We start from the raw sequence: 141709 nt of genomic DNA on the forward strand, positions 1-141709 counted from the left end.
TATACTTACTTTCTCTGCCTGAGTATTAGCATCATGCATATATCATAAATCCAGATGCAGTACAAGCATTTGCTCAGACTTGGGACTTCAATCTTTCAGGGTTGACTGGTATTACTTTTCCTGTTCTTTGTTTCCCTGAACTGGTATGTGTTGTGTTTAGTCTACTTTCCATAGACAAAGTAGACCTCTGATGCTTTGAGCCTTATTTGGGTGCTATAGATCCAGCTTCTTGCCTCTTGTGGGCTGAAGCCACATATAACCGGAGGCATTAAAGTACAGCTCTAGGTCCCTGGGCATATATATGTGTCTGAAGCTCACTATGGGCCACTGTGGTAGCCTTCTCTTATTTTTTTATTTGGCTTTGTATTCCTTCTTTGATTCTGATATCTGGGAATTTCTTTTACTTTTATTAAAATAAATTTTGCAATTGTCCATATATTTTTATTTTCCTCTCTTTAATTCTTCCCCCAAGACCCGCCACTTCCACCCCTGACCTATGGATGTTGCCATTTCCCCTTAAGAACTGTTTCTCTGAAGGCGGGGCATCTCCTCCCACATGCTCACAGTGTGCACCCGGGGCCTGGCACCCTCGGTGCACTCAGAGGACCTGGCACACCCAGGATACGGTCTGTGGCTCCACCTGGGGCATCATATTTTTTAACTGTATTTTATGCAACATTTTTCTGTGTGCTTTTTAAAATCAATTTATTTATTTAGTTTCAAGTGTACAGTACATTGGTTAGACATCTATATTGTTCATAAAACAATCCCCCCAATTGCTCTCTCCCTCCCCTGACCCTCCACTTAGCCATCATATTAGTGCTAACTACATTCCCTCTGCCATGCTCCCCATCCTCATGCCCAACTATCAACTACTAATTTTTACTTCTTTAACCCTTCACCCTATTCTCCCAGCCCCCCAACTCCCCTCCCCTCTTTTTTTTTTTTTGCATTTATCTGTCCAATTTTCCCAACGCCATTTATTGAAGAGACTGTCTTTACCCCCATTGTATATTCTTACCTCCTTCGTCATATATTAAGTGAGTGTATAGGTGTGGATTTATTTCTGGATTCTCTATTCTGTTCCATTGATAAATGTATCTGTTTTTATGCCAGTACCATGCTGTTTTGATTATTATAGACTTGTAGTATAGTTTGATATCAGGTAGTGTGATACTTCCAACTTTGTTCTTTCTCAAGATTGCCTTGGCTATTCGGGGTTCTTTATGGCTCCGTGTAAGTTTTAGAATTACTTGTTCTAGCTCTCTGAAAAATGCCATTGGTATTTTGATAGGGATTGCATTGAATTTATAGATTGCTTTGGGTAGTATGGCCATTTTAACAATGTCGATTCTTCCTACCCATGAATAGGGTATATACTTCCCTTTATTTGTATCTTCTGCAATTCTTTTTTCAATGACATAATTTTCTGAAAACAGGCCTTCTACCTTCTTGGTTAAGCCCAGGTATTTCATTGTTTTAGATGAAAGTTTATCATTGGTGTATTAAAATGCCACTAACTTCTGAATATTTATTTTGTAACCTGCTATTTTACTGATTTCATTGATCAATTCTAAAAGTTTTTTGGTGGAATCTTTAGGGTTCTCTATATATAGTATCATGTCATCAGCAAATAACGAGAGTTTTACTTCTTTTTTTCCGATTTGGATGCCTTTTATTTCTCTTTCTTGCCTTATTGCTGTGGCTAACACTTCCAATACAATGTTGAAGAAGAGTGGTGAAACTAGGCATCCTTGTCTCGTTCCTGAACTTAAGGAAGATGCTCTTAGCCTTTCCCCATTGAGTACGATGTTAGCTGTAGGTTCGTCATATGTGGCCTTAATTATGCTGAGGTATGTTCCCTCTATTCCCACTTGCTGTATTTTGTCAAATGCTTTTTTTTTTGCATCTGTTGATAGGATCATGTGGTTTTTATCTTTCGATTTGTTAATGTGGTATATCTCTCTGTGTGTTTTACGAGGCGCCGGGTGAGGAGACAGCTAGCTACATTAATTCAGTCTGCCATGTTGCCAGGAGTTCCCCTCTAGAGTCTCTGTCTTTAGTATTATTCCTAACAATCCCTATGTCTGTGAGGTGCATTTTGGTTTACAAAGGGCTTTCACATATAGTTGTTGCTGTTTTTAACACCTACAGCACCTGGTATTCCTAGGTGGCCTCCCATTCAAGTACTAACCATGCCTGACCCTGCTTGCCTTCCGAGATCAGACGAGATCAAGCATGTTCAGGCTAGCATGGCCGTAGACTTCACATACAGTTTCTGACTTAATCGTTCAACAACTCTGAGAAATACGTATTACTGTTCCCATTTTACCAAGAGAAAAGCTGAGACTCAGAATTATAACTTTAATCCCAGCTTTCAGACTTCAAATATAGTGCATTTCATAGCATTGGTTTCACATGTGGAGAGCTTGTCTTTTCTTGACCTCCTGATCACTGCTGTTCATCTGAGTCCCTCTGAGAGGCCTTTGTGCCTACCACAATGCAACCGTTAGCGCTAAGTTTCTTGGGTTTGGCTCCTGATGCTATGCCAGTCTCTTCCTCCTACTTTGTTTGGCCTTAGTGGAAGTAAGGGGTTATATACAGGCCACGGGCTAATGGGGAGACTGACTGACTGGTATTTTGTCCTCGGAGTCCTTTATTTACTCACTACTAGGCCACCTCTTTTCTTCTACTCTAGAAAGGGCAGACAGGGAAAATGTGTATCAGGGGACAGAAGAAAAATCCAGCAAAACGCAGGGCTCGTCCGGGATTTGAACCCGGGACCTCTCGCACCCTAAGCGAGAATCATACCCCTAGACCAACGAGCCAGTTATAGCATGCTTTTACTGTATGTGCCTTCCTGCCACATCAGCTTCAGCCGTAGTTTGTGGTTTCCACATGCAGCCTCTCTTTCCTTACTGGCTCCCAGCCCAGGCCTGCTGCACTCCCCAGGCCTCGCCCCTGGGCTCTCTTCTGCTCCTCCTCAGCTCCAGGCAGGGCTCCTTCCTTCTCATAACCAGCCAGTTTGGCCCCTAGGGCTACCCTGGAGTTTCTGGGGGTGCTGCTGGGTAGGGGCGGAGAAGAAGCCAGGCTCCAGCGGAAGCCGTCTGACATCTCCTGCACTCAGTGGAGAACCATGCTTCTTTCTTACCTCATCAGGATCACGCCACCAGAAAAAATCCTCCAAACCCATCGACCTCCTAGGTGTGGACTTAGCCAGCTGTCCCAGATCACCTTCACTAGGTGACATTTGCTAAGTTACTCAGTTTCTTCATCTGTCAATTGGGGAAGTAATACCTGCCTTGTCTGCCTGACAGGGTAATTCGAGGATCTCCAGAGACAATGTCTGTGAAAGCGCTCTGCAAACTGTAAAATGCTATACAAGGAAAAGGGGTTATTATGATGGCAATGCGATGGCAGGGTGGGAGGAGGAATACACAATAGGAAAGCTGCCACATAATGCTTACTATGGGCTGGGCACTGTGTTCTGTGCTTTACAGAGCTTAATTAACCTTATAAAAAACCTTGTGAGATGGGTGTCATCCCCATTGTAAAGAAAGGAAACTTAACTAAATTCAGCTTATAAGAAGGATTTTTATCTGACTGCAAAGCCTGTTTTAAATGCAGTGCACACTGCTACCAAGATTTCTAGAAAACCAGAGATGGGAACAAATCCTGTAAATACCCACCCTCCCTCCCTCCCGCCACCCGCAGCCCGTGCTCCTCCACCTGCCCAGGGAGGTTGCAGGGGAAAACCTGCTAACAAGCTAAGAGTGGCCTGGGTGGGAATGATGGGGGGCCGAGGGGGAGGTCATGCCTCAGAAACTGGGGCCTTGTAGGAGACCCATGGGCCGGCCAGGCTCTCTCTTTCATGCTTCCACTGCGTCACATACCCCAGGGGCCCTCACTTGCTTCCAGGAGAAACGCTCTCTGTGAGACTGGGAGTTTCAAGAGGGCAGAGGCCTGTTTTATTGACCGTTGGGTCCTGCACTGTGTCCAGCACTTGGCAGTCCTGCTGACGATACAGACGATGTTCAAAGATTTCTGTGTGCGGGGCCTTGTGTAAGCACTTCACCAGATGAATCTCATTTCATCCTCACAGCACAACTGTTGTTGTGGACGCCACTTAGCAAAAGTCTGTGGAATGAATGAATAAATGCTTGAAAGAGAGTCAGGAGTGTGCACAAAACATCACTAGTGCCACAGATATTCAGGCGAATCCTCATCGCTTGGCTTGAAGTAAAAACCATAAGCCTGAAGAAACCCTCCTTCCCTCCATCCCTTTCAGCAGACTTCTGAATGAAGCGATCCCTCTCTTGGATAGGCGAGCAGAGTGGCTTGTACTTTAGAGAATGGATTGGCCAGCATTCCTTTGCACCCAGGGGATAAAATTTCATTATCCCCACCCAAGAGTAGCTGGATCGGACACTTGGCTCTGCTAACTAATCATGGCCAGAGAGAAAGGCAACAGCTCATCTCTTGTAAAGCCAGAGAGTCTTTTTTGGGTAGCTGTTCCTCAGCTTTAAACTGGCTTATAAATAAAAGCACACTCAAAGCGTCATTCCATTACCTCAGCAGACATTCCCTAAATTGTTCCTCTTGGTGGGTACGCCCGGGAGTGAGGTTGCTCCCAGTGAGGGCTCCTAGGGGGATTTTGCCGAGAATGTTTCAGGGCTGAGGCTGGGTTTGGGTCCCAGCCAGTGCTTCACTCTGGAGGTGCTGTTGGAATTTGAGGCGGGGTTATTCTTCTTTGTGTGGCCCCTGTGGAGCAGAGTCTTCCTCACTAAATACCAGTAATCCCTCCTCTGCTATTGCATTAGCCATACTCTCCTCCCCACACCCGTTCCAAATGTCCCCAGGATGGTGGGCACCAGGGGAGAGGAGTGGACATCCATTGGCACCTACCGTGCATTTTTTTCCCAGGCTAAAATCACTGGGGCCTTCCGCTAGGCGGGGGGCCTTCAGGCCTGCAATGACTCACTTGTCTTTGTGTTTAAAAAGCCACAGATGAAATCCCCTGGAGAGAATTATGGGTCTGCTTCTGAGACTTTCCTCCCAGGCATGATGGTGGCTTCTAGGCAACTCTTTGGATGATTTTTCATTTTCACAAGAGCATATCGACCTTTCCCTTATCACATCTCTTACACAGAGAGCCTTACGGGCCAGTATTTAGCAGATAGCATTGTCATAGCATACTAGCTCAAGCTCGCTGTCAGAACTCAATAACATAGACAATGAAGAGATTGAAATTGTTAAAGATTTTGCTTACCTTCATTCAGTCATCAATTCAAATGGAGACTACAGCCAAGAAATCAAGAGAGGGCTGAGACTCGGAAAGGCAGCAATGGAAGAATTAGGAAAGATCATCAAGAGCAAATTTGTGTCATTAGAGACCAAGGCTAAGGTCATGCACACCTTGTATTCCCAATTACTATGTCTGGATGTGAAAGTTGCACAGTGAAGAAGGTTGATAGGGAAAAAAAATGGATTCATTTGAAATATGGTGTTGGAGGAGGGCTCTATGGATACCCTGGACCGCCAGAAAGTGGTGTTCTAGAGCAAATTAAGCCCGAAGCATCGCTGGAGGCAAAAATGACAACGCTGAAGCTGTCCTACTTTGGGTGCATCATGAAAAGGCAGGGTTCTTTGGAAAAGGCGGTAATGCTGGGAAAAATAAAAGGCAGCAGGAAAAGAGGAGGACCAAACAGGAGATGGATTGACTCCGGAAAAGAAGCCATAGGCGTGAATCTACAGGAGCTGAGCAGGGCTGCTGAGGACATGGTGGACATCACTCTTTCAGGAGTCAGGGGTGACTCAACGGCACATAACACAGACACATCAAAAACACAGCAAAAAGTGAACACTGGCTGCCTCTGGAGAGGAGAATTGCATGGCTGGGAAAGAAACTTATTTTTTACTGTATGTTCATTTGTACTTAAAGAATTTGACCTCTGGGCCACTCAAAAACAGAAATTAAATTATATCAAAAGAAACTAAGTAGAGAGAAGCAATGATTAGAGACAACAGGGGCAAATGCATTTCAAGTCTCCAGAGAGCGGAAATGTCCACTGGATCAGAGCAGCCCAGCAGAGCTCTCATCCTGATGGTTCTGGTTCATGTCCAGTGCCAAACTGTATTGAGTGCCTATTGGGGACTAACAGTAGTAGACCCAATCTTGTGAAACTGGTTGTGTCTACTCGGGAAAGTTGTTGAGGACATTGTTTATTATATAATATCAATGTTTCCTTTGTGAAGTCCCTGGGGAGGCATTATTTAAGTTTGCCAGAATCCCATGAACCTGATGCTTTCTGGACACTGAGTTATGTAAATGATTAGCTGATGCTTTCTGGACACTGAGTTATGTAAATGATTAGAAAGCACAAATATGTGGTCCACACGTAGCGGCCTCACAGGGCGGTCGTTTCAATTTTGTTCCCAACTCTTAAACTCTCTACTATCCTTCTTCTTCTTTTGCTCCTGAGTTTGCTACGTGATTTCCTGTTGTGCCCCCTACAGTTCTGCAAGCCTTCTTTAACCTATTTCTGGAAAAGATGGGGGCCTAACCGAATAAACTCCTAGAAAATAGGAGGGAAAAATCCTGACACTCTTTAGAAAGTATCCTTTTTCTAGGACTTGTCTTTTTTTCTGGGCAGTGAGAAAATTGTTCCTCTTGGCTGTTTTCTCTTGACTTTTCCATTCAGTCTGGGCATTTGTAAGTTTAAATCTAAATCAATGGTTCTCAACTAGAGGCGAGGGGAGCAGGGGGCGATTCTGCCTCTCAGGGGACTTTGGTGTCTGGAGACATTTTTGGTTATCATGACTGCGGTGGTGCTGCTGCTGCTGGCATCTAGTGAGTAAAGGCCAGAGATGCTGTTGAGCATCCTATAAGGCACAAGGCATCCTACAGTCCCCTACACACACACACTGCCAACGAAAAATCGTCTGACCCGCTATGTCAATAGTGCCGATGTTGAGAAACCCTGGTCTAAATACACCTAACATGATCTTCTCTAAAGCCTTACTGTATTATGTTCCTAAATTAATAAAGTGACTTTAAATCAGAAAAGGGCACCGTATATATTAAATGTACTTAAAATGTCTCCTGTTTTTATACCATTCCCTCCTCCTTTACCCCCATGTTTTCCTCCCTTACTCCATGGTTTCAGTGACTGGAAATTTTTTGTCCCTTGCTTAGGTGCCAGTGAGACTCTATGCTTGGCGTAAGGCTCTTTTTGGCCTAGCCCTCCAGGGGACATCTGCCCCCTCTTAGCTGGAGCTGGATCACCCCTAACTCAGGCCCATTGCCCCTGCTTCTGAAGTGATGTGGATGGAATAAGGGGAGAAGGAACCATCTGGAAGGTGTTGGGACAGAGGTCAAAGATGTAGCCCCCCAGCCTAGCTAGTGGAGTAAGAAGGCCTGGGTGTCTTTTACCCACATGGTTGGGATAGGAGCCCAAACGCAGGGGCTGCCCTCGTAGGCTCCTGTCAGAACCATTTGCACCTCAGCAGAGCGCTGCAGATGGCTAAGGCTGACTTACTCCACTCAGCTCAAGATAAGTTGTGGCCTTGTGCCCTGTCCAGGAATAGGCACTTTAAACGTTACCTTCAGGGGCGGCTCCATAGTGTAGTGATTAGCACTTCTGCTTTACACGCAGAAGGTCCTGGGTTCGTGCCCCAGGTGGAGCCATGGACCACACCTGAGGTGCGCCAGGCCCCCTCCCGAGTGTGCCAGGCCCCCTCCCGAGTGTGCCAGGCCCCCTCCCGAGTGTGCCAGGCCCCCTCCCGAGTGTGTCAGGGGTGCCAGACCCTAGGGACACCAGGCCGCGGGCGCACACAGCGAACATGTGGGAGGAGACACCCCACCTTCAGAAATCCAGTTCGTAAGCGGAAACAGCACCATCCATAGGTCAAGGGTGGAAGTGGGGTGTGGGAGGGGGAATTAAAGAGGGGAAAAAAGATTAAAAAAAAAAAAAATTGGCTGCAGGAGTGGCCTCCGGTCCTGGCCCTAAAGGCCTGTCCAGGACACAGAATGTGCTGACTCAGGCGATTAGCAGAAGCCAAGTGGCTGTGTGATTCCTGGACCCTTAGCTAGGTTCCACCAGTAATCTTACCTGTGCGTGGGGTGCGTGCATTGCGTATGTGTGTGTGTGTGTGTGTGGAGAAATGGCTGACAAGTCTCTATCTAGACTTTCTAGCTCAGGATTCAAGGGATACACACATTAGTCCTAAGATGTGGTCTTTTGGGAGTGTTTCAAACAGAAAGCCAGAAGTGTTTGCCCAGCTTCTTTAACTTGGTGGGAATTAAACTCTTTCTCTGCCTCAGTGGGTAGCAGCCCAAATTTCTGCTCAGCTTTCAGACCTCCAGCTCTTGCCTTCTGCCGGGCTCGCTGGAGATTCCTCCCTGAATAGCTCAGCTGCCAGCTGAGGATTTGAGGGGAGTTTATATACAGATTTGAAGGCTTCCCCTTCTGAGGCCCCCTCCTTCCTCCCAGGAAGCCCGCCTTCAATTTTCAGCTGCTCTGGAGTCCCAGACTCTGTCCTCTGACTCTTCAAGCCAATAAAGGCTGAGGTATTCTTGAGTTCCAGCTGTCCCTTGTCATTTAGACTGAGGCACGCCCTCAGGAAAAAACCCATTTAAATGTAAATGGTCCCTTTCATTTAAGGGTTGAGTCCTTTCAGTTTCTGTGTGCTTTGGGGGTACTTCTTAGTGCTTTCGAGTAGTTATTTTTCATATTTTGTTCAGAGTTTATAATTTTTACCTATAGGAGGATTCATTTGATACGTATTACACTGCCGTTACTGGGCCATTACTTCACTTTTATCTATATTTAAAATGTGTCACTTTTACCTACATATTTATAGACAACTGAGGTGGGGAAGGAAGTCATACGGGTGAAGCGCAGTGCTGAGAGTAAGTGCAGGTGGAGCTTACAGCAGAGCTGGCATCTCTGGGGCGGTCTTCACGAAAGGGGCCTTGGCAAGTCAGGCTGTCAGGTCTGGCAGGAGGAAGACTGTGGCAGCTTGGGCACTGCTGAGCGAAGGGCAGGGACAGGCGTGAACACGGTGTGAGGGGGACAGTGAGCAAACCGACTTCGTCCTGGCTCGGGGAGGTCTGAGCAGGAAAGGCACACTTTCTGGGCAGACTCAGCATGAAGAAACAGAGGCAGCCTGGGATGCCCTGGACCGCTAGGCATTGCCAAGTCGCCCTGTACTCTTCCGTGAAGGCTGTTTACTAAGATGCTCCCAGAGCACTCCCCATTTCCTGTCCCTTCCTGTAGTCTGGGGCTGCTTCCCAGGCTGGCCGAGAGCCCACGACGATCTCCGGAGAGGGAGACTAAGGGGCACCTTCCACAAAGGGGCGGACGGAGTGGTGCCAGAAGCCAAGCAGATGGGAGCCCTTGAGAGTTCCATTCAAAGAGGAAATAAAAAAAAAAAAATAGTGGAAGCGTCTTTATTTAATATGGGTGAGCATCTCCCAGGCCCCGGGGACCTGACTCTTTCATTCCAGCACCCACTGTTGCATGTCCAGATTCTCTGAACCCAACCTTTTATCCTCCGAAGAACACACAATTGGCTTGGGGGCCGCAAAGGGAGGTTTAGGTGGAGGTTTAGGGATCTCTAATCCCAAACTTTGTCCTTAGGAAGCTTAGCATCAGCCCTGATCATTCAGGTAGCCCCAAAGTGGCTTTGGAGGAGGGTTTCTTGGTGGGGTGGGGGGAGTTGTGGGGGGTGGATAATCTATAAGAGAGCTCACAAGGAGTGGGGACGTCCATGAGCGAGATGTCAGGGGAGGAAGAGTTTTATCTGTTCAAGAACGTCTCGGTGGGGCCGTGGGATGGGCCTCAGTACCATGTCGCCCCTGTCTGGGCCTTCCACCTCCAGGCAGCCTTCATGGGCTTTGTCTTCTTTGTAGGGACGCCACTTAATGCCACAGTGCTTGTGGCCACACTGCGCTACAGAAAGTTGCGGCAGCTACTCAATTATATTATGGTTAATGTGTCCCTGGGGGGCTTCCTCTTCTGCATCTTCTCTGTCTTCACCGTCTTCATCATCAGCTGCCAGGGATACTTCGGCTTTGGCCGCCATGTCTGTGCTTTGGAGGCCTTCCTGGGCTCTGCAGCAGGTACTGCAGAAGGGGGGAGGGGGGAGGCAAAGGACACTGTGCTGGGATTGCAACCAGGGACCAGGCTGTTAGGTTAGAGCGGGTCCCTAAGGAGGGGTCTGGGGAAAAGAAGTTTGGTGCTCTTTCGGTACTGGGGTACAAAGTAGTCCAGACTAGAAGTTTGACCAGCCAAATCTAAACTCTACTCCAACCGTCATTATTAGTTCAACCCTGTGCCCCCAAGCTTGCCCCGCCCTGTCTGTATTCCACTCCGCCTGCCAGGCTGGGTGGGTTGTGTACCGCTACCCCCACATTTCATCATAGGTCTGGTAACAGGCTGGTCACTGGCCTTCCTGGCCTTGGAGCGCTACACTGTCATCTGTAAGCCCTTCGGCAATTTCCGCTTCAGCTCCAAGCACGCACTGAATGCGGTCCTGGCCACCTGGACTATTGGTATTGGAGTCTCCATCCCACCCTTCTTTGGCTGGAGCCGGTGAGAGCAGAGGGCAGTAATGCTGACTTAGCTAGGAGCTCAGGTTGGTGTGGGTATAAGGAGTTGAGTATTAACCTTTGAGCCTTTGACCCCTACTTTTTAAATACCTGGTAGATGAGGGAAAGGGCTGTGGGAGACAAATGCTAAAATTTACTGTGTACTTGGAACTGCTATACCTTCTGGCGGACAAAAAACCCTCCCTGCATCCTCTGGGTTCCAAGTGGCAAACACAGTCCACTAATCCTCGTGGTGAGCCCCACAGTGAGCAGGCGCTTGTCCAGTGGGAGAGTGCTTCATCCCTTACAGGTTCATCCCCAAGGGCCTGCAGTGTTCCTGTGGCCCCGACTGGTACACTGTGGGCACCAAATACTGCAGCGAGTTCCTCTTCGTCTTCTGCTTCATTGTGCCTCTGTCCCTCCTATTCTCAGCTTCTGGGGGCCCTCAGAGCTGTGCGTAGCTTTCGTGAGGGTCTGGGGTAAGGGGCAGGGGGGCTCTAGGTGAAAGGGAAGAGTGTGTGTCCTAGAACATAAGACCTCTGGAAATGCCACAGCCAGGTAGAGGGGATATCTAAAAGCAATGAAGGAAGTGGGGGCAGAAATGATGAAATGGGATGATTAAGGTGGTCATTCCTGCTCAAAAATGGGTGTCAAGAGATGCGGATGGTCCCTTCCAATGTCACAGGCCAGAGAGCCAAGACCAGGAACTGGGACAGAAGAGAGGCAATGGGCGCAGATGCCCCCCTAGTAGAAAAGCATCCAGGGATCTGAGTTGAGGGCCAGGAGGAGCATGTGGTGTTTCCTCTGTGCTCTGCCCAGGTTGCGGCCCAGCAGCAGGAGTCAGCTTCAACCCAGAAGGCTGAGAGGGAGGTGAGCCGCATGGTGGCGGTGATGGTGGGATCCTTTTGTCTCTGTTATGTGCCCTATGCTGCCCTGGCCATGTATATGGTCAACAACCGTAACCACGGGCTGGACTTAAGGCTTGTCGCCATTCCTGCCTTCTTCTCCAAAAGCGCTTGTGTCTGCAATTCATCATCTAACTGCTTCATGAATGAGCAGGTAAAGCTATTTACATTCCTGTGAGACCCTAGTCCTTAAGACCCGATTCTTCTCAAAAGTGACATTTTTATAACTCAAAGCACTTTGGACTCTACTTAAAGGGTTAGGGGTGAACAAGGGAAGCCCAAGAGATCCTTGGTAGGCTAGGAAGTCCTTGGTAAGCAACAGGGAGGACGGTGTGGTGGTCATTGAGACAGGTAACAGAACTCAGGGAAGACAGAACTTGAGCCGCAAAAATCGAGTTGCTTCAAAGGGCAGAATGACAAATGAAAAGGTTTTGGGTTTTGTTAAAAAACTGACAGATCAATAGTTCCCCTACATCTCGTCCTTCCAATTCAAGAGTTCTTAATCCTTTCCGCTCCAACTTCCAGCCTGCAGGGGCATATGTGAAGCACAGAAACCACAACACATGCATAAATCTCTGAAACAGCTTCTCATCTGGAGGTACCAGGTGGCCTCCTATCCCAAAGCCTGACTCTGAGCTAAAAATAACCCCCAACTCAGATGCGTCTAGGAGAGTTCCTGCCATGTAGGGCCAACACTCTGCTTTGAGAATTAGTAAGTTCTTTTGTTTCTTCAACCCCAGAGATGGAGTTGAAAGGAGTGTGAAATCTCCTGACGGTCCTTTCCGCACTGGGAGCACCTTCCCGGCCTGGGGGTGGGCGGGCAGGCGGGCCCACTCCGAGGCTGCTTGTGACAGTGCTCCTATGAGGCAGTCTATGTTTGTGAGGTTTCCCAACAGTGCAGCCTCCAAGTTAGCCAGAACGTGTAGGGATTATTATGGTAGACCAGGGGAAGCCCTAGACTGGAATCCAGCGAACTCTCAAGACTGGGAGGATAAAACTCAAAACCACCTGAGGAGATCCTGGGTATAAGGCATTGTTCGAGGCTTTGGCGATACAATAGATCTTTCCCCCCCACACTTCCTGATGTTACCTCCTTTGTACTGGGGTCTGCTAAGGGGCCATCTCCAACTCTACCCTCTCCCTCCAGTTCCAGGCTTGTGTCATGGAGATGGTGTGTAGGAAGCCCATGACGGAGGAGTCTGACATGTCCAGCCCCCAGAGAACCGAAGTTTCTACTCTCTCTTCCAACCAAGTTGGCCCCAACTAAGATGCCATACTGGCCTATTTGCAGCAACTAGAATTTTACATTTAAGGAAATTTCTACTTTCTCTGCTAACAACACAGGAAACAAGTGGGAAGGGGAGTGATGGCAATTTGGGGAGTCAACTTTCTATTTTCTTATTATTCCCTTCCTACCTAGAAAGCTATTGTTCCAGCTGGGTCCACCTGAACACCCCAAAACCCATTTCAACAGTGATCAGTTTCCACTTCTAAGTGGCACTACTCACAGCACTTGGAGAACCCATCTGTACACACCAGGTACTATCAAGGGGCATGGCTGAGTTGTCAGTTATGAATAACAAGTATTTTCCTTTCAGTAACATTTCCCCCCTCCCCAGCCGGGGATGTTATGAATTCGAATGAACTTAAGAAAACACCTTAGAAATAGGAGAGATATGAAAACAAATAAAACCTTTAGTAGGCCCTAAATATGAGTTTAAAAGAATTTCTTTATGTTCTCTCCCAACAGTTGCTATAGCTTCGGCGGGGGCAGCCATGTCCACAGGCCCCGAGCCGGCACCGATTATTCCAGGTGTTCCTCTCCCCACCCCTCCGTTGGTAAACATGTGTATCTTTCTTAAGCTGTGTATTTACTTAACAGTTTAATTCCCTTCATGTTCTCAAAATTAAATTGCACATCTTCATAGCATTTATAGACACCGAAGTGTTCAAAAACCTGTTTTACATTATACTTTTTACTCTCCGTCTTTACTCCCTGAAAAAGAAAGAGGCTTTTTGAAATAAAAATCAAGATAAATGTTGCGTGTACATTAAGGAGTGGCGTGTGTTTAGTATCAGATAATTGAGATGGGCGGTTATGTGGCCTATGGGAAGAGGGAAGGGTTATAGCTGTGATGAGGATGTTTAGATTTCAAGGAAGAAAAGAGTAACTGCAACTTTCCTGGGTTGGGGAGGGGTTATGGTACACCTTCGAAGAGAGCTCTTTTTTTTGTGACATTTTGCAGCACCCATAATTATTCTAAGTAAGAGTTCCAATTCCTAAGAGAATAAAGGCCATACATACCACACAAAGAATGTAAACAGTTTTATTTAGAAACAGGTACCTGTTTGCATTATAGAATATAAAACTTGGTTTACACTCTATAAAAAATAATTGATATCCAAATTCAAGAGAGCCAGCGTTGACAGGACACACAATGTTGGTGTGCAGCTATTGTCCACCAGCCCCAAACTTGATTTAAACAAACAAAAAAAAGTAATGATAATAACTCCATGGGGATCGTTAAGAGATTAGAGTACAATGCTTGCGGCTGAGCACCCAGCTTCCAGGAGCTGCTGTCTTAGCAGATGAAGGTTTGTATTCTAAGTGCATGACCTCGACATAAGGCCTGGGCTCTCTGCCCCAATGAGCTGCAAGGCTCTCCTGCCACAGTCGTGATGTGCTCTAAGCCAAGGTTAATGACGTTATTAGTTATCTCTGGTCTTAATGATAAAAGTGGGGAATCTGGAGGGCAGAGAATTTCCATTCCCCCTAAATTGGGGTTAAACTTAAAAGAGTGTATCCACTCTCAAGAGCTCAACGCAAAGGCTGGGGTGAAGTCACATGATACCTGGCCAAGTAACCCACCTCAACACAATCATGGAAGACCAAAGGATACACCTAGGTTCAGATTATAGTAATCACCCAGCACCACCTGAATATTACCCAGAAAGATACATGTAGTAATAAAGGTTAAATATACATATATTTATCTTAGTAACCTGAGGGCTAAAAACTTGGAATACTAAATAAATTCTCTCAAAAGAGGTCCAGCTGTATAAGAAAGGGACCGAAAAAGACAGAGTTTGTGTTATGTAAAACATGGGTAAAGTGAGCAGGGAACAGAGGACGGTTTCTTCAGCTCTTTCTGCAATGTCCTTCTCTGACCAAGACTGGCAATCTGTTGATCCAAGACAAACTCTTATTTTGGCAGAGGGGAAGAGGGAGCGATGGGGGACTGGGAGTGACAGGTCAAAAGCACAAAAGGTGAGCAATGGTCCTCCAACTAAAGAGCACTCTCTGTGGCCCTCTCACCTTTGAGCCTGAGCTCAAGCTCTCCAGCTGACAGAGAAACAGGCCTGGCAGTTCAGTGGTTAGCATTCTGAGGTATGAGGATCCCTGGTGAATTCAGCAGCATGTGGTTTTTGGAAACTAGCCCACAAAACAAGAACACTGCAACCAAGCTCCCAACTAATACTGCGTTTAACCACTGTCTGAAAGAGAAAGAGAAGAAAAGAAATCCCCACTACATTGGGAGGTTCTAAGCTTTCACATGAGGTGGTCCAAATGATCTTCTCTTTATTTTATCTTAGGGTTTCTTAAGAGAATCCTCATTCACTGATATTTCTCTTGTTAAAGGCACTTTCAGTGACATGATTAGAAAGGAGTACGTTTTAACTGTTGTAAAAACAAAATTCCTTGGATAACCTGGGGAATGGGAGCTGCGTGGGGCCCTTACAGTGATTCAATAGGCAAGACAGTCTTGAGCACCTGAACAGATGCACGTCCAGAAAAAGTGTGCCCTGAAAACACTTGTATTTTTCCTTTAGTTTTCCAGCTGTTTCTATATATAGCTCTGTAAAAAGATCACACTACTTGATTTTCAAGACGCTGGCCTTTTAACTCTTCCTACCACAGCTGTGCTTGACAAAATTAGCAAACGGTCCTACAGGGAAGGGGAAAAAAAAGGATGAATGAAATGAAGTCGAGCCAAACTTTCTTACAGCACAGGGATCTGTCCTTGTCAGGATCAGTTGCTGGACCTGTAGCAACTGAATGGAATATATGGCTCCTACCACTGATGAGAAATACTTTTCAACAGGCAAGATCAAGTGTTATCTCTCTAAATATAAATTGTGGGGTATATTTTTTCCTTTTTCTCTCTCCTGAACATTTCTTATTGATCTCAGGCTTTCAAAAAATTGGTTAAGTCATAATTATAAAAATTACAAGGTAAGGGTTCAGAAAAGGTGAAGGGCTAATTTTTGCCTATGAGTTTAGGATCTTGAGCCTTCGTATCATACTACCAACTAGAGAACAAATACAAAAATAAACACACCATGTTATACATAATACAAAGTGTAAATCTACAAACACAAGTGTACTAATTAGAGTTGTTCCTCAGAAGCACAGTTTTCCTCTAGTTCCTCAGAGAGGAGAAGGAATGGGGACGGGATGGATTTCGTTACGCCTTTTCATGTCTTAAAAAGTTCGTAATAACAGTCTCAGTAGCGCCAACAATTTCATGTGAAACCAGAAGCTGTAAAAATAAATTACTTTTGAAGAAACGTGGGTTCCTCCGCAGCTCAGAACTCATCATGTCGTACTAAGGCCTCACCAAAATCTGTGGCCTGGCTGCCCACAAATAAATCATACTTGTCAACTATCTCCTCCTTGGTAAGTTTGCTATCCTGAAATTAGAGAGAACAGTGAATTGAGGCAAAATATATTTCCTATTCCAAATTTAGAAACACTGCTATAGAACAATAGAGACTAGTCAAGGTTTAATATCCTAATTCCCAGTTAATTAGGTGAATTCAACCCTCACCCCAATAACTCAATGCTAGAGATACAGATTTGTTTCTTGAGGAGGAAACACCCCCCTTTCGAGCAAAATGTGGGACATCTCCTAGACATGGATGGGTAGAGCGATAGTCAAGAACTGGGTAAAATACCTCAGTGAGTCAGGTCATTGCCTAACGGGAACAACAAAATCTGCTAATATCAAGCGTAGTCCTCATTTCCACTATGCCCTACCTACCACTCAGATTCCAGACACAACCCCAAATGAAGGCTCAGACACTCTCATTCCAAAACTTTTCTCGGCCAGATTCCCAATGGATGACATGAGATTCCCCTTCTCAGATCCCTCAGGACATAGCACCTGGCTACTGCAATGACTGAGCCACTCAAAACAGACTGACCCTTTAAAAAGTCTCAGTGATAAGAAACTGCTTTTGAAACTGAAGACTGGCCTAGATAAAAGAAATCGATAACAAAAGAAAAGATAAAAATCACCCAATTTAGACAGATTTTCACCCTATTCTGAGCAAAGCATTCAAATCTCTGAAAAAGGTTGACAGGGCTTAGGGTTAACGCTACTCTTTCAATGAACTAAAAGCCTCAGATAATTGATCAAGGACAATTTTAGTAGGTGCCAGAGAAAAGTTTATTTATAACCTATTGTACAGGGCTTAATTTTAAAAGCATATTTGATTTAAGAAAGAAATAACCAGCTTTGAGTAGGCAAAATGGGCCTGTACCAGGCAAAGGACAAAGGAAATAACAAAGAAAAAAAAAAAAAAAGCAAAGAAAGTTCCCTGGGGATCCAAACAGATGATGCATGCTGGGCATGGGCTACGCAGATAAAAACGGGGTTCTTTTCTGAAGCCTAAATTCCTCCGATGCTATGGACACTGGGCAAAGGAATTTCTAAAATGAGATCAGATAGCTAGCGCTGCCTTGTAAGTTTTCAATTACCAACTTTAGGTCCATATCAGACTTAGACTAATTAAGACCGTAAAAGCTTTACATACCTTGACAGGAATTTTATAGGAAATCCCCTAGAAAGGGACTTCCATCACAGCTAGGTTTGGGCCTCGGCAGACTTACCTTGTTCTGGTCCGACTCATAAATTAGGTGCCTGGCTTCTGCCTCTGCATGATCATAGTCTGAGGGGAGGATCCAATCTTTGGTCTCTTCCTTGTCCATCTTCCCATCACGGTTCTTATCTCGAAATTCAACAAACTGTTCTCTCTCTGTCTTGACCCATTCTGGCTCATCAGCATTTCCATCATGGCTGTACATGTCACCTGTATGCACAGACATACATAGAAGAGATGGGTTTTGCCTCTTCCCAAAGACTGCCTCATGTTAATCTGGCCTAATCCTCCTTCCGCATCCATCTGTTTGGAACCCAATAGCAGTCGCAAGGGTATTTTAGGTCAGGGAGACCTTAGAAAGCAAGGTATTTTCCTGAAACTTGATCATTGATCTTGCAACAAGAATACTTCCAGCTGATTTGAGTGATATGAGGGCAAACAGGTGCTTATCTCTTAAAAAATGCAGAAATAAAGGGATACGACTAGCACCAAGTATGAGAAAGGCTTTTATAAGATAGTTATTCCCTACATTCCATTGGCTTCAAAAAGGTGGTGTTCTAAATTCTCAAGGAAACTTCGGAAGTGTATGTTATAAGCCAAAACTGTCTACCAACCACTTACGTAAGTATATTTTAAAATCTAACTCTAAAAATCATGGGCATTTTCTTACATAGTCTTAATCCCATTATCATTTTACAAAATCGATTTTTTTTTTTTTGGTATTATCTATTATCCAGTCCAAATCTGAATTTCCTAATTATTTTCTAAAGTTGGTTAGTTTAAAGTAGATGAATGCTGGTGAGTAATAAGTTGCTACAGTATTTAAATTTTATGAGATTTATTTATAAGAGTTAAGGTACTTTAAAATGTCAACATTTACACAGAAATTATTTTATACAACTGTTTAAACTTCTAAATAGTTCAAATTCTAACTTTAAAATGTATAAGGGAATACTGTGGTCAAAATTCTTTTAGGAATTATGTGAGTAAAAAAGCCTAGATTCCTGAGTAATACTACATCTAAGTAAGTGTAGGTACATTTCGTGTGAAGTATGCAAACACTTCTAATATAAATCTAAACAGTCTGTAGGAATTCTAAGCAAAGGTAGATATTCAGTTGTGATAAAGGTAATTTATATGTCTGGAACCACAAAATGAAGGTCACCTCAGTGGCCCACCCAGGCCACCAATCTAAACCTAAATCAGCCTACACTTATAAGAAAGGTCTCACTGCCAAGTAATCTTAGACCAATCACAATCCTCCAGCTTACTTGACTCTAAAAAAACAGGACCTGCTAACCTTGGAAGGAAACCCCCTGCCTCTTAGCCAAACCTGCCCTTTCCATATTGCCTCTTCTAATGCTCTATAAAATTCACTCTTGCCCAAAATCTCTAAAGAGTACTTACTCCATTGCTTGAGACACTGCACTCCCCCAATACATGGATTATTACCTCTGTAACTTCAAGCCTGTTACTAAATGATATTCTTTTTGTCATTTGACAGTTGGGACTGTCATTTTCCTAAATTTGACAGTTAAAAGTAGAACTATTCCTTTTGTCTTAAACATAAAGGAGGAGTTCTTTAGAGTAGAATTTGCCATTCCTCCCCCCCCCCCCCAGGTCACAGCACATTTGAAAAATATAATATTCCTATGAATTACTGGGTCAGTGCCCTGCCCTGGCTGTTCTGAGGGTCAAGGAGACAGTATACAGACTGGGAAGTTGTGAATTAGAGAGTGAGTGAATACATGTGTGCTTAAAAGACATGCTTTTTTAACAGAAGCTAGAGTATACAACCCAATGTAAGTGCATTTTAAAGCTGGTGAGTAGAGAAGATAGTTAAGAACAATACTATTTAATTTTCTGTTTTAAAAGGATTCACTCTATATAGTGCTGTTAAGGAATTAATTTAAGAGTTTTCAGAGATACACATGTATCTTGAGATATATAACCAAATGTTTACAGATGAAATAAGGTGATTAATGGAATTTATTTCAAAATAATAAAGGTGGTAAGGAAGTGGATGTATTCAAAAGGACTGGCTATGTGTTGATGATGGCTGTTGGAATTTGGCACAGGGACATGAGGATTCATTATATAATTCTACCTAATTCTGTGTACATTTGCAATGCCCCATAATAAATTTTAAAAATAAAAAAAATTCAACAGTATAAGTCTGGGGACTCCTTCTTAATGCTAAATGTAAGAGGCAAAGACCATTTGTTTCTTTTGGAACTTACTCCTCAATAGGACATAAATTAGCACATCCCTAGAAACTGAAAGATACTGGGAGACTTTTAGCTTTAAAAAGCACAGGATCTGGGTATAAAAGTATTTGCATTAGTTGATTTATGAAAGTAAACACTACATACACAGGTGACAGTTTTAAGATATAATTCTTCTGCTCTTGAATCTATACGATGGGGAGGGAGACAGAAATATCTCCTTATTTGGCCTCAATGCTTGATAATGATGATATTTTGAGTTATAAAACATAATTCCTCTCCTCGGGAGTTCAAATGAATCCCCCCGTTTTAGCAACGGTGATAAAATGGCAAAAGGTAAGAATGAAAGATAAAATATTTAAAAGTAGAAAAGTCAACTTTGAAATGGGCTCAGTAAATACACCCAGGCATTTCCTTTCACTGTGCTGATGAACTACACATACACATTGGGGGAAAAAATCCTATGTTTCATTGCTTACCCCTCTTTCTATAAAAACTCAAAGCACATCACTGAGTCAGAAAAAAAAAAATGTTCAGTTTTCAAGGAGTAATTCAACTGAAATAACTCTAGAAAATAAAAAGCGGGTATAATTAGACAACACCTGAGTAAAGGAGTGACTTGTTCAATGCAGCCTCAGTGACAGATGATGGAGGTAGGGTTTAAGTCTCCCTTTCATGCTTAAAATAAACATTTCAGGTAAAAATCAGAGGACTGAAAATAAACAGGCTTATGAAAAACAAGATCAGTGGTTTACAAGAATGAAGTTACTATGAATAAATATAAGAACATGAAATACAAAATTATCTAGTATCTTTCAAAAGGGAATGACATTTGTAACAAAGACATTCATAACCTCTTTAACTTATTTTCTTTTCCATTACAGTAACTGTGAAACAATTTGCTCAACTACTTGGTAAGAGAGGTGTCTCCTTTTTTAAGGCAATGGAGAAAGCATGAAATTTCTGGGGAGAAATTAGCCTTGGAGGTGTAGCATTTCCTGGCCACCCTCCCCCACCCCCACCCCCGCAATTTTTTTAAACAGGCAACCACAAGGAAAAGTAGCAGAAAGAAGAGACTTCAAAAAAAAAAATAAAAAAAAAAAAAAAAATAAAAAATAAAAAAAAAAAAAAAACAAAAAAAAAACCCTAGTCAGAGAACCTAGACAGAAAACACGAACACAATGAAAACAATGGATATTAAGAGGAAATTGGCAATCCTGGTTGCTTATTCACACCCACCTGTCTCTTATTCTATTCCCTAGCTTCTCCTGGGTTTCCTAATGCCAGTCTAGACTCCCTGCAATTCTTCACTTTCAATTCCATAGGGAATCCAGGATGCACTGTATCAGTGCTGTCCCGAATAGTAGCCACTGGCCACGTGTGGCTATTGAAGACCTGAAATATGGCTGGTCCAAATACAGACGTGCTATAAGTACAAAATATACCTTTAAAGACTTAATCTGAGGAACAAGAACATTTAATAATGTGTGATGATAATGTTGAAATCATAGTATAGCATAAAGTTAAAAAAAATACTTTATTGAAATTACTGTCATCTTTTTTTTGACATGGCTATGCAAGAGTTAAAATTACATATGTGGCTCACATCTACATTTCGACTGGACGGTGCTGCTACAGGCACTTTATCACAACCCACTATTCCTCACACTGATCTGGCTTAATGATGTGCTAACAGTTGACCCATGGGGTAAATTGTTTCTATGGGTAAACACATATTCCAAAGCTTCTCGGCCTCTTCTAAGAAAAAGGCGGGAAGTGAACTCACCAATATACTCTTCTAGATCAATGAAACCATCACCATTCTTATCTATATCCTCCATTGTTTCCTAGACAGAAGAATGAAAGTTAGTACCTGGATGAATTAGTTTTGACAATTATTTATCATTCATTAAAACACACACACACACACATTTGTGTAGGTATGGCTAAACCATAAGAAATAGCCGTTTTTCTAGCTGAAAAATGGTAAATTATCATCAATGTTTATGCCTCAATCAAAAATATCTATGAGTCTTCTTAGAGGAACATTGGCACTGCTTAATAATGAACTACCCACCAAGCCCACAATTATCTGGTAGTTCTAGACATGCTTAAGTCATACTAACAGGAGATGTGACCAGCAACCAGTAAGTATGTCTATAGCTATAAGTCCATGTTTTATTAGTAACTGCCTTCTATGAGAATTCTTTAGTATCACTGTTATTATTCGGTATCTGATTATTGGCCAGATACTGTAAAAACAGGATTTTCAGATATTTTTAAACACAGGATTTTCTCTCAGGCTTACAAAATAAAGCCACCAATGAGATGGCAAAATACATATATGATGGCAAGTATTATCATACTAAACAGAAAGCCTAACATACCTAAGATAAATGAGTTGATCAAAGTCACAAAAAAAGAGTGACAGATTGGACTCAACCTGGCCAGCACCTGTACAACAAGTCAACCTCCACATATAGAGGAACTCTTCATGAATAAAGACAGCGTAAGCAACAAAAGGAGAAACTAAATTTCTGTTGAATCCTTTCTCTTGCTAACCTGTACTACTATATCTTTCATGTAGTCATATTCTTCAGGGTGCAGGAAAGCTGTGAATTCTTCCTTTGTGGCAATGAGGTCTCCATCCTTGTCTGCCATTTTAAACCTCCTCTCATCTCTAACCATCATCTGTTTATAGTTAAATCCATCATCTGGGTCTGGGTCATCTAGAAAACAAAATTTTACATTGAACTTTAAAGGCTTGAAGAAAACGTGAAAATGTGTTGGTTAGGTAATCAATTTGCAAGACAGATAAACAAGCGATGAAGAAATAACTTGATTACACAGGTAAAATCACAGCAGTACAGAAATCCCATTTTGGTAATCAAAGATCTCAAAGTCAGGTCAAAGTTGAATAAATGTTTGCCATTCAACATGGAACTCTGGCTCCTGGATAATGCAATCCATTATGTAATGCTTCACTGTTATTGGTGTTAAAGCTGTTTGAAGGCCCGAGTTTTCTAGTTGTATCTGAGGGGCAGTGGTGGTTCTAAAGCCATACTGTCTGAGTTTGAATCCAAACTACCACTTTCTAGCTGTGTAACTTTGGGCAAGTACTTCATCTGTAAAATGGAGATGATCGTGGTGCCTGCCTCACAGGACTGTTATGAGGTTTACATGAGCAGTACATCTAAGTTAAGTACTTAGAAGAATGCCTGGCATGTTGTTGGCTTTCAATGATAGCAATCACTATTTTTATTAAACATTAGGCTCCCATTAAGCCAGACATCAAAGGCCTTCTATCCCATTACAGGCTGCTTGAATTCAAGCAATAGAACATCACTGCTTTGAAAGACACCACACTAAAGGTAAGGAATGATTGTTCCTGCAACATATTGACCCAATAAATAAATAAATAAATAAATAAAGATATGGTACTCATTTTATAAAAAGGCCCACAGGGCCTCTTTAATAACATCACACTGCTGACTTTTGACAAGTAGTTCAATCTTTCCATACTTAAAACAGTTGAAAAAAAAAAAAAAAAGACTTGCTATTTTGAGAGTTGAGCCACTTGAAGCTTCATTCTTTGTTGAGTGTCAAAATTCTGTAAAGACAGCTTATTGAATCATGAAGCTTTGGGAACTCTATATTTGTATACTCAAAGCCATAGTTGAAGATGGAGAATTTAAGGAATATATTACTTTCTCAGATACTAAGTTATCTCTTTTTTTTTTTTAAATGCCAACAGCACCTGGTATTCCTAGGTGGTCTCCCATCCAAGTACTACTAACCAAGCCCAACCCTGCTTGGCTTCTGAGATTAGACGAGATCGGGCATGTTCAGGGTGGCATGGCCACAGACAAATTATCTCTTCTAAAAAAATAATGTTTCAGTACCAAGTATGTAACAGATACAAGAATGATAACAGAAGACAACTTATACGGTAAGACTAGATTCTGAGCTAAGAGCTCTTCTTTCTTCCTTAGGGTAAAACGTAATAACTGAAATCAAGGAGCCTGATAACATGCACAGCAAGGAAGACATAAACTTTATTTTCAGTGGCTAAATTCATGTGCCTATCATCACTGCTTGGAGTGCTTGCTGTATCTATCTTAAGTACCAGTTTACTGCGCTAGCCAGCCTACACGCAGCTCTGGGTAGGCTCTTGCTCTAGTTTTGATGTAGGCATGATGGGTCTTTGTTTTTCATCTTTTACTTGTGGCAGACAATGTTACCAGTCCTTTTGTGGAAAAACAGATGACAGATTTTAATTAAAAGCTAAGATGACTTATATCTCAACTCTAAATTGAATCAAGAACACAGTCACAAAAAAACCCACAGCACTTTTGTAAGACAACTGTTTATCCTCTGGGCACTGTCCACCCTCATGCCTCCGGGGAAAGATGCCTTATAAAGACATTACTTCTCTGGCCAGTGCTTCATCTTATGTGGAGTCTCAGTCTGTAGAAATACCCATTACATTGAATCATTTGCCTAGTCAGGCAAAGAGCTCTCAACAAATTTTTATGCACATAATCATACAAAGAGTTGAAGATTAATTCTGAGTAGCAAATGAGTGTCTAGTTCTGAGCTGAGATTTCTTAACACATCATTCTGTTTAGATTACCAATAGTTTACCCTTTACTTTTTATTTATAATTAATTCCAAATAAGTCAGGCGGGTGTTGGTTCTAGCCAGAGAGAAGGAAGCATAAATGCCTCTCCATCTGCAATGAATTTTTAATACACATGCTCTTAATTGGGTGAAGGATATGTTTGGTTCTTGGCTAGGTGTCAAGCTTGGAGAGAGACTGCCACTCTAGCCTGATGAATGAGAACAAGCCCAACACAGAAATAAGTCTCTTCACTAGAAATGCATTCGGTCCTATAATTAACACAGACAGCTGGCTACCTAGTGGGGGACAGACATTATGTACTCACTGCCTGTTAGTCAGTGGTGGAAAATGCCTGCTTTAGCTCAGAAATTTGCCTAATCTCTGGGATAAAATACAAGAAGTAACATTCTTGTCTCAAATTTGTGACCATGTACAAGGGAGGAATCTCACTAACAAAAACGACTCAGTAAGATCGCCTCCTAGAATTCGGCAGCAGGCAAGTGTAATACAAGAAAATTACTAACAGGTGGCCCAAGCACACAAGCTACCAAATCAACAGAAAGCAGTCAGTCATATTTATTTGGCTTGAAGCATTTGCAAGCAGGCTGGTAAACTCATGTGCCAGAGAAAACAAATGGGAAATTTCATTTCCAAACTTCAGTAAGCAGACATACTGAAATAGTTAAATTTTGTCAAGGAAAGTTATCTTTGACCTTTACTGTATTAAGGAAAGACTAATCTGCCTCCTATTCTCACCAGTTATAATCTAATTTGATATGAATTTAAGGTCCAACATTTTAATGTGACCATGTCAAAAGTAATCTCAAAGCCTCTTGCGTTGCATTGTTGGAACAATGCAGCCTTTTAAAATAAGATCTACTCCAAAATGGTCTGAGGGGATGACAGAAAGAAAAATGATCAAATATACCTGAAATGCTAAAGATATAGAAGATGCCAGACTTCTGAAAACCAAAACTAATTACCCCCCATATACATATTTAAATTAATAAAATAAAGGGAAATCAGCTCAGCATTGAACCACTTCAGCAGTTTCTTCCTTTCCTTCACTGCGTGACCCATTTGTTTCTCTGACTCAAGACCATGGTCTCTGCCAGGCTGACATCTTGCCCCTTACCCAGGTAAGTGCCATAAGTCACGTTCCTGTACTCATCCCAGGAGATTAAGCCGTCTTGATTCATATCAAACTCCTGCCATTGGTTTTCAACATTGCCATATATGTATTTCTTCTGGGCGTGCTTAATCCAGGATTTCAGCTCCCCCTCCGTCACAAACCCATCTTTATCCGCGTCTATTTTATCTACAATCACTCTACAAGACAAAACAGTTACGTTTCAAGGTGCCGGCTCCACAAGGCTTTTTCCCCCAGATAGTAGGGACCTACCTAAAACGTAGCCGTAGCCATAGGTGGCATTTTTATACTCCTCCCAGGAAACGAGGCCGTCCTCATTGAGGTCATGCCCCTTCCACTGTCGCTCTACATCCTCGTAAATCCAGCGCTTTTGTGCAAATTTAATCCAGTCTTTGAGCTCATCCACAGTGACAAACCCGTCCTTGTCGCCATCTATTTTACTTACAATCTTTCTGTAGAAAATGCAGAGAAATCCAGCAAGAAGTTAAATGGACAAAAGGCTCTGGACTTATTTAGCCAGGTGTGTGCTGTGATCATAGGTATTGCCCAGGGTTAAAGCACAGAAATAAAAATTGTCTCCAAAACAAAACTGCCAGACAGGCAAATTAAAATCGTTCCCTTAAGTGGCCTGTTACTAGTCTGCAATGAGCCATCTGGATAAAGGCAAGCACAGTCCATGGCTGGTGCACCTGGGTTCAAAAGCAAACCCAGTCAGCCTATTCCTTTAGAGGTAGGTTTTGGCCAACGGTCAACATTCAGGAGAGAATAGCCATTCCTATCTGGCTCTCTACCTTTGTAACAAACATGTAAATCTTTTCATTGTCCTTTATTACTTTTGGGAGAATCTCAATTTCTTGGTAAATAATCGCAACCACTGGCATTGTTTTCTAAAAATTCAAAAACTTAAACCAAGCTTAAAAAATTCTGCTGCTTTTTAAAAAAGATAACACTTTTGCTTAAAATATAAAGATATCAAAAATAGTTCCGAGATCATTTATATCTTGTAAAGATTAAAAAAAAAAAAAAAAAACAGGTATGCAAAGACAGAAGCATGTTTATTCTAAAAAATGGCTAGCAGCTTATTATATACTATGTCAAACTGGACTTTTACATATAACCACAAGCAGAGCTCTGAGGAAATGATGTGAGAAGAATGCATATCCCTGATTATAAGAGTGTTAATAAGCCGAGAGGGTTACAGGTACAGAAGATAAAGCAAAACTACAAAGCTGAAGAATCGATGAAGCTCACCCTTCATGAACTTCTTCCTTCTAGATCTGTTATCTTAAGGATTTCAAAATACGTGCATATGAAAACTGTTTAAAGATGCAATCACCTACTCATCATAGAGGCAAATATATGTTAAGTCACACAAGTTAAGTGGCCCAGTTTGGAATAGGAAGGAACTTTAAATCAAAACTTCTAACAGAACTGAAATCGGGGGATACTCCTATGCTCTTTTAACTGCAGGACTGAAAAAGATTACTTGGTAGCAAATAATATCTTTTCCCAATTTGTGTTCATTTCATGAATACACTGGAAAGTGATTAGGATCACAGAGTATGAGCAACACCATGGAGAGATTCACCTTGATATTGGTGTTAGGCATAACTTAAAGCCTGTGATTAGCAGCGTTCTCCTTCAGAAAATGTGTAATGCTGTAGCTTCTGATCTGAAATGCTAATAAACGTACAGCAGTATGTCATCTCTTAAATACCCTCCTCTCTCTAGATGAACATAAGGCAAAAACTTTTTTGTAACTTTAACCCTGTAGAATTTTAATAGTATTAAAACAGATTAAGTTCTATCTGTATTAAAAACTTCAAAATTATCTATAATGGGATCCAGTTTATGTCCAAATGTCAGTATTGGCTACCAACAGTGCCACAGTACCATTAAGAAAAAAAGGCAAGGTATCAGAACCCCTCCCCATTCCCAAAAAAATCTTTTTAGCAATTATAAATAGCTTAAAGAGAAGGATTACTTGGATTAAAAAAAAAAAAAAGGGCACATGACTATTCAAGCTGGGTTTTCTCAGGGACGTTGGCTGAACGTCATTCTATTTATTCCAACAGAAATATCCCAAACTGTTTAATCCAGAGGCTGGCAACCTTTTCCTGAAAAGGGACAGATAGTAAGTACTTCTAACTTTATAGGGCGCACATGTATTAAAAAATTATTGAATAATTTTTTAAAATAACTATTTAAAAATATAAAAGCCATTCTTATTTTGCTGGCCACCTAGCCTACAGGCAGCTATGAAAGTACACTGGAAGTGGACACATCCTATCTATTTTAGGCATGAAGCTCTAAACTCTGATCTTTAAAAGCCAGTGTAAATTTATGAACTCAATAGTGTTAATATGTCTATGACATTAGAGAACCCCATAAATGTAGTTATGATGCCACTAAATAAGCATCTATTCCAGGACAAGACAGTGCACTCAGTGGGCCTTATGTTTTCTCCTAAGAAGTAACACATATGTTTCACGAAGCAAACCTTTCAGTTTTTTAAGAACCTGGGTCAATAAGTGGGCTCCAGTGGGGTCTGTAACAGTCCTGAAATTTTCAAAATGCAAAATTTTATATATATTCATGTGTGCACTTTTCTGAGGAAGAGTCCTTAGCTTTCATTAGATTTCCAAAGGGGCTGGGGCTGTGAAGCCCCCCCCCCACTTCCATCCCCCCCACCCGAAAATGATGAACTGCTCTAGTTAATTTCTATAGCAAATATATCAAGGGTAAGAACGTTTTTATATTAAAGACCACTACCCTCAAAACAAATCCTTATCTGAAGGACACATAAATGAAAATTAAATAGACTTCTTTGTGTGTAGGGGAGGTTGGGAATACACACATAAGAAAAAAATACGTAAAATGTGGTAAAATGGTAAAAATTAGTTGCCTTCTAGAATAGATGGAAAAGGGGGAATCTGTTGTTCTCAACCTCTGGTGTACAGTCCTACTAAAACAACGTTTAGAAATGCCACTGTAAAGTTAAAAAAAAGTTCCCCTGGAATTTTTGCTTCCAACAGTATGTCAGCTTATAAACTGGGGATATCTGTCATTACCTATAAATTTGGGAGGAGAAAATGGTACTTGGTTCACTCACACATTCCATGAAAAACATGATTTTAACTATCTTATTCCAATCAAATATGGAGTCTGCTCATGTAATTTTCTGATATTTACTGATGACAAAAAGAAACGATTCTCTCCACGGAAAACTGACAGCAGAGCTATTCCACTACCTGCACAAAGCCAGAACATTCTGACTGACACCAAACCCAAGGGCCCTTCATTATTTAAGAGGTTATTGCAAAGAGATATGTGTAGACTAAAATGTGGGTTGGACATGGACGTTATTCATAGGCAAGATATGAAGACAGAGAACATCCTCATGCAGCTCTATTTTGAGCATGGAATGTTAGAAGTTATAAGATTAAAATGAAAAGCCAGCATGGTCTAAGTTAGAAAAGCAACCTAACAAAAGACTGATTCTTTAATATATTTGTTTTCTCCATCTACTTTCAAATATTTTAGGACAGTTTCTCATTCTACACAGCAAAATCTTTTGTCAGTGTTTAAGAATAAAACATTGTACTCTTCAGTTAACAGATAACCAAATGAAAGAAAACGCTCTAATGTCTTCTAATCATAGCACTATCCAAAACAGCAAAATATTTTTGGAAATTCCTATGTGGTACAACTTTCCAGATAAATCTCTTTAATATAGTCCAGAATGTTTCACCGACAGTGGTCACTGAGAAAACATTCACTAAATTAATCTTAAAAAGCAAGGCTTTGAAGAACCAAAAGATCCTCACTGAGAAATAATCAACTGGGACTCTACCAAAATGCTTTAGGTAAAAGACACCTGCTGAGAGCGCAGCAGAACCTGATGATGGCCCAACTCGTACTCTGACATTAAGACCACCACTGTTATAATCTTCTAAAAGACAAGGTTGGTTTGTTTTAATTAAGCAAATACCTGAGAATGAAAACGAAGAGGGTGAAGGACATTCTCAGAAATCATAACTTTACAGAAATTTGTCTAGGGATCTAAGTTGTAGTTTATTACCCAAAGACTTGGCTTCGGCAACAATAAATAGGTGACAAATAGTTTTTTAAAATCAAAAGGAGCAGAGATAAGAAGCCCCTCTTTCCCCGACCATGGAATGTTCCTTTGGGATCAAGATGATGCAGTTCAAGCTGGGTCCTTTAATATTTGGTACTTCTAGGCAAAAATGACTTTGCTTTGTAGAATGAAATAAAAGCCGTTGTTCAATAGAGAAATGCATGAAAGCAAGCACTTAATTTTAGTGGTAGCAATTCTGTGATTATTTTCAGAAGATGTAGTTCAACAGCTTTACTGGGTGACTGAGCCAGTAGAGAAAAAAAGAATAAGCTGATTTATAAAGAATGTCATTACCCTAACTAGTCCCCTGAGAGTGGACACCTTACCCAAGCCTTTCCTTGCTTTCTTCTGGTGTCAGCTGATCAAAGGTCTTTGCTTCTTCAGCACCCAAAAAGGCATCATGGTCATAATCGAAACTCTCAGCATCATTGTGAGTCTTGTCGCTGAGCTGCGGCTCATGGTGCACACGGTCCTTTTTTTCTGTGGGCTTGCTCAAGGCAAAAGCAGTGCACAGGGACAGGCACATAAGAAACTGTCGCAGGTCCATGATAATCAGATCCTAAAGTAAAAAAAATGTAATTAATTCAGGAGGCGGTATGCTCAATAATTAAATGAGAAAGTAAAAGCTCATATCCAGTTAAATTTGATATTATCTATTATAAATTAATCCGCAAAATAAGTACAGTAGAATATCAGACTTTCTAGTTTTATGGTAAGAAATTTTCATCAATTTCCTTCATTTGACTGTAGGCTGACAAGGAATTATAAACATCCACCTTATAAGTAGTCTTCTTTTAAAAATTACCAAAGTAGAACTTTAATCCTTTTGCCCAAATTGATAAGACTTAAAAGAGACAGGACCAAGATTCAAATCCAGACCTACTGACTCCAAATACTCTTTACTACATCAGGGGACTGGTCTTCAAACCTGGCTGGTTATTACAATGACCTCGGAAGCTTTGAAAAAGTTTTCCCTATTGAATTAGAATCCCTGAAGTTGAATCCAGGCATTTTTGGTTTTAAATGCTTCCCAGGTGATTCTGATGATCATCAGATTAGGAGCAAATAAAATATTTATGTGGCGTCCTTGGCCTGTAGCACCCAGCCATCTCCCACATCCAGGCTCAACCTTAAATCACCTTCAAAGATCAAACCATTCACATGGTACAGTGATGAATAACAACTGCTTTATCATTCCATATACTGTGTTTCCCAAGCTTTCCCAGGTGTAAGGACCACCTGGAATACTGTTCAAAGTACAGATTCCCAGGCCCTACACTGTACCTTCAGAATCACTGCAGTCACAGGTGATCCTAATGAACAGCACAACGCTGGAACACTTCTACAGAAAAATGTGACCAAAAAACTGCAGAGAAAAAAAAATTGCAGAGAAGCTTTGGAATAGAGCCTGTTAGGCGCACTCTACAGATACCCCATGGTACTGTCCACAGAGGTTAAGTAAGGTCTTTAGACAAAAAAACTGTAAAATTAAAAACCCAGGGGAAAGATTTCCCCAGGCTTTCATATTTTAACTAATCCTTCAGTAGAACATGAATTCGGAATGCTCCCCCCACCCCTCCTGCCGGAGATGAGAGTAAGTTTTTGCCAAGTATCTCTTGCTCATTTCCCTTTATGACCAATGGCTCCCTTTCTGGATAGGTGGTTATTAGGCATGAGGCTTGTTGTGGGTGAACTGCATCCCCCAAAAAGATATGCTGAAGTCCTAACCCCTGGTACCTGTGAATATGACTTATTTGGAAATAGGATCTTCGCAGAAGCAATCAAGTTAAAATGAGATCATACTGGATTAAGGTGGGCTTTAATCCAATGACTGATGTCCTTATAAATGGGTGGAAATTTGGACAAAGACACACAGATAAGAGAATGCCAGACTGGAGTGATGCATCTGCAAATCAAGGAACCAGAAACTAGGAAGAGGGAAGAAAGGATCCTTCCCTAGAGCCTTTAGAGAGTATGGCTCTGCTAACACCTTGATCTAACTTCTAGCCTTTAGAACTTGAGAAAATAAATTTCTGATCTTTTAAGCCACCCAGTTTGTGGTCATTTGTCACAGCAGCTCTAGGAAACTAACACAAGGTTACAGGGGAACACTGAATCATATGAAAGTTAAAAGTATTTCTTGTCCTAATCTGCAGATTAAACCAGCCACAGACTTCACCTTCTCCAGGATGTCACTAGTGGAACAATCTAGTTCAAGGGCTCACATCTTATATATACATGTTTTTTAATATAAAAACTTTTTCAGCATAGCTTCTATCTCAGTGGTTCTCAATCCGGACTGCTCCCTAGAATCACCTGGACGGTTTTTAGAAAATATGACCACTACATCCCACCTCTATTAATATTTTTAAAAGACAGGCAGGTTAAGAACCACTATTCTAATCAAACTTTCAAACAGCCATAGTAATATCTTAAGAAATTTGACCTGAAATCATACTTAATATGATTATATATCTGATTCTGCCTCATAATCTTGGAACTAGAATGAAGAGAGTGAATTGTGCCAGGGGATAAGGAAATTAAATATGCTAATAGGCTAGACATACTTCAATGTATCCACCTTTCATATAACCTCCAAGTAGTAGCTAAAGAAAGTTACACTGTATTGCCTTGGATTTACAAAGACCTTTGGATTCAATGAGCTAATCAATGCTAAACACAGCTAATGATGAGTATGTTATACAGAGATGCCTTAAAAATGGAAAGAAAGCAATTGGGACAGTGTCAATAAAACAGTAACGAAGTGAAGGAGCTAACAGGAGGCAGTCCCTTTCCAAGGGCCTGTTATCAAAAAAAAAAAAACCTCTCTCTGGATGGTTGTTAAGACTGATGAAAACCCATGAGAGGAAGCAATGTGAAAGCAGACTTGAAAATCCTTGAGAAAGGAGAAGATGACACTCTTCCACCAATGCTGGAAATCAGGTAAGCTTCTAAAAGTTTATCAACATTCTATTCCATGCTATCTGATCAAAACACCCAAATTTGTATACAAAGATACCTGTATACAGATGTTCAATGATGACAGCTTATAATAAAACATGGAAAACAAAACAGATTAAGAAGTATAAATTGGTAGTTACAAAATAGTCATGGGAAAGTAAAGTACAGGGAATATAGTCAATATTATTGTAATAACTTGGTCTGGTGCCAAATGGGTACTAGACTTATCAGGGGTATTACTTATTAACTTATGTGTATCTAACCACTAATAATATAATATTGAATGTCAACTGTAATCAGAAAAAAAAACTTTTAAAATTTTATTTTAAAAAGGAAAACTAAACCAGAGAACAAATATGTATTAAGTCTATATTATGGGACACTACACAGAGGTTAAAAAGAATGAAGTGGCTCTATCTGCCCCGAAACTGAGAACTCACCAAGATGTGTTAAGTGAACAAAAAAAGCAAGTTGTAAACAGTGTCAAGATCTCATTTATGTAAAAAACAAAACCAAGCAGGTGGTTTATAGTTGTATAAAACATATGTACAAAAATGGTGCGGGAGGATAAACATCTATCTGTAAACACTCAAGGGAAAAGAGATGGGGTGGGGTGCTGAGGCTGGTGTGGAGCCAGCTTTAATGTACTCTGTTGTTATCTATATTTTGTAAATGAACACACACTCACGTGTGTATGCTACTTTTTAAACATTAATAACACTCCAGCCTATCCCTCAATAATTCAACTGATCAACCAAATCAGTGGAACGATAAAGAGAAAATTAGAGATTTAGTTGCTCTCTTAAACATCAAAGTAAATATGTCTTTATTTTAGGGCAAATGAAACTTCCATCTCAAACTACTAATAATTCTTTAGACAAGTAAAACTCTTTAGAGGCAAGGAAGAAATTATATGTTGTTGACATTTGTGATACGTCCAAACAATATCCATGTTACAGGCTCACAGAATCAAGTAAAATCAAGATTCAATGCAACAGAAGAGTTTCCTTATTATACCTATTAATAAGGGGACTTCGCAGTTAGGAATTTTTTTTTTTTTTTTTTAACGCCTATAGCACCTGGTCTCCCATCCAAGTACTAATCAGGCCTGACCCTCCTTAGCTTCCGAGAACAAGACAAGATCAGGCACATTCAAGGTGGCATGGCTGTAGACTTAGGGAAATTTTAGAAATGATTCATTACATCCCTAGAATATTGTAACAATTCTTGCATTAATACCCTAACTCTTGTAAAGCCCAAATGGTACACTATGACTAAATGCTTAAGTCTACTAATACCATCAGGGCCTGGAAAAAGTACTCTATAAGGTTTTGATACATGTGATTACAAAAATGTAACAAATTTATTTACTGTTATTTATAGATTAAACTACATTTAAATTTGAGGCTTAACATCTTGATACAAGAAAAAGAAAAGAAATCCGGAGTAAAAGCCCAGTGATCTGGCTTTATCATTTATCCAGCTCTCTTTCCTTCCCTCTGTCAATTAAACTTTCAATCCCAACCCTTTATAGGTTCCTCCATTTTGTTAACCAATATTTTTCAGGTCTCCAAGATCCAAAATCAGTCTCTTCCAGACCCCGCATGCTCCTCCCTTTCCTTTACCCACTTTCTCTAGTTGTCTATGTTGCGATCTCTGCTTCCTCACCACCTACTGTCACACTGAAATCTGTCTACCACTGATGAAACTGCCTACAAAGGTCAAGGATTATCTGAGTGACAAAGCCAGTGAGCAGTGAAAAAGTAACTTAAATATATATGCTCTTTGCACCCACACAGATAAATAGACCAATCTGCCTATTAGAAACTTTAACAAAAGGCCTCTTGTTTTATGATTACAGACACTAAAAAAAGACTACTAGATTTATCTAAATCCACATACATATGAATTTTAAAGTAGAAACAAAAATGTTTAAGTAGAAACAAAGGATATCCCCAAAACAAAATATTTTATGTAGGAAGATATGAGAAACACAAAACTAGTTTTCACACAAGGCATTTGAAGAACTACATTAGTGTAGTTATTTCTAAAGCATCTTTCTCTTTCCAACCACTGAAACCAAATGATAAAGTTAAATGACCCCTCTCTTTCTCCTTCCCTCATCACAACTATACATCCAAGGATAACATGACATATATAAATGAAGGACTTGGTTATATGAGTTTTTACCATGTGACCTAGAAGGTAAATCAATAGTTGTGAAAAATGCATCTCCCCATTTCTCAAATGATCTGTAAGTTGCTCTAAAATTCTGCCCCTCTCTCACCGAGGGTAACATCTAATATTTTTTCTCTAAAAAAAAAAAAAAAAAAAATCTAGTCTATGGCCATGCCACCCAGAACAAGCCTGATCCCATCTGATCTCGGAAGCTAAGCAAAGTAGGGCCTGGTTAGTACTTAGATGGGAGACCATCTAGGAAGACTAGGTACTGTAGGTGCAAAAATAAAAAAAATAGGGGATTGTAAGATGACAAGTTCCTTGTAATCTGTCAGGTCAGCCAAGGGTTGCCTCTTCAAAAAAAAAAAAAAAAAAAAAAAAAAATCTAGACTTGCACTGTCCAGGACAGTAGCAACTAGCTACATGTGGCTACTAAGTATTTGAAATGTGGCTAGTGTGAATTAAGGTGTGGTAATAAGTGCTGTACTTTATCATCAAACAAGGTGGTACTTTGTGTTAAATAAGTTAAAATTAATTTCACCTGTTTTAAATTTTCACATGAAAATTTTAAATTACACTCATAGCTTGTATTATATTTCTACTGGATAGTGCCATGATAGACAAACAAAAGGGCTAGAAGAGAAATCAAGTAACTATCACTCTTTTGCAATATGCCATCAATAATTGTCCTCTGCAAAGTTATTTTCATGAATTGTTCCCGTAAATTTATAAGAAGAAAAGATTAATGGCATAAGTTTGAATTTCTTTTAATAACAATAAGCCTTAAGAATCAGTTTATATTTTCCATTCGAAAATTTCCTTGAAAGCTCTAAATTCTTGCCACTTCTCCTTCAGTCATTTTTAAAAAAATCAATTGGTCACAGAACATTTAAAAGTAAATGGTTTCCAGGAAATTATATGCCTGGCTTAAATTCAACTTCTCAAAAACATTAGCACTGAGTGATCCCACAGTTATTCTGGTTGACCAAAGACCCATTGCTCAATGTTAACAAGTGGGAGAAATGGGTGTGGTGATAAAATTCCAGTTCTCTGAGTTGGATAGTCAGGAAAAAAGGCATTCTCTACAATGCACCAAAGGCATTATACAACAATTGTATACTGGGGGGGGGGGGGAACAGTCTGATAGCAATCTAACTATATACTAAGGCCTAGGTTATGAAATCTAGAAATTAAAGCTATCTGGTTATCTGACATTCTTCACTTACAAACTTTGGCACAAGTACACCAATGGATTATCACATTAAAGTAATGTCATCCTTCATAATTTGATATAAGAGATAATGACACACCATGTATTCAATATCTCTCTAATAATGGAACAAATTTACATTAGTTAATGAATACAGTCTAATTATTTGTGTGACTGAGGGCATATATTCGTAAGACAGTTGAGTATATAAAAGTACAATTGGCTATAGTAGAAAAGCTTTGAGAATAACCAAGTATTATTCAGGCTTCATTAGTTCTATAACCAAAGCAACCCAGTACAAATGTAAAATTTTTCTGTCTACAGAGTAAAAAATTTTCTTTAAGAAAAAGTTCTAAAAATTCTGGGAAGAAAAAAGGTTTCCTTCTGGCTGATGAAACTCTAATACATAATTAATTGCCATAGGAATGCTATTCAAAATGTAGGGACAAGAGCCTTGGCTTCTAGTTGTAGTTTTGTCCTGCATGGGTAGCATGCATAGAGTACGTGAGAATTTGGTAGTTATTTTAGCTCAACCTCTCTTCAATGCCAAATGTCTATAAATAATTTTTAAATCCTAGATGAAAAGACCTATCTCATCACTCCAGCTGGAAATGGTCTGTACGCATTCCTCTAAACTTTGAAAACTTGTTTGTACCACTCCACAATAATAACCAAAGGCTACCTTAACTCCCCTATAAATGCTACACTTTTGGAAGGCAGGATCTCGGCTAATATTAAATCAATATCCCTCTACAGCCCCTAATACAGTCTTGCACTTTTTATATAACAATACATTTCACCAGACTAGTAGGACAGTACTTGGCAGCAATGTAAGTTCCTGCCTGTATGCTCCCCAACCCCCAATTCCCCTTACCGGATGTGGCCAGCAGCCAGCAACAAATTGTTATTTCAGCGGTCTTAGTTAATACATAAATTGCAACATCAACAACATCCATATTTAAGAGTTCATAGAGGATGGAGGACCTCATGGCCTAGCTGGCATCTCCAACAGCTATCTCTTGGCTACACCTCTGTCCTTCCAACTCCCCTGGCATATCCATGTTACAGAAAATCTGTGTTAATATCAATGTACTGATGATCCATACTGGTGCAATGTATAGAAAATACCATCCATAAGTATCTTTTGAGACATCATTGGATGAATGGCAAACAGTGATTACACTAAAAGTGATGAGCTGATTGCAAAGTTGTATCTGAGCACCATCCACTCAAATATAACTCAATTCATCTTTGTTGGCTCATAGTTCTCCCAGTTGTGATAGTTCAAAGGATCCTACTGAAGACTCCTGAATCACAGTAAAACACAAATTAGGCCGAAGCAAACTCAATCTCTCCACACACAAATACAATTTACAGGTTATCTCTGGACCCTCATTTGCACTATACAATACTAAATTCTTCAGTGATGGCCATTGTTTGGTACTTGGTTAACTGAATCTCGGAATAAGGTAGAGGTCAAACATGCTTTTATTATGTTTCAAGTTTCATTCTACCGCAAAGACGAATTTATCAGCCATGACACAGTTCTCTATCTCCCAGCTAAAAAACGAATAATTTGATTCATTAACGTTGGCTTTATGGTCTACGCCGGGAAGTGAATGAAATTCAATTCTTAAAGACACTATTCTGGAGTTTACACACTTAGGAATTGAGATCGAAGGCCCTCAGGTTTTATAAGACCCAAGAAGCTTTTGCCTTGATGCAAAAGCAGCTTTCCTACCCCCCCCCTTCTTTCTACACCCTGAAAGTCAGCGAACGCGACTTTCTTGGCAGATACACCGTACTCTCGGGATGTGGCCTTGGGGCGGGGCTGGCGGACACAGGCAAGCCCGTGACGGCGAGGTGGCTGGGAGCAGTTACAAATAACACTAACCGGCTGCCCTCCGACCTTCAAGAGCTAAACAAGAGTAACCGCATAATCCGAAGGACTCAGTGAGTGGCAGGGACGAAGAACGAGGACATGGCAAGCCAGGCACAAAAGCCGGGAGCTAGAATTCGCCAGGACCCAAGCCCCTTCCTAGAGCGTGCTGGAGGCGAGACGCGGCCTCCAACCCAGGCTGCACGCGCCGAGAGCCACGGGATCGGGGGCTGGTTCAGGCCCAGGTCCTCGAGCTAGCAGAAACACAGGCCCGAACCGACGGAGACCCATGCTACCTTGGGAGCGAGGCTTGAGGACAAAAAGAAAGGGAAAAAAGGAGGAGGCTGCAGAGAAAGGGTCGAGCACCTTCATACTTACCTTTCCTCCTAGCGCCCACAGCCCAGGATGCCCCAGCCGTAGCTCAGCCACCGGCTCTGCTCACGCGCTCAAGCACCGCCCAACCGGAAAGGGCTCCGTGCCCCGCCCCCATCCGTCTTGCCGCTCCTGACCAATCAACAGCAAACCCGCCGCGGACGCAAAACTGTTCTGGGCAGCCATTGGTCCCACAGTCGCGTAGCCATGATTGGCTGGAAAGCGCCACGTCCTCGCCAGCGCGCCTAGTTGCGTGGACCGAATTCCTGCCCAACTGTAGTCCTGGGTCCTGTTGGGATGGCTCCTCCAGGCTCCTACTCCCTGCGGCTTGTGGGCGTGGCTTCCCGGCTGCCGTGTCCTAGTTCACAGCGCCTGTGACTGGGTCTTCACAGGACTTCTCGGTTTACCTTTCTAGTTAATGTCCACTAGCGTCTAGGGCTGAATTAATGCATCTGTGTTGTGGAGGGAAAATGGGCCACATACTAAATATGACAAAGTCTGTATGGTGGACCTTCTGAACTCAGACCAAAGGTGACCACATAGGATGGTCTGAACATAAAAATTCCTAGTTATAAGCAAGTCATGGCAAGTAGTCACGTCCTAGGCCTATAGCTTCCTTGACAAAGGTCAAATCTTTACCTTAAGTGAGCCTGTCTATTGTCTTACATCCAAGATAACATGCCCTAGAAATGTCAGCTACTCTCCCAGACCCCTCAAAACACAAGAGGGCACCAGAGCATGAGACTACTGAACTCCTCCTTGCTCTCTTGTTCCCCTCATACCATCTCTATGTGCTGCAAATGGTAATTAACTATCCATAACTATCCTGTAGTCTCCAATATAAAAGAAGTATATGTCGTTCGATTTTGCCTTTTTATCCAATCCCAGAGGTTCCCATCCCCACTTTATTTTCTCCCACTCCCTTAATCTACCACCAATGGATTTCATGTAACCCTCCTTACAACTACTCCTTTAATTCTAACATATAAAATAAGCTGCAAAACTGCCATTTTCCAGAGCATTTTCTCAAACCATTGAGCTTTTGCTTCCCAGCAATTGTCATCAGTTTGGCTCGAATAAACTCATAACAATTTTCTACAGGTTTGGATGTTTCTTACATCTACTGTGTTGATCACTAACCATACTGAACGACCTCAACTTCTTTAACTTCAGTGCTACCACCATGTTAAGGTGACAGTCTCCAGCAGGCTCTTTACCCTTGGCTGCTGTGTATCTTTCTGCTTTATATCCCATGCTCTTTTTCACATATCTTGCTCTCTGGACACTGTCATCTCCGTGTTCCCTTACAGTCCACCCTTTCATCTCTCTACAGTCTTTCATTAAGTGATTTCCTACACCTGGAATAAGTGCATTTTCCAGAGTCTCTGCCTTGTGAATGCCAATAAAAGTTCCAGTTCATAGACATCCCGGTTCAGATGTTAGCTCTAGAAGCTTTTCCTGACCCCATTAGGCATAATATTCCTCCCTTATTTGCCTTTGTAGCAGTTTGTATCTTCAGTACAATTTGTTTGCCAAATTTTGGTACAAAATGCTGCTTATTCATATATCCTCCTCCAGTCTAGTCTCTGGGGTAGAGACTTGCCTTATTCATTTTTGTATCTACAGCTCTGAGCTTACCACCCAGTTCAAAATAAATGCTTAAATAATGTTAATAGAACAGACACATGTCCCTGATTTAAGAGGAACACAGTAAATTATTTACTTATTTTTCTTCATGTTATGAAATTAAAACATATTAAATGAGGGCTACTATGTTTGCAACACAGATGGAATATAAACCTACTGTGTTCTTAGCACATAAAACCTCTGTACTTTAAAATCCAGTTGAGACAAGTAGTATGCTCCTGAAAGAGTTAAAAATTTAGTTGTTACTTTTAAGCACTGAAATGAGAGGTTGACAACTAATGTTTCTGGAATGCAAACCAAAGAGTGACAGTGATCCTTGGTGGTAGCCAGAGAGGGCTTCCTAAGAAAGTATGACTCAGGCTAGACTGAGGCAGTCTTATATGAAGTGTAGGGCAAGAGTAATAAGAGGAGCAGGGGCAAGTAGGGGACAGTGTGCAAGGTAAATTTTCAGGTCAGGTATTCAATGAGGGAGTTAAAAAAAAGGGGGGGGTAGAGGAAGGCAGTGAAGGGAAAGCATAGATGGTAAATTTTATAGGTAATGGAAGGTCTTAACAATCTGAGGAGCCTTAGCTGAAGGCCATGGGAATTGTGGGTTTTCCTCTGAAGGTTTCTAAGCTTGTGTCTACAGAGGAGGTGAAACGAGATTGATAGTGGTTCTTTTGTGGATTCATTATAAAACAGGCTGCATCGGGAGGTATTTTAAAAACTATTTTAAAAATGCTTCCTTGAAGTCAGGCACTGTAGGTGCTAATGAACCCACAATGAATAGGACATAGTCTCTTGCCCTCAAGAAACTGCAGCCTAGTGGGAGAGCCACCCATCTTGGCAATGTCGTAGAGGAGCTGGGTAAGGTAGTGAGACTGTGCCAGAGATGGGGTCCTCCAACCCTGATATTCCATGTGGATAGGGCCTGGCCTAGGCGGAGCAAGGGAAATGGAGAGGAACACTCACTTATACATGAGAAAAAAATTTTTAATGGAAATAACAAGCTCTGGACTTAGTGACTGAATGAAAAAATAAAAGAGTACTCAAAAATTTAAGGTTTTAATCATGAAAACTGGGAGAATTAGCAAGATGAGGGGAAGATGAGGGAAATAATGAGTTAACTTTAAGACATGGTAAGTATAAGGTGATAGTAGAATATCTAAAAGAAAGAACAAATAACCTGGAGGAGATACTTAAAAGGCCCATTGGCCAGGAGCCAGCTGATGGAGCCATGAGAACAAAAGTGATTTTTGAGGAGAGACATGCAGAGTAGGCCACCTGGGGACACCAGAGTTAGAAGGTAGGTGGAAGAAGAAAAGGAATTGGGTTGGTGACACTCATAATAAATGTCACCTCGAATGTACCCAAGGTCACCTAGCCCTGGATTCTGCCTCTGAGAGCATTGGAGGACTGTTTATGGCAGGTATAACGATATCAACCTTGAAAGACTGATATTCTTCAAGCATTCCAACTCTGCTCACATAGTGTTACTAAACATCCATTCCACAAATGAGTATATTGTTTCCTGTGAGCCAGATGCTGCTCTAGGCAGTGGGGATACATCAGTAAACACAATGGTGCTTACATTCTGGTATGTAGTTAATAAAAAAGATTTTAAAAAGCGAAATACGTAGGAAGAGAGGTGGTAATACGTGTTTAGGACTAAAATAAAGCAGGAAGGAGAAGAGTGAGTGTTGGGACTTTCTGGAGTAGTTTTGCAGTCTTAGAAAGGGTGCCCAGGGAAGGATCGTGAAGAAAGTGACATGTGAGTGAACATCTGAAGGTGGTGAAGAACGTTCCAGGAAGAGGGAACCACAAAGGCAAGGGCCCTAAGCTGAAGCCTGCTGGGAGTATTTGAGGAACAGCAGGGCGCTAGTGTGACTGGTGTGTAGGAACTGAGGAGAGGAGAGGACACAAAATCAGAGAAGTATCAGGGTCGGGAGAATGGTGGGAAGGGGCGCCGTACAGGGCCCTCAGGGTATCGTAAAGACCTGGGCTATGAATGAGATGGCATGGAAGAGACTGGCTATTTACCAAACCGTGTCCTCTTCATCCTGTGAATACAGTAGAACTACATTTCCCAACCGCCCTTGAAGTGTGGCCATGCGACTGAGCTCTGGCCAAAGGAAGAGAGGAGGAAATGATATCTGCTACTTCCAACACTGGCCATACAAATCTGCCACGTGTGATTCTTCAGGCTCTTTCTTGTTCTGTGGACATCGTAGCACAGATGGCAGAGTCAGAAGATGGAAAGAACCAAGGTTCTTGTTAAGAACGACTCACTGAACAAAAATGCCCTTTTCAGACTTTGTGAGTGACAAATGAACTTCTGTTGGCTATTTTATGCCGCTGATATATTGGGGTTTATCTGTTACAGAGCTAGCATTACCCTAATACAGATGGGAAGCCATTGAAAGGTTCTGAAAAGAGAAATGACATGATCTAAGATTTTAAAAGGGTCACATTAGGCTGAGGAGATTGAGGCTAGAAGAAGGAGTCCACTTAGGAGGCTTTTGCAACAATCCAGGTGGTGATTAAGATGGCTTGGTCCAGAGTGGTAGTCATGGAAATAGTGAGAAGAGTCAGATTCTAAATATATTTTGAAAGTAATTTAAAAGAATTTCCTAGTGGGTTGGAAATGGGGTGAAGAAAACAAGAGGAATCAAGGATAACTCCAAGGTTTTAAGCTACTAGAAAACCAGGATGAAGAAGATATTAGGGGGAGAAAGTTTTGAGGGATAATATTGAGAGATTAGTTTTAGATATGTTGAGATGCCTAGTAGACATTCAAATGGAGATGTCAAGTAAGCAGTTGGATATGTATCTCTGGAGTTCACAGAGGTCTGGAAGAGAGATAAAAATTTGGAACTAATTGGTATTTATGTGGCGTGAAAGCCATGGGGTTGATTAGAAGAGATCCAAGGACTGAGTCTTGGACATTTTTGATGTTCAGAGATGGTGGTGGTGGGGGCAGGGGGTGTCGCTGAGAATGAATCAGCAAAGGAAACTCAGAAGAAAAGCCAGTGAAGAAGGAGGAAAACCAGGAGAGTGTAGTGTCCCAGACTCCAAGTGAAGAAAGGGTTTCAAGGAGAAGCGGGTAATCACATGTCACATGCTGCTAACAGTGAAATGTTGGCCATCAGCTTTAGCACTGTGGGATCAGGTTTGCTGGGGTAATGGGTGCAAAAACCTACTGGAGGAGTTCAAAATAGAATGGGAAGCAAGAATTTGGAAACCCTTTCAAAGAATTTACTATAAAGGGGTGGAGAAAATGGAGCAGAGGGAGCAGAAGGACCCAGAGAGGTTTCATTTGATTTTGTTCTGGTTTTAGATGGAAGAAATAACAATGTGTTTAGAAGAAATAACAGCTTGTTTGTTGCCGGTGTGAAGATTCTAGGAATGAGGACAAAATTGAAGATGAAGGGCAAAGAAAGGAGAGTTGCTGGAACAATGTCCTTGAGTAGATGAGATGGTACGAGATCTAGTACAAGAGGAAAAGAGTTGGACTTTGCTTACAGCGGAGACAGTTCTTCTGTAGTAATAAGGAGAGAAGCTAAATCTATGGGTCTGGTTCTGGGTAAATGTTCTCTTTCAGTTGTTACTATGTTCTCAGTGAGATGGGAAACCGGGTCATCGGGGAGCACTGTGGGGTTGAGGTGAGAGAAGATGTGAAATGGCCATTCGGCAGAGACAATGGATGAAGGAAACACAGGATGAACCCCCGGTACATTAAGGAACCTCTTGAGGCTTGTGATTATGACTTTGAAGTGAGACTGGTTAGTATATCACATTGTTTTCTCTAGGAGAAAGCTTAGCGGCGAGGTACAGGCATAGGGTTGGTGGAGAGCTGGACTTAGACAAGGGAATAGAATGAGGTTAGAAACAAAAGTGTTGGCGTGCTGTTGAGGGTGGGGGATACTTAAGAATGGAGAGATGCATGTAAACTTTCATGAGTGGCTACACTCGGGTATATATTTGAGGAAGGGACTACACATAGTATTAATGTGATTGGAACTGGGTCCAGTTTACAGAATTTTGATGTTGACTTTTATTTTTTTTTTAAAGGTGTTGAGTGCATGCAAGGGAGTGATAATAATAATGATGATTCATCAAGGAATCTAGGCTGGAGGGGAAGGAAATGAGGACGTGAGGAGACTGAGGGACAGTGAAAACCCAGGAGGCGTAATGTATTGTAGGACTGGCGGCGGGGAGCAGGGGGGAGGGTTATTGGACTCAGGGGGAAAGACAGGAGGTGGTATAGCTGGAGAATAGAAATAACGAGGTGGGGTACAGTTATTAATGACAAACTCTAGGGTAAGATCAGGAAGTCAGTGGCTGAGGAGGGTTGGGGATGAGACCATTGGGCAGCAGATCAAGGAACAGTGACCAGGGTACAGAAAGGATCATCTATGTAGATTTAAAATCGCCAAGAATTAGGACCTAATTCATCCTTGGAAGGCATAACAGTGACCTAGGAGCTTACTTTTTATCCCTCCAACAATTTCAGTCTGAAAATTTTCACTGAAGAAAAAAAACCTCTTAGGAAACCTTAAATCAAAACGAGACATCTGAAAACACTTTCCAATCAAAGATTGGGCAGCCCTTCTGAAATACTCACAGTCTGGTTTTTATTGAATGTGAAATATTGCACATTTTCAACAAAGAGGCCGGTCCATGGGCCATCTGAAAGACACTCCTTGGTGACTCTCTTGATCTATAATTTGCAAACCTCTGATTTTACCTGTGCTTTGAGCCTGTCTCCCCTGTCTTCGGAATTGATAATTTAAAAAGCTCTAACAAGGTGTGTTGACATTTTAAGGGCTGTCATATGCAAAAGAAATTGAGCCAGTGTTTGTTGGGCTGAGACATTAGCGAACTTAGAAAGTTTGAACACAAAAGAGAAATATCCCCTCTCACACACACCTGGTCTGATCACCTCCTGCAAGGAACCTTTCTGTAGCCTCAAACCCAAACCTCCATTTGGAACAACAAGGCCAGGCTAGCGAGTCCAAGTTAGGGAATGGGCTAAGGAACTTAAAGGCCAAAAGTTGAATCAGAAAAGAGGGACTAACAAAAATAAATATTGGCAAAAAGGGAAATTTATAGAGAGGCCCTTGGCTGGAATTCATTTCTGGCCCCTCCTACTCATCCAGAGTAGTCTGAGCAGAGAAGAAAACACATTTTTTTTTTTTTTTTTGTATATAGCCTTACTTTCAAGTTTTAAATTAGATAAATAGAAGCTGGGTGAGGCATCTCTCAGAGGTGTAGTTCTTCTCTAATCCTGTTCAGCTTCTCTCCCAAATCTCTTCTGTTTCCTTTTCTTACCACTTCTCTGTAGCTCCCTTCTTCTCCAACTTCCTCTTCAACTCCATTTTGTTCTCTTCCACCTCTGCTCTGGTCCTGCTTCCCTTTCTTTCCTTCTCTCCATGTCTCGGTCCTGTCCCCTCTGCGAGCATATCTTCTTGTGCCTGCCCAGCAGTGGAATGAAGGGGAGCTGTGATGATGTGTGGCGGTGAGATCATGAAGTTACGTGCTGGAATAACGCTGGAAGGATGCTTCTCATCCAGAAGCCATGCTCCCGAATGGTGCTCCAAGGAAAGCTATGCTATCGGCATGCGATGATTCTAGTGTTTCCTTAGTTGTGGCTTTCCCCTTCCTTCATCCAGATGGCCCCTCAGAAAGCTTAATGTCGAAGGGTAGTATTCGTGAGGGCTGCTTAGATTCTCCCCAGTGTGAAAGGGTGGCTCAAATAGAATTTCCTGTTAGCGTAGGAGATGAAAATATTCAATAAGATATAACTTGTCTACAAAGCTCTTCTGTGGGCACATAGACACCTACTGTTAATTTTTTAAATTGTCAACTACTAATAACAGATATTTTATAAGAGTTGGTGGTTTATTAATAATATTTCACTTCAGAAAACATAAACCACTCTACCTTCTTTAGGGACCTATCTCTGGCCAGATAGGCACACAAGTAGTAGTTAACGAATGTTTGTTAAATGAATACATGGATAGATGTGTGAGCCTTGGAGCTTGGAGAAATAAGGGCTTGGCCCATCCCCCTCTCCTAGCCTAGCTCCCTCTTACTCTCTGCAGCAGAGAGTTGGGGCTCTTCAAAAGGTCTGGAAAGGTAAAGAGAGAGCCAGCTCCCCACCACCTCAAAGCAAGAGTCCACGGAAACTGCAGAGGCAGCCCTCATGACGTCACCCAGCAGGGAGAAAGCAGCTCTAGTGACACAGTGTCAATCTGATCTCCATTCCCTTCAGAGCCACTTTGCAGGAACACCTAGGGACCTCTGGGGACTCCTGAGGTGCCGCGCTTAGGGTTTCCCTCAGCTCAATTGGAGGCAGAGAAGACAGGGCAGGTAAACAGAGGGCTGAGGGGGGTATGTGGCTGGCACTCCCCCCCACTCCCACCCCATAGCTTCTGGGAGCACCCTCAGGATCGCAGGATCTAAATCCAGGCCTGATGTCGAACTCCAGGCCTGTCCCATGGAGGTGGCCAGACCAATCCCGTGACTGTACCTACGAGTGGGGCCAGCTGCAGCCCTGTGGAGGCTGCCAGAGTGCTGAGGAGCGAGAGGGGCTGCGGCCCAGAGGGGTTCTCTCTTTCCCACTCTCCGTAGGTGAAGGAATTCCTCCAACTGAGGTCGCGGGTGCATGGGATGCCGTCTTCTCTGGGAGTATCTTTTTCTAGGACAAAAAGGGAATACATTTGTTTATACTTGAATTCGCGGAGCATGCTCACGGATTACGGTCAACATCTGTGGGATGCTTATTATGGGCCACGCACTGCTCCAAACAATTATGTGCATTAATGCTCGTTTAATCCTCACAATGATCCCAAGAGGTCAGCATTGCCATAGTCCCCATGTTACAGATGAGGAATCTGAGACCCAGCGAGGTTAAGTAACTTACCCATGGTCACAGAATGAGAAGGCAGAGATAAGATTCAAAGCCAGGCAGCCCGGGTCCAGAGCTCATGTTTTTATCACTACATTGTGTGAACAAGGCAGTGCCAATAAAAGGAGGGAACCAACGTGACTTGGCGAGGTTAACTGAGTGAATTTCCCCCAACGGATTCAGCTAGCTAAACTAGCAATGGCCTTGAACCCAGATGGCCTTACGCCAGAGCCTGCTCTTGATCCACTTGGCTTCAGCTACTCAGTGTGGCTCACAGCCCAGCAGCTTTGGCATCACCAGGGAGCATGTTAGAAACGCACAGTTTTAGGTCCACTCAGATCCACTAAATCAGAATCTATATTTTAACATGACCCTCAGGGGATTGTCTGCATGTACATTCAAGTTTGGGAAGTACTGCCATAGGCCACACCACCTGCTGACAGGCAGTTGAAAGGTTTAGCCACACAGGTGAGCTTTGGGGATGCTGGTTTTCCCAAATGTAGCTCGCTCTCTCTATTTTCATCCAAAAGTTCTAAGAGGCTAGGGTGTGACCGTCCTTCCAAATTGGAAGGGTACACTACTTAGCCCAAAGAGAAAAGAGGTGTTTCTTCAGCTCTAAGGAAAGGAAGCAAGCATCCTGAGGACATTCCAGGATGATAAATTGAAATCAGCCAAGGGACATCTTGGGAGTGAGTGGTAGTTCTTGTGATACCAGATATCCTGGGCCTCTGAAATTCTAGCTGTTCTCTCAAGTCTCAGATATAAGTTTGAAACATTCTCTACTTCTGTATTCCTCAACCCTAACCCCATGGGGTATGGTGTGTGTGTGCGTGTGTGTGTGATTGTGTGCATGTGCACGCACATGTGATTGAATGTATGTGTAAAAACAGAACTGAATCACCATCATATTTCAGTCGTACAACATGAGAAAGCTTTCATAGACTTGGAAAAAGCGTGGGCCAGCATCAGCTCCACTCACCATTTAGAACGGGGACCATGAACTTTCAGCCTTCAGGCTGAATTTGGCCTACGTGTAGATAAATATGTTATGTTTGTCCACTAAATGCTTTAATTTTTTATGGATGGGAGATATACAGCATAAAAATACCAAATTTTGGCTTCTCTCGAAAAAGTAGAGTATCGAGTAGAGTATGGAAACAATCAATTGAAGTCTTAATTGAAATGTCACTGTCTCATTGCCACTGTCCCCACCACTCCCTATTGTCTCTTCAATGCTGAAACCAAGTATCAGCCCAGCTGTTTGTTTGTTTGTTTGCTTAACTTATAATAGAGTTGAGAGAAAAGCCAACCATCTCTTATATCCATGATACTTGGACTCTTTATTCATTTATACTACTTGCAGATGTTTGAGTTTGCAATCTCTGGTTTGGACGAAGGTTGGCAGAGCTCCCCTGGGATCTACACACGCCTTTAAATTTCTAAATATAACGTGATGTTCTGGCTGCCTCCTGAGCCAATTTGGAGGAATAATTTATTAGTGGCATGGTGCACAGATATTTACTGAGCTCCTATTGTGTCCCCAGCCTGGTGCTTGTCACTGTGGATAATTGTCATAAAAAAAAAATAGTACTGGTTAAAGAAACAAGATTAAAACCTATGAAACAATTAGAGAATAATGTAAGAGAGGTTATGACCGAGGAGAGATTCATCTGGGCAGGAAGGTATTTGAGTACATGGAATTATCAGTAGGATTTAGAGTGCAGCATCATGGGGAGGGTGCGGAGGGGGAATAAGTCATGGAGGAAGGATGGCTAAGGTGTGACTAGGGCAGAAGATTTGGGCTTGAGGAGGAGATGAGGCAGAGGCCTCTTTTTGAGGAGGAAAAAGTAATCAGGCATGATGGATAAGGGAGGGGAAGTTAATGTAGAGTCATGCATGCCAAAACGGGTGGATTTGGGGTAAACTAGAACTAGAAAAAAAACAGAGAACTGGCTGCTGTTTTCAGAATGTGTCATGTTCTATCACACAGACTCTGTCTCTTCCCAGAATACCCTGCCTCATCCTCTTCAACCAGCCTACTTGTCTTCACCCTCTATGATCCAGCCCTCCAAGACAGCTTCCTGGGAAGAGTGAAGCACCCCCATCTTTGTGCCCCTAAGTCACCCCAGGCATGGGGTTTTGAATGCGGCCTGGAAGTAGAGGTTATATGATTTGAGGATGTAGCTATCTGATTCCATTAAGTTATAAACCCCTTGAAGCGGGTATGTGTCTTTCTTCATCGGGACTCCAAAGCCTTCAACAGTGTTTGGCACTTACCAAGTGCTCAGTGCATGTTTCTGAATGAGCAAATGAATGAATGAATTAGAAGATTGCTGCAGTAGTCCAGGCAAGATGTGATAAGGTGGACTAGGGTAGGATCTGTGGGGGCAGAAATGAAGTAAAGATATAAGAAACATTTCAAAAAAAATTGATAGGATTTGGTGCCAAATTGACTATGGGTGCCAAAGAGCCTAGAAGAACTCAAACTAAGCTATGAAATGACATCGTGACAGCTCTAGTAAAGCTGGAATGGAGAGCTGGAGGGGGTTTTATTCCCACATCTGCAGCGCAGAAAGTTCTTGGAGACACAGGTGACCTGCGCCCTCCTTTACCTGAGATGTTCTTTTTCGTCTCTGTCTTTTTGCTGCTCCTGGAACTCCAGCCATTTCAGAATCAAGGAAATGAAGGTCAAAAGGAAAAAAATAGAGCGTGAAATTCTCATTTTAAATCTTGTTTCTAGTTATATTTTTCCTGACGCAAAAGCTTTAGAGACAGATATAAATCCGAAAGAGGCCAGCTGTGGCTATATTGGGTGGGTGTGACACATATTAAAGTTCCAGAAGGAAAAATAGGGGAGGGGGAGGAGGGCTGGGGAGGAGGGTGAGGAGCAGAACCCAAGTTGCTGATTTTGCTGAGGAGGACTGCGTAAGACTCCATCTGTTTGGTCCTAAGTCTCAGCCATTTATTTTATTTGCTGTAAGTTGCACATTGTTGCCAATGTGCAAAAACTGATGTAATTGCAACCAGAGCCTGCCTGGATGAAGAGAAAAGTCAGCACTTAGGGCTTCATTCTGGGTAATCGAAGAGAAGAAACTAAATGTCTCTACAAAGCAATTACTGAGATAACAGCAAAGCAAAAATTTTTTTTTTTTTTTCTGTTTCTTACATCTCTCTGATCTGCTTTGTACAGGACAGACAGACTAGGTTGCCTTGGCTTCCTGGCTAGTCTCACCACACCTACTCTCCCCCTCTTCAAATCAACTGTCAATGCGACAGCCAGCATGACCTTTTCAACATGTAAATTGGATCGCATCGCTTCCCAGTTTGAAAGGTGATAAGGCTCCGCTAAGGTCTAAATTCATTTGCATGGCTTCCCAGGCCCTGACTGGCTCCATCCCTGCCCATTTCAATTTACGGCCTTTTACCACCACCTCACTTCCTTCTTTTTCTCTAAACCCACCATGCTTATTCCACAAGGCGAAGCCTCAGTCTTACATTTATTTGTTCCCTTAATTTGCACAATTTTCTATACCCTTTATCTGGCTAGTGCCTAGGTCTCCTTCGGATTTTAGTCTCCTTTGACCTTCTGGAAATATTAAAAGCTGTCAGCGCCAGAGATTGCCATAGGCCCTCAGTATCCCTTTATCCCTTCTCCTATAAATAGAAACATCTATTTCTACATCCAGCATCATGGCTTTGCACAATAGAGAATGCTTTCCCCAGCCTCCCTTGTAGCTGAGTGTGGTCATGTGACTGAGTCGTGGCCAATGAACATAAACAGACGCTGTTCTTCAAATAGTAATTTTAAAAACTTAAATATTTTAACATTTTGAAACAAAAAGTTGCTTCAACATATCCTGCTCTATTAGAGTCTAGCACTCTTCCAACTCAGCAATATGACAGTTTACCCAGTAATTTCTTAATTACAGATATGCAGGGTGACAACCCCCATATAAATTCTTTAACAGCAGGCAACTAACAAGGTTTTTTCTTGTGTCAATACTTTTGTACTTCCGGCCCAAGGTAGACTTAAAATACGAGTTAATACTCATTGAGAGTTGACTTATATCTGCCTCAAAATATGCTGAAGGGCATATCAAGCACTTCATGCATTTGAGCTCATTTAGTCCTGAAAATAACTGGGTAAGGTTGGAACTATCATAATTTCCATTGTACATATCTGAAAACTGAGGCCCAGAAGAGCTAACCAGTGTGCCCATGGGCTCAGAGTTGAAGCAGTGACTTGGGCCCAGTCCTGCGTGAATGCTTACCCACTGTGAGAGACTGCCTCCTTTGACTCTACTGGCGATAAGTTTATTCAGAGAGACACCTTTCTTTTTGTTATATTGTCTCTGAGCTGCTGGTCCCTGTTGTGACAAAAATCTCTCTGACACCTCATTTTTCAGTTCTAGTGATGTTCATTAACTTATTTCTCTTCTTCCTTTTCTTTTAAACCACAAATCGAGTTCACTAGGACCCTGGGTACCACTTAATCTTTGCTCTCTGATTGTGGTGCCCAGAGGTCTAAGTACTTTCAACTCCTGTCTCCCTTAGACCAACCAGTTTTAAGCCTCAAATCCTAAGTCAGAGTTTATATGCATAAAAACATTTCCTCAGGCCTGAAGATAGGCCTGTACGATGGAGCATTCCAGAATAGACTATTCATTGAGAAAATTATCACAGACACTCCATAAAGTTCAAGCAGAGGCCAGGTGAGTAGGTGAAGGAACCTAGTGAGTAGACAATGTTTTAAACAATGTTTTGGTCACTTCTGGTAGGACTAGGAACTGGATTAGAAACTAGGTTTTACTTTTCTACCTGTTACTTTTCATCTTTTACAAAATGTCTCCTCTAGAGTCAAGCCCATTATTGGAAAAGGAGAATAAGGCAAAGAGAACCAGAAAAGGTTGCCCTAAATCAAGGGTGAACCCCGATACTGAGTGGCAGTATTTCATACCCCTCCCTGAGCTCGTTAACCAAGGTACTTGGTTTTTTGATCTCACGGCCCAGACCATCTGGACCACAGAAAGGAAGGAATGTCAGGCTGGCCTGATTCAAGTCATATACCTGAACTTATAACTGAACTGGTTGTGCTGGTGCAAATCGGCAAAAATCTGAGAGAGGGCCTCACTCTCCCCCTTGGCCATCAGCTGCATGAGGCTCTCGCTCGGCTGGGAGGCTTGGAGTTTCTTCTGTACAAACTAGATGGAGAAAACAAGCAAAGCCAGCTGGTTAAGATCTAGGGTCTCTGCATTTTCCTAATATCATGGTCCAGACCTTAAAGTGTTAAAACTCAAACTGCTCCACTGGGCAGCCATGTCGGCTGCTCAGAGAGGCAATGCTAAGGCCATATCTGTTTGTTTGTGTCCCCTGTATTGTTATAAATATCTTTTGGTGCCCTAAGGATAACATTGTCATTGACTACTTTAGACATAATTTAGTAGACAACCTATTCTTATTAACATATTTTAATGTTATTGAATAGCTTATTCATATAAACCTTAATAAACCTTACGCTACTTGGTTATATATTTAAATGTAGGGGCATCAAATATTTATTGTAGAATAAATATAAATGTTTAAAAAATAGAATAATGTTTTAAAAGTTAATTTATCTAAGAAAAATCCTATGTTAAACTGCCTTTTACACTTAGGTAAAATTGCTTTTTTCCCTATCGTCTATGATAGCTCCAAAGTGTTTCAGCTTTGCAGGCTGCTCATATTCATTTAGCCAATCATTTATTTAATATTTATTGAATGTAAACTATGTGCCAGGCACTGGGGATGTAGCAGTGAAGAAGATAGATTAAGAATTCCTGCTTTCTTGGAGTTTATGTTGTAGCTCAGCAGTCTTATGGCACACCCTAAGGCCCAGGGCAAAATGGCCCAGGTAGCTTCTCTGGTGAATTCTATTAAATATTTAAAGAAGTAGTTATACCAATTCTTCACAAACTCAGAAAATAAAGCAGGGGGGAACACTTCCCAAATCATTCAACAAGGCTAGTATTACCCTAATACCAAAGCTAGAATATCACAAGAAAACTACAGACCAATATTTCTAATGAACATGGATGCAAAATCCTTAATAAAATGCTGGAAAACCAAATCTTGTAACATGTAAAAGGGTTTATAAATGCACACCATAACCAAGTGAAATTTATTACAGGAACACAAGATTGATTTAACATCTAAAAATCAATTAATGTAATACATTATATCAATAGCATAAAGAACCACATGATCATCTCAATAAATTCAGAAAAAAAAAAACATTTGACAAAATCCAATACCCATTCATGATAAAAACTCTCAAACAAGGAATAGAAGGGAACTTCCTCAACCTGATGAAAATTCCACAGTTAACATCATACTTAATGAAAGACAAAGTTTCCCCCCTAAGATTGGGAATAAGACAAGATGTCTGCTTTTGTCACTTCTCTTAAACATTGTACTGAAGGTTGTAGCTGATTCTTTTGAACAATCAATGAATGATGCAAACATAAAATTAAGAAAACATAATTCTATCCACAACAGTATTAACAGCAATAAAATACTTAGGAATAAATTTAACAAAAGAAGTGAAGAACTGGTACACAGAAAGTGACAAAAATATTGCTAACAGAAATGAAAGAAGATTGAAATGAATGGAAAGACATTCCATATTCATGTACTGGAAGACTCATTATTATCAAGATGGGAATTCTCCCCAGATTGATGTACAAATCCAACAGGTCCTTATCAACATTCCAGCAGGCTATTTTATAGAAATTGACTAGCCGACCCTAAAATTTATATGAAAATGCAAAGAATGTAGAATAGCCAAATAATTTGAAAAAGGACAAAATTGGAAGATCTGCATCACCCAATTTCAAAACTTACTATAAACCTATGTTAATCAAAACATTGTGGTATTGGTACAAGAATTGGCAAATAGAATGGAACAGAATTTTGAATCCAGAAATAAATCCTTACATTTATGGTCAATTAATTTTTGACAAAGGTGTTCAAGACAATTCAATGAGAAAAAAGATAGTTTTTTTTTTTTTCCAATAAATGGTGCCAGGACAATTGGATATCTATTTGAAAAAAAAAAAAAAAAAAGATTTAGACCCTTATCTCACACCATACACAAATATTAACTCAAAATGTATTATAGACCTAAATGGAAGAGCTAAATCTATAAAAACTCTAGAAGAAAACATGGGATAAAACCTTTGTGACTTTGAGTTGAACAAAGAGTTCTTACATATAACACCAAAAGCCTGATCAGTAAAAGAAAAAATTGATGTTACACTTCATCAAAATTAAAAATCATTTGATCCTCAAAAGACATCATTAAGAAAATGAAAATACAATTCACAGACTAGAAGAAAATACTTGCAAATCATGTATCTGATAAGGGACTTGAATCCAGAATATACAAAAACTTTTACATCTCAATAAAAAGACAAAACCCAACTTAAAAATAGGCAGAAGATTTAAATAGACATTTAACCAAAGAAGATATATAAGTGACTAATAAGCCCATAAAAAGTTTCTCAACATCATTAGCCATCCAAGAAATTCAAATTAAAACCACTACACAGCCACTAGAATGTCTTTAATCTAAAAGATAGACAATGCCGGTGTTGGTGAGGACGTGGAGAAACTGGAACATTCATGCATTGCTGATGGAAATATAAAATGGCGCAGTCACTTTGGAAAACAACAATTTTTAAAGTTAAACATAAACTTACCATGTGACCAATAGCAATTTTATTCCTTGGACTCTCCCCAAGACAAATAAAAACATGTGTCTACACAAAAACTTTTATGTACACAAGTGTTCATGGCAACATTATTCAAAAAAGCCAAAAAACTGGAAACCATCCAAATGTCCATCAACTGGATAAACAAAATGGAGCATATCTATACAATGGAATACTGTTCATCAATTAAAAGAAATGAATTATTGATAGTCTGTGACTCTGCCACAGAGTTGGCCCCATGCTTCGACATGGATGAACCCAAAAAACAATAGGCCAAGTGAAAGAAGCCAGACATAAAAAACTATATATATTGTACAATTCCATTTATATAAAATGTCTAATATGAACTTACAGAAACTGAAAACAGATCAATGGCTGCCTAGGGCAAGAAGGAAGAACAGAAAATGACTGCAAATGGGCACCAGGGAATTTTTTAGGGTGATGGAAATGTTCTAAAGCTAGATTGTGGTGATGGTAGCATAAGTCCATGCATTTGCTGAAAGTGTTGAACTGTACACAGAGAGTGAATTGTAAGTTATACCTCAACAAAGCTGATCAGAAAAGGCCTAAGGCAGGGATTGCCTTCACGGGGTGCTCATGTACCAGCTCACCTAAGCCCTACAGCTCAGCTTTTACTTTGTCTGTTGGCAGCAATGGTGCCAACTTACCTTAGAGTCTCCAGAGGGGCTGCAGGTGTTCTTGGGTACCAGACAGTGAGTGACTAGAATCCGAGGGTCTTTGGTGGTGATTGACAGGCCCTTCTGCAGAATTTGAACTAGTCGGATCCAGAAGTGGAAGACAGTCTCAGGATGGTCAGGGTGGAGCCTTAGATAGTAGATCTTCTCAGTGACCGTTCTCAACCGCAAGATGCGTTGAAGACGGTCATAGACCTGGAGCTCCACGAACTTCAATGGGAGAATCCTGGAGGCACAAGGGAAGACACACACCGACAACCCCATTGCTTCTCATCCAACCCTATCTTCATTAAAACGAGGAGTGTTTCCTTCAGGACTGAGGCTTTGGGGAGATGGAGAGAGAATGCTTAGCAGAGTGGGAGATCAGAATCACCTGGAGAGCTCGGTTAAAATGCATACACCTAAAGATACCCCCTAAAACTCAGATTCAGTAAGTCTGGGCTGTGTCCCGGAGTCCGCATTTTAACCTCCACCCATCCTGCCATGATTTTCATGATGGTGTCCCATGATCTTGCTTGAGAGAGGCAGCCTAGAGTTAGGGAGCTGGGGTCATAGGGTTTTTAATTTCCTTCTTGATGGCACAAGGAGAGCTATTCTTCTCTGCCACAGAGTTGGCCCCACTGTCCCGCTTGTCCATTCATTGACCCTATTGCCTCAATTATTCTTCCCAAAGGAGCTAAGGTTCAGGGAGCTGGCTTTGGGCCACATAGTAGTCAGCTGGGGCTGGGCCGTCCTTGCCGTGGGTACACCAGAACACAGTGGAGAGGTTTATCATTGAGGCAACATGGAGAAATGAAGGGTTTCCTTGGACTTCTGGGAATATCTAAAAACTCTTGAATACCCTACAGATAACTTAAAGAGGCTCAAATGTCAAAAGGGACTGTTTCCATCCTGAACAAGCATGATGTCACTATGTTACAGTTCTAAGTGATACTTAGTTCTATTCATTTTACTGGTAGGGAAGCTGAGATGCAGCAAGTAGCTAAACATTACTTGAGCCTAGTTAGTTGCATACCAAGGACTAGAACCTCAGCTCCCAACTAGTGCTCTATCTGCCAGATATCATTGCTTTCTTGCCCCTGCGTCGGAGGCAGAGGGATTTTCTAATGAGTGCAGCAAGAAGGAAAGTGAACATGTAGACTGGTTCCTTAGTCCTGTCCACACAATTCCTCCCTTTACCGCACCTCACCTAAATGCTTCCAGTGTGGCCACCGTCTTGGGCTACTGTTGATTTAAAAATTCAACATCACTGCTGATGACTTCTCTGCTCTCTCTCTCTCACCTTGAGTTTAGTCACAAAGCAGCCTTGGCCTTGGGTCCGCCCCACCTCCGCCCCCACCTGTCCTTGTTCCCATCGGTGTTGCTTACCTCTTCAGGATGATGTTTGGGGCTGTAGATGGTCTGTTCCATGTCTGGCTCTGCCCCTGGTGCCATTTGACCCTGGCCATGAGGAGGATGTTGGGAAGGGGCAGGCAGGGCACGGAGGAGGTCACCCCGAGGGCCATGGTGTTGGAGGCTTTGTAGATGTCGATCCAGTTCTTGCCCTTTTTGACCTGCAAAGCAGCCCCGCGGGCACAGCTTGAGCATTTGGCAGAAGCACCAGTATTTTTCAGCCGAAAGTTTCTCAACCTCAGCAACATCCACATTACCGGCAGGATAATTTTTTGGCGAGGGGACTGTCCTATGCGCTGTAGCATGTTTAGCAGCGTCCTTGGCCTTTACCCACTACACACGTCCCACCCCTACCCCCCACCAGGTTGTGACAATCAAAAATGTCTCCAGACACTGCCAAATGTCCCCTGGTTTGGGAGGGCAAAATAATGGCTGGTGAAAACCACTGTTTTAACCTGTATAGGTTAAACGACTGTAATAGTATTTATACTACTTACTATTTGCAATTGCCCACACGAATTATAAACCACATCTCTGTGAATCCTCCCCAGACTGTTCCCTGGCTTTTCTTTGAAAAACTTGTCCTTTAGCCCTTCTCTGAGGGACCCTGTCATCTCCTGCACCTGCTCTGCGCTGCAAGCTCCCTTGCAACTCCCAAGTTCTGTGTATCCTGGGATCCAGCTGACCACAATGAGAGCCCAGGCAGGGAAAAGGAAATGCACTGAGCACCTGCTATACTAAGCCCTTTGCCTCCTGTGTCTGCATGTAATCCTCAGGTCAGTCCCACCCCTTTTACAACAGTGGATTCAGGGTGCACAGGTCACTTGCCACCGGCCGAGAAAGCAGTGGACTCTGAGCCCAGGTCTCTCTGGGTGCCCACCTCCTGTTCTCTCACCAACCATCATTTCTTTTCCAAAACCCTCAAAGAGCGACTGGATTCATTGCCTCTTTGTTAATCTGCTCTGGGCTGACAGCCTGCAGGAGGAAGTAAATTGAGAGATTCAAATAACGAATCCTCCACTCAGAGCAGAGAACACTTGAACTCTCTCCCTGTTTAGAGAAGCAGCCCGGGAGTCTGCAGTCAGTGTCAGAGGAGGGTGGCCTTGCATTCCAGGCACACTGACTTCTCCTTGCCTCAGTTCTCACTCCACTCCAGTCCCAGGGATAGGCTCTTCTGGTCACACTTTGGGAAAAGGTTCAAAAGAATCAAGGAGTGCCGTGCTGAGTGACCCCAAGAGTACCTGGACAAAGTTGCTTTCAAAAACCACTGAGTCAGGAAACAGGTTGAATTCTGCGGAATGAACCATTTGGCAGAGCAATCCCTCCTCTACACCCAGGCCCACTCCAGGGTTTGGTTCCCCATCCACAGGCAAGAGGCCCCTGAATTCTTCCCAGGCATTCAGGGAAGGGAAGGTTGGATAGGATCTTGTGACTTTTACTGCCTTCTTCGATTTCCGCCAAGTCTTTCTATGTGGAACTGATGACATTTCCGTACATGCTCAGGGGCCTGCTGCACATTTGTCCTGGGATCTCTCTCTGCTCTCCTGGCATTGGGCAGCTGGCCAAGGTCTGGGACCGCCAATCAGCTCACAATGATGAATGGATGACATCATGAAAAATCATGGCAGGCCTGTGGGAAGGGAAATGCAGAGGAAGCCCCCCTTTTCCTCCAGAATGCTTTGCTGGTGCATTTCTGCCCTGACAGTCTCCAGCCCTTCCAGTGACCCGAGGACGCAGCTCCCCCAGAACTTGCCAAGAAGTTTGTGAGCCAGGCAGAAAGCGAGGAAGGAAGGCTGTTAGGATGCTCCTTCCCTTCCGCTGCTAAGAGAAAATACCCTCCCTGCCTTTCAACCCTCCCTTACTCTTACTGCAGTCTGCCCACCATTATCAAAGAGTTTTAAGGGCTGTTAATTTAAAACCCAACCCCCGTACACTTTGCACTACGTAGCCCCCCCCCCCCCACACACACACACCCTAGTGTATCTGCAGTAGACTTTTCTGGTTATGGAAGGAGTTGCGGGGCTTCTCTGTGCTCTGCAATGGCTGGCTGGTTACTTCTGCAGGCCTATGTCCCGTAGGAGGTCAAAGCAAAGAACAGAAGTAGTAATTAGTTTCGTACCCAGAAACTGGCTTTGCGAAGATGCCGCTTGGGAGAATTAGAACCCCGATGAGCAGCTCCGCTGTATCAACAAGCCATTTCCCCATCTCAGAGAGGGACAGTGTCCCTCATTCCTGAGTCAGAGAAAGAAAGAGCCAAAGTCCTGAGGTGGCTACATCTCGGGCAAAGAACCAAGCAGAATGACCACTATTCAAGTCCATTTCAGGGAGAAATCGTATTCCAAGCTGGACGAAATTCCAGAATTTATTAAATAATGTATTAACCATCAAGGTCAAGTGTGGTCAATAGAGAAAAGCAATTTAATAACCAATATATGCACTGTACCAGCTTGGAGATTTATTTTTATTTATTATGAAGTTGGAGAAAGCCAAAAGGTCATGAGGTCATGAGGTCATGAGGTCATCTGATTCCATCAGCCCCTCACCTGGTCATCTCTATTGTGCTCCCTGCTCAAGTACCTGTAACAGCTCCCTGGCTGGTAAAGAACTTGTGCACTCACATTTATCATTGTCTTCTGTTTACCACGTGGGGGAAAATGTCCTCCAGGGTAAAGTTCTCTAAGAGTGGGGTCAGAGACCATGTCCTGTGGTTTACTCCCTAGAAACAACACACAGTGCAAATGTGATGGCAGTGAACACCCTGATATGATGCTCTTCACAGTTAAAACTCACCCGTTAACGGTAAAATTTACTGGCTTAGATATATAGTTTAGATATATTTGGCCATGGAGACCTTAAAAAATCTTCTTCAATTGAGAAAATGACTTTTTCTTTTTTTCCATATAAGCCTGTTGAGCCCACTTCTGTGGCGTGTGGAGGAAGGCTTTAGCACCCGCCCTTCTAGAAAACTAATAGTGAGGAAGCAAGCTTTTAGTTCTAAGCAAAATGCTAAGCAGCGATATAAATGGTGCTTTAAAATGTCTATCCCTTCCTAAATGCCGCCACTAAACCTCAAAAACTAGCACACTGAGTCTTTTAAAAAACCAATTGACAGAAACTTAGTTGTTTATTCCAATATCCATTCTCTCTGATTGGGCACAAGTTCCTAGAATAAAAGTCACATTTCCTGGCTTTCCTTATAGCTAGGTAAGGGCATATGACTATGTTCTAGCAAAATACATACAAGTATTAGGTATAATTTTTGTGAGGAATCATTATAGAAAGGGGACATGCTCTTTTTCACTCTTTGTTTTTTTCCTTTTGGCTGGGATACAGACTTGATGGTGGGAGCTTGAGCAGCCCAATTGGGTCTTGAAGTGGCATGCTAAGGATGGTAGTGTAGCTAGAGAAAAGGGCTCCAGCTCCTTAATGATCATAAAACTATCATACAGGTTCTGGACTATGCATCGCTAGACTTCTTTTAAGAATGAGAGAGAGCGAGCCAGACTTAAAACTAGCCGATACGACTACATAAAATTCCTATCTATTCTGCTGGACAAATTTTACAGGAAATCATGGTCCTATTATTCTAAGCAATAAAGAAATTCGGGTTAACTTATGAGAAATTAGGACCTTAAGAATGACAAACTTATAGCTTCTGGGGAAAGTTGTATAACTACAGATTTCAATACCAGGAGAGACGCAGTGCTTTCGTCGTCCTGTGTGTTCAGTGGTGTCGATGCTGCCAGAGTGGTCGCCTTTTGCATGGTTGGTGATAAGCACTTCGGTGACAGTCTCCTCAACTATGTTGACTGTCCTTTGGTTTGAGGCTAAAGTCACTCTGGCAGCGTCGGGTATCATCTCAAAGCTTGCTCAGAGATGACCAGAATATCTGGTTGACAGTCGGGACTGGACCCCGGTTCTGTGTTTAAAGCTTGTACAATGTTGGAGACTCTTAAAAATAAAAAGACTGGAGGGAGGAGAGAATCGACAGTTATTATTTCAGGGGTATGGAGTTTTAGTTTGTAGAGGTGACAAAGTCCTAGAGATGAGTGGTGGTGATGTTTGTACAACAGTGTGAATGTATGTAATGCTTCTGAAATGCAAACCTAAAAATGGTTAAAATAGTTCATTTACACTATGTATATTTTACCGCCACCACAAAAAAATAACCTAAAAAATGAAATTAAAAAAATCTCAAAAAGATGACAGAAAATGATTAGCTGTCCTCCTAGGGCCTTCGGAAGGACCGTGTGACTAAGAGACCCTGAAACTTCCTTATTATCTTCATGATAAATCTGTTCCATTTAAATATGTGTCACGATTTTTTAAAAACTTTATCACAAGCAGTACCTGTGCTTTGTAGAACACTAGAAAATACAGACAAGCTCAAAAAATAAACAGCATATTCCTACCTCCCAGAAAACATCACTGTAACAATCAACTGTGTATGTGTGCGTACCAACATGAGATCATACTCTAAAATTGTTTTATAACTTTTTAATAACCTGTTTTATTTGGTCGACACTTTCTCTATCTTTGTGTTTTGGTAGAGACACATTTCATCTTATCTCACCACACCTTATCTTATCTCATTTAATTTCCAGGCCATATGAAAATTTCTCCAATTAACTCCAATTATTCTCATAGCTTATGTATTCAAATCAGTATCCAATCAGAATCACGCATTCCCTATATTTATTTTAATCTAGCGCAGTCCTTTTTTTAGGACACTTACTAGTGGAAGCAATTAAGTCAGTTGTCCTACAAAATGTCCTACCTTCTAGATTTGTCTGATTACTTCTTTATGGTATTTAGCTTGCTTCTCTAGGAATTATATTTTCTGAAAAATAGAAGTTACATCTAAAGGGCTGATGGATTCAGATAAGCATTGTTTTTTAATTAAAATAGTTAATACTTCTTAGTATGGAGCTACCATGGGATCTATGTAAGATACTGCTCTCCTCTCCCAAAGAATGTCAGTAGGAAAATACATATAGAAAATACATATCGGGAGAAAAATGATTCCAGGAAATAGAATAGTCTTTGAAAAGAATCTTCTCTACACTCACTCTCAAGGAAATTAAATACAATCTAGGACCCTATGAAACAAACAAACAAAATCTGAGGTATCAAAATTAGATGAAAAGAAAACTTGAAAAGGTAAGGAAATAAATAGAAGAAAAACCCATTAGAGATCTAAAAGTCACATTAGAAGCTACCAGAAGTAGAGTTGACGTGACAGAAAACTGAGTCAGTGGTCTGGATAACAGGCTTGAGAATATCACAGAACACAACAAAGAAGGGCGAATGGAAGGAAAATAATAAATACATAAGACATTTGATGCAACATATAGCTAGAGGCCCTGATGAAGAGGAAACATGTAGAATTAAAAAAGTAGTCAAAAATATAAAAGTAAAAGCCACTTCTGAACAAAAAGATTCAATTTGGATCAAAATGAACAGGATTTACTACATTCCAGGTAAACTGAGCAAAGAAACCATCGAGACCAGAATAGGTCTTGTGAAGTTCCTAAATATTAGGGTAACCCAACTACAAACATCCAGATAGAGAGGAAGCAGACAATCTACCAAGGAAAATAAAATGAGACTGGCCTCAGACTTCTTTTCAGCAGTTTTAGATGGCATAAGGCAATAGAACAATGTAGAAAGAATGTTGAGGAAGAAAGGATATGACCCAATAATTCCATAAATGACTAGAAATTCATTCAAGTGTGAAGGTAGCAAAAGTAATCTTCAAATTCTAAGTACACTAGGATAAATAAATCTGTAAGCTGGTTTTTTGAAAAAGAAAACTTAGACAAAGCACTAACCAACAGTTTAATTTTTAAAAAGGAAGACTATAAAACATAAAATTAGAAATAAACACAAGTCCAAATAACAAGGAAGTACAGGCTTCTGGGTAAACTTAGAGAGTAATGTAGGTAGTCAAAAGACACCAAAATATTGACTTAATATGGAAGTTTGATTCTCTCTTACATAGTAGTCCAAAAGTTAGCAGTCCAGACTGGTAGAGTGTCCGTCATTCTCAATATGTGGTTTCCATCTTTGGGTTCCAAGGTGGCTGCTCCAGATCCTGCCATGATGTTTGCATCCTGACCAGTGAGAAAGGGGAAAGGGAAGGGGACTACACAGTCATTCCTTTTAAGGGCATGGCCTAGAAATGGCATAATCACTTTTGCTCACATCCCATTGGTTGGAACTCAGTCACCTGGCCACACCCAGTTACAAGGAAAGCTGGGAAATGTAGCTTTTAGCCGGGTGGCCAAGAGCCCACTTTGCACTGGGGAATTCTATTATTTATTGTTTAAGAATAAAGGATATCAGTGGATAATCAGCAGCCTCTGCAAAGAAGCCATATCACAGGATTACTCCCTCTGACACCTACAGCAAATACTGCAAAAGTTTAGTTACAAACTAACAAGGAAAGCAGTTATGTGGTGGCCAGAGAATACAGAGACAGGAAAATCTAGGTATAGCCTGATGATAAAGATAGAAAAGTAGTTAATTTAACTGTATATTCTCACAAATTAACGCCCACCACCACCACCAAATTGAGAGAGGCAGCGTGAGGAAGTGAGTAATCAGCTCAGGGAAAACAATAGTAAGAAAAACCTTCCAGAGCAGAAGCCCCTATTTATCACATTGTCTTAGCAGAGGCAGAAAAGCTCTGCTGGGCTCGCTATTTTTGAGATCTTCAGAGAAAGATTACGCTATGAGGACAGGATATACCCCCAACTAGAGAAAAAGACATTTAAAAACTATCAGGAGAGACATAGCTCAGATTCTCATGGACAGACAGGCCAGAAGAGACTGGAGTTGAGAAGCGAGCTAGAACGAGGGTGGGACAGACAAGGTGTCACAGTGGGACTGAGGAAGGCGGCAAAGAGCCTGAGGAGCAGGCAATGGTACCACTGGAACTGTACTGGGGTGTGAGCAATGCTGTCAGGCACTTGCTTCCCTGAGCACGAGGGAGGTGTGGGACCAGCAGATGGAGGGGCCTCCAGGAGCAGCCCCAGGGTGAGGTGGGAGTAGTAGAAAGTGGAGATGGCCAAGGAGGCTAAAAACGATCAGTGGAGTCTGTAGGGCAGTATCCAGGAGGTCAAAACGCCAATACAGCGGTTCTCAACCCTGTCAAACCCGAGTCCCCTTTTCACGACAAATGTAACATTCCTTTTACTATTCTGAAATAAAATTCAGTGATTATGATAAATCTATATACATTAGAAGTTGATATGCTACCCTATTGTAATATAAAGGGGAATAACTATAATTAAAATATATATTCCAATATATGCTTGTACATGACTCTTTTAAAAGTCATAAAGAAATCTAATCAGAAGCTGTACCCAGAATGCAATAGTTACAAAAAAAGCCCCATAAAAGTGTGTTGAATTGGCTACTTAAAAATGGTAAAACTCCACTATACATTGTTAAGTGGATCTCAAATAATCAATTGGGGTGGGGTGAAGTTAATGCGAAGTCAATTAAATTCCAAGGGTTAGCTTGCTCGGTCATGGGGCTGCGAGGTGCAGATTCAATCCATTGGAGTCTCAGCTGCGGTGCGGCGCCACCTAGTGGCAGTGGCAGGGGTCTGGCATGTGAGAGAATCTGGATTTCCAAGTGGCCTGGGCCCCTTGGCTTAGCAAAGAACTTGGGCTGAGCCTGCAACCAAAGGTGTCAGTGATGACAGCTGACAAGAATGGAAGGGCACGATGGGGACTGACGCCTGTGAGAAGAGACCCAGAGGCCATTGCCCTACTGCACTTTAAGAATCACCAGCTGCCCAAAGCTTATACCAGGCCGGTCAAGATTTTTCTTATCTGTGTAGTTCATAACAACAGCTCTCTCACATAATTGTGAGAATCACATTAGATTGTGGATGTGAAGAAGCTTTTAAAAATGCAAAGCATTTACAAATGGCATGTCCTGAGTATGTGTATGACAATCCCATACCACTAATTACCATATTCTTCTTGCGTCTAGATATGGCCCTTGAATGGCAGCAAGGACAGGGATTGATGTGACAGAAATTCCTTTCCTTCTTTGCGTAAGCCAGTTTGAAGACTTTAAGGGGCTAAAGTCAGTTTAGAAAAAAAGAAACTATCTATGTGTATTTCGTTATATGTCATGGAAACATAGTGTGTTTCCAGTTACTATGCAACTGTTAACATTCAAAAACACTCTTTCGTTTGGGGATAATTAAAAATTTTAGTAATGTTTAATTAAAAATCCATATCCCCAATAGGGAAATTGATTTATCCCAAGTTAGGCAGGAATAGGAGACAGAGGAAAAACCAGAACTGCCCCCTCTCAGAAAATCTCTACATTGTTGTATGTCTGATTGTTTCAAGTTATAGCTCCTGCGAGTGACCTTAGCCTTAATAACTCTAAATTTTTGTTTTACATCCTCGTTTTATGAAGCTTTACCACTTTCAGTGATTGTCTTCCTCTTTTGAAATCATAGCCTAAAATTTCTTAAAATTGACCCTTTGTGGGCTTTTTTTTTTAAGCGCGGTAAGGAAGACTTTATTGTCACGATGGATATAGGGACCACTGCGATGGAATCTTGCAGCAGGCGAGAGAGATTGGGCTCAACTCTGAGTGCGGCCTGAGCACAGGGGAATTTGAGGAGCGGGGTGGGAGCCAGTGGGTGGGAAACACTCAGAGGAGACGTTAGGGTGAGGGGGATTCTGGCTAAACAAACCTAATGGGGTTCCTGCTGGGATGAGACCTTTTATGTTTTGTTTTGTTTTCTAAATCAATGGCATGTGGTGCTGAGAGGTCGTTAGTGAACCTCTGGGTGCCCCCAGGAGCCAGGTCAGGACCCTCATGGCTACGAATTCAGTGTCCCCAGGTTTTCTGCTTCCTCTACCTCCTGTCTCATCAACACCACTAAAATCTTAATTGACCAATTGTGTATTATTTTGCTCAAGACTTAGAAGGATATTCGTGAAGCTTTACTCTTATCCCCATCACACATTTTAAGTGAGTCCGTCTTGGTATTAAACCTTTAGGACCTTTTCTCTGAACCCTATCTATCTCAGAAGGATTTTTTTTTTTCTATTTCAGAAACTTTAAGGTGCATTCCTGTTTTGGGGGGACTGTGTTTGCAAATGTCATGTCCTGGTGGGCGCTAATTGACTCTTGATAACAATGTTTTGTTTCTTTCCTTTTTTTAAATGGTGTATTTATTGGCCATCAAAAGGTTTACCAAACCCCTCATGTGGTGTTATTTTCATCTAAGAAATAGTCTCTGGTAAATCAGTTTCAGTGATAGGCAAAAGTTGTTCCTTGTTCCCAGTTTCTTCCCTCGTTTGGGGGGAGTGGGGGCAGCAATGTGGGGCAGCCAGAGCTGGCTATGGCAGACATGGATTTATTCAAAAACCTTTAATTGGGTGTTTAGTAGGACCAGGCACTGGAGGATACACAAACCAATAAAACACATGTGGTTGCCATGTTTGCCTAGGTAGCATTCACTTTTCTGAGAATAGTACCATGTTAATTAGACTTCACGGTTGTAAATACAGGAAATGACAGGCCAATTTAAGCCAAAGGGAATTTATTGCAAGATTATTGGGGGGGCGGGGCGTTGATAACAGGTAAAAGTTAAGGGAACCAGGCTTGAGGGATAGGCAGGAACCAAAAGAGAAGCAATAAGGTGAATGGAAGCCCAGCAACGGTCACAAAGCCAGAGCTCCCAGGTCAGGATGCTGTGCCCCCCAGCCCCACACACACACACGCCTTTGTGGGGATGAGCGACATCCTTGCTCAAGATATAAAATTCAGGAAGGAACATTCAGTTAGCTAAGTCCATTCAATGGACCTAAGGGGTAAGGGGAGGGAATAGTTACCAGAACTAGGAGAGAGAGTTGATCAGAATAGGCAGCCACGAGAGGGGTGGTAAAGGGACACAGCCAGCCTTACGCAACTACACAGGAGACAATAATCGCCTTGACCCCATTTTCCTCTCTCCCTCTGATTTCCTGCCTGGACATCCCACTGGCCGAACCCATTTGGAAACCATTAGTGTTTTCTAAGTTAGCTTCTAGATGTCTCTCACCAGCAGCAATAAGCCTCAGCTTATTTAATTGTAACATGCCAGGAGGAAATTTATTTTGATTTTATATTTATTAGAAGCAGGAAGAAACCCATGGACATTAGGGATCCTCTCAGCTCAGATGTTTTTTCCTACCTTAATCTCTCCAGGATTTACCACGCAGCCCAACTGAGGGGGCACAACGCGAGGGTGGCCCTGTTCCCTCCCCCTCCATCACTCTATTTCCTACAGTGTGAACCACAGGAAAGCAGGTGTGCCAGCCTTGATTTGCAGACCAGGTGGCTCAAACATCGTGCCAACCTTAATGGCTTTCTGTGTCTCCAAAACAGGGCTCGATATCTTTCCCATATCCTCTCTAAAGGCAGGTAACTTGTCCATGTCTTGTTCTCTCTAACATACCCAGCATCGAGCTCAGGGTCTGGAACCTATGAGGAGCTTGATAAATGCTTAATGAATGTTGTTGTCGTGTTTTCCAGGTAAATAGTCCCCACTTGTCTGGAGGTTGGCCAAAGTCCCTATCCTATCTCTCATATACACAGACATTATGTCTTCCAGTTTGCTTTACTTAGGTCCTGGGTAGGAAGAGTCACATCAGGACTTACCAGGATAGGCGGTCACCACCTTCCTTGCCAGAAGCCATGTCTTCATTAGCAACCAGAGTTTGCATGGCCCAGGGTGAGCTTGCATAGCTTTATGCTAACTCGGAGCTGGGCAGTAAAGACTCAATTTCCTGCTTGAGGTAGTGGGGCAACACAAAGGTATCTCCCAGTTGGTCACCATCATTCTCAGGATTTTTTTTTTAACTTTGGGCCTGGTGCAGCCCTGCCTCTGATTTCCCCTCTCTCTTTGAAAGAAGAAGTTGGATTTCTCCCCAGGCCCTTTCCTCTGCATTGCCTTTCTTGGCTTTGCTTGGCTGCTTTGGGATTTTAACTGAGCAGATGGGAAGTTTTTCCCACTTATTTTCCCAAGAAATGAGCTCCTGCTCCTAATTAGCCCTCCCCCACCCCTCCCTCAGCACAACCTACAACAATCAGGAACTCACTTGGAGGTTTATTGGTGGAAGTAGGAAAGCACCGTTTATAAACATCTTATTCCTCCCGCGATCACTTGGCCCACAGTGGGGAAACGGCATTCCCGGAGGTTGTAGCCAGTACACCGAGTAAAGCCAGGGAGGATCGTCCTGTTGGCTAGGTGTCAGGGACCCAACAAGTTCTCCCCCAGGGAACTGGCTACAGGAACATGCAAGAAGTACTCGTCTGGATCTTCTTGTTCCCAGAGGCTGTGGCTCAAGGCGGCTCTCATGGGTATATTCAAATTGACTGGCGATGCCACTGGGGAGGGGGTCTTGTTGTAGCTGTTGGAATCGTTGAGTTCAATGGCAGTGTCAGTGTTTCTGTTAGAACCCAGGAATTTCGAGGTCGTCAAAAGCAATAAAAGAAAAAGAAAGCATTGTTAAAAATCTAATTTAAAAACTGCTTTTTAATGATATCTTTTCTAGTGCCTTGAACACCGATGTGAATACGGAAATGACCATCAGTGACCATACATATATATGTTATTAGGATGGCATAGGGACTGGAGCCGAGGGCGAAGGAATGCCACCACTCCATCATTCTCTACGCGAAAAGGCAGAAGCAGCTGATTTTATCTCCCTTCTGAATGTTTACTTCAATACAGATATCCATTCAAATATGGAAACGACTGCTTCGTTTGTGCAGTTGACCAAAATTTGGCTGCTATACCAGGGGTCCCCCCACCCGGGAGATGCTGACCAGTACCCGTCCATGGCCTGTTAGGAACCCGGCAGCACAGCAGGAGGTGAGTGGCGGGCCAGCCAGCAAAGCTCCCCAGCGCTGGCATCACTGCCTCAGCTCCACCTCAGATCATTACGCATTAGATTCTCATAGGAGCACCGGCCCCTTGTGCCAAAAAGGTTGGGGACCTCTGCATACGACCTTCCTAAGATGGCAATAATGAGCAATCCACCATTCCACCCACAGCACAGGCATAAACACGGTTACCAGGCAAGTAGCAGGTAAAGAAAGCCCGTCACTTTCAAAAAGCCTGCCCTGCCACAGCCTGCTCCGTCCCCAGGTCATAAACGCCGCCACGCAGAGCCGACCCACGAGCCAGTTCAGAGGGCCGTCCTTTCCTCTGTGCTCGGGCATAAGCCTCGTAAAATCTGTCTGGACATTTTTCTGGGGTTTCTTCTCGCTTTCTATCTAGGGGAAACTCAAGACCCCCAACGCTGGTAACAGTATGATGTATCTAAGAATGACTTCAGTGGAGAATGCCAAACAAGAGAGAAACTGGAGCGAAGGCCTGCCCTGCTGAAGTGGACCAGACAGCCCGTCAAAGCCTAAGCACCGCTTTCATGTGTTAGGACTCAAAGGCAAAATCTGAACCCACTGGGGTCTGCTCGCTGCCCACCACCACGTTCCTGGAGTCAGCATTATTGCGAAGAAAATCTTAAGACAGTTCTCCAAAAACAATAACAACTTTTTAAAAATCACAACTACCCAGTGTGTCTAGAAAAACATACGGTGTGACTAAAACTTTTTAAAATCTTGATTCCAAGTGAAATACCTACTTATTTTAAATGAAAACATATAGAAATTACAAAAAAGCATCAAAAAGAGAATAAAAATCACTCACATCATAACTATTCAAAGATAAATGCAGTGAGTTTTTTAAGTAAAAATAATTTTAGACTGATTTAGCTAGAGACTAGTAATGTGGGTGAATAATCTAAAAATTTTTTTGCTACAAAACATCTAGAAATGCTGGAAAAAAATATAATCAACAAAATTTTAAATGCATTGTTGAACTCACAAAACATAAAGAAAAATCCCAGGGGCCAAAAATTAAAGGCCAGCAGAGTGTGAGCTGAAGCCGGGGCTGCCTGAGGGACTTGCCAGGCTCGGTAACCCAGAGCCTGGGTTTCACGCCACGTGACACAGGAGATGAAGTCTTGGCCCTGAGCTAGGGGGGAAGTTAACTGAAATATTTGCATAAATCCAAAAATTTGGGAGCTATCTTCTTGGTCAAAGGGTACACTAGAAAGAAATCCACCAGTTTCACGAGCTCATCTATATTAACCTGGATTCTGGGTCAAAAGGAAAGTCTCTTTTGAAAATTATCTTTGGACCTGTCTGCATTCTGGTTGGAGGTCTGACACATGGTCCCAGAACTCCCAAGCTGAGAAGCCAATATAAAAAATTTCTCCAGAGCCAATAATAATATCTCAGAGGCACCTGACAGAAGCAAACTTACCATGGTTCTTTGGTGTTAAACCCAACCTCCCTCCAGTTTAGGTCAACATGAGTCCCACAGATAAAGGCATGTTAGTGATAATCTCATGATTAAAAAAAAAAAAAAAAAAAAAAAAAAGACAGCGGCAGACAGCTCCAAGACCTTCTTGGTATCGGTATCTGTGTGAGAGGAAGCAGAGAGGCAACGGGCATCCCATGCACCTGAAAGCAGGAACGTTCCTAAATCTCCCACAGGTTCTCAGTGGAAACAATTAGAACACTCTTTCTTATAGGACAGCCTCACACTAGGGGAAAACCACTGGAAATGGAATCCAAATCGAGTAGGATGGGAACAACAGAAGCAAAGGAAAAAGAAATGTCAGCTAAAGATAGGAGAGGAACACTGCCCGGGGATCTTAAAAAGTCAAGGTCATGAACTTCACAAAAATGACACAAGAGAGAGCTGTAGAGCCAAAACTAGAAAGCTACTGGGATCCATCTCTTTGACCCAAAGGCTGAGAAAATGATTTCACATAAAAAACAAATGAACAAACAACAAAAAAAACCCCAAATACCAGAAAAGAATCATAATCAAAGCCCATGGCAAAGTTATATAAGGAAAAAAAGGACGTGAAACATAATAAAATCTTATGATGAAAGCACACTAAAAAAGATGTGCTTGTAGTAAAACAAATGAAAACTGCAACTTAGCATTTGAAAATGAGTTAAAAGAAATTAAGAAAATGACAGAAAATATGAAAGAACCACATAAGTCAGAATTTAAAAAATTTATAAATGTGGTAATAAAACTGAAAAAAAGAATTAAATGCTTAAAATTTTTTTAAGAATTAGACATTTTTAAAAAACAGTTATTTCTACAGCAAAGCCTCAACCAGGAAGAACAAGAGCAAACAAACAAAGTAGATAATTCCTAAGGAGAAATGGAAGGATATAAGAGGAAATTTATTAGAAAGGCAAAGATGATCTAACATACAAATAATAAGAGTACCCGAAGAAGAAAATTTTATATTACAATTCAAGAAAACGCTCTTGAAATTAGAAAGAAAGAAAGGAAAAAGGACAGGAAAGTACATATAAAGTTACATCATCACAACCTGGGAGAATTGAACTGACATGACCACCACTGGACCACTGCCCCCCAACCCCACGCCATGAGACTGAAAGCACTGAGAGAAAGTACATCTGAAGGGTCTTTTGTTTGGTGCTGCTGCCTGTTTCCTCTCAAACTGAAAGAGAGGAGCTTCCTGGGACCGTCCCAAGAGCTTCAGCTGTGGTGTCTGGGAGCTGGGAAACCCAATAGGTGGAGGCACACTCCCTGCCCAGGAAACATGGAGGGCGGGAGAGATGGGAGAGTAGGTGTCTTTGGTAGTGGACTGAGTGGGGGTTGCCTCTGTGTCCACGAGGCACGGTCCTCCTCTTCAGTGGCCAGTCAAAATCTGAGAGGACATTTCCTGAGGACCAGATGTAGACTATACCAGAGAGAAAGAGAGAAAGAGAGAGAGAAAGGGAGAGAGAGAGAGAGAAAAAAAGAGAGAGAGAGAGAGAGAAAGAGAGAGAGAGAGAGAGAGAGAGAGAATGAGAGAGCGAGAGAGCATGAGCATGTGCCGGCCTGGAGCCATTGTAAATCCTATCCAAGAGATTCCCTTAGAGCAGGGGTGCCCAACCCCCAGACATGACAGGTACCAGTCCACGGTCTGTTAGGAATGGGGCTGCACTTCAGGAGGTGAGCGGCAGGCAAGAAAGCAAAGCTTCACCTGTATTTGCATCCGCTCCCCAGCGCTAGTCACCGCTTCTGCTCCACCTGAGATCATCAGGCATTAGATTCTCATAGGAGCGCTGGTCCCCTGGTTGGGGGCAACTGCCTTAGAGTGGAATCTGACAGCTAGTAGCCTAAGTGGCACAGACCCCTGCAGAAACAGGGCCTGAGAGGTTGGTGACCAAATGAAAGGAAGGTGTCAAGCATCACCAGAGTTGCAGTCATAGGAACCAGGTAGGGGACTTCAAAGAACCCAAGAAATCTCCTAAGATGAAATGTCAGCTTTAAAATCAGGAAACAGAAGGAGAAGAGGAGTGATAACCCAGTCCCCACTATGAAGAGTCATCTTAACGTGGGACCGGGCTGAGGGAAGGGAAGAGATGTGATCAGGTCAGAGTTTAGATCATTTTTAGCCACTGAACATTTTAATTTCAGAACTGAAGCTGCGTTGGCTATTTAAAGGGACTATAGGCCCTTTTATATTCTAAGAGGGAGTCCATGTGTTATGGAGCCTTCCCAGAGAACCAGATTTTACCCAGAGGCAAGAGGAAAATTTCTCCCACTGACAAATTATAAAAGGAAGACAAAAATAAATTTACATTTGATAACTCCCTACGAGTTGTACTTGCTGAACATATTGGCTGTACAGTCTTGCTTTAGGTGTCTATCACTCATTACAGGAAGAGTCTAACACAATTACTCAGTAAATCAGAAAAATCTTGGAGCCAGCAGCGGTCTCCCCTTTGAGTTACTGTTTTCTCTATTTTACAGAAGAGACTGGTGAGGCAAAGAGAACTCGAGATTGTCTTGCCCAGGGGACCCTTGTGAGTTGGAATTGGAGATAGTCAATGTCTAATTCCATGAGCCTTTATTAGCTTACTCTTCTTCGAATTCATTTACTCATCTACTGAGCATCTTCCATATGAAAACACTAGGGCTTTCCTAGAATATTCAAATCAATCAGCCACAGATCTTGTTTTTCAAGGACAGGTTTACAATAATGTTGAGGTGAAAGTCACATGCATAACTGTTTAGAATAAAAAATGTCACTGACCCTCCCCCCGCCGCCCCCCACATACACACCCCCACACAGCTCTATGCCGCAGGAAGTGCCAGAGACACCTGCCCTGAGGACCCACCTTTCTGTTGCGAGCTGGGACCTCCTTGAGAAATCAGAGAAACTGCCGCTGGTCTTCTCAGCTGCCAACAGCATGAAGTTTTCACTGGGCTGGGTGGATAACAGGAGGCTGCTTTCAGACTGGATGGAGAAATTTACAGTCAGATGACCAGGTCTGCTCCTTGATAGATCTTGGCCTCCTCAGGCCAGAACCTTGAAGAAACTCACTTGAGTCTTCCAGCCTAGCCCTGGAAACCTGTTCCTTAAACACTAAGCCCCCAGAATCATCAGACAAATGGGGCCCCTGGCAGAATGATCTGTTCTCCCCGATGGCCTGCTGTGGCTACTCTTCCCAGAGCACCACATCTGAACATTAAGAACCAGGGCTGCAGAACTGTAAAAGCTGACTTTTGAAGTCGGTGATGGCATACCTCAAGCACATAACTTAAATGAGAGGAGGAAAGAGTTTTAGAGTCTGAAAGCGGAAGATTTTAGGCGAACCGTATATCAAGAAATTCCTTCCTGTGCTTCTACCCTAAGTGGGTCCTGGGAAAGCCTTCTGTGTGTCAAGGGTAACAAAAAAAAAAAAAAAAAAAAAAAAGCCTTAAATAAACTGATTGGGAAAAGCAAATCTTTGGGGGAAGTACTCACAAACACTTGTGATTAAAAGGTGAAAATCTTGATGTATATAAAAAGCTTCATTTTATAAATCAATATAAAAAAACGCAAGGCTGCCGATAGAAAAATGACCAAAGAACACAACGGACAGTGCAAAAAGAAATAAAAATGTAACAATGTTCAGTCTCATTGAAAATCAGAGAGATGCCACTTTTTAACCTATCATTATTAGAAAATTTATTTAAATTTATACTTCTCAATTGTGACAAGGGTGCAGTGATATAGACACATATTATTGAAGAGAGTATAACTTGGTATGAAATTTTCAGAAATAACCTAGCAATATGTAGCAAGAATCTTAGAAATGTTTATACTTTTTGAAGTCTACTTCTAAAATTTTATTGAGAAAACAATCGAAACTGTGACAGTACATATAAAAACAAATGCTGGTTTTAGCATTATTTACAATAATGAAAAGTTAGAAACAACTCTAAATGTCTGTTATGAGGAGAATGGTGAAGTAAATTTTAATTCATTCATATAACTGAATAGCATAAAATTATCAAAATGATGTGCACAAAGAGCTTTTGAAAGAAATGGAAAAATGCTCATGATATAATCTAAACTGCTAAAAAGGAACATTCAGAAATGTGTATATATTTTATGTCCTCAAATATATAAATTAAAAATCATCTTAAAAATAAACAGTAGAAGTAAACATGCCCAAATGTTCCAAGTGATTGCTTGGGGCTGAAAAGAAATGGGGGTCATTTTTCTGTAGTTTTCTGATTTTGTTCAGTGAGAATTATTCCTTTATAATACTGGGGGGGGGGAAACCAGCAGTAAAAAATAAAACAATTTTTAAGTAAGTTGTTTATAGCTTTTCTTAAGGAAACCAATTTGCTTTTATGTTCATAGACCTCAACTTGGTGTGTGCATATTACAGACCCTTGAAAATGAAGTCTGCTCATCTGCGCATGACATTAGACTTTAATATGTGCCTCCAATGCCTCTGCCCCCCAGCCCTGACTCCATAGATCTCGGTGAGAGGGCCTCACTTACTATTGTTTCGGTGGAGCTGCAGGACATCTTGGGCACCAGGCAGTGAGTGAATTGGATTCTTGGGTCTTTGGTGGTGATGGACAGACCTTTCTGCAGAATTTTCACCAAGCGGATCCAGAATTGAAACACGGCTTCTGGGTGTTTTTCGTGGAGCCTCAGGTAGTAGATCTTTTCGGTCACTGTCCTAACCCTCAGGATGCGTTGGAGCCGGTCATAGATTTGTAGCTCCACATACTTCAGGGGGAGAATCCTGGACACAATTAGGAAATTCCCCTCGTGGAGGAGCCCAGGATTTGAATCAACCTCTCTGGTGCCTACTAGAGCTTGGTTTGACCTCACCTGGCTGCCACCTCTCTTTGGGGGATGCCCACAGGAGGGAGCATGTGATCTGAGGAGGGAATCATTACTAAGTTGACTCTGCTCTGATTTTCAAGGCCTTAGTTATTACGGAATCTGCCCACATCGATAATAATAGCCGATAGTTGGGAGTATAATACCTCATTTAACCCTCACAAAAATTCTTTGATGGAGGAAAGATAAGTATCACTAATTCCATTTTATACATTTTGAAACTGAGGCTCAGAGAAGCTAAGTGATTTGCCTAAATTTAGAACTTCTTAAGTAGGAGGAACCAGATATAAGGTTCTCTGATTCCATTTCCAGGTCCCCTTCTTTCTGTATCCTGACTGGATTGAAAGAGTGAAGAGAAGAATGGATGTCTCCTATACATTTAGGATTTTTTTTCAATCACAGAACTTTATAATCTCATTTGACTTTCATATCCCTTACTCTTAAAAAAAAAAAAAAAACACCCTTAGTCTATATTGACCAAAAAAAAAAAAAAAAAGGAAGCCAAGATCCTCAAAAACTAGGCTGAAACAGAGACTGGTGCTCTATCCACAGTGCCAAGCACAGTGTTTGGTACATATAGATGCTAAATAAAGATTTGTTAAATAAATGAATGAGATTCTACATAATTTATATACCAAACAACATGGTCCTGTCTAGCTGTGAAACAAAGCAGTTGGTCATCCCTCCCCTTCTGGTCCCTCCCTGAAGCCTTTCTTTACCTGCTGAGGTTGACGACTGGGGCATGACCAGGTGTGCTCCAGGTGGAAAACTGACCCTGGGGCCAGGTGACATTGGCCATCAGGAGGACGTTGGGGAGTGGCAATGAGGGCACAGAGGAGGTCACGCCAAGGATCACGGTCGTCAACCCTTCATAGACATCCATCCAGTTCCCGGGCTTAGTGACCTAGAAGTCAGCCCCAGGTATGTGGGTCAGAGAAGCAGAAGACAAAGGTAGGAGGATACAGATGCTAGAAAGGGGCACTTCCACTTGGTGACAAGCCTGGAGCACCTGAGCTTCTCACACGTGTGCGGGACACTGGACAGGCCATGACCTGCATCCATCCTTTGTGTGGGTCTCCCCAAATAGACAAGCTCATTGGCAATAGAAATACTAATTCTTCTCCATGTCCTCAGCATTATTTAACTTTAAAAGGATGCACTGGTAAAGAGAAGAAAGAAAGAAAAAAAAAGAAAAGAAAGGAAAGGAAAAAAAGAGGGGAAGGAAGGAAGGAAGGGAGGGAGGAAGGAAGGAAGGAAGGAAGGAAGGAAGGAAGGAAGGAAGGAAGGAAGGAAAGAGAGAGGGAGAGAAAGAAAGAAAGAAAGAAAGAAAGAAAGAAAGAAAGAAAGAAAGAAAGAAAGAAAGAAAGAAAGATTTTATTCCTTTATCCCAGGGTAGAAGCCAGCACAGATTTCTAATGGAGATTAGAAATCTAAGGAAGATTGTGAGAATAAAGTTTCAGAAGGGGAAGAGAGTGAGGAAAGAGCTGTTTAATGGGGAAGACCTAAGCAGCCTAGCTAGAGAGAAGTTTGGGGAGCTTCCTCTAAGATGACAGAGGACCCGGCCCATTGCTGGGTCTTGAGTGTTTTCTTGCAATGCCTGGGGCTATGGCAAGACAAGGAGACTAGATGCCTGGCACTGGGGCACAATGTCTCAGCTAAGACACCCCCACCTCACTATCCAGGGCGGATAGAGGAGCATCTGTAAGGAACTACAGGGACCAGTGTAAGGAACATTTGAGGGGTGACCCCCTATGTCATCAAGACCAGAAGGCTTTCTCCCAATGTTCTAGACTTTGTCAGACCATTGGGACCATTTCGCAGCCTATGATGGGACTGGGGACACAGGGAAAGCCCCAGGAATGACTGAAATTTAAGTTCCCACAAATCTGACCAGATGATGCTTCAAAAAAGGTGAATTTTTATTTTGGAAAAAAAAAAAGTGACATTTCTTGGAGCCCATGTTGTGGAATGAAACTCATATCCACTTCAAAACAGAGGGCTGCACACACTGCGAGGAAGCGCTAAACGCATGCTCGTGGGTGATGCTGCTCGGAGGCCATGGTGGTGATGGTGATGCTGAGGAGAGGGGAGAGAGAGGGCAACCTAACTATGTGGGTTGGAGCATTTCGAGTCAACTCGAAGTCAGCGTCAGCAGGCGGGCTTCCCTCACCCGGCACAGTCTGAGTTTCCTTGGTGTTCATCCAAAGAATCTAAACAGTCTCATCATCAGGCTAAAGAGAACATCTTAGGAGAATAAACCTGTTGCCAAAACATCACACCTGAATAGAAATGACTAGAATTTGGAATCTCAGGTCTGGAGTACCATGTTACTGCTCCTTCTTCACTGAGAGTGTGTTAGGAATGAGCAAACCCTACGGGTTGCCAGCTGAGCACCCCGCCGCGCAGCTCCCTGGGGCAGCTCAGGGACCATGGAGCACCCAGAGTCATGAAGCAGCTCCCTGAAATCTGGGGGGGGGGGGGGGTGGCTTCATCAGAGAGCAGCTCACTGCTCTGTGACAAAATCTCTTGATTATGTCCAATACCATCTCAAATTGTTCCCACTCTCTCTCCTCTATCCAAAAGGCTTTTGATCCCATCACATGGATTCGTGACTGCAGACCCTCCCTGTGCATTCCAGCCTCCTGCCTTCACCCAGGTACGTGTAGTCCCTCTACCTGGAATGTCCTTCCCTGCTCTTATCAACATCTCAGCATTAGCTCAAAGAATGGCTTAAGACTCCACCTTCTGGGAAGCCTGTTTCAACTGTCTAAGTTCAGAGAGAGTGCTATGAGCTCCCTGAGCCCTGCTTTCTGTGCTCATGCTTTGGTCCAAACCGTTCTTAGACAGTTACTCTTTTATAACATGCTCTTGAAACCTACAAATTCAGAAGCTTCTTGACCAGGGACACTATCTGACCTCTCTTTGCCTCTCCGGCCCCACACACGGCTTGGTTATACCATACCTGCAAAGGGGCACAGGTTCCGGCCAGACTAGAGGGAGGTGGCCAGCACCTCAGGAAGATGTCATGTGTATTAAAATGATGGTCCAACACTCCCAGTAGCTCCATGTTTCCCAGGCCACAAATGCTAACTCCCATAGGTCACATCACCACCTTTCTGGGATGGTAGAATCTGGGAAATTTATCCAAGGGTCTTGCTCTCAAAGAAGTCTGTTTCTAATCTATCCCAGAGAGAGGAGGTGGGATTTCAGAATGGGAATTTTGACAGTCACCTTCATCCCCTCCAAACAGGCATTTTGGACAAGTGGCCCCAGGAGGGTACCTATGGACCCCTTCTAAAGAGTAAGCTACTCTCTCCCTTTGCAGGGTATAATTCTATTTCCTTAAAGTATATGGCCCACAGGGAGCCCCTTGACACTGTAGGCACAAACAGGTGAACCTGAGACCCAGACCCTCTGGTTTCTCTAGCCAGAGTGGATTTCTCCCCCCGCTACCCCACAGGGTTTCAAAAGGCCATAGTACTTTTGAACCAACCCCAGGAACAGACTTTGGAAAGGGAAAGAGAGCTGGCTCCGAGTTGCCCCAGGGTACCTGGATAAAGTTGCTTTCAAACACTGCCGAGTCAGAGAACAAGTTGAATTCTGGAGAATGAATCAGTTTACAAAGAAGGCCATCTTCCACCCCAAGTTCCACTCCAGGGCCTGGTTCCCTGACCTCAGGTGGGAGGCCCCTAATTTTACTCATTGGTTCTTGGGAAGAATGGGCTGGGGAACATCCCTGGGGCTCCACGCAGACCCAGCCCAACTCCAAGGTGTTAGTGTGACCACTGGCCCCGGGCCTCCACAGCTCCACCTCCCCTCCTGACTGATGGGCTGTCCGGGCTGGGGAGGGCCCGCCGGCTCACAATGGCAGGAGTGACATCAAGGAAGGTGATGGCAACAACAGGAAAGGAAAAAAAGAAGAGGAAAGAAGGATTAGAGAGTTAGAGAGGAGCAAAGCTTTTCTCTCCCTTTTCTACTCTCTAAAAACCAGCAGCAATGAAGCCTATTTCATTTTCTCACTCAATCTCACCCATAAACATGAAGAAAATGACTCTCCCAAGGTTACGCCAAGACAGCAGAGAGCTGGCTAGAAGAGCAAGGAAGGCTCTTGGGATATCCACAGCCTTCGATCCTCCCCCTCACAGTGAAGCCTCTCCCAAAGAGTCTCTGTGTGACTTGTGCCCACATAAGAAATACCTTGGGGGTGAAAGAGCTCATTATTGACATATTTTGTTATGCTGCATTTTGAAGGATCCTGGGGGAAAAAAAAATCATGTTGAAGAAAGGGATGCATACTGGGAATCGACAGCTGATTAGGTCAAGGATATTGTTGTAAGTCACTGAGTTTCCTTCTGCTTCCTCTGTAGTAAAATGAAAAGATGGCACCAGAGTTAAGGCCTCAAGCTAAAATCAGTAGAGATTTAAAAATCATACTTGGAGTTTTTAAAGATGCTCTGTGTAGGTCCATCTCCATGCCCTTGCTTGCTCTTTGCTCCACTGGGAAACTCTTTCCTAACTTAACCATCTATTAACTTTTAAAAATTCAGATCCTCTAAGAAGCTTTTCCTTAACATCTACCTCCTGCCCGCCCACAAATAACTTTGTACCCACTGTCCTGTACGTGTATTTCTATAACAGAACAATGAAACATTATTTGTTGATATGCTTCTCCTACTACAATCTTATGTATATTATCTGAGATAGTTATGAGATCTGTTAATGCCTGACACCAAGAAGGTGCTATAAGCAATGTACCAGTCAGGATAGGCCAAGTTATGCTGCAGTAACAAAAGACCCCAAACCTTGACACAGCAAAGGTTTATCTCTCTGCGTGTTCATCAGGATCAGTTGATTAGTAGGCTCCACAGCACACCTATTCCAGGACCTACACTAATGGAACAGTTCCATTTGGAGCACTGTTGCTCACTGCAGTAAAAGGAAAAGGAGTTTTAGAGGTTTTTCGACCAGTGTGTAAATGCTCTAAGAACTGACATAAGTCACTTCTACTCACAACTCACTGGCCAGAACTAATTCACAGCCCCATCTAACTCCAACCCTTCAAGAAGTGCAATTCTATCACATGCCCGGAAGGCAAGGGCAAAAATATTTGGAGTAACTTAATGACTACCATTAATGACCTAATCAATAAGCATTCAGCTCAGCATCCCTCCTGCAGATGGAATACATTCACTATGCCTTCCCCAAGGGAGACAACACAAGAATTCTCTTTAGCCACATCAAATTCAAATTCAAGAACCTCTGAGTGATGCACAATAGTTGCTATACCAATTTCAGACATGACTTGAGGTGGAGATCTATAAATTGAAAAGACAAGCCATGTGCCCCCACGCATCAAGTATATAATGGTGGACAGGATAAATTCAATAAGGGGAAAGGAGGAAGAATGGGAGGCACAGCAGGCCAGTGATTATGATATTCCACCAAGCAGGTATGATGGTCAAAGAGAATTCCATTGAATAGGCCCCATACCGCTTCCTGGCAGGGCATCCTTCAGGAATTGTTTTAAGCCACTGAGATTTTAGCGTTGTTGCTGCAGTGTAACCTAACAATGTGTCCTTGACCGGTATGGAGATTGGAATCTAGGGGTCAGTGTTGCACATTTAAAAAAACTAAAAACCTTGGTCTGTGTGACATTGACTTATTTGGAAGGCAGCATAGAGATCTTACCGGAGGCGGGATGGCAACCCATGTTATAGGGTGGCAGAGTATTTGGTAAAACTGTTGCTTATGGAAGACATACCTTAATCTAATCTATCTTATGACTTAAGAGAGTCGAAGAACAGAATTTTGCAGCCATGAATTGAATATTGTTGGTTTCCATTCACAAAGCACCACAAGATAGGCTAAGAGGAAAACTGGTTGGCTCGTAAGCGGGTGTAAGGGATCTAGAGAGACACAGAAATCGGTGAGCTTACATGGTTCACAGAGGCCACTGCTTCTCATCTCTAAGAGGTAATGAATAAAATTGAAAAATGTTTGGAATGTCAAACACCAATTCAAATTCAGCTTTGTCGGTTGGGTGACTGGTTTGCCTAGTCCTGCATCCCAGGAAATCTCCCTGCCAGGCAACCAGGGGCATTTGGTCACCCTACTCACAGGAAAGGTCAAAACAACGGTACAGCCATCGCATCTGCAGTTGAAACCTCCAAGCAGGTTAAATTGTCTCAGAGCAAATGCCTCAAGTTTGTGGCACCCAGTAAACAGGGGGTCCCAAAATCCTGAGCTGCAGATGGGTACCGGTCTCTGGCCTGTTAGGAACTGGACTGCATGCACAGCAGGAGGTGAGCAGCAGGCGAGGGAGCGAGGCTTCACCTGTATTTGCAGCAAGATTCCAGAGCTAGCATCACCGCCTCAGCTCCACCTCAGATCATGGGGCATTAGATTCTTATAGGGTGCCAAAAAGGTTGGGGACCACTGCAAATCATTTCAATTAAACTACTTGGGGAAGAAACTTAAGGTGCAGCTCTCTAGCTGAAAAGTTCAAAATACTTCAATTTAGTCAGACAGGCATCTGAATGAGGAAATATATCAAACTTAAGAAATACATCTAGAAAAGGACAGCTTACTGGCACATGAAACTGCCTGAAATCAGAGATTAAAAAAAAAAAACTATTTTTGAGTACTATACAACCAAAAGATGAGTCACATAAGCCCAGCTGACCACAAATGACCAGAGACCAGAAGGTTGAAGTTGGAAATACTTGATAAAGACATAACTACCAAAGAACAATAAATAAAAGTGTCACCTAAACCACTGGCTTCTAGGGTAGTGGCACTTAACCCTCAGAAAGCAAAACTAGCTTGGCAAAGGACATCATGCTCCATTCTTACTCTTTGGCAAAAATAAACTTGCCATACAATGATGTGCGCACCAAGAGGAGAGTGCAAATATACAGGCATACCTCATTTTATTGCACTTTGCAGATACCAAGTTTCATCAACAGGGAGGCAAGACCCTCTTACCAGCAAAAAAATTACAATTTGCTGAGAGCTCATTTTCTACCAATAAATATTTAAATAATACATTTTTTAGACAATGCTATTGCACACTTAGAAGACTACAGTATAGTGTAAGTATCTTTTACATGCACTGGGAAACCAAAGAAATTTATGTGATATTCATAATTGATATTGTAGTGGTCTGGAACCCAACCCACTGTATCTGAGGTATGCCTGTATTAACAGGCAGAGGAGTGAATATGCTTCAGCGTGCAGTGGTAAATGGGGAAGCGGTAAATATAAGGAAAAAAAAAACCCTCCATTTTTATAGAAAGGCCAAGCTGCTCAGGTCTGGGAAAAGTCAGAAACAATCTGTGAGGTACAGACATTTTACTAGCTGATCTGGAGAACAATCAGAATTGAGTAGTGATTCTGGGGGATAAATAAAGAGTACAGAAGAAAAAAGACAAGGCCTACTAGACTGACAGTCCTCTTTCCCCCAGAATGAAGGCGAGGGGCCTGAAAGCATAAGTTATTTTCTTTAAAGATGGACAGAATCAAGAGAGCATTGTAATGGTCTCGACGTAGGCTGACAACCAGTAGATGTAGGGCAGACCCAAATGCCCCTGCCTCCAAATTCAGAGGTTCATTTGCCTTATTTTTTAAATAGTGTTTTAAGCATGTTCCACTCCAAAGTTTTAAAATGTTAACCTCAGATCTATGAATTAAGACTGTTCCCTAACCACTAATTTCAAAGGCAGAAGGCAACATGACACATAGTGGAAATATATCAACTTTATTTCATTAGAAAAATTCATGTAAGCCACATGGTGGCTATAATGTCCATGTCTCAAGCAGGTGTTGTCATCCCACTGCCAATATACACACATACACACTAGGCTGGAGGAAGGACTTAAACCCCCTCCCTAAGGCCAACCCGTATACCTCAACTCTTACCCACACCCAGAGGAGGTCATGTGAAAGAGAAGCTGAACACCAAAGAAATGGACAATAAGACACCCAGGTCCAAAAGAACTCTTGGCAGATGTTTAGGAAGTATAGCTGAAAACACCATCACCTCCCAACAGCTGAAGTTGCACGGAGCCTTCTTCTAAAAAGATGTCAGAGCCACCATGCCAAGGACAGCAAAGCGTACAGCAGACTCTGGGGAGAAGAGTAAGATCACTCCGTCCATCCCACAGCCACAGACAATCCACTCACACCTGTGTACTACACAGGCTCTTTTCCCCAGCAAGAAGCGTCCAGACGGAGAGGGATCTTCAAGGTCTAGTAACAGTTCTAATAATACTGATGCTGATTTCGCCTGCCCAGGACATCCGGCTGGACAGGGTTAGGCCAGTGTTCCAAGGTTATAGCCGGTGGAGGGAAGTCTTATCACACCCTTCTTGGTGGATGTTTTGGAAGGCCCTTGGGGGCTCTATGCTGGCCAGTTGACCTCTGCTGGTCCAGGAGCCCCAGGCCAATGGGCTCTCCAGTAAGCCCCCCACTAACTCCACCAGTCTGATGAATATGGAGAGCAAGGTCAGCACCACACCTAAGAGATAGAGGTTCAACATATTCTTCATGGTTGAAAGAATCCCACTTCTTTGTAGAACAGTAGAGCTGCCTTCTGCCTCTGGCAGGACTCTGGATCCTGAGGAAAGACAGGCAGGGTTAGTTAGTCTACAGCCTTTGGGATATGCATGATCTGGCCCTGACCTTTGTCTCCCCATGACTCCAGCCAGCCAGGGAGACAGGGACACCTGGATATTCTTCCACAGAAGCTCAAGTACATTTTCATTGTAAACGCTATGGTTGCAGAGCCAGTCTTGCTTCTTAGACTAATTCAATAGCATGCCTCAAAACTCCTATTACTTTTTTTTTTTTTTAAGTAAAATTTACTTCTCCTGTCAGGTGCAATGCACAATCAATCCCCTGTACCACAGTCCAGGGACCAGAAACCTTCCTGAAGTAAAGACCAAGTCCTTCGGGGACTGAGGATATAAGAACATGGCCTTGAGAAAGCAACTTGCCTGGAAGTCTCCCTCACATCTGTCAGGTTCCAGCTAATCAAACTTTTTGAAAGTCAAAATAATTCTCAGAGTCAAATTCATTAAGTTCACTTATTAATAAATATACTTTGATTACCAACAATGCGTCAGGGACGCTCAAAGGTACTAGGGCCACATGGGACCCTGTAGACATGAACCCTGTCCTCTTAAGGCTTACAGTCTAGAGGCGACAGGCAAGAAAACACACACCCAACCAACACGCCAAGTGTTGTGATATAAAGTAGATACTAAGTGTTGTGCCCCGACTCGTATCTCCACGAACCACTAAGAAGCCCACACCGATGCAACAGCAAGAGGGAGTTTATTTCAGACTCGAGTCCAGACTGCACTCCACACACCAACGCAGCAGTGAATAAGAGGCGGCCCCGAACATGGGGCTTCAGGGGTATTTGAAGGGAAAAATTGCAAGCATGGGGAGCAGTGCCTTGGCGTTACAGGATTGGTACAAGCTTGACCTTTAGCGGGATTGGCTGGGTGATGGCGCCAAGGAACAAGGCCGGGAATTTGGAGGGTTAGGGACTTCCCATAGTTGCTCTGATTGTCTTGCTATCTGCGGTTTTTCCGGGAACTGGCCTGTGCTAAGATGGAGTCTTATACCTAAGATGGGAGTCACTTTGGCTGTTCATTCCCCCCTTCTACTAGTAAATGAAAAAGCTCAATCATGAGCGTCTTCCGGTTCTAAGTAATGGTACTGCAAAAGCATAACCATGAACTGGATGGTACCTAACCATTCTCTGATAAGTCTAAGCACCCAGTTAGGGACACAGGGGCCAATAGTCAGGATCAGTAAGAAAGCAGTCAAGGGGCCTAGGAGTGGCAAGGCCCATGTCATCCAGGAGGATCTAAACCAACCAAACGCACCTTGAGCCTCTGCTTCAGCCAGGAGGTTCTTGATGGACTCTCGGAGTTTTTACCTTGTTCTGGACAATGCCTGATGCATTAACAAAAAAACAGCACTCCTCTCCTAGGAACTGGCAAGTACCCCCTTTTTATGCTGTCAAAAGGTCCAAGGTGCGGCAGTTCTGGAGGGCTACTCCGGCCAAGGACGTAATCTGGGTTTGTAAGGCCATCAGGGAGTCTGCTACCTTGTCAAGGTCCTGACTTATACCAGTGGAGAGCTTGTAGTAGAAGTGGGTTGCTGTACCGATGCCTCCTGCCCCAAGCCCTGCTGCAATAAACAGCCCTCCACCTAAAAGGAGAGCTCCTACAGGGAAGGCTCTCTTTCTGCGGTGTCCAGGCGATACCAGAGTGGTCATAGCCTCAGGACTAAGAACAGTCAAGGGAGGGGTGAGGAACACCGGCACGCAGGGCAAAGACCAAGTGACCAGGAAGCAGCGGAGTAAAGTAGACTGGTTGTAGACAAAGAAGATTCCCGGGGCCCCGCACGTAAGATTGGTGTTTGGGAAGTCGATGGAGCTGTTGCATAGGGCCTCGGTTAGGTGAGGCCCATTGGGAACTATGCAGGTAGCCTTGTTAGATATAAGGATAACTCCATCGGTTAAGGGACCCACCGCCAGAGTGGTGGAGTTGTTCGGAACAGAGCTAGTAGGTTTTACAGTGAGATTCTGGGCTTGGACCCAGGGCTGTGGGACCGGCCAGGCAAGGAAAGGCATCGGTCTTAAGGTGAGACAGATCCAGCAAGGGGTGCTATTTAAACTAGGATTGAGGATTTGGAAAGTATCATTAAGGTTGGTGATAATCCGGTATGAGAAGGGGTCTGAGTGCCTTGCTAAACCTGTTATAGTAGCTCATTGGGCTCATAGGCTGGGGGGTTCATCAGTGCCTCTCCAATTTTTATAAGGTTCTTTCTAACCTGCTCTTGAACTTGTCTCACTTTGTCTTGCCCCCCCCCCCCATCAGACATCCCATGAGTTTGTAATGAGAAGCAGAACTGCTTTCCAGCTGGAGGGCAACTGCTAGCGCGGCTATCCCCCTGTTGTCCAGCAGCTACCCAATACTTGACACTGGCTTGTTCACACACCTTTGCATCTCTGTAGCAGGAGGACTGTACATAGGTTCAATAAGAGAAAGCAGAGTCCCTCCCATACCGCGAGTAGCATTCAGAGGGTCAGGGTTCAGGGGACACACATCTAAAGGTACATACAGCAATAATCAACAGTCTTACGATTTTCAAAGGCGAACCTTTAGGGGATTGTTTGCGTCCTTTGAGACTGTCCATTGTGACGGAGGAGGGTTCTGTCCTTGGAGTGCGCAGAAGTCTGCCAGCCGCACGTGGGTGTGATGGGTCCAGGCAGCAAGGCCATCTACCTTGAGCGCGGCGGGGGTGGTGAGGATGACCACGTCCTTTCCAGTGCAGCTCAAGGGTCTCACGATGATGTCTCTTGACGAGTAGTACCCAGTCACCCAGTTGAAAGCAGTGTGGCTTCGGGGGAGGGTCAGTCTCGTATAGGGCTTTTAGTCTGGTCCAGACATCTCTATGAGCACGTTGCAGGGTTTGGAGAGAACGGATAAGCACATTACCATCTGCATCAAGAGCATTTACGACTTCAGACTGGAGAGCAGGTATTATCAGGGGAGGTCTCCCGAACATAATTTCAAAAGGGATTAAGCCAAGTCTATAAGGGGTGTGACACACCCTATACAATGCGTAGGGAAGGAGAGTTACCCAGTCCCCGCCAGTCTCCTGGGCCAATTTAGTTAAGGTCTCTTTTAGGGTCCTATTCATCCTACCTGTCCAGAACTCTGGGGCCTCTATGCACAATGCAGTTTCCAATCTGCCCCAAGCACAGTAGCTAACCCTTGGATTACCTTAGAGGCAAACGCCGGTCTGTTGTCAGACCTGATCATAGCAGGGAAACCATACCTCGGCAGGATGTCTTCTAGGAGCTTCTTGGCCACCACATGAGCTGTCTCATGTTTCGTAGGAAATGCTTCTACCCAACCTGAAAAAGTGTCTATAAAAACTAGCAAATATTTATAACCAAAAGATCCTTTCTTTATTTCTGTGAAATCTGTTTCCCAATAGGCCCCAGGTTTGGTCCCCCGAAGCTTTGTCCCCGGGTGGGCCGAGCTGCATGCTGCGTTAGTCATTTGGCATGCTTTGCAGTGTGACACAATCTGTTCAATCTTGGGATGGGTGTCCTTTTATCTTGATGTCGGCCCATCTTATGAGGTCTTGCATCTTTCTGGTGCCCATGCGGGTGGTCCGGTATAATTTGGATGAGCACTGTTCTCCTAATTTTTCAGGGAGGATCACTTTTCCATCAGCCATCCGCCACCATCCATGGTGTTTCTGAGACATGGGTTACTTCGCTATCCATGCTAAGTCTTCTGGAGAGTATGTGGGGCTATCAGGCAGGCTAGGGTCCCCTGGGTCGGGAAGGACAGCGGGCAGTATAACCCCAGATTGTGGGGCTCCTGGTTGGAGCTCCTGCTCATTTGGCTGCCCGGTCCGTTAAGGAGTTGCCCCTGGACACCGGGTCGTTGGCCCTCTGATGTCCCAGGCAGTGCATGATAGCCAGTCTCTTGGGCAGCCAAAGGGCAGCCAGCAAGGCTAGAATCTCATCTTTGTTTTTGACAGTCTTTCCCTCTGCCGTTAGCAGGCCCATGGATATGGGCAGTTGCGAACGCATATCGGGCGTCTGTGTACATGTTCGGTGTCTTATCTTTTCCCAGCAGCGTTAATGCCCGAGTTAATGCAATCAACTCTGCCTGTTGGGCAGAGGTCCCAGGGTGCAATGGCTTGGCCCAAATGACCTGTTTCTTACACAACTGCTGCCCCTGCATACCTCTGTCCAACTCGCACAAAGGTGCTTCCATCCGTATACCACGTGAAGTCAGCTCCCGGTATGGGCTGGTCTCATAGGTCTGCTCACACCCCATGGGCCTGGGCCAGAATGTCAGCACAGTCGTAGAGAGGTGAGTCCAGTTCTGGGTTGGGCAGCAGTGTGGCTGGGTTCAGGGTGGCAGCGGCCTGGTAGATGAATCTGGCAGGATTGAGCAGTAGGCTCTGATAGTGAGTGAGTCTTGTGTTGCTGAGCCACCTGTCGGGGGGCTGTTTGAGGACCCCCTCTATGGCATGAGGGGTAGTTATATGCAAGGTTTGCCCCAGGGTTATTTTTTCAGCATCTTTAACCAACAGCACGGTTGCAGCAATTATGCACAAGCAAGCAGACCAGTCGGCCGCCACTGAATCCAGCTTTTTGAGAAATAAGCCACTGGTCTTTTCCAGGGACCCAGCTGCTGGAGTAAGATCCCCTTTGCCACTCCCCGGTTCTCATCTATGTAAAGGTGAAAGGGTTTGGTGATGTCCGGTAACCCCAGGGCTGGGGCCATTAGTAGGGCCTGCTTAATCTGGTTCAAAGAATTGTCCATCTCTTGTGTCCATTGAAAGTCCTGCCCGGGTTTTGTGGCCTCATATAGGGGTTTTGCCAGCTCGGCAAATCCGGGGATTCAGTCTGCAGAAACCGGCTGACCCCAAGAACTCCTGTACTTGCCTTGGGACGTTGGGATCTTAAGGACCGTTTCTTTTCTGGCTTGCGACAACTATCTTTGACCATCTTTTAACAGATACCCCAAGTAGCTTACCTGGGGCTTGCAGATCTGGGCCTTTTTGGCAGAGGCCCAATACCCCAAATCACCAAGGGTTTTCAGCAAGTCCTTAGTCCCCTGCCGGCAGGCGTCCTGGTCATCTGCTGTGATGAGGAGGTCTACATATTGTAGAAGGGTTAAGCCCGGATGATCTCGGCAGAACTCACCCAAGTCCTCGTGCAACGCCTCGTCGAAGAGGGTTGGGGAATTTTTAAACTCCTGCGGAAGCCTGGTCCAAGTTAGTTGTCCATGGATACCCCTCTCAGGGTCAGCCCATTCAAAGGCGAACAGGTCCTGGCTTTTAGGGGCTAGAGGCAGGCTGAAAAAAGCATCTTTTAGGTCCAACACTGTGTACCACTGGTGATCAGGGGGTAAGGAGCTCAGGAGGGTGTATGGGTTAGGGACAGTTGGATAGATGTCCATGACTCTCTTGTTAACTTCTCTCAGGTCCTGCACTGGTCGGTAGTCATTGGAGTTCAGTTTACAGACCGGCAGCAAGGGAGTATTCCATGCCGACCAGCAGGGGCACAGAACGCCCAAGTCCAATAACCGCCAGATGTGTGGGGTTGTCCCCGCTCTAGCCTCCTGGGACATAGGGTACTGACAAACCCATGCAGGGTCAGCTCCTGGTTTAAACTCTACAAACACCGGAGGCCGATGGAGGCCGATGACGAGCTAGACCCATTCCCCACATCTCAGCCCATGCCTGGGGGAACTCTTATAGCCAGGTGGCTATATCCTCAGAAGACAGGGGTTGTTGGAGTAGCTGATATTTGTCTTCTAGGTTGAGAGTCAGGACATGAACAGGGCGTACCATCTTATCTGTGACTGTTGGCTTTCCCCCAGGTTGGAAGGTAATTTGGGCCCCTAATTTGGTCAATAGGTCTATTCCTAGTAGGGGATAGGGGCAGTCAGGTATAACCATGAAAGAGTGGGATACCTGGCCTGTACCAAGATCAACCGTTCTTCAGGTAGTCCATGAGTATTGTTTAGTCCCCGTTGCCCCTTGCACCCATGAAGTCTTATTGGAGATGAGTCCTTCGGCCTTGAGGAGGACCGAATGTTGGGCCCAGGTATTCACCAGGAATTGAGTAGGCTTCCCCTCCACTCTCAGAGTTACCCTGGGTTCGGGGAGGGGGAATGAACCCCGTCCCCATTATTCATCATCTTCTACCAGGACTCTGACCTTGGGCTTCTTTTCGGGGCAATTGCGAACCCAATGGCCCTCCTCCTTGCAATAGGCACATTGGTTCTTCCCCAGGAACGGCCTACCGTTTCCTTCTGGTCTCTTCTCTCCAGAAGCGAGTTGTCTCAGTTGCCATCAACGCTCTCTGGGTTCCGCTGTGGCCGCTAGGAGGATCCGGGCCAAGTCTCAGTTCTGTCTCTTCTCAGCCTTAATCTGTTTATCCTCAACTGTATCTCTATTATTATAAACTTTCTCAGCTATTTCTATGAGGTCTCTAAACTGTTTCTCTCCTAATCTCTCAACCTTTTGTAATTTCTTTATGTCATGCGCTGACTGATTTATGTAAGCCAATGCCACCGTCCTGAGGTGCTCTGTTTTCTCAGGGTCTATATGAGTGAATTGGCGGAACGCATCCATCACTCTCTCTAGAAATGCGGCCGGACTTTATTCCCGACCCTGTCTCAAATCATAAACCTTAGTCTAATTCGTGGGCCGCCTTGCAGCCGCTTTCAGACCTACCAATAGAGCCTGGCGGTAGACCCGGAGCCTCTCCTTACCTTCTGCAGTGTTGTAGTCCCATTCAGGCCAGCTCATCGGGAAGGCAGCGTCAATAGCTGCAGGAATGGTAGTGGGGACGCCTGTAGGGCCTGGGATTAATTTCCGAGCTTCCTGTATAATTCTCTCTCTTTCCTCAGTGGTGAACAATACCTGCAGAAGCTACTGACAATCATCCCAAGTAGGTTGATGGGTGAACAAAAACGGTTTCAAGAAGATTTATTAAATCTTTAGGATTATCAGAGAAAGGGCCATTCTGGGACTTCCAATTATATAGGTCACTGGTAGCGAAGGGCCAGTAATGGAATAGTTGGTCGCCATTCGCTTCCGCTGGCCCAGCTGCTTGTAGGAGGAGCACTGTGGAGTCAGGCTCCAGGGGCGGGTGTCGCTGGAGGGCTCCCCATGTGTTGTGTGCCGGGCCACCGGACAGCACAGGTTGAGGGTTTGAATGAGGCCCCTGTGAAGACTCAGGTTGAGGAACAAGATTCTGGCCAGAAAGGGGTCCCGGTGGCGGCAGAAGGGGCGCCGGCAGAAGGGGTGCCACCGGCAAAGGTCCCGCCAGAGGAAGTGACGGCGGCAGGGGTGCCGGTGGAGGTGGCGACACCGGCTGATAGGGAGGTGGGGGAAAGATGATCTCCTCCTCTGACCCTCCCGGTAAGACTGGATAAAGGGGTGCCATTGGCAGCGCGACTTCCCTGGGTCGGTCCTTCCCCACCTTCGCCACCATGACAGGCACCTTCTATGAGGGAAGAAAAGGTTTTAACCATGGCGGTGGGTCCATAATTAGATCCTCCCAAACAGTGATATAAGGGACCTGATCTGGGTGTCCGTCCAGAAGGCGGAATACAACATCCTCTACAGCAGAAACAATGGACAGATCGAAGGTCCCCTCTGGGGGCCATCCCACGTTGAAAGAGGGTCATTCCACGCTGCAGAAAGTGACCATCTTTCCCTTCCTGACCTCTACGGAGAGGCTGTGAGCCCGTTCTCGAACATCCTTGAAATGGATGGATAAAAGTCCTAAAGAGGAAGAGGTTGTCTGTCCCATAATGTCCGTCACAGTCAGATTCCTAGAACCACACAACAACACGGATACAACAACACAGAAAGACCCTAATGTGAGGTCTCCCAGTCCTCACCCGAGATTCAGAAGGGGCCAGGAATGTCTCCCGGGACCCCGCAGTCGTGGCTAATGGATGCATCCACCCGAACCACTATCAACTGCCCAGAAATTCAGAAACAGGCTACGGGTTAACCGAGACTGAGGCATCGAAGAGATCAACAGACTGGACAAACATATAACAACCAGTAACCGGCCAGCCAAAGAGGTCCCTCCGGGTTGGGTGCCTTGGGGCTGTGGAGATCCCGGAGGAGCCCCCAAATGTTATGCCCCGACTCGTATCTCCACAAACCACCACGAGCCCACACCAATGCAAGAGCAAGAGAGATTTTATTTCAGACTGGAGTCCAGACCGCACTCTGCACACCGACGCAGCAGTGAATAAGAGGTGGCCCCGAATATGGGGCTTCAGGGGTATATGAAGGGGAAAACCATACGCACGGGGAGCGATGCCTTGGCGTTACAGGATTGGGACAACAAGCTTGACCTTTAGCGGGGCTGGCTGCGTGATGGCGCCAAGGAACAAGGCCGGGAATTTGGAGAGTTATGGACTTCCCATAGTTGCTCTGATTGGCTGTGTCTAGGGTGAGGTGATTGTCTAGCTATCTGCCATTTTTCCGGGAACTGGCCTGTGCCTAGGATGGAGTCTTATACCTAAGATGGAGTCACTTTGGTTGTTCACTAAGAATACTTGGGAGGTGCGGGAAGGGCATGGCATGGACGCCTAACCCAGCACTGGCAAGCATGGAGTGGGCCACATGGATCCTGGTTAGGGGTACCCGAGGAGAAAAAAGGTCTGGGGCAGCTGAATACGGACCCGGGTGGGGATGGATCGATGAGGAAGCTCCAGGAGGTGCAGCCACAGTCGGGGAAATAGGCGGCCCAAGCCGCACGAAGCCCGGGGACCTGGGGAAGTCCAGAGGCCGGCTTACCTCAAGAAGGGCCGGGAGGGAGTGGCCCGCTCACTGTAACAGCTGGTCGTACAGGAGTTGGGAAGAAAGGCAGTCAACGAGAGCGTGAAGTCAGGACACGGGCGGCCACCAGGCAACGACGCGGAGCTCTCAGCTACGAGCAAATAAGTGCGGCCACACCGCCCACTTATAGCCGGGCTCTGCCGCGCAGGCCACGTACGCGCACGCGCACGCGCACGCGGGCCCTCACGCACGCGCCCTGCCGCACGTCCGCGGCCCCGCCCCCAGGCCGGGGCGGCGGGGGTCGGGGGCGGTACCCCGGATTCCAAGTCAGAGCTGTTTCGAAAACCGCGCACCATGAGTTTCTGAGTCAGTGAGGTCGGCAATGGGGTAACACGTTGTGTGTTAACTTCGACCGTCTTTTCTTGCTGCTGGAAGTGTTGGAAGGGACCGGAAGGTTCGTTTCCTCCCTTCCCAAGTCGGTGAAAAATACACCTGAGGTGTTCCAATCCAATCATACTGGATGGGATAAAATCCGGGCAGTGGAGGGTGGGCTCTTCAGCAGAGATTTTAAACAAAGCACAGATTAGCCCCCACCCACCCCTCCCCAGTTTACCCCGTTCCAGAGACCGAAGAGCTGACTTTCTAGGGTTTCACTTCCTAGAGGTAAAAATTCCAGACCCACCCACGTTCATTCAAAGTCCTGAGGTTTAATTTAATAAATTCTGATTCCTATGCGATTATTCCGTTAAGGAAATGTGAAATACTCAAATAAGCAGGTGTCTGCGCCTAACTACACGTGGACGTCACTTTGCACTCATCCAGCTCCAGTTTCCTCATATAAAATGTGGCCACTAGGATATTTTCAAGATGACTTCGGATTTAACCAAAGAGCTAAGAGGTCCCAGTCCAGCTGTATAATCAAATTTGGGGGCTGGGAAGCCTAAGAACCCCGCTCCCAACCCAAAGAAATGTAGCCGTTCTGTCGTGAGAGCACCCAGTGGCGGATGAGAAAGTAGAGTCATGGGGAGACACCAGGAGTGGAGAGGCCCTGGGAAGGAACATCGATGCCGTGGACGGGAAGGCTGTCGGTGGTTTCACTGCTTGTCTCCTGAGGAGGAGAAGGGGAGAGGACTAAAGCTCAGGGGCAGGTGACTGTAGGCAGGTCCATTGAGCTCTAGGACTGGAGGTTCCCCGTGCCAGGTTAAAAAGCCCATGCTGGATGAGTGGGAACCCGGAATATTTCGGAGCTATCCTCCGACTCTGCGGGCTCGGCTGAAAAGGGACTGAGCCAGCAGGAAGGGAGGAGCCAAATCCCAACTGCGACCTTTCCCCTACTTTCCGTGCTCCGTGGGGTGGGGGTGGGGGTGGGGTGTGGGGGAGGAGAGGCAGGACAGGAGAAAGTCGGAGATGGAGACGTGTTGGCAAGCAGGCACATTGAAATTAATATTTCTACTCAGCCTACAGGAATTTTTGGTTCTTTATTACACTAGAATTTTGTCTGTTTTTGTGCTGGACTCAGTAACTCTTTTCTCATACTGTTATTAGGCGAGGTTCAAGCTCTGAAATCAGCACCAAGTGTCCCAAATGCCACCACTCGTTAGCTGGGAACCTTGAGTGAGTCCTTTAAGCTTTCTGTACTTGGTTTCGACTGTTATATGGGATGATAACAGTCCTTACCTGGAAATTAAATGAGTAAATCCACATAAAGCATTGAGAAAGCACATAAACTTTCGGTAAGTGTTATCTGTGTCATCAACTACAGAACTCCCAATGAGGGACTTTGTTCGTAGCAGCCTATATTCAGTGAATGGATGCAGGAATTATACGATAACTCTTGAGCTCTGCTTATTGTGAGTCGTAAGTTTTTATTTTCACACAGCTCTGATGTAGAGATGGGCATCTCTCCCACAATTCCCTTTCCCCGCTCACCCTCCCCCCCCCCCCTCAATTCACTGCCATTCTCTAAAGATTATGCCAGATGGAGACAACCAGGATTTGGGTGAACACAGACCTGTGTGTGCCCATCTGTAAAATACAAATATTATCAACCATCCTTTGGGCCCACCTATATCAGAATTCTAGTTCTGTCTCCACCGTGGCCAAGTTAACTAATCTCTCTGAGCCAAAATTTCCTAATCGATAAAATGGGAAAATAATATATAAAACAGGAAGTTAGAAATGCCTCAGATTTAATTTGCTAGCTATTGTCCTTGAGCTCTGTCTTGGTTTCTTCGCTCATAAAATAGGAGTAATAATAGTTTTTACCTACTAAGATCATTATGAAGATTAAATTAAGTAATGGATATAAACTACTTAGTATAGATTAAGGGCAAAATAAATGGAGGTTATTAATCTAATCAGCTCTTAAGATAGACTATGTACTACAGTACTTGAGAGCCCAAAAATGAAGAAAGAGAGAGAACTGGGCAGTAGAGAAATATAAAGTAAGACCATAACTAGGGTGGCAATGCTTTACGCGGGCATCTGGAATTTTAACTTCTGCCATGAGTGAATGGAAGAATGGAAAGAAAATAAGCATTCTCTTAATAACTGACATGTGCCAAGCATTTTGCTAAATACATTACATAAATTATATAACTTAATTCTCATAACCACCCTGTGAGATAGGTATTATTACCTCCCTTCTTTATTTGTCAAATACATTTTTCCATCAAAGGAAAAAGAGACTTCCCTTTAGCTAGTCTTGTATTCATCTTTCATATCTCAATTTAAACAAGTTTCCTTTGGGAACCTTTTGCTGACACTCAGACCCTTGCTATAGGCTCCAGAAGCATGATATACATTTCCCTCCCTGTTTGTTACCTTACCCCGAGTTTTACTTATGTCTACTTCTCGTCCAAAGCCCGAAAACATCAGTGAATTCTTGGTCTGGTTTTGTTTTCGTTTCATCCCAGCACCTAGCACCACATAGCAGTCTTTCAATAAATATTTGTTGATTGAAGGAATAAATGAAAAAAAGAAATGATTATCTTACTCGACATCTTCAATGAGTACCCACCAAGAAAGGGTAGATAGGGCCGCAAGACAAACTCTCTTCAGGTCTTACTGCCTTGGAAATGGCTAACAAAAGAAAGCTCTTTATGAGCTGTGCCCTTGTTCCCAAGCCCCTCAAAAGAAGTGATTCCATAGTCAACCCACACGGAAATACCATACCAAAAATACAATATCTTCACAATTTGATGTTATGATCCAGAGTCCATTTAAAGAACACGTCCCTACATTGCCGGTGAATATAAATCGGTGCAGTCTCTATGGAAATTGATTTGGCAACATCTACAAAAATAAAAGAATACCCATGTGCTTTAACCTAGAATTCCGCTTCTAGGAATAATCATTGCAGATAAACTCCTGCATGCAGAGAATGGAGTACGTAGAGGCAATCATTGCAGCACTGTTTGTAGTAGCAAAAGAGTGAGAAAAAGTAGAATAGCTTATCAGTAGAGGATGGGTTAAGTAAATTGTTAGTACTAGATTGCACATTCACACAATGGGTTACCATAAAGCTAGTGAAAAAGTAAGCAGTTTTGTACATACTAACGTACTCTCCACAATATATTGTTAAGTGGAAAAAGCAAGTGTATAGTGTATGTACAGTATGCCACACTTTGTGCTAAAATAAACTCACAAGATAGGACATACAAAATGATATACCACCTCCTACACTCTAATAAGACTGCTATTTTTTTTTTTTTTAAGCATTGGTGAGGATGTGGAGAAAATGGAGCCCTTATACACTGCTGTTGGAAATGTAAAATGGTGCAGCTGCTGTGAAAAGCAGTTGGACAGTTCCTCAAAAAGTTAAACATGGAGTTACCATAGGACCAATTCCACTCCTAAGTATATACCCAAGAGAACTGAAAGCACGTGCTCACACAAAAACTTCTACACAGACGTTCAAAGCAGCTTTATTCAAAATTGCCAAAAAAAGTGAAAACAGCCTGAACGTACATCTACAGATGATGGATAAACAAAATGTGGTACAAAAAAAATATTTAGCCATAAAAAATGAAATACTAATACATGCTACAAATGGATGAACCTCGAAAACATTATGTAAAGTGAAAGAAGCCAGATGCAAAAGAACACATATGTGTGATTCCACTTATATGAAATGTCCAGAATTGGCAAATTCATAGAGACGGAAAGTAGTTTAATGGTTGCCAGGGGCTGGAGAGAGAGGAGAATGAATCAGAAATGACAGCCAATGGGTACAAGGTTTATTTTTGAGATGACAAAAGTGTTCTAAAATTAGACAATGGTGATAGTTGCACAACTCTGCAAATATACTCTAAATCACTGAACCGTGTATGTTAAAGAAGTAGATTTTGGCACATCGATTATATCTGAATAAAGCCGTTATTCTTTTAAAAGGAGGGCAAATTAAAGACATCTTCAGATGACAAACAGAAACAGGGAGTTAACCACTATAACCCTTACTCAGGAAAATTTTGAAACATGTCCCTAAGAAGAAAAATGAACCTAGAAGGAAATAGTGAGATGCGAGAAGAACTGGTAAGTAGACATTTAGAAAACATATGGATTAATCTAAATGAATTATAACTATTCAAAACTTTTTAATAATAATTACTTTGAGAAAGTAAAAATAACAGAATGAACTTAAAAATTGGTAAACATTTAAGATGGGAGTGGCGAACAGAGAAAGTTGAACAAGTCTTGTTATTTTGGAGGAAAGTAGATATTGATTAATTTTAGATATTTTAAGTCTTTATGAAAATGTTAAGGGTGGCTCTTCCTCTTCCTTCCTTTCCCAAACAATTCAGTCTTCAAGCCATTAGGTAGAACAGAGTAGAACAGGGGGAGGACCAGGAGCCTAGAGTGTAATGTCTCTTTTACTCTCTGCTGTATCCTCAGTGTCTGGAACATGTTCAATAAACAGTTGTTAAATGAATGAACGGCCCACTCTCTCGCTTTTTTTATGGACACTGATCAAATGTCATTTCTCAAGGAGGACTTCCTAATTATCCTATATAAAGCAACCCTCCCAACTCTCTCCGTCTCCCTTACTCTGCTTCCTTTTTACTCCTCAGTATTCAACACCGCCAAACCTATTTTATTTTTATTTGTTAATCATCTTTCTTCCCCCACTGGAAGGTAGCTCCTTGAGGACAAGGATTTGGACTATTTTGTCAATTATTATATACCTAAACCCAGATCAGGGCCAAGTACACAGTAGGTGCTCAACAAATATTTATTGGCTAAATAAATAATAATTTCTGCATATCCGATATATTTTATATTTTTTTTTAAAAAGAACCACTGCTCAGTGATTGATTCTATTATATTTGTTGTGCAACAGATTTTAACAATGATCATTTCTGGGTAATATAATTATGGGTTTCTTTTTTTCTTGTTTTCCCTCAAATTTTCTCTCATGCATATCTGTTATAGCCAGAGAAAAAATTAAAATTTACTAACATTTTGTAAATTGATTGCTTGTGCAACATCGTGACAACAGATGCAACGAGGGGGAAAAAGCCAAGTGAGTTTGGATGGGGAAATTGGGGTAAGAGCAGTGACAACTGTGGGAGGTGGGAGAGGAGTGGGAGGGCTTGTTAGAGCACAGAGCACCTGGGACGGTGCTTGTGGAAGGCGGAGCCAGCTCTGAAAGAGGGGCAGAAGGCACCCAAGGCGAACGGTGGCTTCTTCACCCCCCACCTGGGCCAGAGGCCTTAATTCTGAGTCTGGTTCTGGTGCTAACTGATCACTGACCTTAAGGAAATGAGCTATCCTTAAGCCTTTCTACCTCAGAGGTGTGTGGTCCCAGAACCTATGCTAAGCTATAGCATGGGCAGGCTGTGTGTGTGTGTATGTCCTGAAGGTACAATAGACCTCTGTCCCCAAGCTCCACTTGGGGAACGCTGGATGAACAATGCAGAGTAGAAAAGACAATTATTCAAAACTATATGGGCCATATAAATTAACCATGATAAATATATACAGAGAGACTTATAGGATATACCCTTAAATATTAATATTTTCACTAGGCAAGATACTTTTGTTCATTAGTCACAACAAGCACAGTGCCCGGGGTCTATAGACTTTTCAACAACTGATATTTCAGATATGGAAAACAAAAATATATTGGCTTCAAAAATTTTTTAAAGGAAAAATTAAAATTAATAAACATTCAAAGTCTACAAAATATGACATTATATCAGACAACTTCGCCTCAACCTGATGACTTTTGATGTGAGGATATTTTAATGTGATGCGAGCATTCTATAGTATGCATGTCTAGGGCCTGTGTATGTTCTACAAATGGATGGGTAGTAGATTATGGATTAGTTGTAGTTTCCTGTGGTTTCAGATTTTCTACTATGAATATGTATTATAAGAAGAAAAAATTCAATCAATGTTCTGAAAAAGCATGTTAAAGAAAAAGCTTAGGAAAGGTTTGGGCTGTTTCCTCATCTCAATAAAGGCTTGTGAACCATCTAGTCTTCTGTCTTCTGTAGATCATAAGAATCAAAAAGGAAACTCACTCAAACATGTATTTTGAGAATTTTCTCTTTCTGTGCTGTCCACCAAGCTAGGTCCATCCAACAATTTAGAATAAACCCATGTGTTGACACTTCGCTCTCCTTCCTTCACGGAGTCATGAGCTATTCAGTGCTGAGACCTGGAGGAAGTATTCTTCCTGCCGTCCTCCTGCCTTGGAGATTAGAGTGGACTCTCCGAGAGTGCAGGAGCCCAGGCCAGCTGTGGCCAAGCCAGGCCCGGGCTGAGCTTTGTGCCGCTTGGCAAGTGGCTGAGGGAGCTGCATGAGGAGGCAGGGGTCTTGCTGTCTTCTCAGAGAAGTGGAAGTTGGTGTAGAGGCTTGGGAGGCAATGGGGTTCTCCTGATTTCTGTGCTGTTTTCATCCACAGTTACAACCCCTACTTCTCCCTCTTCTGCGTGTGGCTAAATACACATGCCCTATATTTACATACATGTAGATAGATGAGCTTATTTGCCCTCTTCCTGGCCTACTGGCACTTTTTCCCCAGACACAGAAGCCCAGACATTTCAACTACCAGCTAACTAACTCCATGGCTGTGTTCCAAGTTGACTAATGGAGGGCAGGGGGCTGCCCTGCTGCCTCTAATCCTAGCCAAGAAGGGCAGAAGCTGCTGCCAGGAAAGACTGTTCAGTCAGAATCCTCTCCTCCTCAGTCCCTCCTGAGCCCTGGCCCCACCAACCTGCTACACCCGACCGAGCCTGAAAGGCAGCTAAAAACAGTGGGTATCTCAGGCTCCCAGCTCTCTCCTTTGTCCCTGGAAACTTCCCTAGTCCTCCAACCCTGATTCTTTTGCATATTGAAGTATCACTTCCTAATGTCACAGCATTCAACATTGTGCTTCTCAATTGATAAGCATGTTTTGTCCATAGAACCTCTTGTACTATTTTTAAAAATTATTATGAACAGGATGTGGTTCCATAGTGTAGCAGTTAGCACATCTGCTTTACATACAGAAGGTCCTGGGTTCCCATCCCAGTGGAGCCACAGTCCATGGTCTATGGCCATAACATTATGAATAAGCCTAATGTCTGATCTTGGAAGCTAAGCAGGGTTGGGCCTTGTTAGCACTTAGATGGGAGACCACGTAGGAAGATCAGGTGCTGTAGGCATAAAAAATATATGTGTATATATTATTATGAACATTTTACTTATTTATTTCCACTGTTCGATTATAATTATTTTGAAAGGAAAAGTTTAGATTTAAAAGTATATTGTATCTTTAGTTTGTCCTGTACAAATAAGATGTTCAGTACTTAGCTTATTCCATCTCTTGTCACTTATAAGCTCTAAAGATCTCTAAAGGGTTTAGTGATCACCTGAGCTCAACACACCCTTTAGCTAGACTAACCCGAGCACTCTCAGCCTATCCCACTCACATTGCCAAACTCAGCTTGGAGCAGTGGGCAAATCCCTCTCCAGCCTCAGGGTTCTAACTAGTAAAACAAACTGACTAAGCTAATGCTCAAAGGTTCCTTCTATCAGATTAGATTCTATTGTTTTTATGATGTTCGGGCAGCCTCCAGGCCTCAGGTTACTGTAATAAACTTGTATAGCTGTCTCTTGCTTCTTCTCTCTCTGCAGAATAGGGGGAATTCAAAGAGCAGGAAGAAGAGCGATATGGAGAATCTTCTTTCATAGCAAAGAAAACCAGCAGCTTGGGGATTCACTCAAAATGGGGGGCTACTCAAAAGAATGAGCTTGGCGCATAGTGGTAAGTGTAGAGCCTGGGGAGCAGGTGGGTGTACGCCAGGAGCCTTTGCACTGTCAGCGGCTCAAAGCCTGTTGATGTTCTCTCTATCAGTGCCCTGGAGTGCCTGGGCATGTGGCTTGCATAGCCTCCTGGCACACATCACTTAGTCAAGGGGCATGTGACTATTGGTGTTTGTGCACCTGAAACTGTGCTGAGTCCTTCACTGCAGGAAGTTTGGGTTCTTTGGTTGAATCAACTGGTAAATAGTAAACATGGGCTGCCTGCAGCTCCCTTACTTCTTCCAAGACAGGAGAGAGGAAAAGTTGTCTGTCCCCACAGCTTGCAGAGGCCAGCACACCTAAACAGTGCTTTCCCACAAAGGGGGTTCACTGTGAAGGTTACCCTATCTCCTGGGGAAGAGGCTTCATTTATGAGGCCCCTAGTGGAAAGGTCATCAGTTCAAAGTCATTCTGGAGAAAAGATGAGGTCCTGGAACCCCTGCAGTTACTAAGCCCCTAAGTTACAACGCCTGGTTGACCAAGGAAAGGGCATTTTTGAGGGAAGAGTTACACAAGGGGCCCTCCCCAGAGCAGCCAAAATGAAAAAGAGCCTTGAACAAATAGCCTTGACTTAACCATCCCATTGGACCTGACACAAAAGCAAGTCAGTGATAGGGAAATTCTCTAACATAGGCAGGTGCAGGATAGCTGGTGTGACCCAGAATTCACCTCTACTTCATTCTATGATCATTATAATAGGTTACATTGCAGCTTTGACTCCCTTATGGGCAAACCAAGTGCATTTCATGTTCAGGGAGAAGAAGGTTATGTAAGAAATTTGTCTGCTAATCAAGACTAGTAGGAGAAGGGCTACTGTGACAAGGGGAGGACCGGAGCTTTGCAGGCAGAATAAAAGAGCCCAAAGCAGGAGGCTTCTGGGCGGACCTCACTTGGCAGCCTGCTCTCTCCTCTGAGAATGTACATTCTCTTTCGATAAAACTAGCTTGCTTACAAATTGCTAGACATCCATATTCAATTCATTGTCAACTGGACACTAAGGACTGAGGTCCAATCCCGTAACATTGTCACATCCCGGACAGGATTGGTAAATTGCTGCTATCATCAGAGCCCAGATTTTAACTTGCCCTGCTCTCAAAGCTGGGGTCCCCTAACCTGTTAGGGCAGGACAGAGTGGGGCCCCGCCCCGGGGACACTGTCACCTTCCTCTTCCAAGAGCCCTCTCGCCGGGACTGTTGTCCACCTGCCAGAGTTGGATTTCCTCCCCCAATCGTGGGGTCTCCCTCCAATTCCTTCCCAGTCATAAGAAGAGATGATATACTACTACCATTTGCAACAACATGAATAGACCTCAAGATAATCATGCTAAACAAAATAAGCCAGGCAGAAAAAGTTGAAAATCACATGATATCCCTTACATGTGGGATATAAACCTAAAACCAACAAATAAACAGGACAGACAAACAGAGACTCATGGACATGGACTATAGACTAGTGGTTACCAGAGGGTAGAGGGTGGGAGAGGAGGGGTAAGGTAGATGTGGTAAAAGGGGTCAAATATAGGGAGGAAGGGGGAGGGTGAAGTGGGTAAAGGGGGTCGAATATACGGTAGCTGAAGGAAACAACTTTGGGTGGTAAACACACAATAGAATATACAAATGCCAAATTATAATGTACACCTGAAAATTATATAAGTGTATTAACCAATGTTACCCCAATAAACTTAATTTTTAAAAAGTTTAAAAAAATGATAGAGAAGTGTCAATAAGATAACTTTAGTAGTGGTGATACCTAGAAGAGTTAATAAAATCAGAATTCCATTAGACATCTCCTTTGTGTAGCTTTTATTATGAAGAATTTTGATTATACACAAAAGCAGACAGAAGAACAGAATGGTACATGGAAGAGTAGAACAGCCTCTATGTATCCAACACTCAGCCCCAGACATAGCTTTAACCCATGGTCAATCCTGCCCCATTCGCACATGCAGGAACCTTCTCCCTCCTGTATTATTTGAAGCACACCCCACACAGCTTAATTCAATGCACCTGTAAAAATAGAGTATTTATCTCTAAAAGTTGAAGACTCATTTTTAACAAAGCCACAACACCATCACACATCTAAAATACCAATGGTCCCTAATATCATCAAATACTCAGTGTTCAAATTTCTAATTATTTCATTAAGAGATGTTATTTTTATATCTGCAAGAGTTTTGTTGTCTAGAGAAAGGAACTGTAGGTAAGAATAAAGAAGTCAGTCAAATTACCACCTCTTTAAAATTAAATCAATTCTCCTTTTATAGGTCACTTGCCATGTTTATACTTTTTACTATTATAAACAAAGAATATCTTTAGACTTAAATCTTTGCATACTTTTCCAATTATTTCCTTAAGAGTAATTCCAAAGAGTGAAAACAATAGGCCATAACCTTTTGCAGGCTCTTGCTATGTACTGTCAAATAGCTCTCCCATCCACACTGTAGGAAAGTGCCTGTGTTCCAATATGCCATGCGCACACAATCCAGATAGCATCATGCTCATTTGCAAATGACGAAATGGAGTCAGTGTGTGTGGGGGGTGGGGGACCAGAATTCCTTATGAGATGAGTAGGGTTGAGACCTAAATAGAGGGTTGAGGCCACCCAGTTTGAAGAACAGGGTACACAGCAGGACAGGGCTAAGGCTGAGCCCAGCTGCACTGTCTTTTGCCATTTGCTAGATGTACCAGCTTTCCTGATAGCGATATGTATTTGTGGTGGAGAAACTGAGGCAGAAACTAAGGCAGTGAGTCAGAACCTCTAGGAAGTCACTATTGAGGATGAAAAAGGGGTTCTATGGAAAGTCACCTCACGGGGTGATGTGATCATAAATTCCTATCTGGGCAGGTCATGGTAGGTAGGCACGCCCCAAGCATGTAACTTCTTCAGTAAAAGGCTTATTTTCGCCTTAAGCAAGCCCTGTCCATTGTTTCTGTGCATCTAGGTTAACATACCTTTGAAGTTAGCCATAACCACCCTCAGGAGGGCACATGATCTTAATTATCTTGAATCCAGTCCCCACCTTGCTTTCTCCCACCTTCCTGTAATTTTCTGTATGTTCGATCCTTAGTTTCAAATGCATAAAAGAACCTGTCAAACTGTCATTCTCTGGAGCATTGAGGTCTTGCTTCTCCACATTAAGGTCTCACTTCTCCACAATTGGGGCTCAAATAGACTCTTTTAAAATTTCTCTACAGGATGTTTCTTATGTCGACACTGTCTATCCTCCAGATATTGGGGGCAACACTAATTCTAGTAACAGCAGAAAGCAAATTAGGATGGTGTTATGGGGCTGAATTGTGTCCCTCCAAAATACATGTTGATGTTATAATCCCTGGGACCATATGACCATATTTAGAAATAGGGCTTTTGATGACATAATCAGGTTAAGACGAGGTCATACTGGAGTAGGGTGGGTCCTCCTCCAGGGTGACTGGCGTCCTAACAAGAGCAAAATTTAGATAGATGGCCATGTGAAGACAGAGGCAGAGACAGGAGTCATGCTGCAAAGGAACGCATGGGCCTACTAGAAGCCGGAAGAGGCAGGAAGGATTCTCCCTTAGAGCCTTCAGAGAGAACAGAACGCCGCGGACACCTTTGAACTGGGGTCTTTAGGACTCCTGAGAATAAATTTCCGTTGTTTTACAGTGCCCAGTCTGTGGTGCCTTGTCACGGCATCCCTAGGAAACTAATACAGGTGGGATAGAGTGGTGTGTAGATGGGAGATGAGAGGATTCCAACGTGAATTGACATCGTTTACACATTTGCAGGAATATGTCAGATTAACCTATTTTAGGACGCCAGAAAGTTGTGTTGGATCATGGGGAGGGAGATGGGAATAAGGCAGTGAGGAAGAGGGAGGGGGACACAGCTGTGGGACAGTAGGCTTCTAGGGGTTGAGGAGATCTGGGACCAGACCAGGCGGGAGCTGAGAGCAGAGGTTCAGGTGGAAGGCACAGGCCTTAGAAGAGAAGCCTTCCCATTACCATTACCCAAGAAGTGACCTTTAGGACAGGTCACACTTCTGGGCTTTCCAAAGGCAGAGGCTCTCACTCTCTCACACCGAGGACTCCTTTATTAGCCTTCAGCCATGTATCCACATTTTGATTTTGTCTGCAAAATAAATTTGCCTATCAGAGATTCTGATTAGCAAGTGAAAGCAAATAATTATTTATTCGTTCACTTCAACATTTACTGTATGCCAGGTTTGTGCTAGTAGGTGGTGATAAAAATCGAAGGAATTACATTCTCTATTCTTCAGCAGGCTAAATGTAATTTAAATAATTCTAGTCAAAAGTAAATCACTTGACATTTCATTTAGCCTAGCAACCCTACTGAGGAGTATATGAGTTACATCAGACTTTTTGAAATACTGAAAATAGCACTGGGGACCTTTTTAGTGTGGATAAGGCTGATTTCCTAATTCTGAAGGGTGAGCAGAGAGCAGCCTTTTGTTTTCCAACCCTGTGAGCCCTACACGAAGGTCATAGACCCTACAAAATATAAATATAAGCAAGATTTAATGCCACTTTCTATAGATCATCAAACCCAGATGCAATAATGAAACAAAATAAAGCAAAAAAATATATATATATATAACAGGGATTGACCAGGACTGGAGAAATTGGAACCTACCTAAACTGCTAGTGGGAATGTAGATGAGGTCCCTTCAGGAGAGAAAGTTTGCTAGTTCCTCAAGAAGTTAAACAGAGAGTTAATGGCCATGAAAAGGGTGAATTTTATTCTCTGTGAATTGTACCTCCATAATAATAATTTTAAAAGTCTCCCACCCATCTCTGAGATCTAGCCACACATCACCTAGATTGAAAGACGACCACTTTTAACAAGTCTCTGGCACATCCTTCCAAAGAAAAGCTGCATATGGATAGATTTTTAGAGGCAGATAGATATATAGATATTCTCTTTTTTGCGCAGTTTTAACATTTCATACAAAGGAATATTATTCTGGACACTTCATACAAAGAATCATGAAACATGCGGTTTCCTATGTCTGGCTCCTTTTACTTAGCGCGTGTTTTCAAGCTCTTCCACGTTGCAGTATAGATGAGAATTTCATTTCTTTTTAGGTACAAATAATATTCCATTGTATGGATACACCACATTTTCTTCATCCATCCATCAGTTGATGGACATTTAGATTGTTTAGCTGATATGAATAGTGCTGATATAAATATTTGTATACAGGTTTTTATACAAATATGTGTTCAGTTTTCTTGGGCATATCACTAAGAATGGACTTGCTGGGTCATATGGTAACTCTATGTTTCATATTTCAAGAAAGAGCCAAACTATTTTCCAAAGTGGTTGAATTATGTTACAAGCCCACTAGCAATGTTTAAGCGTTCTAATTTTTCCACATTCTTGTCAAGACTTTCATTGTCTTTCTTTTTTATTTTAGTGGTTGTGAAGTGGTATCTCATCATGGTTTTGATTTGTATTTCCTAACCACTAATGATGTTGAGCATCTTTTCATATGTGTATTAGTTATTTGTATATCTTCTTTGGAGAAACGTCTGTGTATATTCTGGAGACAAGTCTTTTATCAGATACATGGCTTCCAAATATTTTCTCCCATTCCATAATTGCTCCTACTTTTATTTATTTTATTTTATTTTTATTCTTTCTTAAAGTGCTCTTACTCTTAAATGCTAAGTTTGACTAAGTATAAATTCTGGTTTGCTAGTTATTTGCTCTTAGACATTTAAATATATTATTCCTTTGACATCTAACTTAATGTTATTAATAGAAAATAAAGATTTGTGTCATTCATCGCTTCTGGACAATTCTCAGCCACCATCTCTTAAAATATTGCCTCTCTTGTTTTCTCCTTACAAAACACCGATTTGATGAATGTTAGTCCTACTCCTTCTGGTCATTATGTGTCTTAATTTTTCCTTCATATTTTTCATCTTTCTGTCTCTCTCTGCTGCATTGTGTGTCATTTTTCGAATTTTTTTGGTTCACTGATTCTGTCTTCGATTCTATTTAATCCAATTGTGGTGGTTGAAAAATTAACTCTTACTGGAAATTACTGTTTGACTATCACTATGGACACATAGGGCTTTGATTATAGGAACATAACATTCTAAACAAGCTTTCTGCTTCCGTAACCCTGTTTACGCACCTGACCTGTGAGTCGACAGGTAGTGAATAGAAGAAAGATAGCCCTTTGTGTTCAGACAGAATGAAAAATGGAGTTTTGGGCTTAAAAACCCTGTACCTCTACATTTCGGGGCTGCTTAATTTGGGGTCCGCGTATTCCTGGCAGACCCAGCTGGCTGAATAAAGAGTGTTTCCTATAACTCACTGAGTTCCGGTGGTCCATGTGTCTTTCGGGGGCTGGCAGCTACAACACAATGTTTAACTTGCTCTTTTAGTTTTTGATTATTATGGCTTTCATTTTTAGATGTTCAATTTGATTTGTCTTTCAAAACTTCACCTAGTTTGATAGAATATGGTCATTTTCTCATGTTTTCAGTTTCTTCTCATTTTTCTTTAAACATTTAAAAAATTCATCTTTTTTACTTTTTATCTAATAATTCTATTACCCAAAGAGTCTTATGCAGCCATCTATTGGGTATGCTGATATTTGCTCATAAAGCCTCTTTTGTTTTGTTTTGTTTTGTTTTGTTTGTATTTGATCTTTACTTGGCCAAACTTTTTGTGTGGGATCCCCGTGAAGCCTGGGGTGAGGGGTAGCTCCTCCAGAGAAGCTTCCTGCAAAGCTTCTTCAAAGAACCACCAATCCATTCCTATTTTTTTTCTTTCATTCTTCCTTTTTTTTTTTTTTTTTAATCTTAAAAACAGAAATTTATTCTCTTACCGTTCTGGAGGTCATAAGTCTGAAATCAGTATCACTAGACTAAAACCAAGGTGTCTGGCCTGGCCAGGCCTCCCCCAGCGGCTCCAGAAAGAGCCTTTTCCAGCTTCTAGAGCTGCATTCCTTGCATTCCTCTGCTCAGAGCCCCTTCCTCCATCTCCAAATCTGCCTCTTTGTCGAGGTCATCATATCACCTTCTTTCTTCCACCTGCTGCAAATCTGTTCCTAATTTTTGTTAAAGTTTCCTTTTTGTTTTCTCAGACCACGTATAGCATACATTTTATTCTCAAATTCACCTGGAGTTCAGGATTGCAAATTCTCACTGGAATTTTTTTTTTCAAGTCTAGAATGCAAGTAGAAACTGACCCGTATCTCTGATCGCTCACTTTGCCGATGGCAAAAGTTCTCCTGACCCACCCTTTTCGGAGAGCTTAGCCTTGAAGGCCCCAGCTCTGGGCCACCCTTTGGTTATCAGATTAGGCAACACCTACTGGACAGCCACTGCTTCAGAGTCTTCCAACTCTGGTTTTCAGGCTTCTCTTTATCCTTTGCTTTGTATGTTTGTTTTGCTTCTGTAGATTTCCTTTTCTTTTTCCTTCAAGCTCTGGTCTACATCTAACCCATTCCCCATTTGCCCCAAGAATTCTCACAGGTGGCGCTTGCAGCTGCGGCGTTTACCCCGCTATGACTCGTGGATTACAGTCCTAACCTTGCCCCAAAAGTTTGCCACGAAATATGTTGCTTTTATTGTTATTTTCTCATCACTCTAATATATGGATAGTCTTTGGAAACAAATTACATCATTCTATTTATAGCATTCTGTTTTTTAGTAGCGGTTTTTCCATTTATAAAATACAGTAATTCTCAATCGCTGAAAATGTCAAAGCCTAGAAATATAGCATTCCTACGTGTGATATTAACATCTTTCTTGAACAGTTGTCTGCCAAAGATTCATTCAATGAATCCAATTTATATATACATATCTGTTCCATTAGGATTAGAGCAAGCTCTGTTTAGAAATAACTCCAAGAACAGTTTTTATTTTATTTTCACATTGAAAACCAGTCAGATTTGCTTCAGCCTTAAAGAGCTTGTTTATGTAAAATTAAATTAACACTGGCAGTAAGCTGCACTTTTTTTTCTAAATGGGAAATTGGTTAAAAGTATTTCTTTTGTTATGTTTTAGGTATTTCGTGGGGGAAGATTGCTTCATTGTCTAGTTCTTGTAGTAAATAAAATAGAATTCCCTGGGGGGGGGGGGCGGGGAACACACAGATAAACGAACAAGTGATTCCCAGTGTTCACAGGCCCACTGAAGCTCTTTGTGACTCTATGTGCTCTTAGAAGATGAGATGATCAGATAATGGAATTCCTATTATTAGATAGCAGATGTTTGACCTCCATCGTGACCTAGAATCTTGACCCAATCAGAATGCATCACCTTCAGGAGGGGTCTGAGGACATGAAGTCAGTGCTAAATCTTGCAAGTAGTTAGGAAGACAGCTGTTTGAGTAGAAATTTGGTCTTTCTGAGACCCTTAAATCAATCACCCTCCATCTAATTCTTCCATAATATGGGGCTCTAAGGAAGTGCCGGGCACATAGTCAGTGCTCAGTAAATATTTGCTGACAAAATGTTGAACGTATAATTGAGTCATTGTGTCTGTCACAAATCAACTCCTTGTTTTTCTGCAGTAAACTTGCCTTCCTGTCCATGTGACCAACCCTAAGGCCAGTGTTGGAGAAGGAGTTTGTTTAAACATAGATACAGAGCAACAAAGTGCATTGGAGTGATGCCCAACAGAGAGTCATATCACATTAATCAAAGAAATCTTATAGAGGGTGGATTTGGGGTTGAATGGTGAAAGAAAAAAGCAACTGCTCCAAAGTTTACTTATGAATTATGAATAAAAATAGCTAACATTTATGGAACACTTATGACATATCATTACTGTTCTAAGTTCTCTCATATTTCAATTTATTCAATCCTCCCAATGACTCTAGGTGGTGGGTACTATGAGGAATTGAGGCACGGAGAAATTAAATAACTTTTTAATAAGCAATGAGGTTGAAATTCAAACCCAGGCAGTACTGCAGATGAGTTAGCGTGCTAAGCTATGATGCCATAAGTGCCTCAGCTGAGACATAGATTCTTCAGCACAGAGTTGCATGTGGTTCCACGGAACGTGTCCTATGAAACCGCCTAACCCTTCCCGTGTCCTATGAAACTGCTTAGCCCTTCCTCCTCTTAGTACCTGAAATGATCTGTTCTCTCTATCTTTCTTTTTAAGAAGCCTACAGCACCTGGTATTCCTAGGTGGTCTCCCACCAATTACTAACCAGGCCCGACCCTGCTTAGCTTCAGAGATCAGACCTTCCCGGCCCATTCAGGGTGGCATGGCCATAGATGATCAGTTCTCTTTTTATCTGATGAACTCTCATCTTTTCAGACTTAGCCAGATATTTGGTGCCTCCAGAAACTGATTAGTTTGGACAATGGCAACAAGGACAAAGAAGGGAAAAATCTATGATTTAAAAAAAAAAAAAAATCAACAGACTTTGATAATACGAAGGAACAAAGAGACATACACATGGCCTCCCCGCCTTTGGCTCTCAGGGACCAACATGAAATCTTGTAGGGAAGCTGGAGGAGGGTGTACATGGGAGAATTGATTAGGTCGAGCTTTAGTAGTTTTAGGAAACGCTCTTTGGATCCTGGGGTAGCTTGCCTTTAATCAGTACTGTTTTATCTATCAGAGGAACAGAAGTGATTGGTGGGAAGAGGACTGTTGTCTACTCAGTACGATTTGGGTGGCAACACAAAATCCACCCCCACCCCCCTCCCCAATGCATTTTCCTTTTTGTGTGAAATCCCCAGCCTTTGGGATAAAGTGCTGTCCCCCGGCAGGCAGATTTTACAACCATATGCTTTGCACCAGGCCCCGTGCTAAGTGCGTTCCATATTTTGTTTATTTTAACCTTCACCTAAGAAACAGGAGCAATAATAATTATTATATATATCACAGATGAAGCAATTGGCCTCTGAGAAAACAACAGGTACTCGCCTAGCTCAAAAAACAACAAAAACTCCGTCAAAGTTGGGATTCAAACCCGAGTCAGAAATCCGTGGTCTTAAAGATTCCAAACTCCCTCTCACCCTTAGGTCCCTTCTGTATTTTCCCTTTTCGGGTGCTTGGGAGAGGAAGGGGCCATGGGGGGAGAAGGAGAGACAATTCCTTCCTCTTAGCAGCAGGAATTACTTACTGGGGAAGTTCCGAGCCGGGGAGCTATCACTCTTTAAAGCTAATTTCTGGATGATACTAAATGTGTCAGGAAGGAAGGGACATATAAGCGAGGCTCTTCGACTTGCTGGCGTCAAGGACTGGCTCTCCCGCCGCACGGCGCTGGTGTCCTGCGACCCGAGGGGCCCAGGACTCCCGCGCGGCCTCGCAGCCCTCCGCTGGCCCGGTCGTCTTCGCTCCCCTCCGCCCGGTGCCCGATGCTCCCCCGCAGCGGTCTGCCCATCCATCGACCCCGTGTGGGGCGTGCACGGCCGCCTGGGGCTGCCGCGTGGGAGGAAGTCCCTGCGGGCGAGTCCCTGCGGGCGAGCCTGACCGGCCCTGGGCGCTCCTCCCGCCTGGCTGACTCAGCCCAAGCAGCCCCCGGACGCCTGTAACTGGAAGGGAGCTGTCTTCACCTTTACCCTTGAATCGAGATGTTGAGAAAGGGAGCGGCCTGGCAGATCCACCGCGGAAATCAGAATTCCCGCTTTCCTGGCGGAGCAGGGCGGGCGGGTTTGGAGGTGATATGGGGTGCCAGGTCTGCCTGATCTCTTAGAGGAGAGCTCCCAGCCACCTCGGAAGCCGCCCTCTCCACAGGCCTTAGGGGAGGGGTCTGCGAGTCCCTTTGTGTCCTGTCTTAGATTGTCCTCTGCGTGAAGGGGCCTCCGGAAGGCGATGGTCCCAGAACTCAGTGAGGCAGCTGCTCCCCCTTCCTGCAGATGACCACCCAGCTACCTGAGGGAGCGCCGTAGGGTTAGGGGACTCCTAACGTCTGGGCCAGAATCGTAAGCCCCCTTAATGTGGCGAAGTCCAGTCCAACTCCTGCCTCTGCCACCAGAGGAATCAGGCTTTGTGTGGCAGGTGTCTGCCTGCACTCCAGGGACCTGTGGCTACAGCAGGGAAATGAATGAGCAGGAATGAGGTGAAAGGTCCCTGTCCATCAAAGCCTCAGCCTGCACCCATGAGGTTAGCAAACCTGGGCTAGGCAGGGAGGGCCAGAGTGACTGTGTCTTTCCCAGGAGCTGGGAAGGGCATAGGTCTTTGCCTTGGTCACGAACTAGTCAAGGGCTGAGCAGCCAGCACTGAAGCCTTCAGTGGCTTCTCGGAAGCTGTCTCCTGGAGGACAAGTTCTATCCTGACTAATTTTGCTTATATATATTTTTAAAAGATGGTGAGGTTCACGTTTCACAAAAATGATAAGGTTTGTATTTTAGGTAACGGAGTCCCCGAGTGGGCCCGGCCTGGGCCCGGCCTGGGCCTTCATCCTAGAAGCCAACACATGGATATTAGAGGGCAAGCACGTTGAGAACCGTGGCCATCTTAACACCACCTACCCCAGCCTCCTGTCTTGCACAAACTGGGAGCTTCTAAGGTTTAAAGAGAACAAGCAAAATCGTCCCAGAATTCTGGTGTCCAACACTCAGCCGTAAAATGAATATCATCTTTGCCACCTTCTCTATGCTTAAGTTTCTGATGGGAGAAACAAGATGTGTCCAGGTCTCTTAAACTCAGGTCAGTGTAAGAACACCCAAACCAAACCTATGGGGAATTTTTGTAAAAACTTATTTGAGCCAAACAGGGAATAGATCTGGAAGCAAGATCTCAACAGACTGAGAAAAATGCTTCCAAGAAATGATAGTTTGCAGCCTCTTTTATGCATTTGGAATTAAAGAGAGAAATAAGGAAGATTACATGAAGATGGGAGAAAGCAAGGTGGGGATTGGATTACGGGATAGTTAAGATTATGTGCTCTCTTGAGGGTGACCTTGCTTTAGAAGGGGACCGAAAGTGGAGGTTTCAAAGATGTGTTAACCTAGAAGCCCAGAAACAATGGACAGGGCTTGTTTAAGGCAAAGATAAAGCTTTTACTAAAGAAGTTATAGGCCTGGGGCGTGACTACCCACCCTGACCTGCCCAGTTAGGAATTTATGATCACATCACCCTGTGAAGTGGCTTTCCATAGAACCCCTTTTTTTTTATTCACACTCAGAATGAGTGCAGCGCCGCCTTGCCATGTCACCTCACTTTTGACCCACTGCCCCTGGAGGCTGAGAGGTTAATACAAGCCCCACCTAAGACCAGAACTTTCTCATTAGAGCTGCTGGAATGTAAAGCACATCCATACTTGACAACCAAGAATCAAACCAGGCCTGCCATGTAGGTAGTAAGGTAGCCTGGGATTGCAAGAGTCTTTAGAAGGTAATGTCTGGTAGCAAGATAGGGAAGATCAGTGTGGGCAGGTGTACACACACATACACAGCAGCAGCAGCAGCAGCAGCAGCAGCAGCAGCAGCAGCAGCAGCAGCAAAGGATCTTTACACGTGCTAGGGGCTCAGTAAAGACTTGTTAAATAAAAATATTTGGCTAGGTTTTGGACTCAAAAAGAGTCCAAAGCAGTCATAAGCAAGCCCCAACCCTTTGCACAATTGTGAGATACACCTAATTCTCATACATTTTGCTTTTCCACCCCTGGATCTTTTCCTATGTTGTCTTGTTTTCTCTACCTGGAATGCTCTTCACCTTCACGTGGCTAACTCCTTTTTATCCATTATGTTTCAGTCTAGGTTTCACTTCCAGGAAGTCTTTGCAGCCCATCTGAGCCTGTATTCTGTTCCCCTCTATGTGTTCCCATAATGCCTATACTTCTTTCCTTCATTAGCATGTATCACATGGGATTTGTAATTGTCTATTTCCTAACCTGTATCTTTCATTAGATCATAACTCCTGAGGGCAGTGACTGTATTTTGCTTGTGTTCATGCCTTTGTGCCTTGCACATCGTAGATGTTCACTAGATATTTATGAGATGAGTGTGCTAGGGACACTGTTTCCTCTTCCACTTCCTCTCCAGAAGCTGACCTTGAGTTCAGCCACCTGCCAAGTGAGACATTGATTTACTTCTTGCAGAGAGAGGTCTTTTTAACAAAAGCCTTCAAGCTCAAAGAAATCATATCTAGAGGTGAAAGCTCAGGCACCTAGACAGGTGTAGGGTCTTCCTCCTACAGACGACTCCTGGAGAAGGTGGTCATGTTCTGGGGCTGATCCTGCTAAGAACCAACGGTGGGAGTTTGTGCAAGTGTTGGGATAAAATGCAGGACATTCTTAGGTTCCAAACATCCCTTCCGTCTGGTGGGATTACGTATGGTGATATAATGAGCAGCTGGAAAGGGAAAAATGGGCCTTGGGACTATTGCATCTGCACAATACTATGGGGATGGCAGAGGACCTCTCAATAGCAGGAGAGTTCAAAAACTTATTTTATTTGCTTCATGGACCCGTTTTTTTATTTTGTGTTGATTTAATCATCTGAGATGCTGTAATTAGAGGTATGTATTTTTGTATGTGTATATGGATGATGTGCTTGAGGTTAAGGATTGGACACAGAGAGATGGTTAGATTGTGTATGTGTGCATGCCTGTGTTTGTTCCACACTCTGTGGACACTGGTATGTCCCTATGCCTTCAGGTCTGTCACAGAAATGAGAAGAGAACACAGGGAAAGAATAAACAGTTATTGAGTACCTATTCTATACCAGAAACTTTAGGATTTTCATCTTGCGTAATCCTCACAACAACTCTATAGTATAGCATTTGCTTTCCCCATTTTAAAGGAGACTCAAAGATGTTATATAACTTGTCAAAGGACGTTGTGAGAATTTGTGGTCGTGATAGTAGTGTTCAGTTTATGTCTGCTCTATCGATTTCAGGTTGACCCCTAACTCAATGTTTAGGGTTTGGCATCTAGGACAAGAAACAGAAGAAAAGCACTGATTGAGCCCGGTTAAGAGCATGGTTTAAGTATTCAGTCTCTGGTGTCAGACTGATCAAATTCACATCCTGCCTCTGCCCCTTTACTGTGTGACCTTGCCATTAGGGTAGCGCACTTAGTACATCAGCACCTTTTTTCCCCCCAAAAATACTATAAACCTCCCTTCATTAAGTAGCCATGTCAAAACAACTTAACAAATATTTATGTCCTAAAAACAGCCATTTGAAAAACAATACACAAAAACTGAAATAAAAAACATGTTTTAATTCAATTAAAGTTACCACAATTAAGTTACCACAATTACTAATGGCATATCTGTGACTGTTGGGCATCGCTTTACTTTTTTAACTCTGGAATCACTCATTTCCTGTTCCACATTGACCTTACAGTTTGAAGAATTCCAGTTTTGCAAAGACATGACATTATCGACAGGACTGTAGTGCCATCTACTGTAGAAATGGTAAACTGCTTTAAACTAGAAGATCACAGATGTTAAATATTGCTGTTTCCCTGAAATTTTTCAAATATTCCATGGAGCCCCACTGCGGCGACTTGGAGAATCTTGGCACAGTTTGGGGATTGTGGTATTATATGGGCAATAATCCTTCTTGTGCCTTTCTTTCCTCATCTGCAACAAGTAGATAATAATACCTAGCTGATGGGATTGCAGTGAAGTTTAAATGAGGTGTTTATAAAGCACCTGCACTATGGCACTTGACATTCTACAATAGAATCACCAGGAAGCATTAATAAAATCATGGATACCTAAAGCCCTACTCACAGATTCTGATATAATTGGTTGGGATGGGGCCTAGGCATGGGAGTTACTTTTTTATGTACCCCAGGAGATTTTAATGTGCAGCCAGGGCTGAGAATCACTGACTTAACACATAGTAAATAGGCTATTTTTAAAGTAAAATCAATATTTTTATTATTGTTAGGCAAAAATAACACAAACCTAGGTGTCCAAAGGCCTAGATTCCAGAACTTTTTCCCCATTTACTGGTCGTGTGATTTTAGGCAAACATTTGCTGTCTCTTGACTTGTATTCTTCAATGTAAAGTGAAAATAATAACTTGTGCTGTCTTAATTCACAGGGTTACCATGACGTGTGAAATAATGTGCGCGAAACTGACCTTTACGCTGTATACCAATGTAATGCATTGTTGGGAAGTAGAAGATATAATCTTTTTCTTCAGAGCAACGAATACCCAGAACACTTGAGGGTCTCTGCCCTCAGCTAGTCTACAGAGAGACCCTCAGACCCACAGCCGAGAAGGTGGAAAGAGATGGCCCGAGTTCATCTAGGACCCCATCTCAGCTGTGGGAGGCCAACAGCGAGTGTATTTACGGAGTCATGTAGTACTGGAAAATCTCAGAAGGGGGCAGTCTTGTATCAGCCCCAGACATGGGTTTGAGTATAACCCACCAGCCAGCCACTCAGGCCAATGTTTTGAAAAAGTTTAAGTGATATTTACAGATCTTATTTTTATTAGCCAAATGAACCATAATACCTAAAGTAATTACAAGCTCAAGAATTAGAACCAGAACAACAATGTGAAAACTGTAAGAGAAATGAAAGCTAATTTGTACTTGCTTGAGGCTCTTTGTCAGTAGATCTTAGCAAAAAGTTTTTCTAGATTTCTTTTTAATCACCATTTGGACTTTTGATGATTACATCTATATTCATGCTGGGCTTATATTTCAACCATGCAAATTAGGTGTGCATATGTAATGAAAACAATAATAGTGCACTAATTTTAACCAATTAACAATAATGCTTTATGTTTTCACTTCAAACATAGCCCAAGGTCAAGGGAGATCAAGCACAGACTCCTAGAACTAATTCTGCAGATTTTGTTTGAAAATGCACAGGGCTTCTATTTAGCTCTAAGTATTGTGATAATAGCTACAATTTATTAAGCAACTACTATGTGCCAGATGCTTTATTTACAAACTGCTATTCCTCATAGCACATTAACAGAGGTCATAATTATCATCCTTTTTCAGATGAAGAAGCAACTCAGAGAATTTCCGCCTATGGTCACATGGGTAGTTGAGGGAGAACCAAAGGCTCCAGCCAGGCCCTTTGTCTTCCAACCTTACGGTAATTTGCTACACTACTCACCTGTCCTAGTCCCAAGAGTTTGGCTTGGAGACTTTCTGAGGTCTAGTCCAAGGCCTCAGGCAGGATTGTGAAGAGGAGGTTCCTTGTCCCACAGCTCCCTGCTCTGTCCCACAGGAGTCACCCCATAGCTTTATGACCCTGAGGCTCAAGGGGTACCTGGCAACTTCTCCCAAAACAAAGGGCCTTACCTATTGTCACAAATCAAAAGGAACTAGAGAATGACTGGAATAATGATATGGACCCAAGGAATGTCATAAGGGGCAGAGGATTGAATTTTCTGTCCATCGTGAAAACTACATTTATAAGTAGTATAGGCTCTTCCTGAATCCAAAAATAAATAAATAAATAAAAGGGTCTATCTGTGTCACTGCAGGGCTTCTGCACCCAGCCAAGATTTTCTACGGCTACCATGAATAGGGTGTTGAAAATTCTGGATGGGACTAATCTTTAGAATAATACAATGCTTTATATGAATCCCTCTTCACTTAGTGTTGCCCTGTTCATTCTCAATAATCAAGAATTATCCATACTACATATGGTGAATATTAAAGCTGTTCATCAAATTTCTCCTCCTCTCTGCCTTGCAGCCCGTTTAAGATTGCACTGCCTGGCTCCCGGTTGCTGGTGATTGGGTGTGGCTATAGATTGGTTACGGCCGACGAGATGTAAGTGGAAGTGATAGCATCACTTCCAGGCTGGAGTATTTAATTACCTTCATAGCCCTTTGCCACAGCAAGTGGTCATCCTCCAGCTAGTGGCTGCTCCATCAGCCTGAGTTTGGAGTGAGGGGAACTTGGAGCAGGGAACCTATGCAGGATAAATGAGAAAGAAACCTTTGTTATTTGAAGTCACTGGGAATTTGGTTTTGTTGTTATTCTTTCTGCGACTTAGCATGGACTATTCTGACTGCCAGAGAGTGTTTGCCAGCTACCCATCTCTGTGCCCTGAGTCAAGGTAGAGTAAATTGTTTAAAGAGTAGTCCATGTAAAAAAAAATTTTAAAAAGGAATGAATTTTGGAGTCAGTTTACAGTTAAATATTAGTTCTGCCACTCACTATATGTGTGATTTTAAACAAATTTTAAAACTCTTTTCTAGTCAGAATGGTAAATAGGCAAACAGACCAACAATATGGATGACTCTCCAATGCATAATGCATAAAGGCTGCATATTGTATGATTCACTTACAGAACACTCCGGAAAAGGCAAAATTATATGAGCAGAGAGCAGCAGGGCCTGCCAGGGACCGGGGTGGAGGGTAAGGGTGGAGGGACAGTCAGCTACAAAGGGGCAGCATGAAGTAATGGGAATGTCTGATGCCTCGATCGTGTTGGTGGTTACATAACCCTATGCATTGTCGAAACTCAGAACCGTATAGCAAAGTGAATTTTACTGTATGTAAATAAAAATTTTAAAGTGAATTAAAAGCCAGACATAAAAGGCCACATTTTGTTTGATTCCTTTTATGTAAAAAGTCCAGAGTAGGCAAATCTATAGAGACAGAAAGTAGATTAGTGGTTGCTAGGGGCCAGAGGAAGGAAAGAATGGGGAGTGACTGCTAATGGGCGTGGGGTTTCTTTCTGGGGGTGATGAAAATGTTCCAAATTAGTGGTAATGGTTGTATAACCTTGTGATTATACTAAAAACCACTGAGCCATACATTTGAAAATGGTGAATTAAACGAAACGTGAATTATATCTCAATTTTTAAAAGTAAATGAAAACTAGCATTTCTCAGCCAGTTTTCCCATGAGATCTTACCTGGTCTAAAGTCATCAGGCCCACGTTTGCCCCTTGTTCAAGGGGATAGAGATGTTTCCATCCCTGCCTCACCCCAGGGTGCCCTTTCCGATACTTTGGTGCCTTAGCCCTCCCAGTGGGGCTACAGATGCAGGTAAGGGAGGGGAGGGTGGTGCTGTGGGTACAGCTTCAGCCCGCAGGTAACCAGGTGAGGCTGGAGGCCTGCACAGAGCCCCAGGGAGCAGCCGAGAGGCCCAAGTCTCCAGCAGGAAACCCCGGGCAGCCCTCACACCCACTCCAAGGTCTGAGCTGGGGTCTGAGCTGCAGTACTTGGATACTGGGGGTGGAAATAGGAGAACTGGTCATTTCTCTTCCAGTGTCCCCTGGCCGCATAACAGGGAAGTGAGTGGAGGGGACAGGAGGGAGAGGCAGCCTGTGGGAGCCTGGGAGCAGGGTGGGAAGGGATGCTCCCGGAAGTGCCCTTCGGGGGTTAGGCGTCTGGGAGGCAATGCCCGGGGACGGAGGGCAGCTTTGGGGAGAGGTGGGCCTGGGACTACCATTCCTGTGACTGCCCTCCCGCACCCCCGCACCTCAAGACCCGGGCCTTCTTTTTAAGCAGGAGGCCCCTGTTTGCTTCTCTCCCCTCTGCCCTGTCCTCTTGCCCACTCTGACCTTGGGCAGGACGAGGCCGGGACATAGGCAGGCAGGGAGTGGGGGTGGGTCTCTTTCCAAACTTGGGGACCCTCATGGCACCCCGGGGACCGAAAAGCACCACGGCAGCCACTCCCCGAGCCAGGCAGTGCTGTGACCGGGGTGGGGGCCGCCCTGGCACCCTGGGCCCATGCCGGCAGCACCAGTGCCCTGCATCCCTCTGCTGTCAAGCCCTGGGCAAGAGGCAAGAGTGAGTCAAGGTGAAGGCCAGGACTCGTTGTGGCTGTGATAATGTCAGAGCCTCCCAGGCAAGAGAAAACTGGTTTGCACGTTGCTTACATTTTTCTTATGATACCAGGCTGGAACATGGTTGGAAATAAAAGCTAGGGAGTATGGGCTGACTCTCCTCAAAGATAGACTCTTCTGCCACCTGTGCCACTGAGGGTGAGGGGAAGGGCAGCTCAGAGCGGAAGATGCTATGGGCATGGGCGCAAGGAGGCGCTGTGGTCTTGGCACAGGTCTTCCAGATGGGCGACCCCCACCTACCAGGGCTCCACTCCACCCGCACCCCTACACCAACTCTCAACAACCCCAGCCTCGTCCTCACCAGAGATACAAAAGCATGCAATAGCTGAGTGACTTGTGGCAAAGCCATCAGACTTTTAAAGCCCTAGAGGCCAGGACTGGGACAAGTAGGGGTGAGGGAGAGAGTCTTGGGGCTGTCCCCTACTCCCGCTTCCTCCCATTGACCATTGCTTGGACAGGGGTGGCTGGCAGGGGTGGGAGTGAGACCCAGGTTTGAGTCTCCTCCTCCTGGAGGACCTCTAATCTCTCATCTCCGAGGCCACTCCTTCTCACCTGCTCTCACCCACCTTGCCAAGGTGTGGGGCACAGGTAGACGAATCTTTGCCTCAGGGGAGCCCGTGGACAGCCCCTGGCGATCCACTGGGTGCTTTTTCCAAACCCCAGGGCCCGTGCCCCCTCCTCTGGCATAAAACCCTGCCTCACTCTTTCTGCTCCTCTTCGTTTTCCTTTCTGACCCTGCTCCTGAATGCTTTGCTCCACATTCCGTCTTCCCTAAAGGTAGCCTAGAGAGAGAGGAGAGACACCAGCCAGTGGGAACAGACTCGGGCAGTGGGATGGCCTGTCAGTCCCTGGGACCTTGGCTCCTCCCTCCTCAGATGTGCACCAGCCTGTGCCCTCAGAGTGTCAGAGCGGGGAACTCCTGGTTCTCTCTTTCCCTCTGCCAGTTGAGATTTTCTCCCCATTTCACCTGCTCTGGCAACACTGAAAACCTATTTGTCTCAGCCTCCTTTCCCCACTCTCGTGGGCTTGTGGCTTCTTTGCTCCCGGTGCACCGAAGGCCGTTTCTATAGACCAGCGGCTTCTCTTTCTCCTGCTAGTCTGTTGACTGATCCTCCATATCAACTGTGCATCTGTGCTCTTAGAACGGGATTCCTTTTTCTACCAGCTTCTCTCTCCACTTCTTGCTTGAGAAGTATGTGTGTGTGTATATGTGTGCACGCGCATGCACGTGTGTGTGTGTGTGTGTGTGTGTGTGTGTGTGTTTAGGTTTCTGCAGTGTCTTTTCAAATCAAGAGACAGTGATGTTCCAGAGTAGAGCAGCTGGATTCAGGGCAGAGGAAGCTTTTGTTTGGGTGGTGACCCTAATGGTCTCATTTGACTCCTGGTGCTAGATATCAGGACAAGGTGGGGCTCAGGTGAGGTTGAGTACAGTGGGGCAAGCCCAGGGCCTGGGCGTCAGTTGGCTGGCTCCTAGCCCCAGCTCAGGGACCATCACAGGCACCTCTCTCAAGCTTTCTGTCCCTTGGTTTCCTCATCTGTCATGTGAAGATACCTGCCTGACCCAACCCGTAGACTGTGGGCTGGAGATAATGCTCCACCCAGATGGCCTGCTCACTGTCCCAGCAAGCTCCTAGCTCAGCACTGCAACTCAACACTGTTTCTCACACTATATTCCCTCCTCTGAGCGTCCCCTCCAGGGACGTTCCTTCCTAAATCCTAACTCCTTCAAAGATCCAGTCTATCCTTTCTCCTCTGTGAAACCTGATTACTCCGGCTGATGGTGTTTGATCTCGTCTTTCAACTTCTCTAACTCTCAGAGTTGGCATTCCCCAATTGCACATAATTGCTTTAAATCAGGGGTTCTCAACCTCAGCACTACTGACATTTTGAGCAGGATACTTCTTTGCTGTGGGGAGTTAACCTGTGTATTTTAGAATGTCCAGCAGCATTCCTGGCGTCTACCTACTAGATGCCCGCCAATCGTGACAATCAAAAATGCCTTCAGACATCGCCAAACATACCTCAGGGTGCACACTTGCCCCAGTTGAGAGCCATTACCTTATATTATTATTATTTGGCTTCTTAACATTTTATTTTCCTGGCTAGATTCTTTTGTATGCCTGAATATGCCAGGAACACTGTTATATATGTCATGTGCTCCATAATTATTGGTTGAACGAATCAACACGTGCTTTTCAAATGTTGAAAGTGCAAGTAGAAGTTATTAGTATAGCTACCTTTAGACTTATGTTACACTTTCACAGGGTGGAAACATTCATATCTGCTCCTGAAAGGTCAGTCTACTCTCTTCCCACAATCAGATCTTAAGATCAACTGTTAGCAAGGGAATTTTGCTATATCTACTGCAGAGGTTTTGTTACAATAAATGAGACCCATGACAAAAATATTTCCAAGCTAAACTCCATGTATTTCAAGTGATGCTTATTCAGATCTAAATCTGAATCACAAAATAATCTGAACCATCATTTGACGTTCACTGCAATGGGCTACACATTGTATTAGATTCTCTGCTGATGGTGTCAGCAGAGACCTCTGTATGAGGGAAGTGAAGATGTGAGTTACTAGAACGACATTTGAAGGCTCAGGTGTTGGAGTAAATGGGCCCAGAGTCTTGCCCAGGGTCTTCCCCAGGCTCTACCAATCATCACTCTCTGACTGTGGACAAGCTGCTTAACTCTCCGGAGCCTCAGTTTCCTTACCTGAGACATGGGCATAAATAATGGGAAGTAGTACGGATTCGTAAAAAAGTATGCTAAATGCCTATCTTAGTATCTCACACATACATACTCAATTAATGTTGGTCTTTTCCCTGCTATTAGTTCTGGTCTTACGTTATGGTTATCCCTGCTTTTCCCGCCCTCCTGTATTATAACTCAAGACCAAGAACTGTGTCTAATTACTCTCAGCACGCCTCTAACACCTAAGCACAGTGCTTTGCCCATAGTAGGTTCTTTATACATTTTGATGTATTGTCTATGCACCTGACTTCAGGAGGTCTGCAAGGTGAGGGAGTGCAGACAGATTAGCACCTGGACTCGCCTCTGCCAGCTCAATCTTAGAGACCTGTGTTAATTGCTTCATAATGCTATAAGTGTATTTGAGTCATATACTTTGTTTCAAGCTGGAAAGAACTTTCTGCAAGATCTAATCCAATACTCCCATTTCTCAGGATGAGAAAACAGGCCCAGCGAGGATACATCTTCAGTGCAGAAAAAAAAAAAACAAAACAAAACAACAGCAACAAAAAAAACAGAAACAGTCCATTGTCCTGAAGCCTTTAGGAAGATTAAGTAATATTGCTTTAGTTCTGATTTTTTAAAATAGTTCCTCTAGGTCAGGGTTTCTCTGTCTGGGCACTATTGACACTTGGGACTGGATAACTCTGTGTTGTGAAGGGCTGTCCTGTGCACTGTAGGACACTTAGTGGCATATCCGGCCTCTACCCACTGGGTACCCAGTCATGACAATCAAAAATGTCCCCAGACATTGCCAAATGTCCTGTTGAGAAGCACTGGCTTAGATAGGACTATAGGTAAAATCTCTTTATATGAAATGCTGAGGCCCTCAGGTTATCCTACTGAAATGTAATAGTTTTAATGAATAGTTTACTAGCAAATCTCATTTGTAGTCGACAAAACACAGAGCCACTCTGTAGTCAGCACCTGGTCTCAATCAGGACTCAGGCCCATTCATTATGTGTCATTTATTTATTAAATTCTGCCTACTTCCAGGGGCCTTTGAAGTGGACCGACTTATTTCTTTCTCAGAACAACTGGCCGTGTTCTGTGTGCTGCCCAGGAGTCTAGGCTGTGTGGAGGGGTGTCCGCCTCTGTCAGAGCCTTCCTCATATTGTATTCCGAGTGCCTGTTTGTCTCTCTGCACCGGTGGGCTTTTAAGGCCCACAACAGCAGAAACAATGGCCATCTTGTTCACCGTTGTACTCCCAGCATCTAGTTGGCACGTGGGAAGTGCCCAATAAACATTTGTTGAATGAATATGTAATAGAAGCGGTAACATATTGCATTAGCTGTGGGTCAAAAGTGCAGAATTTACCTACAGCTTAATTAGTTAGTAATCATTGCTGCTGTTTAGTAAGGGCATACTACAAGCCAGGAACTTTATGGTTATCTCGCTAGTGGCAAAGCAATCTCCTAAGATATTAACTCACTTGAAAAATGAGGAAACAGACTCAGAGAGAGTTGATGACTTAGGTGATTATACGGTATGAATCCCAGATTGGGACCTAGGCTCACCTTATTGCTAGTCCTAGTCCTCTTCATTATGTCCTAGACCTCTCCTGTTTAGTCATAAACCTGAACGTTGCTCTTTTTGTGTATGGAATGATCGGTTCATGAATAGGGACCAGAAAAGATGATTTTACCATTGTGTACAATTCAGATCTGTCCACCTTTACTTCTTTGAAAGATCTGCAGAGACATAGAAATAATCTTGTTATATAAAATTATCTTAGTCCATTAGGGCTGCTGAAACAAAAATACCATAAACTGGGTGGCTTAAACAATCAACATTTCCTTCTCACATTTCTGCAGGCTAGGTAGTCAGTCCAAGATCAGGCACTGGCAGATTCACTGTCTGGTTTGAGCTCACGTCTTGGTTCATAGATGCAGTGTCCTTGCAAGACCGAAAGGGAAAGGGAGCTGTCTGAGGTCTCTTTTATAAGGGCACTAATTCCATTCATGAGGGCTTTATTCTCATGACCCAAGCACCTCCCAAAGGTCCCAGCTCCAAATACCATCACACTGGGGATTAGGTTTTAACATATGAATTGTGAAGGAACATGAACATTCAGTCTATAGCAAAAAATCCTATTTAGAATGGCATTAAGCAGTGAGAAGATTTCCCATATGGCCCAGAGTCAGAGAAACTGTTTTAATCCTGAATCTGGGGAGTGAGTGTCTACGAGTATAGGAAAAGGTCCTAGGCAGGACAAAATTTAAGATCTTACCATTACATAAATTCAATTTCCTTTGTGAAATAGTTGCCGAAAAGTTTGACCCATAACTCCCTAAAATGCACCCCTACTCCCAATCATTCAGTGTTTACCATTTGCTCCCTCGGATTGTCAGATTTTAAATATGTGGTATGAGAATCGTCAACTTAATTTTTCTACTCGGTCTTAAAGAAATTGCCTGAGGACAAGGACTCGGGTTTGTTTGTTATTTATTCCCCCCATCTTTGCTAGGTGGTTAATCACTAATTGACGACGATTAACAAAGACGAAATAGGAAAAGGTGCGCTTTCTTGTCAGTAGATGAACAAGTCTGAGCAGCAGTGCGCTCAGCGCAACTCCTTGGTTGTGCGGACTCCGAACATTTTTCCTTACGGAGCCTGCAGCCTTATCTCTTCCTTTCTTAGGAAGTGGCAGGAAAGAGCCAAGAAAAATCTATTTTCCTCCAGTCTAATGGAGTCTGTTGAACAGGCAAAGGGGGCACTAGGCAAAGGGAGTTGGGTAATCCGCGCCTACCTCGCCCTGGCGAGCGAGGGAGGCCTGCGGCTGGCCGGTAGGAGGACCATTCGTAGGAGGCAGAGGGATGGACACAAGACACGAAGCACACTCCGGCCTCTGGAGATATTTTTTGTGCTCCTTTCCTCTTCTGGTTTTCCTCAGAAAGGGCTAGGGGAACCTGGAAGGTCTGGAGATCGGCGAAAGGTCAGGGATCGCTTTGCTGATCTCGGATGGGAGAAGTAGCCTGGTCTGGGAAGTAGCGGGGAGAGGCCAGGAGAAGCGGGGCGCCAAGGCGGAGCCCAGATGACTCCAGATCCTCCCTCCCCCGAACTTCCCCGCCCCCAGCACTCAGGCCCCGCCCCTCTCAGCGGCCCCGCCCCCTCCTCGGGAAGCGACTAGTCGATCATTCCCCAGCCGGGGCCGGGGAGCCTCCAGGCGGAGAGGCTCCCGCCTACCCACAGCCCCGGCCTCCGCATGGAGGGGCCGCTCACTCTGCCGCACGGGTCGGGGCCGCTCCCGCCGCCGCTGCAGGGAGGCGGAGCCGCCGCTGTTCCAGAGCCCGGAGCCCGGCAACACCCGGCACACGAGACGGCGGCGCAGCGGTACAACGCCCGCCTGCTGCAGGCCGGCTACGAGCCCGAGAGGTGACGCCCAAGGCAGAGCGCGCGGGGCGCATCCGGGGCGGGCGCGGCAGCTCGGGGAACCCCGCGGCGCTCCAGGGGAGGGGAGGGGCAGGCCCCACCACCCTTGCCCTCTTAGCGCCTCAACCTCTAACTTCCTGAAACCTGGCTCAGATGCCGCGCACCCAAGCTTTGGTTAGGGCATGCAGGTGAGCACTGTGCAAAGGGTCTGGTGCCGCGTTGCACCGGGTAGCCGGTCGGAAAAACGTTCCGTAAAACCTTAGCCCTGGATCAGACCTCAACTACACACTCTGCGACACTTAAGTGGCTGCAACTACAGGGTTTCAAACAGTGCTTGTTGAAGTCCCTGTCCATCTATGCTTACTACTCTTCAGTTGTTTCCTTCTGCCTTCAGAGTCTTACTGGCAGGTGTAGGTGTCATGACTGTTTGCCTTCTCAAGAGTTTGGTGAGGACAGTGTCCCCTCATTATTCACTAAGGTCTGATGAGGCTGCCAGCGCAGCTCTCCTTAGAGTCTCTCCTGAGATTCAGGACCCCCTCCTACCCTTAGTCTGCTGGGGTATGTAGGGTCACTAGAGGAAGAGTGGGGAGGGCGTTGAACTGGGCCCCCTGGGGACTGGCTGAATACGAGACAGGGGCTAATCTCTGGATTGTATAGCAGCTTGAAATGCAATCCCACTGTCCTTCTGGTCCAGAGGATTTGGACTTCTTTCTCATCCCCATCTGTTGGTGCTCAGCAGCTTGGGGAGGTGACCTGGAAGCTGGGTTTGGGGGTGGTCTAAGGGAATTAGCCCTGCAGCTCTACCTGGGGGCAAGGGGTGGGGGCGGGGAGATGAAGGCTTATGTAAGAACTTTTAACGGCTTACAGGGCTGCTAGGTGAAGTCTGGCCCCTCCTGCCCCTGCAGTGTGCCTCTAGAATTGACTCAGGTTCAGGCGCCCCTGGCCTTCCTCTCATTCTAGAAATCCAGCTACTGGGGCTAGGGTCCAGGGCGATAGGAAGAGGCCACAGGAGGTGAAGGAGTGGGCTAGGGCACTTGAACCTTGACGGAGGCAGTGCCTTGCTAGAGCAGGTATTGCAAAAGTATCATTTCAGAGCTCAGACCTGACCACACAGGAGCAAACATCTCTAAATTGTACCTCTGTACCTAGGGGCCATCCTCATGCCCCACTGGGCTCAAAAGAGCTGGTGTAAAATCTGAGCCCCAGGCGGGTGGTGTAATGAGATTCAAAACCAACTGGTTAGACCTCCATCTGCCATCACTGGCATAAAGCAGTGGGGAGAGGACAGGGTTTAATGAGAAGTCCTGGGGTTGAGGCCAGAATTATTGCTCTTTGCCTTGAACTTGAGCAAGCCGTTATTCCCTCTCCCAGCTCAACAATGTTGTTTTTCCCCTCCCAGCCCCCCACAACTCCCCCAATCCTCCCCTCAAAAGTGATTTGAAATATTGTCTATTCCAACACTCCCAGATACAGACCTCCTGGCTCCCTGCATAGATTTGGTGCCTAGCTAGGACACCAGTCCTCCCCACTACCCTGAGGAAGGGGCTGGAAGGGGTTTAGGCCGGCTCTCCTGCCCTCACAACCGCTAGGTGGGGAGCCTCAGGGGACCAACTGAGGAGGCCTGCCGGTTGCCTTGGTATCTCCTCCCTATGGAGGAAGCAGCTAGGGAAGATCAGGAAGAGGGAGGAGGAAAGCAAGGGGGAGGGGATGGATTAACAGTCTCTGGAAAAGGACAGCATAACCCAGGGCTGAGCCCAGCAGCTTAGAGTAATGAGGATCCCTGACATAGGTCAAACCAAGAGGGGCTGTGCGGCTGTGAGGTCTGTTGTCCCCACAACTCAGCCTGGCAGCCTCTTCCTCTGGGTCCAAGGTGTAGGCTGGGGCAGATGCCATGAGAGACGGCAGAACCCAGTTGCTGTCTTGGGCCCAAACCCTGGTGGAATCCTGAATAGTAGCCATTTCTGACCCATGCTGTAGGGGATAGTGACCCAGGGCAGGTCCCCTAGAGACCCAAAGACACCGCAGGGACAGCCTGTGCTCTTACGCCTGCAATGCAGTTACAGCCCTGTCCTATGGCCAGAAAGATACTCTAGGGTAACTCTGAAAGGCCAGGGTGCTTTCTCTAGTTGGTCTCATCACTCTGCCTCCAAGTGGCTAGTAAGAAGTCTTAGGGCTGGTCCCCTGAGGATAACTCTCCTTCCCCATATGTCACGTGCTCTCTGGATGGATCTACAAGAGCTGAGGAATTAGAAGCGCTCCCCAGGTGTCCCTGGCAAGCTGGCCCGGCCCCAGACCCCATTCAGCAGAGAACCCCAGCAGGCCTGCTCCCTCCTTGCCAATGCCAGAGGGCCCTCAGAAGCCCCCAGCAGAAGCCGTCCTTGGGAGTCCACTGGTGGGGAGGAAAACGTGGGGGATCTGTGATGTTCCAGTCCCTCACAGTAAGAGGAGAGAGGACACTGCAGACATCTGTGAGTCTCCTCCAGCACTCCCAGCCTCAGGGGCCTCAACACCCTAGCTCTGTGCGAAGGCTCTCCTCCCCTCTGCGCAGATGGAACAGCCTGTGTTTTCCTAGCAGGGTCCCTGGGGGCATCATTGAGGGAGGCTAGGCATCCCAGGGAGCCTCCCCTGGGCCTGGCTGCCACCACGCTGCTGAGAGGTAAACAAACTCTGCCTCTCAGGGCTGGGGAGGGAGGGAAGTGCCACAGATAGCCACCTTGCCAGCCAGAGGACTATGTCCCTGCCACGCCTTTCTCTTACCTCCCCAAGAAGTGAGCTGTGAGAATTACAGGAAGAGAAGGAAGGAACCTTGGAGGTTGTGTCTGGGATCTACTCTTTAGCTTTGGTGAGGGAGTAGCATTAGCACTTCTGGTCACACACGAGGGAAGGGTCTGCCCTCTGCCGCCTCACCTCCTTCCTTGTGAATCACTTAGCTACCTAATCCTACCTCCCCCATGTAGAAATCTGGGTTTTGCTGGATTAATAAGATCATCAAACTTCTGTCTGCTTTGGCTAATTCTCAAAACTTCTGTAACCTCTGTCCAATTTAGTATGCATACTTACTTGCCTTAGCCAGGCCGGTGGTCCTCCCTCATGGTCCCACCACACTGCCTTCCCAAATGAAAACTTTCCTCTCTGGGGTTGAAACCCCTGGTATCCACAGCACTTTCTGAGCTGGGGACAGGGATGTCAGACTGAAGCACTGGACTGGAAGCAGAGGCAGTACCCCCCTCCCAATCTATTTGCTTTCTGAACTGTAGGTTTTGCATCTGTAAAGTGGGTACCTACTAGTTGGCAATTAATAGATTATAGAGTAAATGCGATCTTTTATGAAAAATGCCTTGTAAACTGCAGAGGGCTTCAAGGCCACCCAAAGGTCAGGGAGTGTCATTGTTTAGAATGCCCTCCAGCTAGGAACGAGATCCGGGTTAGGGGAATGGGCTACACTGCAGGGAGGGGCAACCTCAAACTCTTGTGTGCCGGGCTCCACTCCAGGCTCTGATCAGAGTCTGGGCCTTAGCCTTGGAGAAAGACAAACCGAGTTAGAGGTATCGCGCGGGGTGGGGAGTAGGGCTAGGGGAGACTCAGGCCAATGGGAGCCAGGTGACCTGGGGTGGTCCAGTTCAGGGGCTTGCCAAGGGGAGCGCTGCACAGGACCAAGGAGGAGCCATGAGGAGCGGCGGAGGGGGCGTGTCGCGGCCTGGTTCAGCCCCTCCCCCACTGGCCCCTCAGACCCCTCTCCCGCCGCGGCTTTTGGGGCCGCTGTGCCACTGCAGGCAGCCCTGGGCGTGCGCGCACCGGCGCTGCTGGGCCGCGCTCGGCGGGGCCCTTTGTGCGGCGCGGGGCGGAGGCGGTGGACTCCCGGGGGAGGGGCGGGAGGAGAGGGCGGCGCCCTGGGCCCGCCCCGCGGCTGCGGCAGCCCCAGCCCCCGGCCGGCCCGGCCCGCGGCAGCAGCGTGGCCGCGGCGTCAGCAGCAGCAAGAGCAGCAGCAGGAGCAGCGGCGGCGGCGGCGGGGCGGCCCGCGCGGGTGTTTATGTCGGGTCGCGGTGTCTTGCAGCAGCATGGCGGACTACCTGATCAGCGGCGGCACCGGATACGTGCCCGAGGATGGGCTCACCGCGCAGCAGCTCTTCGCCAACGCCGACGGTCTCACCTACAAGTAAGCGCGTGGGGGCCTCGGCCCCACCTGGGTGCGCGCACCAAGGCTGCACCATCCCCCGACTCCGGTCCTGCACGTGCACCGCTCCCCCCTCGGTGACACCCGCGTTCTCCGGCCTGATTCGAGCGACTCGAGCGGGAGGAGGGGTGGAGAGGGCTGGGCAAGGGAAGGAAGGCGGCCCGTGCCGAGAGCGGACGGACGTGGCACAGCGACAACGCGGCCCTTGGTGCCATGCCCTGTTTCTGGCTAGATCCGGGTCCTGTCTGCCCCCTTCCCCCTCTTGTGGTTATCTTGGCCACATGAAGGGGCCTTGGCACATGTGGGAATACGAGATGTGGGAGTTACGGAGACTTGTCCCAGACCTTGATCCAGGATACCCTCTCACTCCCAGCGTCACTAGGAGGGCAGAGGGGCCCTGGAGCCCAGCTAAGACAGCTGCTTGGGTGTTGCCCCAAGAGAGGCCCAGCTGGGCAGTTGGGGTGGCTCCTTTTCCCACCATCTAGTCCTCTTTCCACTCGTGCCCCAGCCTGCCCCCAGGTTAGCACTTGTGCCCTCCCTGGGCTTTGTATTCTGTGACTGCTGCATGCCAGCCCACCTCACGTGGGATTTTGTAGGAGATCAGGACCTATCTATTTACCTCTGGCTTAGTATGCTTTTCCACGGGCCCTGGACCAGTTGTGCTGCCGGCTGCAGGCCTGGCACTAGCTCTCCTTCTGGCTGCAGGAGTGTGTCCATGCCAGGAAGGAACATCAGAACCTGAGACTGGAGCAGAGTGGGGATGCTGGCCAGCCAAGAGCACCCCCCGCCTGTCTCCTGCCCGTCTCTGCCCTTGCCTGTAAACACTCCTGCTGGGCAGGCAGTTTCCCTAGACCCCACGATACCCAGTCATTGCCAAGGAGTGTCTCCCAACTCCTGCCTTCCCCATAGCTCAGGTGAGGACCAGGTGAGGGGTGTATATAATACCTAGAAAATGCCAAGAGACCCAGACTCCAGTTTTTCTTCTCTGGCCTCTAAGTGAGCTACGGAAGCCTCTTCTCTGTACTGAAGGGCTGCCATCAGGTAGGGGCAGTTATTTCTTTAGCTGTCTGATGGAGAGCGGGTGGAGAGAGTATCTTTGATGTATTTTTCAACGGAGTCTGCCAAGGAAATTCCCTAGGGAAATTTCTAGAAATTACTCTTGGTCTTGGGGCAGGTTAAAGACCCACCCCTCCCATCCACCCTGTAGTTGTTCCTTCCTGCCCTGGGGTGCTTGCTGCTTTGCTTACTCTGGTTGGGAGGTTGGGAGTGTTCCTGAAGTGTGCAACATTTGCTTTTGGGTGTGTCCATCAGGGCTCTGTGATTTCTGGAGGGTTAAGCCTGTGGGGGCCCCCGGGCTGTGGCTCTATACCTTGCCATACCTGTGCAGGCCTGCACTCCCCTTCTGGGGTTTGCTCTGACCCTGGCCCACCCTAGTGTTGGCAGCTGCTGTGCTTTGACTGGGGCCCCAGGATCCTAGTCCTAACCATAAGGTCCCTTCTTCCCCTTTTCCATCCCAGGCCATGTCTGTTGGTTGCCCTATCCCAACTGGGCTGACACTTAATGGATGCCTGCTCTATCCGAACATGCCTTGTCCATGCTCAGCCCTTTAGGGTCCTTCTGAGCTATTCTGCACTATGTGTGACTGAGTGGCTCTAACACTTGGCTGTGTGCAGCTTGTCCTGTGCTATGTGATGTTCGTGTCATGCTGCACTTTTAAATTGTTCTCAGGTTCATTCTGTGTTGATCGATTGTGTCCCCCTATAAAAACTGAGTTTTCAAGAGCAAGCACTGTATTTGCCGTGTGTGGCATTATGGAAACTTATGTTCCTTGATGAACTCTGAGCCCTCAAGGCAATGAACGTTTGGGGCCAACTGGCTTGGTGGTGCCTCAGGTCTACAGACCTTCTACTGCCTTTGGCTCTTTCTCTGTGGGCTGGAGTCAGCAAGATGCTAGTGCGGGCAGGAGGGTGGTTCAGGCCTGAAGGGACAGCAGGGACCAGAGGGCTGGTCTCTACCCCTCTCCCCACCTCCATGCTGCCTCACCCTGGCCTGGCAAGCCCTGCCCGTTTCAGATACCCCTCCTCACCTAGTAACACTCACTTTTCTCTCTTCACAGCGACTTCCTGATTCTCCCAGGATTCATAGACTTCATAGCTGATGAGGTGGTAAGTACCTCTTATGCTGACCTGGGGAAGAGGGACTGTGTATGTAGTGGAAGAGGCTGACTTCTGGCTCAAGGGCAGGGTGTAGGGGAGACTTCTCTTGGGAATGTGGTGGATGTAGCCTTTATTGCTGCCAGAGAAGCTGGCACAGAACAATGGGTTATGCCTAATGGGGCAGAGGCAGCTATGGAGAACCAAGAGTATCCCGAGTGGTGGGCCTGGCCCAGGGCCAGAGGGCTGTCACTGACAGAGCCTGCAGTGAAGTTCAAAAGGCCCTGGGAGGGTGTGTGTGTGTGTGTGGCTGCCTTATTACTGTAGACCGGAAGGATTGGGTTTTGTCTGAAATGCTGAGCAAGGACATAATAGAAGCCAGTAAAATTATAGAGATTTTGAATGAGGTGGACAGACTTGTTAAGGTATTCAAACATACAAGAACCAGCAAGAGGATTTGGAGAATTTAGATTTTAGACAAATACAAGGAAACACAGTTCCTTGCTTACTGGAGGGGCTCAGCAGTTAGCCAAGTGAATGAGCAATGTCCTTTACATAATTAACATATGATGAACTCACAGAAGCCAGGGGGTAGTGCTAATGGGTGTTAAGTCATCTGACAGGAAAGTTAGATTATGCTATGATAAATTCATACTCATTAAAAAAATAGTTTCTCTTCTGTTGCTGTTATCGTTGATATTTATTCAGGTCATGAAAGGCAAGAGGGCCTGAGTGTGCCTGGATCACTTATACATTGGGGAAGCTTATGTCCAGCCTGGGTAGCCAGTGCTGACCCCGGCAGATTTTTTAGGTTTAATCTGAATATTTCTATTCTAGATATTTCCCATATGACAGGAATGAGGAAGCCTTCTTGGTTCAGCTGTTCAATTTAACAAAGTTTATCAGGCAGCCTGGCTTGTGCCAGCCTCTGGGCAGGGTGCTAGGAAGAGAGGGATAGACAAGACCCCTCCAGGCCATCATCCAAGACCCCTCCAGGGATAGACAAGACCCCTCCAGGCCATCAAAGGTCTCCCTGTCCTGCGGCCTCTGTTATATAATAGGAGATGATAAGGGGGAGTTTTCTATACTGTGGGGCTGGGGTTCTGAACCTGGGTCTGTGGATGGATGTCAGAGGCCTATGAATCTCTGCGAATTATAAACCAAAGTCTGTGTCTTGAGCGTTTTGGGGGTTAGGGTTAACAGCTGTTGTCCTGACTCTCAGAGGCATCTGTGATCTGGCCCCTATTTACCGTTCACAGGCAGATGCCTCCCAAATGTCTCCTTGCAGTCCCGGCCTCTCCCTTGAGCTGTAGACCCTTAGTCACCAACTCTCCTGGATGTCAAATGACTCCTTTTATGCCTTCCCACTTTCAGTCACCCACATCTCCCTCTCGGACCTGTCAGCAGCCTCATTGGAGGTTTACCCTACAACAGGACTTGCCACCTAGAATCCATTCTCTACATCAGAGCCTGAGTGACCTCTTTAAAACATAAACCAGATTGTATTTGTCCTCTGCCTGAGACCCTCCAGTGGCTTCTCATCTCAGAATTCAATCTGAGCTCCTCCCCTGGCTTTCGAGGCTGTATGTCCTTGCTCCTACTTGCCTCTCCTGCTTCGGCCCCTACATTTCTCCCTCCCCTCTAGTCCACTAGCCTTCTTCTTTTTTAAATACACCTCAGGAAGACTTAGAATCAGAGGCAGGTTTTACACACAGCTCCCTCTGCCTGAAATGACAGCCCCTTAGACTTTGACTTGATTGGCTTCCACTTGTCACCTGCCAAGAAAGAGGCTTCCCCAACCAGCACATCTTCTTCCAGTGGTCATTTTGCCTTATTGCTTTTTCTCTGGAGCCTTCCTCTTAGCTGAAATGGTTTCGTACATATTTCATGTTTGTCTTCTTCCTTTCCAAGGAGAATTTAAGTTCAGGGAAAGATAGCAGGGGTCTCGTCTGCGTTGTTCACTGCTATATCCCCAGGCCTGTCCTAGGGCCAGGTGCCTGTAGGAACTCAGTAAGTGTTTGAGTGAATAATAAAACTCTTCACATAGCCTGTGCCTCCATCCTCAGGACCTGACTTCAGCTCTAACTCGGAAGATCACGCTGAAGACGCCGCTGATCTCCTCCCCTATGGACACTGTGACAGAGGCCGACATGGCCATCGCGATGGCTGTGAGTTGGGCACCTGGGTGGGCACCCCAGAGCTAAGGGGACGGAATGGGGTGGAATGACATCAGGGGGGATTGGAATCAGAGGTGGGGTTTGCAGAGTGTGGAGGGTTGGCCTCCTGGCTCTGATCATACTTCCCTTCCACCCTAGCTGATGGGTGGTATCGGTTTCATTCACCACAACTGCACCCCCGAGTTCCAGGCCAACGAAGTGAGGAAGGTCAAGGCAAGTACAAGGCCCATCCCCGGGGGTCCCCACATCAGACCCTCCTAGCTCCCCTTGCCAGCCTTGCAGGCTGGCGCACTTCCTGGCTGATTGCTGGGGTCTTGTCTGGCCTTCTTCACAATGGGAGCTCAGGGCCCAGCCTTACTTTCCCACTGGCCCCTCACCCCATTGAGGGCCCTGGCTCCTCTGTGGCATGGCCAGGATATCCCGTGCCCACTGCGGTCAGGCTGTACACCACCTCAGCTTTCTTCCAGCCTTGCCCTTTCCCTGTCTCTGCCCACAGAAATTTGAACAGGGCTTCATCACGGACCCCGTGGTGCTGAGCCCTTCACACACGGTGGGTGATGTGCTGGAGGCCAAGATTCGGCATGGCTTCTCTGGCATCCCCATCACAGAGACGGGCACCATGGGCAGCAAGCTGGTGGGCATCGTCACCTCTCGAGACATCGACTTTCTTGCTGAGGAGGACCACACCACCCTCCTCAGTGAGGTACCTGCAGGATAGGGAAAGTGTGGCTGGGGTAGAGAGAGAGGACCCCACGCCCTGGGGCCTCAGGCTGGTGCCTGTGTCCAGGGACCAGAGGGAGGTCTGGCTCCCTTCTCTCTCACCTGCCAACCTGCAGGGAAATGTTCCTGGCCCCACAGGTGATGACACCACGGAATGAGCTGGTTGTGGCTCCAGCAGGTGTGACATTGAAAGAGGCAAATGAGATCCTGCAGCGCAGCAAAAAAGGTACCGAGGAGTAGGCAGAAAACTCAAGATCTCCGCCCCCGCCCCTGCCCCACCCCCAGCCTAGCTCCCTGGGCACCCGCCACCCCGCCACCCCGCCACCCGCTGCCTGTCGCCCCGTTCCTCCTGTTCCTTCACAGCCTTGCAGGTTGTCCCAGCAACCTGACTGGGCCTTGGGGGAAGGTTTGAATAATCCCAGGCTGGAGTATGATTCAGGAGGTCCTTTTCCTGGCTTAGGAAAACCTGTCTTTTATTCAGCATCTTTACATTGTGTTTCCCACCCCCCCCCAAAAAAAAAAAAAACTAGTCCTGTGAAACGTCTCATGAAAAAGGAGCTTTCTGGTCTCAAAAGTCTGAAAAAATGCTTTTTTCCATATTTTCCATCTTGTATAAGAGTTGTACATTAGCTTATGAATGACTGAGACATCCTGCAGTTAAATTTATTTGCCATTGGGGCTGTTGACGCAATATTCATTAGCTCCCTGCAGCGACACTGGAACGGGCCCCCCTGGCCCATGCTGGATTGTTCTCTGGGGGTGGTATTGGGCAGTTGCACCATTTCTCGCCCACGGCCTCACATTTGTGCCCTGGCTCAGAGTTTTCAACCCTGTGGCCCAGCAGGTGAAAGGCTGCCAGTGCTCAGGGGCCGCCCACCTCAGCCTGGCCAGGCCACAGGGCAGGAAGAGCTCCGGTAACCTACTTGGCTACAAGGTTTCTTTGCTTCCTGTTCTTGGGAAGAGGTCCTTGTCCCTAGGAGTGCTTCTTGGGTGGGTGCTGTCACCTAGTGGCTGGTTTAGGTACTTCAGCGGGATCTCTGGTCCATTTTCACCCTCACTCCCTCCACCCCCCAGGCTCTCAGAGGCTGTTCCTTCATCTCACCTCTGTCTTCCTCGTCAGGGAAGCTGCCCATCGTCAACGATCATGACGAGCTAGTGGCCATCATCGCCCGCACCGACCTGAAGAAGAACCGGGACTACCCTCTGGCTTCCAAGGATTCTCACAAGCAGCTACTCTGCGGGGCAGCCGTGGGCACCCGCGAGGATGACAAATACCGCCTGGACCTGCTCACTCAGGCGGGCGCTGATGTCATAGTGCTGGTACGGGCACCATCCTGGGGCCAGAGTGTTTTGGTGGAGTAGAGGCTTAGGAAGACCCATGTTTGTCTCTAATTTAGCCTAGAGTCAGAATCAAGAGGGATTGTGGTCCTCTGACAGTCCAACAAACCAACCCTGGACCTCTCTGAGGGCCTTCTGGGTGTGCTTATAAGTTGGCCCCAGTGGTTAGAGCTCACTTTCATGGAGAACCTCCCCCTTTCCAGGCCCCAGAATAAGACCTTCATGTAGATAGACTCATTTAATCCTCCCAAAAGCACCCACCCCGACCTACCCCAAGTACAATGACCATGCCCCTTGTCAGATGAAGAAATGGAAGCTGAGGAGGTTAAGCCCTTTCACTTGATTAGTTAGTTGGTAGAAATAGGATAGGCCCCAGGCAGCCTCGCCGTGAGGACCAGTCCATGAGTGACTGTGACAGGGCTTTGTCTGCTCTGAAACTACATTAGTGGTGCTTAACCTTTTGGGGAAAGCAGGTCCCTTTGAGAACCAGTTGAAATCTGTCAATTGTCTTCCCAGAAAAAAAAAAAAAGGCATTCTCATAACATTTTTCATGTTATTCCAGGAGTCTGTCCGCTCAAGACCTCCCTCCCCCAGGGAGGACCCTCAGCCACAGTAGCCTAAGCTTTCCTGTCCCCCTCCTCACAGGACTCATCCCAAGGGAACTCTGTGTATCAGATCGCCATGGTACACTACATCAAGCAGAAGTACCCCCACCTCCAGGTGATTGGGGGGAATGGTGAGTGTGGAGTCCCCTCTCACCCTTGGCCCTTGCCCCCTCTCTGTGTAACTTCCTTTTCCTCGGCATTCCCAATTGATGGCATTACCCCTGCATGAGGGGGCAGGGAGCCGAATGAATGGGCTCCGGTCACTGTAGGTGGGGTGGGAGCTAGACTGGGGTCCCAGGGAGCCCCAGGGCAGGGGCTCTTATCCTCACACTGCTCCTCTTTCCCTGCCCCGCCCCTTACCCCAGTGGTGACAGCAGCTCAGGCCAAGAATCTGATTGACGCTGGTGTGGATGGGCTACGTGTGGGCATGGGCTGCGGCTCTATCTGCATCACCCAAGAAGGTAAGTGTTAGTAGAAGAGTGACTGCCACTTAGAATACCCACCCCACCGGCCCTCCACAGACCCCTTGGGCCTCATTCTTGTCCCACAAGTACATGCTGAGGGCTCACTCTGCCAGGCTCCTTGGGATGGTGGGTTCAGTGGCAACCTGGGCTCAGCCTCTTTCTGTCTGGCCCATTGATTTGGGGAGCAGGTGTAAGATGAGGTTACCAAGAGTTTTGGGTATGCACCAGCCCACTTCTTGGATTCTGGTCAAGGATCCAAGGCTGGTGTGACCACTTCTCCGAGGTGCTTGTTGGAAGCCAGCTCAGGGTTCGGATTAGCTTTGTGGCAAGGCAGATACTTCAGACATTGAGACAGCATGTTTTTGAATATCTTTAGGGTATACACGTTATCACCATCTGGTGATAGTGGGGGAGGGAGCCCACTCAGTCACAAAGCCCTTTTGCAGGGTGGGTTCCTGAAACATGAAGATGGGGAGAGAGAGACCATGACATGTGTCTCCATGTGGTTGAGGGGTGCTCCGTGGAGGACATGTGTCCCGGCTTGGCCTGAGGGGACGGATCTGGCCCCTCTAAGTGAGGGTCATTTCTTCAGAACACCAAGTGACCTGTTGGGTCCTCTCTGCCCAAAACATCTCTTTTTTTGGTCTTCAGAGCCTCTGCTTTTAAGTTTCTAATTGTTGCCTTAGCTGATCACCGCGGTGGAACCTGGGCTTTTGCTCAGTCTCTTTACAAATGTTAATTGGGCACCTGCTGTGTGTCAGGTCTTGTTCTAAACCTTGGGTTGCTATAGGGCAGAACAAACAAAGGCAGCTCCGAGAAGGCCCCTTCTCTGTTTTATCCGACCTTGCATCTTTCCCTAGATAAGTCCTGGTTCCTTAGAATTCCCACTTAAAAACTTAAAACCAAACACTTAAAGTCCTTGGACAATTAAACTTAAAGAAATGCAAACCAACATCCCCAAAGAGGCCCTGAGTCCCTAACTTTAGTGACAGGCCTTCATCTGAAAGCCTTGAAGGGGAGGTGAGGCTGGGGACCACTAGGCCTAAGAGCACTGGTCTGGGGAATGCAATGCTTCGAAGGCCTGTATTGCCCTTCCCCCATCAGAATCTCCCATAGTGCTGTCGTGAGACGGGTGACCTGGGTCCCTGAAGTGACATTTGCCCCCTACTTTGTGCCTCAGAAACATTATCCAGCCTTGTCCCCTCTCCTGAGGTTGGACACAAGGAGAAAGGGGCCTGTCCCTAGCCCCTGTGCTGCTGTTGACACCTCTGCCTTGTGTCCCCTCCTGCAGTGATGGCCTGTGGTCGGCCCCAGGGCACTGCTGTGTACAAGGTGGCCGAGTATGCCCGGCGCTTTGGGGTGCCTGTCATAGCTGATGGCGGCATCCAGACTGTGGGGCATGTGGTCAAGGCCCTGGCCCTTGGAGCCTCCACAGGTGAGGGGGCTTGGGCAGGCTGGGGTTTGGGGGCTGGGAGCTGGGGGAAGGCAGTAGGAGGGCTATGGGCTGGAGGCACTGACCGCCCCCCTACCGCCACAGTGATGATGGGCTCCCTGCTCGCTGCCACCACGGAGGCCCCCGGCGAGTACTTCTTCTCGGATGGGGTGAGGCTCAAGAAGTACCGGGGCATGGGCTCCTTGGATGCCATGGAGAAGAGCAGCAGCAGCCAGAAACGATATTTCAGGTGCCCTGACCCTGAGCCCCAGCCCCAGGCAGATCAGCCCACAGCCCTTCCAGGGTCCATACGTGCCTTAGACTTCGCAAGATGGCACCCAATCTCCATGTGATAGTTCTGGAAACCGAGGCACAGGGCACCAGTAGCAGCAGACCTGGGACAGCAGTCGGGGCCACTTGATTTGGAATCCATGCTTTTTTATGCTGTGGCCCAGGGAGGGGCTGCTTGGGGTGTCCTTCTGGGTGATATCACCTCTGCTAGTACCCTTAAGAGTTGGGGTAGGAATCCCGGAGCTGCGGGATGCCTGGCTCAGTCTCCTTGCCTTCCGTGCAGTGAGGGGGATAAGGTGAAGATCGCACAGGGTGTCTCGGGCTCCATCCAGGACAAAGGCTCCATTCAGAAGTTTGTGCCCTACCTCATAGCGGGGATCCAGCATGGCTGCCAGGATATCGGGGCCCGGAGCCTGTCTGTCCTGCGGTGAGTGCTGGGACTAGCGGGGTGGCAGGCGAGGGGGCACCAAGGGGTCTCCTGGCTCCTCCATCCCTGCTTCCTTTCTCTCTCTCTCTCTCTCTTTCTTTCTCTCCTCTGCCCTCAGTGCCCTAACCCGCTCCACTGACCTGCCTGCAGGTCTATGATGTACTCAGGAGAGCTCAAGTTTGAGAAGCGGACCATGTCGGCTCAGATCGAGGGTGGTGTCCACGGCCTACACTCGTAAGTATGGTGGCCTCCTTGCCCCAGCTGGCTGTCACTGGGTCAGGCTGGTGGGACTGTGGTTCAGAGGCTGAGCTGAGGTTTCAGGGACCTCATGGACCATCTGCGTCAGGGTTGGATACTGCTGCAGGACGACCCTGTCACCCTCTCCTATAGGGCCCAGCCTACCTTTGAACCATGGCCTTTAGCCCCTATGCAGGCAGGCCCCTCCCCTCCCCTCGGGCATCTCCCCCGAGCAGGGCACGGGAGATGTGGCTGCTAGCCCCTCCGAGGCTCCCCGGCCCGTGCTTGCTCAGAAGCTTGGTGGCTGGTGGCAAGGGCTGGCAGTGCTGGGCTCTTGCTGGTGGTGGCCCTGGGCAGGTAGGTGTAGGCTGGTGGGGGCACAAGCCCTCTGGCAGTGAGAAGGGCAGAGAGACGCCAGGGCCAGCGCCGGGGCGATTACGGGTGGGGGCAGTGCTAGTTGGCAGCAGTAGTAGCAGGCGTGCGGCCCCCCAGGTCAAGAGGACCTGTCCCCCTACGCATAGGCGGGCATCTAACCTGTGTCTCTTTCTGCCCCATCCTCCCGTAGCTATACCTTTCTGCCGTGTAAGTAACTGCGCTGCCCGGGCCAAGCGTAGAGTAGAGCAGGGGCAGTCTGGGTGGGACCTGAGGTCGGGGAGGGGGCACTGTGTTGGGGTGGCGCTGGGTATAACTGGGACCTGGACCCCAGGACTAGCATTGTGGTGGGGGCAGCCAGCAGTGGCCCCTCCTCCAGCAGAAACGTCCCCTTCGGGGGTAGAGAGAGCTGTCCCTGACCACAGGTCTGAAGCTGCCCTGTCCTGGACTGGACACAGTGACTAAAAGGGGCCTAGGCTGCTGCGTGTGCAGGGGTGGGGTGGGGACATGGGCAGCAGAGGTTCAGCTCAGTCTGAGCTCGCTCTGCAAGGACGGGCCGTGCTTTCTGAGCCGTCTCTCCAGCCTGGCACTGAGGACAGTCCACTCAGCTGTGGCTGTGGCCAGAAGGAGCATGGCTGTCTCTGGACCTGGCCTGGTTCTTCCCGGAGCCTCGGCCCAGGGAGGACAGAGGCACAGGGCCTGCTCTTTCTCCCTCCCTCCTCCCGTGGCTGAGAGGCAAGGCCTTCTGCTGTTCACTGACACTCCTGCTCCTGGGGGCCACTCGGCACCCCGGCGCCTGGGCAGGGGGGTCTAGGAAGGGAGCGGGGTCCACACGCCCACTCTCAGCTGCCTTCTTGTCTTGTCCCCACAGTTACGAAAAGCGGCTGTACTGAGGATGGTGGCGGAGGCCGAGGCGGCGGAGGGGGTGTGGCCCAGGGTGCCCCTTTGGGCACAGCTTCCCTCCATAGCTGAGTGGTCCACAGATTTGCACTACAGGTTCCCAGCCCCTTCCCAGGGAGAGAGGACGGGAGGCCCTGAGGGTCTGCCACCCCTCGCTGGGCATCCCCTGCAGAGTCAGGACTGCTCCTGGGGCCTGGCTGCCCTGGGAGCTCCCCACCAAACCCCATCCCCCTTCTCCCCCCTTCTCCAGTCCTCTTGAGCCCACCAGCCTGGGCTCTCAGGCCCTGCGCCTGCCTCAGGTCTCTCTCGCTGCAGCCTGCGCTGGCCCAACTCCCATCCCTGGGGCAGGTGGCCCTTCCTGGCTTCTGTAGGGCACCTCCTTCCCCACCCCCACCCCAGAAATGGTGCTCTCCTGGCCCTGACTCTAGCCCCTTCCCGGGCTGTTGCCCCCTCAGCCATGGGGCACTTCTGGGCTCCTGACCTAGGCCAGAGGAAGGTCTCTGCCCCCTTTCTCTGGCCCTAGGCTACCTGCTCCTCAGGCCACTCCCCTGTCCTGTACCCTGGGGAGAAGGCAGCCCATCATTCCTGACTCCTTCCCCAGGTATATCATGCCTGCCCTCTTCTCAGCTGCAGTTGAAGGCTTTAACTTTGCACACTTTGGGTCACAGTTACATCATTGTATATTAAATAATCTGAATAAATCAAGACGTTGCAACGCCTCTGGCGTCCTGTCTCTGTCCTTTGTCCACTGGGCAGCTGGGCTTCATCTTAGTGGTGAACTGGAGCCCAGAGCCACATCAGAACAGGGCCATGGGGGTGGGGAAGGCCCAGCCTCCCCAGGGAGGTGATGAGGGCATTGCAGTACTCCAGAAGGTGCTGGCTCAGGTGGCCACATGGCAGGAGGTCTCCCAGTCCTGTAGTCACACCAGCATGCCCGCTCGCTGCTGGCTAGCTGGCAGTATCGAAGAGGGGGTCATCAAGGCTATAAACACCTGGCAGTGGGAGCCTCACTGGGAGCTGCCAGAAAGCCCCCATCACAGCCACCTGATGGTGAATGGCGCAACCCGGCACAGCAGGAATTAGAGCATGGTCGTGGCCCTGACCACCAGGGCCAGGGCCCAGTCTCCTCAGCTGAGACACACCTGTGAGTGCCAGGTTGAGGGGGTTAGCACCCCTTATTTATGTACAACTCAGGACC

At 44.9% G+C, this 141709-nt stretch overlaps 6 protein-coding genes, 1 non-coding gene and 3 pseudogenes across 13 annotated transcripts; 3 read left to right on the plus strand and 7 right to left on the minus strand.

Annotated features, from left to right (window-relative positions):
• Positions 1-2145: 2145 nt before the first annotated feature.
• LOC118611123 lies at positions 2146-2264 on the minus strand (annotated as a pseudogene).
• A 492-nt stretch (positions 2265-2756) lies between these two features.
• TRNAP-AGG lies at positions 2757-2828 on the minus strand. The gene has a single exon. It is a non-coding gene; the product is annotated as a tRNA-Pro (tRNA).
• A 6943-nt stretch (positions 2829-9771) lies between these two features.
• On the plus strand, positions 9772-13539 carry OPN1SW (opsin 1, short wave sensitive). Its single transcript, XM_016148657.2, is given in 6 exon segments — positions 9772-10123; positions 10427-10595; positions 10902-11009; positions 11011-11044; positions 11411-11650; positions 12644-13539. Coding segments are annotated over 6 exon segments (1023 nt in total). The 3' UTR covers positions 12764-13539.
• Positions 13540-13807: 268 nt separating this feature from the next.
• On the minus strand, positions 13808-38237 carry CALU (calumenin). 2 transcript variants are annotated; one of them, XM_016148656.2, is made up of 7 exons: positions 38120-38237; positions 29840-30072; positions 25361-25554; positions 22167-22333; positions 21391-21451; positions 17390-17589; positions 13808-16188 (listed from the first exon to the last, which is right to left on the minus strand). In XM_016148656.2, exons 2-7 carry the CDS (start codon positions 30058-30060, stop codon positions 16084-16086), a joined length of 948 nt encoding a protein of 315 aa, XP_016004142.1. In that variant the 5' UTR covers positions 30061-30072; positions 38120-38237; the 3' UTR covers positions 13808-16083. The 2 variants fall into 2 exon arrangements, with proteins under 2 accessions (XP_016004142.1, XP_016004141.1); XM_016148655.2 differs by lacking the exon at positions 25361-25554 and adding an exon at positions 25628-25827.
• Positions 23350-23471, minus strand: LOC118611097 (annotated as a pseudogene).
• On the plus strand, positions 34814-34932 carry LOC118611028 (annotated as a pseudogene).
• Positions 38238-45154: 6917 nt separating the features above from the next.
• Positions 45155-62604, minus strand: FAM71F1 (family with sequence similarity 71 member F1). Of its 4 annotated transcripts, none has more exons than XM_036230944.1 (8): positions 62482-62604; positions 57726-58114; positions 56461-56645; positions 55066-55318; positions 51717-51850; positions 49262-49299; positions 46272-46439; positions 45155-45504 (listed from the first exon to the last, which is right to left on the minus strand). In XM_036230944.1, the coding sequence occupies exons 2-8, from the start codon at positions 57969-57971 to the stop codon at positions 45491-45493; spliced, it is 1038 nt and encodes a 345-aa protein (XP_036086837.1). In that variant the 5' UTR covers positions 57972-58114; positions 62482-62604; the 3' UTR covers positions 45155-45490. The 4 variants fall into 4 exon arrangements, with proteins under 4 accessions (XP_036086837.1, XP_036086840.1, XP_036086838.1 ...); XM_036230945.1 differs by lacking the exon at positions 45155-45504 and adding an exon at positions 48927-49028 and having other exon boundaries at positions 46347-46439; XM_036230946.1 differs by lacking the exons at positions 45155-45504; positions 49262-49299 and adding an exon at positions 48927-49028 and having other exon boundaries at positions 46347-46439.
• Positions 62605-67656: 5052 nt separating this feature from the next.
• Positions 67657-78538, minus strand: FAM71F2 (family with sequence similarity 71 member F2). Its single transcript, XM_016148640.2, has 5 exons — positions 78289-78538; positions 75458-75642; positions 74388-74637; positions 72730-72848; positions 67657-67955 (listed from the first exon to the last, which is right to left on the minus strand). The coding sequence occupies exons 1-5, from the start codon at positions 78439-78441 to the stop codon at positions 67757-67759; spliced, it is 906 nt and encodes a 301-aa protein (XP_016004126.1). The 5' UTR covers positions 78442-78538; the 3' UTR covers positions 67657-67756.
• A 3937-nt stretch (positions 78539-82475) lies between these two features.
• On the minus strand, positions 82476-92304 carry HILPDA (hypoxia inducible lipid droplet associated). Its single transcript, XM_016148654.2, is given in 4 exon segments — positions 82476-83131; positions 83134-83352; positions 85913-86205; positions 92115-92304. Coding segments are annotated over 3 exon segments (294 nt in total). The 5' UTR covers positions 85950-86205; positions 92115-92304; the 3' UTR covers positions 82476-83093.
• Positions 92305-124994: 32690 nt separating this feature from the next.
• On the plus strand, positions 124995-141230 carry IMPDH1 (inosine monophosphate dehydrogenase 1). Of its 3 annotated transcripts, none has more exons than XM_016148652.2 (15): positions 124995-125224; positions 129279-129377; positions 131512-131560; positions 133615-133716; positions 133864-133938; positions 134222-134428; positions 134584-134671; positions 135566-135765; positions 136429-136519; positions 136754-136849; positions 138144-138287; positions 138390-138534; positions 138859-139002; positions 139153-139236; positions 140483-141230. In XM_016148652.2, the coding sequence occupies exons 1-15, from the start codon at positions 125055-125057 to the stop codon at positions 140502-140504; spliced, it is 1716 nt and encodes a 571-aa protein (XP_016004138.1). In that variant the 5' UTR covers positions 124995-125054; the 3' UTR covers positions 140505-141230. The 3 variants fall into 3 exon arrangements, with proteins under 3 accessions (XP_016004138.1, XP_016004137.2, XP_016004139.1); XM_016148651.2 differs by having other exon boundaries at positions 125086-125224; positions 129276-129377; XM_016148653.2 differs by lacking the exon at positions 124995-125224 and adding an exon at positions 125294-125409 and having other exon boundaries at positions 129276-129377; positions 140483-140982.
• Positions 141231-141709: the final 479 nt, after the last annotated feature.

Source organism: Rousettus aegyptiacus, unplaced genomic scaffold, assembly GCF_014176215.1.
Source record: "Rousettus aegyptiacus isolate mRouAeg1 unplaced genomic scaffold, mRouAeg1.p scaffold_m13_p_13, whole genome shotgun sequence".
Lineage (NCBI taxonomy): Eukaryota > Metazoa > Chordata > Mammalia > Chiroptera > Pteropodidae > Rousettus > Rousettus aegyptiacus.

Coding starts and splice junctions, on each gene's coding strand:
- IMPDH1 (XM_016148652.2), top strand. CDS start 125,055: ATGGAGGGGCCGCTCACTCTGCCGCACGGGTCGGGGCCGCTCCCGCCG. Junction 129,378..131,511: donor GCCGACGGTCTCACCTACAA/GTAAGCGCGTGG, acceptor CTCTCTTCACAG/CGACTTCCTGATTCTCCCAG. Junction 134,672..135,565: donor CCTGCAGCGCAGCAAAAAAG/GTACCGAGGAGT, acceptor CTTCCTCGTCAG/GGAAGCTGCCCATCGTCAAC.
- FAM71F2 (XM_016148640.2), bottom strand. CDS start 78,441: ATGAGTAAAATTAGGGGCCTCCCACCTGAGGTCAGGGAACCAGGCCCT. Junction 72,849..74,387: donor GCAGCTCCACCGAAACAATA/GTAAGTGAGGCC, acceptor TTCTCCATCCAG/TCTGAAAGCAGCCTCCTGTT. Junction 67,956..72,729: donor TCCCAGCTCGCAACAGAAAG/GTGGGTCCTCAG, acceptor GGGTTCTAACAG/AAACACTGACACTGCCATTG.
- CALU (XM_016148655.2), bottom strand. CDS start 30,060: ATGGACCTGCGACAGTTTCTTATGTGCCTGTCCCTGTGCACTGCTTTT. Junction 25,828..29,839: donor GAAAGCAAGGAAAGGCTTGG/GTAAGGTGTCCA, acceptor CATTTTCTACAG/AAAGATTGTAAGTAAAATAG. Junction 17,590..21,390: donor TGATCTAGAAGAGTATATTG/GTGAGTTCACTT, acceptor CTGTGCATACAG/GTGACATGTACAGCCATGAT.
- FAM71F1 (XM_036230944.1), bottom strand. CDS start 57,971: ATGTCATCAGTTCCACATAGAAAGACTTGGCGGAAATCGAAGAAGGCA. Junction 51,851..55,065: donor GCCCCTCTGGAGACTCTAAG/GTAAGTTGGCAC, acceptor TTCTCCATCTAG/TTTGTACAGAAGAAACTCCA. Junction 49,300..51,716: donor CAGTTCAGTTATAAGTTCAG/GTATATGACTTG, acceptor CTGGAGTTCCAG/GAGCAGCAAAAAGACAGAGA.